Source organism: Trachypithecus francoisi, unplaced genomic scaffold (assembly GCF_009764315.1).
Source record: "Trachypithecus francoisi isolate TF-2019V2 unplaced genomic scaffold, Tfra_2.0 Lachesis_group4, whole genome shotgun sequence".
NCBI lineage: Eukaryota > Metazoa > Chordata > Mammalia > Primates > Cercopithecidae > Trachypithecus > Trachypithecus francoisi.
In genome coordinates this window covers 67,205,950-67,350,128 of record NW_022681469.1, presented here as the reverse complement: position 1 = coordinate 67,350,128, position 144,179 = coordinate 67,205,950, and the positions used below count along the sequence as shown (strand labels likewise).

At 39.7% G+C, this 144,179-nt stretch overlaps 2 protein-coding genes and 1 long non-coding RNA gene across 9 annotated transcripts; 2 read left to right on the top strand and 1 right to left on the bottom strand.

The window, feature by feature from the left end:
- Positions 1–75,893: 75,893 nt before the first annotated feature.
- TMEM243 (transmembrane protein 243) lies at positions 75,894–99,288 on the top strand. Of its 4 annotated transcripts, none has more exons than XM_033193817.1 (5): positions 75,894–75,967; positions 76,803–77,095; positions 96,413–96,463; positions 97,398–97,502; positions 98,703–99,288. In XM_033193817.1, exons 2-5 carry the CDS (start codon positions 77,018–77,020, stop codon positions 98,823–98,825), a joined length of 357 nt encoding a protein of 118 aa, XP_033049708.1. In that variant the 5' UTR covers positions 75,894–75,967; positions 76,803–77,017; the 3' UTR covers positions 98,826–99,288. The 4 variants fall into 4 exon arrangements, with proteins under 4 accessions (XP_033049708.1, XP_033049707.1, XP_033049705.1 ...); XM_033193816.1 differs by having other exon boundaries at positions 75,927–76,021; XM_033193814.1 differs by having other exon boundaries at positions 75,927–76,157.
- A 14-nt stretch (positions 99,289–99,302) lies between these two features.
- On the bottom strand, positions 99,303–142,999 carry DMTF1 (cyclin D binding myb like transcription factor 1). 4 transcript variants are annotated; one of them, XM_033193811.1, is made up of 19 exons: positions 142,856–142,974; positions 140,924–141,062; positions 131,946–132,068; positions 130,537–130,653; positions 129,032–129,154; positions 124,574–124,668; positions 122,065–122,179; positions 120,557–120,633; positions 115,694–115,851; positions 114,019–114,051; positions 113,018–113,127; positions 110,722–110,950; positions 109,307–109,458; positions 106,952–107,161; positions 104,308–104,393; positions 101,998–102,153; positions 101,260–101,637; positions 100,560–100,704; positions 99,303–100,396 (listed from the first exon to the last, which is right to left on the bottom strand). In XM_033193811.1, the coding sequence occupies exons 4-19, from the start codon at positions 130,643–130,645 to the stop codon at positions 100,287–100,289; spliced, it is 2,286 nt and encodes a 761-aa protein (XP_033049702.1). In that variant the 5' UTR covers positions 130,646–130,653; positions 131,946–132,068; positions 140,924–141,062; positions 142,856–142,974; the 3' UTR covers positions 99,303–100,286. The 4 variants fall into 4 exon arrangements, with proteins under 4 accessions (XP_033049702.1, XP_033049703.1, XP_033049701.1 ...); XM_033193812.1 differs by lacking the exon at positions 142,856–142,974 and adding an exon at positions 142,004–142,121; XM_033193810.1 differs by lacking the exon at positions 140,924–141,062 and having other exon boundaries at positions 142,856–142,999.
- A 491-nt stretch (positions 143,000–143,490) lies between these two features.
- On the top strand, positions 143,491–143,957 carry LOC117073221. The gene is made up of 2 exons (XR_004433173.1): positions 143,491–143,631; positions 143,722–143,957. It is a non-coding gene; the product is annotated as an uncharacterized LOC117073221 (long non-coding RNA).
- The last annotated feature ends 222 nt before the right edge of the window (positions 143,958–144,179 follow it).

The window sequence follows — 144,179 nt, the reverse complement described above, 5'->3', positions numbered from 1 at the left end:
ATGGTTTTCAGTGATTTTCTTAGTATTAATTTCCATTTTTATTGTGTTGTGCCCCGAGAGTGTAGTTGGTATAATTTTTTATTGTTTGTTTGTTTTTGAGATGGAGTCTCACTCTGTCACCCAGGCTGGAGTGCAGTGGTGTGATCTTGGCTCACTGCAGGCTCTGCCTCCTGGGTCCACGCCATTCTCCTGCCTCAGCCTCCCAAGTGGCTGGGACTACAGGTACCCACCACCACGCCTGGCTAATTTTTTATGTTTTTAGTAGAGACAGGGTTTCACAGTGTTAGCCAGGATGGTCTTGATCTCCTGACCTTGTGATCCGCCCACTTCGGCCTCCCAAAGTGCTGGGATTACAGGTGTGAGGCACCACGCCTGGCCAATTTTGATTTTTTTGACTTTGCCAAGTATTGCTTTATGTCCTGTTGTGTGGCCAATTCTGGAGTATGTTCCATGTGGCAATGAGAAGAATGTATGTTCTGTTGTTTTGGGGTGGAAAATTCTGTAGATATCTATTAAGTCCATTTGTTCAAGTGTTGAGTACAGGTCCTGAATATCTTTGTTAATTTTCTCCCTCAATGATCTGTCTAATATGGTCAGTGGGGTGTTGAAGTCTCACACTATTACTGTGTGGAAATTTAAGTCTCTTTGTAGGTCTCTGAGAACTTGCTTTAAAAATCTGTGTGCTCCTGTGTTGGGTGTGTATATATTTGGGATAGTCTGGTCTTCTTATTGAGTTGAATGTTTTACTATTATATAATGAATGCCTTACTTTTATTTTTTTTATTTTTATTTTTATTTTTTATTATGCTTTAAGTTCTAGGGTACATGTGCATAACGTGCAGGTTTGTTACATATGTATACTTGTGCCATGTTGGTGTGCTGCACCCATCAACTCGTCAGCACCCATCAATTCGTCATTTATATCAGGTATAACTCCCAAAGCAATCCCTCCTCCCTCCCCCCGCCCGATGATAGGCCCCGATATGTGATGTTCCCCTTCCCGAGTCCAAGTGATCTCATTGTTCAGTTCCCACCTATGACTGAGAACATGCAGTGTTTGGTTTTCTGGTCTTGTGATAGTTTGCTTAGAATGATGGTTTCCAGCTGCATCCATGTCCCTACAAAGGACACAAACTCATCCTTTTTTATGGATGCATAATATTCCATGGTGTATATGTGCCACATTTTCTTAATCCAGTCTGTCACAGATGGACATTTGGGTTGATTCCAAGTCTTTGCTATTGTGAATAGTGCCGCAATAAACATACGTGTGCATGTGTCTTTATAGCAGCATGATTTATAATCCTTTGGGTATATACCCAGTAGTGGGATGGCTGGGTCATATGGTACATCTAGATCTAGATCCTTGAGGAATCACCATACTGTTTTCCATAATGGTTGAACTAGTTTACGATCCCACCAACAGTGTAAAAGTGTTCCTATTTCTCCACATCCTCTCCAGCACCTGTTGTTTCCTGACTTTTTAATGATTGCCATTCTAACTGGTGTGAGATGATATCTCATTGTGGTTTTGATTTGCATTTCTCTGATGGCGAGTGATGATGAGCATTTTTTCATGTGTCTGTTGGCTGTATGAATGTCTTCTTTTGAGAAATCTCTGTTCATATCCTTTGCCCACTTTTTGATGGGGTTGTTTGTTTTTTTCTTGTAAATTTGTTTGAGTTCTTTGTAGATTCTGGATATTAGCCCTTTGTCAGAAGAGTAGATTGCAAAAATTTTCTCCCATTCTGTAGGTTGCCTATTCCCTCTGATGGTAGTTTCTTTTGCTGTGCAGAAGCTCTTTAGTTTAATTAGATCCCATTTGTCAATTTTGGCTTTTGCTGCCGTTGCTTTTGGTGTTTTAGACATGAAGTCCTTGCCCATGCCTATGTCCTGAATGGTACTACCTAGGTTTCCTTCTAGGGTTTTTATGGTATTAGGTCTAACATTTAAGTCTCTAATCCATCTTGAATTAATTTTCGTATAAGGGGTAAGGAAAGGATCCAGTTTCAGCTTTCTACTTATGGCTAGCCAATTTTCCCAGCACCATTTATTAAATAGGGAATCCTTTCCCCATTTCTTGTTTCTCTCAGGTTTGTCAAAGATCAGTGGCTGTAGATGTGTGGTATTATTTCTGAGGACTCTGTTCTGTTCCATTGGTCTATATCTCTGTTTTGGTACCAGTACCATGCTGTTTTGGTTACTGTAGCCTTGTAGTATAGTTTGAAGTCAGGTAGCGTGATGCCTCCAGCTTTGTTCTTTTGACTTAGGATTGTCTTGGCAATGCGGGCTCTTTTTTGGTTCCATATGAACTTTAAAGCCGTTTTTTCCAATTCTGTGAAGAAAGTCATTGGTAGCTTGATGGGGATGGCATTGAATCTATAAATTACCTTGGGCAGTATGGCCATTTTCATGATATTGATTCTTCCTATCCATGAGCATGGTATGTTCTTCCATGTGTTAGTGTCCTCTTTTATTTCACTGAGCAGTGGTTTGTAGTTCTCCTTGAAGAGGTCCTTTACATCCCTTGTAAGTTGGATTCCTAGGTATTTTATTCTCTTTGAAGCAATTGTGATTGGAAGTTCATTCCTGATTTGGCTCTCTGTTTGTCTGTTACTGGTGTATAAGAATGCTTGTGATTTTTGCACATTAATTTTGTATCCTGAGACTTTGCTGAAGTTGCTTATCAGCTTAAGGAGATTTTGGGCTGAGACAATGGGGTTTTCTAAATATACAATCATGTCATCTGCAAACAGGGACAATTTGACTTCTTCTTTTCCTAACTGGATACCCTTGATTTCTTTCTCTTGCCTGATTGCCCTAGCCAGAACTTCCAACACGATGTTGAATAGGAGTGGTGAGAGAGGGCATCCCTGTCTTGTGCCAGTTTTCAAAGGGAATTTTTCCAGTTTTTGCCCATTCAGTATGATATTGGCTGTGGGTTTGTCATAAATAGCTCTTATTATTTTGAGGTACGTTCCATCAATACCGAATTTGTTGAGTGTTTTTAGCATGAAGGGCTGTTGAATTTTGTCAAAAGCCTTTTCTGCATCTATTGAGAAATCATGTGGTTCTTGTCTCTGGTTCTGTTTATATGCTGGATTACGTTTATTGATTTGTGAATGTTGAACCAGCCTTGCATCCCAGGGATGAAACCCACTTGATCATGGTGGATAAGCTTTTTGATGTGCTGCTGAATCCGGTTTGCCAGTATTTTATTGAGGATTTTTGCATCGATGTTCATCAGGGATATTGGTCTAAAATTTTCTTTTTTTGTTGTGTCTCTGCCAGGCTTTGGTATCAGGATGATGTTGGCCTCTTAAAATGAGTTAGGGAAGATTCCCTCTTTTTCTATTGATTGGAATAGTTTCAGAAGGAATGGTACCAGCTCCTCCTTGTACCTCTGGTAGAATTCAGCTGTGAATCCATCTGGTCCTAGACTTTTTTTGGTTGGTAGGCTATTAATTATTGCCTCAATTTCAGAGCCTGCTATTGGTCTATTAAGGATTCAACTTCTTCCTGGTTTAGTCTTGGAAGAGTGTAAGTGTCCAGGAAATTATCCATTTCTTCTAGATTTTCTAGTTGATTTGCGTAGAAGTGTTTATAGTACTCTCTGATGGTAGTTTGTATTTCTGTGGGGTCCGTGGTGATATCCCCTTTATCATTTTTTATTGCATCTTTTTGATTCTTCTCTCTTTTCTTCTTTATTAGTTTTGCTAGCAGTCTGTCAATTTTGTTGATTTTTTCAAAAAACCAACTCCTGGATTCATTGATTTTTTGGAGGGTTTTTTGTGTCTCTATCTCCTTCAGTTCTGCTCTGATCTTAGTTATTTCTTGCCTTCTGCTAGCTTTTGAATGTGTTTGCTCTTGCTTCTCCAGTTCTTTTAATTGTGATGTTAGAGTGTCAATTTTAGATCTTTCCAGCTTTCTCTTGTGGGCATTTAGTGCTATAAATTTCCCTCTACACACTGCTTTAAATGTGTCCCAGAGATTCTGGTATGTTGTATCTTTGTTCTCATTGGTTTCAAAGAACATCTTTATTTCTGCCTTCATTTCATTATGTACCCAGTAGTCATTCAGGAGCAGGTTGTTCAGTTTCCATGTAGTTGAGTGGTTTTGATTGAGTTTCTTAGTCCTGAGTTCTAGTTTGATAGCACTGTGGTCTGAGAGACAGTTTGTTATAATTTCTGTTCTTTTACATTTGCTAAGGGGTGCTTTACTTCCAATTATGTGGTCAATTTTGGAATAAGTGTGATGTGGTGCTGAGAAAATGTATATTCTGTTGATTTGGGGTGGAGAGTTCTAAAGATGTCTATTAGGTCCGCTTGGTGCAGAGATGAGTTCAATTCCTGGATATCCTTGTTAACTTTCTGTCTCGTTGATCTGTCTAATGTTGACAGTGGAGTGTTGAAGTCTCCCATTATTATTGTATGGGAGTCTAAGTCTCTTTGTAAGTCTCTAAGGACTTGCTTTATGATTTTGGTGCTCCTGTATTGGGTGCATATATATTTAGGATAGTTAGCTCTTCCTGTTGAATTGATCCCTTTACCATTATGTAATGGCCTTCTTTGTCTCTTTTGATCTTTGATGGTTTAAAGTCTATTTTATCAGAGACTAGGATTGCAACCCCTGCTTTTTTTTGTTCTCCATTTGCTTGGTAGATCTTCCTCCATCCCTTTATTTTGAGCCTATGTATGTCTCTGCATGTGAGATGGGTCTCCTGAATACAGCAGACTGATGGGTCTTGACTCTTTATCCAGTTTGCCAGTCTGTGTCTTTTAATTGGAGCATTTAGTCCATTAACATTTAAGGTTAATATTGTTATGTGTGAACTTGATCCTGCCATTATGATATTAACTGGTTATTTTGCTCGTTAGTTGATGAGTTTCTTCCTAGCCTCGATGGTCTTTACATTTTGGCATGTTTTTGCAATGGCTGGTACGGTTGTTCCTTTCCATGTTTAGGGCTTCCTTCAGGGTCTCTTGTAAGGCAGGCCTGGTGGTGACAAAATCTCTAAGCATTTGCTTATCTGTAAAGGATTTTATTTCTCCTTCACTGATGAAACTTAGTTTGGCTGGATATGAAATTCTGGGTTGAAAATTCTTTTCTTTAAGAACGTTGAATATTGGCCCCCACTCTCTTCTGGCTTGTAGAGTTTCTGCCGAGAGATCTGCTGTTAGTCTGATGGGCTTCCCTTTGTGGGTAACCCGACCTTTCTCTCTGGCTGCCCTTAACTTTTTTCCTTCATTTCAACTTTGGTGACTCTGGCAATTATGTGTCTTGGAGTTGCTCTTCTGGAGGATATCTTTGTGGCGTTCTCTGTATTTCCTGAATTTGAATGTTGGCCTGCCTACTAGGTTGGGGAAGTTCTCCTGGATGATATCCTGAAGAGTGTTTTCCAACTTGGTTCCATTTTCCCCCTCACTTTCAGGCACCCCAATCAGACGTAGATTTGGTCTTTTTACATAATCCCATACTTCTTGCAGGCTTTGTTCATTTCTTTTTCTTCTTTTTTCTTTTGGTTTCTCTTCTTGCTTCATTTCATTCATTTGATCCTCAATCGCTGATACTCTTTCTTCCAGTTGATCAAGTCGGTTACTGAAGCTTGTGCATTTGTCACGTATTTCTCGTGTCATGGTTTTCATCTCTGTCATTTCATTTATGACCTTCTCTGCATTAATTATTCTAGCTATCAATTCTTCCACTCTTTTTTCAAGATTTTTAGTTTCTTTGCACTGGGTACGTAATTACTCCTTTAGCTCTGAGAAGTTTGATGGACTGCAGCTTTCTTCTCTCATCTCGTCAAAGTCATTCTCTGACCAGCTTTGATCCGTTGCTGGCGATGAGCTGTGCTCCTTTGCAGGGGGAGATGCGCTCTTATTTTTTGAATTTCCAGCTTTTCTGCCCTGCTTCTTCCCCATCTTTGTGGTTTTATCTGCCTCTGGTCTTTGATGATGGTGACGTACTGATGGGGTTTTGGTATAGGTGTTCTTCCTGTTTGGTAGTTTTCCGTCTAATAGTCAGGACCCTCAGCTGTAGGTCTGTTGAAGATTGCTTGAGGTCCACTCCAGACCCTGTTTGCCTGGGTATCAGCAGCAGAGGTTGCAGAAGATAGAATAATGCTGAACAGCGAGTGTACCTGTCTGATTCTTACTTTGGAAGCTTCCTCTCAGGGGTGTACTCCACCCTGTGAGGTGTGGGGTGTCAGACTGCTCCTAGTGGGGGATGTCTCCCAGTTAGGCTACTCAGGGGTCAGGGACCCACTTGAGCAGGCAGTATGTCCCTTCTCAGATCTCAACCTCCGTGTTGGCAGATCCACTGTTGTTCTCTTCAAAGCTGTCAGACAGAGTCGTTCGCGTCTGCACAGGCCTCTGCTGCTTCCCCTGTTGTTTTTTAGCTGAGCCCTGTCCCCAGAGGTGGAGTCTATAGAGACAGGCAGGTTTTCTTGAGCTGCTGTGAGCTCCACCCAGTTTGAGCTTCCCAGCGGCTTTGTTTACCTACTTAAGCCTCAGCAATGGTGGGCGCCCCTCCCCCAGCCTCGCTGCTGCCTTGCGGTTAGATCGCAGACTGCTGTGCTAGCAATGAGGGAGGCTCCGTGGCCGTGGGACCCTCCCGGCCAGGTGTGGGTATAATCTCCTGGTGTGCCTGTTTGCTTAAAGCGCAGTATTGGGGTGGGAATTACCCGATTTTCCAGGTGTTGTGTGTCTCAGTTTGCCTGGCTAGGAAAAGGAATTCTCTTCCCCCTTGCGCTTCCCAGGTGAGGCAATTCCTCGCCCTGCTTCAGCTCTTGCTGGTCGGGCTGCAGCAGCTGACCAGCACCGATTGTCCGCCACTCCCCAGTGAGATGACCCCAGTACCTCAGTTGAAAATGCAGAAATCACCGGTCTTCTGTGTCGCTTGTGCTGTGAGTTGGAGACTGGAGCTGTTCCTATTCGGCCATCTTGCTCCTCTTTTATGTTTTGATCTTCATTGGTTTAAAGTCTGTTTTGTCTGAAATTAGGATTGCAACCCATACTTTTTTCTGTTTTCTGTCATTGCATGTGAAATGGATTTCTCTCTCTCTCCTTTTTTTTTTTCTTTTTTGGAGACAGAACCCCACTATGTTGCCCAGGTTGGAGTGCAGTGGCATGATCTCTGCTCACTGCAGCCTCCATCTCCAACTCCAAGGTTCAAGGAATTCTCCCCACTCAGCCTCCTGAGTAGCTGGGATTAGAGGTGTGTGCCACCACTCCTGGCTGATTTTTGTATTTTTAGTAGAGATAGAATCTTGCCACGTTGGCCAGGCTGGTCTCAAACTCCCAATCTCAGGTGATCCACCTGCCTTGGGCTCCCAAAGTGCTGGGATTTCAGGTGGGAGCCACCACACCCGGCCCCCAAGATGGGTCTCTGGAAGACTGTGTAACACTGGGTCTTGCTTCTTTATCCAGCTTGCCAGTCTGTGCTTTTTAACTGGGACATTTAACCCATTTACACTCAAGGTTAATATTAATCTGTGCAAGTTTGATTCTGCCATCATGCTGTTAGCTAGTTATTATGCAGATCAGTTAGTGTGGTTGTTTTGTAGTGTCACTGGTCTGTGTATTTAAGTGTGTTTTTGTAGTAGCTGGTAATGGTATTTCCTATTTAGTGCTCCTTTCAGGAGCACTTGTAGGGCAGGTCTAGTGGTAATGAATTTCTCAACATTTGCTTGTCTGATAAGGATTGTATTTCTCCTTCACTTATGAAACTTAGTTTGGCCAGATATAAAATTCTTGGCTTGAGACTCTTTTTTTCCCCTTAAAAATGTTGAACATAGGCCCCCAATCTCTTTTGGCTTGTAGGGTTTCTGCTGAAAGGTCTACTTCTAACCTGATAGGATTCCATTTATAGATGATCTGCCCTTTTTCTCTAGCTTCCATTAACATTTTTTCTTTTATTTCAACCTTGGAGAATCTGATGAGTATGTTTCTTGGGGATGGTCTTCTTGCATAGTATCTTTCAGGGGTTCTCTGCATTTCCTGAATTTGAATGTTGACCTCTCTAGTGAGGGTGGTAAAGTTTTCATGGATTATATCTTGAAATATGTTTCCTAAGTTGCTTAGTTTCTCCCCTTCTCTTTCTGGAACACCAATGAGTCATGGATTTGGTCTCTTTACATAATACCATATTTCTCAGGGGTTTTGTTTATTCCTTTGTTTTCAGTTTTTTTAAAAAAAATTTGTCCGACTCTCTTATTTCAGAAAGCCAGTCTTTAAACTCTGAGATTCTTTCCTCAGCTTTGTCCATTCTGCTGTTAATACTTGGCAATTACATAATGAAATTTTTGTTGTGTGTTTTTCATCTCTATCAGGTCAGTTATGCTCTTTTTCACACTGGCTATTTTGTCTGTCAGCTCCTGTGTCATTTTATTATTATTCTTAGATTCCTTGAACTGAGTTTTGACATTCTCCTGAATTTTGATAATCTTCGTTGCTATCCAAATGAATTATATTTCTGACATTTCAGTCATCTCAGCCTGGTTAAGAAGCCTTGCTGGAGAATTAGTGTAGTCATTTGGAGGAACGAGAACATGCAGTCATTTGGAGGTATGAGGGCAATCTCCTACATGTAACTTTTGAATTTCCAGAGTTCTTGTGCTGGTTCCTTCTCATCTGTGTAGGTTGATGTTTCTTCTATTTTGAAGTTGCCATCTTTGGATGGATTTCTTTTTCTTCTTTCTTCTTTGATGTCCTTGGGGGCTAGATTATGGTATAAGGTAGGCTTGGTTGATTGGTTTTGATTCTAGTCTGCTCTTGGGTCTTGGAGGAGTCCCATCCAATTACTCTCCCATCTGTGCCAACATTTCTTCTTTTGAGCATTCTGGTCTATGGGGCTCCATCAGGCAGGGGCCACAGTTGGCATACAAGATGTATCATTGCCAGATTGGCCTTAATCTGCTGTCTTTGTGCTTCCTGGAGAAACACGGGGTTGCACCTGCCCACAGAGTTCTGTCAAAAGTGGGACTGCTGGGTTGGAAGCTCTCACAGGTGTGGCCCGTTGGACTGTGGGAGGTAGGGGTGGGTGGAATTGCCTACCCTGCAATCAAAGGGTATCCAGGGCAAAAGGGAGACTGTGCTTCTGTGCAATTTCAGGCAGAAGTGGGACTGCTGGGCCAGAAATTCTAGCAGGTATGGCTCACCTGGCTACCAGCAGTGGCAGTGGGTACAAACACCTGTCCTGACACCTAGGTGCTTCCTGGGACAACAGGAGGCTGCATCTGCCAGCTGAATTCCCATAGAAGTGAGACCACTGAACCAGAAGCTCTAGCAGGTGTTCCCTGCCTGGCTACAAGTGGCAGAGGTGTGGGGTCACGTGCCCTGCTGTCCAGGTGTTTACTGGGACAACAGGAAGCTGTGCCGTCTAGCCAAGCTCACACAAAAGTGGGGCAATTGAGCCAAAAAATCCATCAGGTGTTGCCCTCCTGGCTACCAGTGGCAGGGGTGGGTGGGATCACATGCTCTGCCATACACATGCTTGCCAGGACAACAAGAAGCTACTCCCTCTAGTTGAGCTCACACAGAAGTGGGGCTGCTAGGCTGAATGTTCTAGAAGGCATTGCCTGCCTAGGTGTCAATGGTGGTATAGATGGGGTCACGTGCTCCGCCATCTGGGTATTTCCTGTGACAATTGGCAACTGCACCCTCCAGTTGAGTTCACACAGAAACAAAGCCACTGGACCAGAATCTCTGGCAAGAGTTGTCTGCCTGGCTATCAATAGTGTGGTTGGGTGGATTCATGTGCCCTGCCATGTAGTTGTTTCCTGGGAGAGCAGGAAGCTGTGCCCTCCACCAGAGTTCACCCAGAAGTGGCCTACTAAGCCAGAAGCTCTAGCAAGCATTAACTACCTGGTTATCAATAACAGAGGTGGGTAGGATCACATGCCCAGCTATCCAGGTGCTTCCCAGGACAGCAGGAAGCTGTGCCCTCTGGCTGGGTTCACACACAAGTAGGCGTATCATCCATTTTCACATTCCTGGTAAAGACATACCCAAGACTGGGAAGAAAAAGAGGTTTAATTGGACTTAAAATTCCACAAGACTGGGGAGACGTCAGAATCATAGTGGGAGGCAAAAGGCACTTCTTACATGGTGATGGCAAGAGAAAATGAGGAAGAAGCAGAAGCAGAAACCCCTAATAAACCCACAAGATCTCATGAGACTTATTCACTATCATGAGAATAGCATGAGAAACACTGACTCCAATGATTCAATTACCTCCCCCTGGGTCCCTCCCACAACATGTGGAAACTATGGGAGATAGACTTCAAGTTGAGATATGGGTGGGGAAATGGCCAAACCATATAATTCTGCTCCTGGCCCCTCCAAATTTCATGTAATCACATTTCAAAACCAATCATGCCTTCCCAACAGTCTCCCAAAGTCTTAACTCATTTCAGCATTAACCCAAAAGTCCACAGTCGATGGTCTCATCTGAGACAAAGTGAGTCCCTTTTGCCTATGAACCTGTAAAATCAAAAGCAAACTAGTTACTTCCTAATATGATGGGGGTAGAGTTATTGGGTAAATACAGCCATTCCGATGGAAGAAATTGGCCAAAACAAAGGGGTTACAGGGCCCATGCAAGTCCAAAATCCAGTAGGGCCATCAAATTTTAAAGCTCAAAAATGGGCAAGGTCTGGTAGCTCACTCCTGCAATCCCAGCATTTTGGGAGACTGAGGTGGACAGATCACCTGAGTGGGCAGGTCAGGAGTTCAAGACCAACCTGGCCAATATGATGAAACCCCATCTCTCAAAAATATAAAGATTAGCTGGGCATAATGGTGGGTGCCTATAATCCCAGCTGTTCAAGAGGCTGAGGTGGGAGATTCACTTGAACACAGGAGGCAGATGTTGCAGTGAGCCGATATTGCACCACTGCACTTCAGCCTGGGTTACAGAGGGAGACACCATCTAAAAAAAAAAAAAAAAAGAAAAATCTGTTTTTTTGGGGGGCTGGCAAAATGGCTAAATAGAAACAGTTCAGTTTTGCAGCTTGCAGTGAGACCAGTACAGAAGGTGGGTGTTTTCTGCATTTTCAGCTGAGGTACCCTGCTCATCTCACTGGTTAGACAGCGGGTGCAGCCCATATGGAGGGTGAGCCAAAGCAGGGTGGGGTGTCACCTCACCTGGGGAGCAAAAAGGGTCAGAGAACTCCATCCTTTAGCCAAGGGAAGCAGTGAGGGACTGTGCCATGAGGAATGGTGCACTCCAGCCCAGATACTATGCTATTCCTATGGTCTTCACAACCCACACACCAGGAAATTCCCTCCAGTGCCTACACCACAAGGGCCCTGGATTTCAAGCACAAAACTGGGCAGCTGTTTGGGCAGACACCGAGCTAGCTGCAGGATTTTTTTTCATACCCCAGTGGCACCTGGAAAGTCAGCAAGACAGAACCATTCACTCCCCTGGAAAGGGGGCTGGAACCTGGGAGCCAAGTGGTCTAGCTCAGCTGATCCCACCCACATGGATCCCAGCAAGCTAAGACCCATTGGCTTGAAATTATTCCTGCCAGCACAGCAGTCTGAAGTCAACCTGGGATGGTCAAGCTTGATGAGGGTAGGGACATCTGCCATTACTGAGGCTTGAGTAGGCAGTTTTCCCCTCACAATGTAAACAAAGCCAGTGGGAAGTTTGAACTGGGTGGAGCTGGAGCCCACTGCAGGTCTGAGCCACTGAAGCCAGACTGCCTCTCTAGATTACTCCTCTTTGGGCAGGGCATCTCTGAAAGAAAGGCAGCAGCCCCAGTCTGGAGCTTATAGACCAAACTCCTATCTCCCAGGGACAGAGCACCTAGGGGAAGGGGTGGCTGTGGGTGCAGCTTCAGCAGACTTAAACACTCCTGTCTGCCAGCACTGAAAAGAGCAGCAGATCCCCCAGCACGGCACTCAAGCTCTGCTAAGGGACAGATTGCCTCCTCAAGTGGATCCCTGACCCCTGTGCCTCCTGACTGGGACACCTCCCAGCAGGGATCAACAGACACCTCATAGAGAAGAGCTCCGGCTGGCACCTGGCAGGTGCCCCTCTGGGATTAAGCTTCCAGAAACAGGAACAGGCAGCAATCTCTGCTGTTCTGCAGCCTCCACTGGTGAAATCTAGACAAATAGAGTCTGGAGTACACCTCCGGCGAACTCCAGCAGACCTGCAGCAGAGAGGCCTGACTGTTCGAAGCAAAACTAACAAACAGAAAGGAATAGCATCAACATCAACCAAAAGGACGTCCACACAGAAACTCCATCCGAACCTCACCAACATCAAAGACCGAAGATAAATCCACAGAGATAAGGAAAAACCAGCACAAAAAGGCTGAAAATTCCAAAATCCAGAACACTTTTCCTTCAAAGGATCACAACTCCTTACCAGCAAGGGAACAAAACTGGACGGAGAATGAGTTCGACGAATTGCCAGTAGTAGGCTTCAGAAGATGGCTAATAACAAATTCCTCTGAACTAAAGGCACATGTTCTAACCCAATGCAAGGAAGCTGAGAATCTTGAAAAAAGGTAAGAGGAAATGCTAACTAGAATAACCAGTTTAGAGAAGAACATAAATGACCTGATCAAGCTGGGAAACACTCTTCAGGATATTATCCAGGAGAACTTCCCCAACCTAGCAAGACAGGCCAACATTCAAATTCAGGAAATACAGAGAACAGCCAAAGATACTCCTCAAGAAGAGCAACCCCAAGACACATAATCGTCAGATTCACCAAGGTTAAAATGAAGAAAAAAATGTTAAAGACAGCCAGAGAGAAAGGTCAAGTTACCCACAAAGGGAAACCCATCAGACTAACAGCAGATCTCTCTGCAGAAACTCTACAAACCAAAGAGAGTGGAGACCAATACTCAATATTCTTAAAGAGAATAATTTTCAACCCAGAATTTCATATCCAGTCAAACTAAACTTCACAAGTGAAGGAGAGATAAAATCCTTTACAGACAAGCAAATACTGAGTTTTGGCACAATCAGGCCTGCCTTACAAGAGATCCTGAAGGAAGCACTAAACATGGAAAGGAAAAATCAGTACCAGCCAGTGCAAAAACATGCCAAATTGTAAAGACCATCAACATTATGAAAGGACTTCAATAATTAACTGCCAAAATAACCAGTTAGATCATAATGACAGGATCAAATTTACACATAACAATATTAACCTTAAATATAAACAGGCTAAATGCCCCAATTAAAAGACACAGACTGGCTAATTGGATAAACAGTCAAGACCCATCGGTATTTTGTATTCAAGGGAAACATCTCACATGCAAAGACACACATAGGCTCAAAATAAAAGTATGGAGGAATATTTACCAAGCAAATGGAAAGCAATAAATAAATAAATAAATAAATAAATAAAGCAGGGGTTGCAATCCTCCTCTCTGATAAAACAGACTTTAAACCAACAAATATCAAACAAGACAAAAAGGGCATTACATAATGGTAGAGGGATCAATGAAACAAGAAGAGCTTACCATCCTAAATATCTATGCACCCAATACAGGAGCACCCAGATTCATAAAGTAAGTTCTTAGAGACCTACAAAGAGACTTAGACTCCCACACAATAATAGTGGGAGGCTTTATCATCCCATTGTCCGTATTAGACAGGTCAACAAGACAGAAAATTAACAAAGATATTCAGGACTTGAACCCAGCTCTTGACCAAGCAGACCTAATAGACATCTACAGAACTCTCCACCCCAATTTGACAGAATATACATTCTTCTCAGCCCCAAATTGCACTTATTTTAAAATTTACTACATAATTGGAAGTAAAACATTCCTCAGCAAACCCAAAATAATGGAAATCGTAACAAACAGTCTCTCAAACCACAGTGTAATGAAATTAGAACTCAGGATTAAGAAACTCACTCAAAACTGCACAACTACATGGCAACTGAACAACTTGCTTCTGAATGACTACTAAGTAAATAACAAAATGAAGGCAGAAATAAATAAGTTATTTGAAACCAATGTGAACATGGATGCAACATACCAGAATATCTGGAACACAGCCACAGCAGTGTTTAGAGGGAAATTTATAGCATGAAATACCCAGAAGAGAAAGCAGGAAAGATCTAAAATGGACACCCTAACATCACAATTAAAAGAACAAAGAAGCAAGAAAAAGCAAATTCAAAAGCTAGCAGAAGATAATAACTAAGATCAGAGCAGAAGAGAGATAGAGATACGAAAAACCCTTCAAAAAAAAATCATTGAATACAGGAGTTGGCTTTTTGAAAAGATCAACAAAATAGTAGGCCACTAGCCAGACTGATAAAAAGGAAAAGGGAGTAGAATCAAATTGACTCAATAAAAAATGATCTAGAGGATATCACCACTAATCCCACAGAAATACAAACTACCATCAGAGAATACTATGAAGAACTCTATGCAAATAAACTAGAAAATCTAGAAGAAATGGATATTTCTCGGACACATACGCCCTCTGAACACTAAATCAGGAAGAAGTCGAATCCCAGAATAGACCAATAACAAGTTCTGAAAGTGAAGCCGTAATTAATAGCCTAGTAACCCAAAAAAGCTTACGACAAGATGGATTCATAGCCGAATTCTACCAGAGGTACAAGGAGGAGCTGTACCATTTCTTCTGAAACTATTCCAAACAATAGGAAAAGAGTGAATCCTCCCTAACTCATTTTATGAGGCCAGCATCATCCTGACACCAAAACCTGGAAGAGACACAACCAAAAAAGAAAATTTCAGCCCAATATCCCTGATGAACATCGATGTGAAAATCCTCAATAAGATACTAGCAAACCGAATCCAGCAGCACATGATAAAGCTTGTCCACCACAATCAAGTCGGTTTCATTTCTGGGATGCAAGGCTAGTTCAACATATACAAATCAATAAACATAATCCATCACATAAACAGAACTAGTGAAAAAAAAACACATCATCTCAATACATGCAGAAAAAGTCTTTGATAAAATTCAACAATGCTCATGCTAAAAACTCTCAATAAACTAGGTATTGATGGAACATATCTCAAAATAATAAGAGCTATTTATGACAAACCCACAGCCAATATCATACCGAATGGGCAAAACCTGGACGCATTCCCTTTGAACACGAGTGGAAGACAAGGATGCCCTCTCTCACCACTCCTATTCAACATAGTATTGGAAATCTGGCCAAGGCAATCAGGCAAGACAAAGAAATAAAGGGTATTCAAATAGGAAGAGAAGAAGTGAAATTGTATCTGTTTGCAATGACATAATTGTATATTTAGAAAACCCCATCATCTCAGCCCAAAATCTCCTTAAGCTGGTAAGCAACTTCAGCAAAGTCTCAGGATACAAAATCAATGTGCAAAAATCACAAGCATTCCTATACACAAATAACAGACAAACAGAGAGCCAAATCATGACTAGACTCCCATTCACAATTGCTACAAAGAGAATCCTCAAGGATCTAGAACAAGAAATACCATTTAACCCAGCAATTCCATTACTGGGTATATACCCAAAGGATTATAAATCATTCTACTATAAAGACACATGCACACGCGTGTTCACAATAGCACTGTTCACTGTTCCCAATAGCAAAGACTTGGAACCAACCCAAATGCCCACCAATGATAGACTTGATTGAGAAAATGTGACTCAAATACACCATGGAATACTATGCAGCTATAAAAAAGGATGAGTTATTGTCCTTCACAGGGACATGAATAAAACTGGAAACCATCATTCTCAGCAAACTAACACAGGAACAGAAAACCAAACACCGCCTATTCTCATGCATAAGTGGGAGTTGAACAATGAGAACAGGTGGACATAGGGAGGGAAACATCACACACTGGGGCCTGTCAGGTTGTGGGGGTCCAGGGTAGGGATAGCATTAGGAGAAATACCTAATGTAGATGACAGATTGATGGGTTCAGCAAACCACCATGGCACGTGTATACCTATGTAACAAACCTGCACATTCTGTACATTTATCCCAGAACTTAAAGTATTAAAAAAAAAAGCTCCTTTGACTCCATGTCTCACGTCCAGGTCATGCTGATGCAAGAGGTGGGTTACCATGGTCTTGGGCAGCTCTAACCCTGTGGCTTTGCAGGGTACAGCCTCCCTCCTGGCTGTTTTCATGGGCTGGTATTGAGTTTCTGAGGCTTTTCCAGGTGCGGTGTGCAAAGTGTCAGTGGATCTATCATTCTGGGGTCTGGAGGATGGTGGCCCTTTTCTCATAGCTCCACTAGGCAGCACCCCAGTAGGGACTCTGTGCGGGGGCTTCAACCACACATTTCCCTTCTGCACTGCCCTAGCAGAAGTTCTCCATGAGGGCCCTGCCCCTGCAGCAAACTGTTTTCTGGGCATCCAGCATTTCCATACATCATCTAAAATCTCGGCAGAGGTTCCCAAACCTTAATTTCGACTCCTGTATACCTGCAAGGTCAACACCATGTGAAAGTTGCCAAGATTTGGGGCTTCCACCCACTGAAGCCAAAGCCCAAGCTGTACATTGGCCCCTTTCTGCCACAGCTGGAGCAGCTGGGATGCAGGGCACCAAGTCCCTAGGCTGCACAAAGCACGGGGACCCTGGGACCAGCCCAGGAAACCACTTTTTCCTCCTGAGCCTCCAGGCCTGTGATGGGAGGGTCTGCCTTGAAGACCTCTGACATGCCCTGGAAACATTTTCTCCATGGTCTTGGGGATTAACATAGGCTCCTTGCTACTTATGCAAATTTCTGCAACTGGCTTTAGTTTCTCCCAGAAAATAGCTTTTTCTTTTCTATTGAATAGTCAGCCTGTAAATTTTCTGAACTTTTATGCTCTGTTTCCTTTTTAAAACCCAGTGTCCCTAACAGTACCCAAGTCACCTCTTGAATACTTTGCTGCTTAGAAATTTCTTCTGCCAGTTACCCTAAATCATCTCTCTCAAGTTCAAGATTCCACCAATCTCTAGGGCAGGGACAAAATGCTGCCAGTCTCTTTGCTAAAACATAACAAGAGTCACCTTTGCTCCAGTTCCTGAGTTCCTCATCTCCATCTGAGACCACCTCAGCCTGGACCTTATTGTCCAGATCGCTAACAGCATTTCGGGCAAAGCCAATCAACAAGTCTCCAGGAAGTTCCAAACTTTTTCACATTTTCCTATCTTCTTCTGAGCCCTCCAAACTGTTCTAATTTCTTCCTGTTATCCACTTCCAAAGTCACTTTCACATTTTTGGGTATCTTTTCAGCAGCACCCCACTCTACTGGTACCAATTTACTGTATTAGTCCATTTTCATGCTGCTGATAAAGACATACCCGAGATTGGGAACAAAAACAGGTTTAACTGGACTTACAGTTCCACATGGCTGGGGAGGCCTCAGAATCATGGCAGGAGGCAAAAGGCATTTCTTACATGGCTGTGGCAAGAGAAAATGAGGAAGAAGCAAAGCAAAAACCCCTGATAAACCCATCAGATTTCGTGAGACTTATTCACTATCACGAGAATAGCATGAGAAAGACCAGCCCCCTTGATTCAATTACCTCCCCCAGGGTCCCTCCCACAACACATGATAATTATGGGAGATACAATTCAAGTTGAGATTTGGGTAGGGACACAGCCAAACCATATCAGTGGGACTACTGGGCTTGGAAGCTCTAAGAAGCAATTGTTGGCCTGGCTACAAGTGGTGGGGGTGGGTGGAGTGGCTGGCCAATTTCAGGCTGAAACAGGACTGTTGGACTAGAAACTGGTACCAAGCCCTGTCTGGCAAGGGGGCATGGAGCAATGTTGCTACTTCCAGTCACTGCAACTGTGGCACTAGTTCTGGTCTGCTCTGGTCCCAAGGGTTGTAGAGACCCCCTTGGACTTGAGAGTTTCCTCCACAAAACATCTAGATGGCTCTCTGCCTCAGTCTAGAAGTGCAATGGGGAGGTATGGAGGGGGGCCCTAGAAGGTTCTCCTGTTCCTAGTTTTTTACAGGTCCCTATGGAGAACACAAATCCTCCTGGGGGCTCTCACTCACTCACCCTTTGCTGCGTTAGAGAGGTTCTCCTGGCTCTGTGCTGGACACAGACAAGTTGGTTTCCAACTTTGTTCCTCTCTGCTCACTGTGTTCCCCTGCTGCCTTGATGGATCCTGATGTGGTTCTTCAGATGATCAGCCTGCAGGGTCAGTGTTCACTAGGCCTTTTGTTTCCCCTCCATATGAGTTGCTCACATGAGCTTCTTTTAGTCTGCCATCTTGGCCTCTCCACATATTCTCACATTTACTTACAAAGGTGTTTCTCTGTGAAACTCTTCCATTCACTGAGAGAAAACATTTTACAATGCATCTTAGTAAAAGCATGCTTACATTTGTTTATTTTTGCTGATTCCTTTACTTGGCCTATTAGAGTCCAATGGAGACATTAACATGTTCTAATATGTTCTAAAGGTTAGATTTCAAAAGTATTTATTTGTCAGTCATTTTCATTTATCTAAAGAAAACAGCTTATGATAAATCCTTAGGAAACCATGCTTATATTTGCCTTTATAGCTGCATATGTAATCCTGTGTATTATAAACCAATGGAGAAAGAAATCTGTTCTGTTAACATACTCTCAATGTTTAACAGATATTTCTCTGTCAAATTCTGCCATTCATTGGAAGAAAACAGTTTATGATGCATCTTAAAGAAAGCATGCTTATCTTTGCTATCAGTGCTGAATTTCTCTACTTGACCTTTTAGCACCCAATGGAGAAAGAAACATGTTCTAATAACATATTTTCAGTGTTTTCTTATAAAGATGTTTCTCTGTCAAACTCTGCCATTCACTGAAAGAAGAGTTTATGATGCATCTTAAATAAGGCATGGTTACATTTGCCATTTACTGCCGGATTTTGTTACTTGGCTTACATATTACTCTAGGTTCTCTAGAAGGACAGAATAATATATATTATACATATATATAATATATGAGTTTATTTATATATATATGAGTTTATTAAGTATTAGCTCATGCAATCACAAGGTATCTGCAGGCTGAGGAGCAAAGAGAGCCTGTCTGCACTCCAAAACTGAAGAACTTGGAGTTTGATGTTCGAGGGCAGTAAGCATCTAGCAAAGGAGAAAGATGTAGGCTGGGAGGCTAGGCCAGTCTCTCTTTTCACATTTTTCTGCCTGCTTATATTCTAGCTGTGCTGGCAACTGATTAGATTGTACCCACCCAGATTAAGGGTGGTTCTGCCTTTCCCAGTCCACTGACTCTAATGTTAAACTCCTTTGACAACACCTTCACAGACACACCCAGGATCAATACTTTGTTTCCTTCAATCCAATCAAGCTGCAACTCAGTATTAACCATCACAAATCCACCCCTTGTCAATGTGAACTCATACATATCTTCTGAGATTATACATAATCTTCAAATAAAGACTAATAAGGTCATAATTACACCTAACATAATACAACTATCCTTTGTATAACCGAAAATACACCAATCCCCAACTGAAATACTATTACATAAAGTTAATAATACTTAAATGCTGATGTGAAGTCAATAAATCTTATATCACATGACAACAGAGATGGAAATAAAATGAAGATCTTTTCTTAGTACAAGTGTATACATGCACAAACATGTTTTTAACAATAGAAAGAGGAAATACTAATGACAATTACAGACCTCATTTCTGCAGCTAGTCACATGGTCTTAGCTGGTATTGATGACTACCTTCTTCTACTACACATTCTGTATTCCCTTTGCCTTCAGCAAGCAACTCAGGAGGTCCAGGGGTTTTTCCTGGTGGAATGACCCAAACCATCATTCCTGAAGGGTCTCTGTCATTTGTAGTCCATCCTGGATTGAGCTGTTGTAGTTTCCCATCGACCTTAATCACATGGCATGGTAATACTAAGAGACACCCTAACGGATCTCCTGTATTCCAAGCGTACTCTTCCTTGCCTCCATTGTGAAGTAGTAGACTGCTTTCATCTTGATAGTCTGGGTCAATCACCCCAGCCAACACTGTAACTCCCCTCTTAGCCTGTTGACTTAGAGGTAGGAGGAGCCCAAAGGGTACAGGTGGCAATCTTAACTTCTAGTTTAGTGAAATTATTATTGTGTCTCCTGGTGGCAGCATTCCTCCCTCTGGAACTAAGACCTCTAGGCCAGCAGAAAGTAATTTTGTGGGAACAGGAAGCAAAAATTTTTCTAGTGATCACTAGGGGGGATGGTGAGTGGTTCCACTTCCACCCCTTGATTCCTGGACCTGTGAATCCAAATATTAGATGCTGATTCAGAGCATACACAGCCTTCTGGAGAACTTTGTCCCAGTCCTGCAAAGTATTGTTACCTAGTTGGTGTTTTAGTTGTGACTTAAAAATAAAAATAAAAAGGCCATTCCACCATTCTATCAATCCAGCTGCTTCATGAACATGGTAGAACCAACGAGATCCATGAGCAATGAAAGAATGAAATGATACCACCTCTGAATGAGCCTGACTCATGAGCATAAGGCCACTGTTGCACTTCTTCAGCCATATAGTAAGTGCCTTGGTCAGAGGCAATGCTGTGTGGAATACCATGACAGTGGATAAGGCATTCCCTGAGTCCACAGATGGTAGTCTTGGCAGAAGCATTGTGTGCAGGATAAGCAAACCCATAGCTGGAGTAAGTGTCTATTCCAGTGAGGTCAAACCTCTGCCCTTTCCACGATGGAAGAGTTCCAATACAATCAACCTGCCACCAGGTAGCTGGCTGATCACCTCAAGGAATGGTGTCATATTGAGGGCTCACTGTTGGTCCTTGCTGCTGGCAAACTGGACACTCAGACTCAGCAGTGGCCATAGCCAGGTCAGCCTTGGTGAGAGGAAGTCCATGTTGCTGAGCCAATGTATAATGTCCATCCCTGCCACCATGGCCACTTTGTTCATGGGCCCCTTGGGAAATGACAGGGGTGGCTGGGGAAAGAGGCTGAGTAGTGTTCACAGAACAGCTCATCCTATATACTTGATTATTAAAATCCTCCGCTGCTGAGGTCACCCATTGGTGAGCACTCACACGGGATATAAATATCTTCACAGTTTTTGACCACTCAGAGAGATTCATCCACATACCTCTTCTCCAAATTTCTTTGTCACCAATTTTCCAATCATGCTTCTTCCAAGTCCCTTACATCCAGCCAAACCATTGGCTACGGCCCATGAATCAGTATGTAATTGCACATCTGGTCATTCCTCCTTCATGAAAAATGCACAACAAGGTGCACTGCTCAAAGTTCTTCCCACTGGGAAGATTTCCCTTCACAGCTGTCCTTCAGGGATGTCCTAGAAAGGGGCTATAGTGATGCAGCTGTCCACTTTTGGGTTGTACCTACATATCGTGCAAAGCTATCTGTGAGCTAGGCCCTCGTCTTCTCTTCCTCTGTCAACTGATCATAGGGAACTCCCCATGAGGCCATCGGTGCAGGCTGGGGGATAGAAGGCAGGGTGGCAGGAGTAGAGACCATAGGCATTTGAGCCACTTCCTCAGGTAACTTACTTGTGACTTCAGGACCTGCTTGAGCACAATCACATATAGCCACTTCCTTTTGATAATGGAATGCTGCTGTGCATGACCCACTTTATACTAGATGGGTCAGAAAGCACCCAGTTCATGATTGGCAGTTCAGGTGACATGGTGACTTGATGACCCATAGTGAAAGGTTCAGTTTCCACCAAATCCCAATAACAGGCCAAGAGCTATCTCTCAAAAGGAGAGTAGTTATCTTCAGAAGATGGCAGGGCCTTGCTCCAAAATCCTAGAGGCCTGTGCTGTGATTCACCTATGGGAGCCTGCCAAAGGCTTCAAATAGCATCCCTATCTGCCACTGACACCTCAAGCACCATTGGATCTGCTGGGTCATGTGGCCCAAGTGGCAGAGCAGCTTGTACAGCAGCAAGGACCTGTTGCAGAGCCTTCTCCTATTCTGGACTCCACTCAAAACCGGCAGCTTTTTGAGTCACTTGATAAATGGGCTGGAGCAACACACCTAAATGAGGAGTGTGTTGCCTCCAAAATCCAAATAGGTCCACTAGGCTTTGTGCCTCTTTTTTGGTTGTAGGAGGGGCCAAATGCAGCAACTTATCATTCACCTTAGAAGGAATATCTCGACAGCCCCCATACCACTGGACCCCTAGAAATTTTACTGAGGTAGAAGGTCCCTGAATTTTAGTTGGATTTATTACCATCCTATGGCACACAAATGAGATTGAGATACACAGATACAGGAAGCTCAAAAATCTCCAAATTGACACAACCCCAAAAAAATCTTCTTTAAGACACATTATAGTCAAATTATCAAAAGTCAAAGACCAAAGAAACAATTCCCTAAGCAGCAAGAGAAAGATATGTAGTCACATACAAGGGAATTCTCATCAGGTTAACAGTTGACTTCTCAGTGAAAACCTTACAGGCTCAGAAAGAATGGGAGATGTATTCAAAGTGCTGAAAGAAAACAACACTATCAGCCAAGAATACTACAACCAGCAAAATTATCATTCAAAATGAAGAAGCAATAAAGTCTTTCCTAGATTAGCAAACACTGAGGGAATTCTTCACTAGACTGGTCCTGTAAGAAATGCTTAAGGGACTCCTATATCTGGGAGCCAAAGAAAAATATATATGATCATAATAACACACAAAAGTATAAAACTCATGGGTAGAGGAGGCATGCAAATGAGGAAGAAAAAGGACTCAGATCAATCAGCTGAATCAGATCAATCAACATAATTCTAATTCACTGAATTGATTGATCAAATCAATCAGCTTGGATCAATCATTATATTTGGTATTATGATCAAATATGTATGATCATAATAACACACAAAAGTATAAAACTTACTGGTAAAGCAGGCATGCAAATAAGGAAGAAAAATGACATCAGATGTTACCACTACAGAAAATCACACACCACAATGATAAACAATAAGAGAGAAAGACGGTAACAAAGGATATGCAAAACAACCCGAAAACAATGAACAAAATAAAAGGAATAAGTTCTCGTATATTAATAAGAGCCTTGAATATAAACATATTAGATTTTCAACTTAAAAGACAGGAAACTGGCTGAATGGATTTAAAAAATTAAATTTAATCCATTAAATTAAATGGAGTTTTAAAAAATGACCCAACTATATGCTGCCCACAAGAAACTCACTTTACTTGTAAAGACACGCAGACTGAAAATAAAGGGATGGAAAAAGATATTTCACACAAATGAAAACCAAAAGTGATCAGGAGTGGCCATAATTATATCAAATAAAACAGACTTTAAGTCAAAAACAGTAAAAAGTCAAAAATGTCACTACAAAATGATAAAGCAATCAAAATCAGCAGGAGATAACAATCGTAAGTATATATGCACTCAACAACTGGGCACCCCTTATGTATATAGCAAATGTTATATTTAAATAAAGAGATTGGCTACAATGCAATAATAGTTGGGAACTTCAGCAGCATACTCTCATCACTAGACAAATTATCTAGCCTAAAAATTAACAAGAAACATTGAATTTAAACTGCACTTTAGAGCACAAGGGCCTAACAGACATGTACAAAACATATTACTCAAGAGCTGCAAAACATATATGATTCTTATCAGCATATGGAGCATTCGCCAGGATAGACCCTATTTTAGGCCACAAAACAAGTCTCAACCAATTTTTCAAAATTGAAGTCATATCAATTATCTTCTCAGATCTCAGTGGAATAAAATTAAAAATAACAAGCAGAACTTTGAAAACTGTACAAATTCATGGAAATTAAACAGTATGCTCCTGAATGACTACTGAATCAATGAAAATATTAAGAAAGACATAAAAAAACTTTCATGAATAAAATGAAAATGGAAATACAACATACCAAAGCCTATGGAATATGGCAAAAGAAGAGCTAACAGGGAAATTTATAACAATAAACACCTTTCACAACTAAGAAGATTTCAAATAAATGATCTAACAATGCACCTCAAGAAACAGACAAGCAAGAACAAACCACACCTAAAGTTAGTAAAAGGAAAGAAATAAAGATCAATGTAGAACTAAACAAAACAGGGGCTAAAAAAAAAAAAAAGAGAAACAATATAAATGATCAATAAAATGAAAAGTTGGCTTTTTGAAAAGATAAAGTCAATAAGCGATATAGTTTGGCTGTGTCCTTACTCAAATCTCATGTTGAATTTTAATCCTCAGTGTTGGAGGAGGGGCCTGGTAGGAGGTGATTGAATCATGTTGGCACACTTCCCCCTTGCTGTTCTTGTGAAAGAGTTCTCCCAAGAACTGCTTGTTTAAAAGTATGTAGCACCTTGCCCTGCCTCCCATTCTCTAGTCATGTGAAGATGTGCCTGCTTCCCCTTCCCCTTCTGCCCCCTGAGGCCTCCCCAGCCATGAGGAACTGTGAGTCAATTAAACCTATTTTCTTCATAAATTACCCAGTCTCAGATATGTCTTTATAGCAGTGTAAGCATCAACTAATATAGAAACTTGGTACTGAGAAAATTGAGGCATTGCTATAAAGATACCTGAAAATGTGGAAGTGACTTTGGAACTGGATAACAGGCAGAGGTTGGGACAATTTGGAGGGCTCAGAAGAAGACAACAAGATGAGGGAAAGTTTGGAACTTCCTAGACACTTGTTAAATTGTTGTGATCAAAATGTTGATAGTAATATGGATAATGAAGTCCAAGCTGAGGTGGTCTCAGGTGGAGATGAGGAACTTATTGGGAACTGGAGTAAAAGTCACTTTTGCTATGCTTTAGCAAAGAGACTGCTGGCATTGTGCCCCTGCTCTAGAGATCTGTTGAACTTTGATCTTGAGAGAGTTGATTTAGGGTATCTGGAAGAAGAAATTTCTTTCTTTTTTTTTTTTTTTGAGATGGAGTTTTGCTCTTGTCACCCAGGCTGGAGTTCAATGGTGTGATCTTGGCTCATTGTAACCTCTGCCTCCCAGGTTCAAGTGATTCCCCTGCCTCAGCCTCCCAAGTCACTGGGATTACAGGTGGCCACCACCATACCTAGCTAATATTTGTATTGTTAGTAGAGAATAGGTTTCACCATGTTGGCTAGGTTAGTTTCAAACTCCTTACCTCAGGTAATCCACCTGCCTCAGCCTCCCAAATTGCTGGGATTACAGGCATGAGCCACCACACCCCGCTTGGCAGAAGAAATTTCTAAGCAGCAAAGCTTTCAAGATGTGGCCTGGCTCCTTCTGAAGCCTAATCTCAACTATATAAACAAAGAAATGATCTGAAACTAACATATTTAAAACAGAAGCAGAGCATGAAAGTTTGGAAAAATGTGCAGCCAGACCATGTGGTAGCAAAGAAAAACCCATTTTCTGGGGAGCAATTCAAACTGGCTACAGAAATTTGCATAAGTAAAGAGGAGCCCAATGTTAATAGCCAAGACATTGGGGAAAATGCTTCCAAGGCATTTCAGAGACATTTGCAGCAGACCCTCCCATCACAGGCCTGGAGGTCAAGGGAAGAAAAATGGTTTCATGGGCCTGTCCCAGGGCTCCACTGCTCTGTGCAGCTTCAGGACATGGCACCCTGCATTGTGGTCACTCCACCAGCTGTGGCTAAAAGGGGTCAAGGTACAACTCAGGCCATTGCTTCAGAGGGTGCAAACCCCAAGCCTTGGTGGCTTCCACATGATGTTAAGCCTGCAATTGGGTGCTGACAGGGCAAGGGAGCCTCCACTTAAATTTCAGAGGATGTAAGGAAATGCCTGGATGTCCAGGTAGCAGTCTGCTGCAGGGGAAGAGCCCTCATGGAGAATCTCTACTAGGGCAGTGTGGAGGGAAAATGTGAAGTTGGAGTGCCCACAGAGGGTCCCCACTGGGGCACTGCCTAGTCGAGGTGTGAGAAGAGGGCCACCGTCCTCCAGACCCCAGAATGATAGATCCATCTACTGCTTGCACTGTAAACCTGGAAAAGCCACAGGCACTCAATACCGGTCCATGAAAGCAGCCATGGGAGATATACCCTGCAAAGCCACAGGGATGGAGATGCCCAAGGCCTTGGCAGCCCACCCCTTGCATCATTGTGGCCTAGATATGAGAATGGAGTCAAAAGAGATTTTTTGGAGCTTTAAGATTTAATGACTGCCTTACTTTGTGTTGGACTTGCATGGGACCTGTAGCCCCTTCATTTTGGTCAATTTCTCCCTTTTGGAAAGTATTTACCCAATGCCTGTACCTCCATTGTGTCTTGGAAGTAACTAACTTGTTTTGATTTTACAGGCTCACAGGCAGAAGGGACTAGCTTTGTCTCAAATGAGACTTTGGACTGTGGACTGGACTTTTGAGTTAATGCTGTAATGAGTTGAGACTTTTGGGGACTGTTGGGAAGGTATAGTTGTATTTTGAAATATGAGAAGGACATGAGATTTTGGATGGGCCAAAGGTGGAATGATATGGTTTGGCTGTGTCCCCACCCAAATCTCATGTTGAATTGAAATCCTCAATGTTGGAGGAAGGGCCTGGTGGGAAGTGATTAAATAATAAATGTGGACTTCCCCCTTGCTGTTCTTGTGATAGAGTTCTCCCAAGAACTGCTTGTTTAACAGTGTGTAGCACCTCTCCCCTCTCTCTCTGTCTCGCTCCTCCAGCCATGTGAATATGTGCCTGTTTCCCCTTCACCTTCTGCCATGATTGTAAGTTTCCTGAGGCTTCCCCAGCCATGCAAAACTGTGAGTCTATTAAACCTCTTTTCTTCATAATCTCAGTTGTGTATTAATAGCAGTTTGAGAATAGAATAATACAATAAGGTACTAGCTAGAGCAAAAAAAAGAAGAGAGAAGACCAAAATAAACAAAATTAGAAATGAAAAAGAAGACATTACAGCTTATATCACAGAAATACAAAAATCATCAGAGACTATTACAAAAACTAACAAACTGAAAAACCCGGAAGACATGGATAAGTTCCTGGATGTATACAACCTACCAATATTGAATCAGAAATGAATAGGAAACCTAATCAGACCAATAATGAATAACAATATTGAATCAGTAATTTAAAAGTTTTACAGCAATGGAAAGTCCCAGACCAAATGGCTTCATTGTCAAAATTTTACCAAACTTATAAAGAAGAACTAATACCATTTTCCTCAAACTATTCAAAAAAATTGAAGAGTAGAGAATTCTTCCTTTACTCTTCTACAAGGCCAGCATTACTCTGATATCAAAATCAAAGGCACAAAAAAGGAAAACTACAAGCCAATAACCCTGATAAACATAGACACAAAAAATCCCCCAAATAATCCTAGCAATCTGAACCCAACAGCACATCAAAACAATAATACACCATGATCAAGTGGGATTTCTTCCAGGGATGCAAGGATGGTTCAACATATGCAAATCAATAAATGTGATCCATCACGTTAACAGAATAAAGGATTAAAACAACATGATAATTTCAATAGACACAGAAAAAGCATTTGATAAAATTCAACAACCCTTCATGATAAAACAAACTCCCAACAAACCAGTTGTAGAAGGAAAATACCTCAACATAATAAAGACCAAATATGACAAACTCACAGCTAACATCATACTGAACAGGGAAAGGCTGAAAGTCTTTCCTTTAAGAACTGGAACAAGACAAGAATGCCCATCCCATTTTCACCATTCCTATTCAACATAGTACCGGAAGTATAGCCAGAGCAATTACTCGAGAGAAATAAATAAAAGACACCCCAATTGGAAAAGAGAAAGTTAAACTATCCCTCGTTGCAGATGACATAATTTTGTATTTAGAAAAACCCAAAGACTCCACCAGGAAACTCTTAGATTCGATAAACAACTTAAATAAAGTTTAAGTATACAAAATCAACATACAATAGTCATAGCATTTCTATACACTAATAATGAACTAAAAGAAAAAGAAATCAAGAAGGCAATCCCATTTACAATAGCTACAAAAAAAAAAAAACCCTAGGAATAAATTTCCCAAGAAAGTAAAAGACTTCTACAAGGAAAACTACAAAACGCTGATGAAAGAAATGGAAGAGAACACAAAGCGATAGAAAGATATTTCATGCTCACGGACTAGAAAAAATAATATTGTTAAAATGACCATGCTATCAAAAGCAATCTGCAGATTCAATGTAATATCTATGAAAATACTAATGACATTCTTCACTTATAGAAAAAACAATCTTAAAATTCATATGGAACTAAAAAAGAGCCAAATAACCAAAGGAATTCTGAGCAATACGAACAAAGTTGGAAGCATCGCATGCCCTGACTTTAAAGTATATCACAAGGTTATAGTGGTCAATATCAAGTAGCCTGGTATTGGTATAAAAACAGGCACATAGACCAAAGGAAGAGATTAGAGAACCCAGAAACAAATCCATGTATTTATAGCCAACTGATTTTTGATAATGGTGCCAAGAACATACATTAGGGAAAGGACACTATCTTCAATAAATGGTGCTGGGAAAACTGGATATTCTTATGTAGAAGCATGAAACTAGGCCCCTATCTCCCACCACATACAAAAATCAATTCAGAATGGATTAAAGACTTAAATATAAGACCTTAAACTAACTACTAGAGGAAAACATAGGGGAAACACTCCAGGACATTGGTCTAAGCAAAGATTTTATAGCTAAGACCTCAAAACCACAGGCAATGAATACAAAAGTGGATAAATGAGACCATATTAAATTAAATGCTTCTTCACAGCAAAGGAAGCAGTCAACATAGTGAAGAGACATCCTATTGAATGGAACAAAATATTTGCAAACTATCCACCCAACAAGGGACTAATATCCAGAATATATAAGGAGGTCAAACAATTCAATAGCAAAAATTCAAATAATCCCATTAAAAAATAGGCAAAAGATCTGAATAGACATTTCTCAAAAAAAGACACACAAATGGCCGACAGATACATGAAAAAATGCACATCACTATTCATCAAGGAAATGCAAATCAAAACCACAATGAGATATCATCCTACCCCAGTTAGAATGGCTGTTATCCAAAACAAAACAAAACAAAACAAAACAGATGCTGACAAGGATGTAGAGAAGAGGGAACTCTTATACACTGTTGGTAGGAACATAAATTAATACAGCCATTATGGAAATAGTATGGCAATTTGTCAAAAACTAAAAAATAGAACTACCATACAATTCAGCAATTCTGTCCTGAGTATTTATCCAAAGGAAAGGAAATCAGTATATCAAAGTGATACCTGCACCCCCATTTTTATTGCAGCACTGTTCACAATAGCAAAGATATGGAATCAACCCAAGTGTCTATCAGTGGTTGAATAGATAAAGAAAATATGGCATATATACACAGTGGAATATTATTCAGCCATGAAAAAAGAATAAAATTCTGTCATGTGCGGCAACATGGATGTAACTGGAGGTCATTATGTTAAGTGAAATAAACCAGGCATAGAAAGACAAATATTACATGTTCTCACTCACATGTGGGAACTAAAAACGTTTATCTCATGGGGGTAGAAAGTATAATGTAGTTACCAGAGGCTGGGAAGGTTATGTGTAGGGGTAGGGAGATGAAGAAAAGATGGTTAATAGGTACACACATACAGTTAGATAGAAGGAATAAGTTCTAACGTTCGATAACAGACTAGGATGATTATAGTTAACAATAATGCATTATATATTACAAAATAGCAAGAGAGGAGGGCTTGAAATGTTCCCAATACATAGTAATGATCAATGTTCAAGGTGATGAATATCCTAAATACCCTGACTTGATCATTACACATTCTATGGATGTAATAGAATACCATGCATACTCCATAAATGTGCATAATTATTATGTATTAATAAAAATATGTAACCTAATTGTAAATTGTTGTACTTTAGTGTTTAATAATGGCTAGTTTAATCAACTGGATCATGGAATTCCTGAAAAAATTAACAATTGGCTCTTGTAAGTTTGTAGGAGCTAACTGAAGCTCATTACTAAAAGTGTGAGAATATTTCAGAAAGAAAATGGCCTCCTAAGGTCAAACACTGCTTCAGGGGGCAGAAGGGAAATTACAGTGGATAAAAAGAAAAGTACCTATGCACTTTATAGTATTTTATGTCTTTATTTGAACTGTCATAAATGTGAGGTGGTAAGGATTCATATTAATGCAGAATCCCTAATGTGATAAAATTGATTTTAAGTACACTACAAAGTCTTAAGGATTCAAGAGAAAAATAGCTCTACCTCTAAAGTGGTTTGGCAGAAATGACTCACAGTTGAATAAGTCCAGTATATATTGATCTACTTTAACAAACTTTCTGTCATGTCTATCAGTAACAATACCATTTATTGTCAGTAACAATGTCTTTTATTGTCAGTAACAATGCCTTTTATTGTCACGTGCTACATGTTCTAAGCATAATTTCAATGGCTATTGATTTCCCAGAACTACTAAAATCTTTTGCCACACAGAAGTAATGTAGGTTGTATAGTTTATTATCTTCTAATTCCATTGAACATTTTGAACAAATTTAGAATTACAAAACTGAAAATGCAGTACTTGGCACCATCACTTTACTGTGGAGATATAAAGCACCAGTATTTCTATTATAATGAAAATTGTTCCTCTGACATTTGGAAAACAATTTAGCACTAGACAGAAAATGAGTAATTTTGAGGTGGCCAGTTCTTTAGTACTAGGATCTGCAATTCGCAGAAGCATGCTGGTTTCCTAACCAGCCTTAAAACTCTTCCTTTGTTATAACCTTTCTAACCTAGCACATCTTTTTTTCCTATATTTTTGCAACATATGAAATGAGGAGGAAGGAACCCTAAGTTCACATAATTGTTGGACCTGACATTGGTGTCACCAGGGAAATACACAAGCAAAATTAAAATATATCTAGGTCTTCATCAGTTGAATTTTGTAAAATTCAAAAAGGACTTTTGCGTGCTGAAAAACTACTTATCATTGCTTGTATTTAAATTAATATTAAATTTATTAAAGTCAAAAATGTTAAAACCTAGTTTTTTAAGGCATTGGGTTCAACTAAAAAATAATGATTTTCCATTTATAAATAAAATAATTTTAAATCTCTTAAGAAAAATCAAACACTTTTTTTTTTTTTTTTTTTGAGATAGAGTCTCACTCTGTTGCCCAGGCTGGAGTGTGGTGACACAGTCTCCACTCACTGCAACCCCCACCTCCCAGATTCAAATGATTCTCCTGACTCAGCCTCCCAAGTAGCTAGGATTACAGGCATGTGCCTCCATGCCTGGCTAATTTTTTGTATTTTTAGTAGAGATGGGGTTTCACCATGCTGGCCAGGCTGGTCTCAAACTCCTGACCTCATGATCTGCCTGCCTCGGCCTCCCAAAGTGCTGGGATTACAGGTGTGAGCCACTGTGCCTGGCCTCAAATACTCTTTAACTAATGTTCGCCTAACAGTTTAAATTCCCCTGAACAAATAACTTGTTTATAAACTTATTTAATTAAGTTAACTTAAGCCAGTGGTTCTCAAACATCTAGAGAGTTTATTAAAACACAAACTGCTGGACTCCATCCCTACAGTTTCTGATATAGTAGGTCTGAGGTTAAATATGCACATTTAACACTTTTCCAGATGATGCTGATGCTACTGATACGGGAACCACACTTGGAGAATTACAACCTTTATCATTTAAAAGCAACAAGTACAGATATAATGTATCTGATCTTCTTGAACACTTCAAACATAGATTGAGGTAGCCAAACAAAACACATCAGCAAGATCATTCTTAGTGCTTATCTCTTGTAAATCAAATTCTCCTAAACATTCAGAATCAGTTTACAGATTTAATAAAATTCTACACATGCTAAATCCAAATCACAAATGTAACATAAATTACACATTTCAGATAAAAATCACATGTTCGGAATATCAGATACTCTAACAAATTAGCTTTTACAAACACCTTAAATAACAAAATATGCAGGGCTTATCACAATGAATACAAACTTTATATCAGAGTTAACATCTAAGATGGGCTGAGGTTACTAGATAGAATATTTTGGACCGTGAAATAATTACTTATGTTAAGGAAATACTCAGAAACAAAAGCATTGAGAAAATAAAATGACTCTTACTTTCAAACTTCAGATTTAACAAGAATTAGTTTACCGAAGCAAAAATACAGCAAAACTCTAAATGTTACCAAGGTTAATCTGTTCATGACAGAAAAGCAAATTTTTTTTCCCTTCATTTGATTAGTATCTCCTAGAATTATCACTATCTGTAGAAGTCAGCTATGCAAATTTCAGGGTCACTTTTATTTTTGTAAGAGAATCAGTTTCATCTATTGCTAAAGATAGTACCTTTTTAAAGTTTTTATTTTAAATAGCAAAGTACTTTTTTTTTTTTTTCTGACTGTGGTATATGATGTTGCAGCAGGACAAGGGGTAAGTTCATCTTCTTCACTTATTGAGCAGCAGTTGGATACCAGGACATGAAACATGGGCACTACATATTTCCTGGGTAAATTTACCTGAGCTAGAGGTGAACATGCCAACCCATTTCCTACAGTTAGGAATAGCCAGCCAGGTAAAGGTGGGACACTAAGGCTGCATTTAAGGTAGGTCTTAGCTATTCAAGTCTGCAACATCATAGATCTCTAAGCATCTTCCAGTTTCAATCATGTTAAGATTTTATCTGATTCTTACTCTTATCTTCTGATATAATTTCATAGATTCTATACTCCATACCTTTCAGATTGCTGCTAATTTCCTTCACCAAGGATTCAACTAATCTCTTTACTATCTGAGTGCTTTTACATTCTTTTCTTATTTAAAAAAAAAACAGGGTCTAGACTATTTATTCGTAGTTTTTACTATATAAATCAAGAATCAAAACTCCATGAATTTACTAAAAGAAATGAAACCATAAAGAAAATAGTTCAACATAGCAATGGCAAAACAATAATTAATCTTATTTTACCTCTTGGAAAAAAATACTTCATTTGTCGTATGATTTAAGAAATATTAATAAATCTATGTAAAATACAAGATTAAAATTTGAAAGTGTTTCTAATGCCTTAGTTGGCACTCTAATGCTCACTTGGCATTTTTTCTTAAATGATTTTAACATTCTAGGGGTCATTACATTAAAAGGATTACAACAGTATTTCCAGGTGTACTAGAAAAGTTTGGTATTTAGGCATACCAGGTAGGGTGCTCAGCACTGAATATGGTAACTGTGATCTTGTATTAATGGTAAAGATTATATATATACATATATATGCAGCTACTAATAAGCAAAAATGAAAGCATCAATTGAAATATATATCAAATAAAAGATACACCAATTGAAGTACAAATTTGTTTCTTATTAAAAAGAGCAGGAGCTGTTAGATAAACTTGGTAGGGAGATTGAAGTTGTGTCTCTTTTGAATCAAAGGCTGAATATATTGAAAAAAGATATATATTAATAACATTTGCAATAATACTGAATTATGTCAGGCAAAATCTGCTCACAAAATCTATTCCTTTTTTTATAGTTTCTTTGTATTTTATTATACTTTAAGTTCTGGGGTCCATGTGAAGAATGAGTACTTTTGTTATATTGGTATAAACGTGCCGTGGTGGTTTGCTACACCCATCAATCCATCACCTACATTAGGTATTTCTCCTAATGCTATCCCTCCCCTAGGCCCCCAAACCCCAACAGGCCCCAGTGTGTGATGTTCTCTTCCCTACGTCCATGTGTTCTCATTGTTCACCTCCCACTTATGAGTGAGAACATGTGGTGTTTGGTTTTCTATCCTTGTGATAGTTTGCTGAGAATGATGGTTTCCAGCTTCATCCGTGTCCCTGCAAAGGACATGAACTCATCCTGTTTTATACCTGTGTAGTATTCCATGGTGTATATGTGCCACATTTTCGGAAACCAGTCTATTATTGATGGACATTTGGGTTGGTTCCAAGTCTTTGTTATTGTGAATAATGCCACAATAAACATACATGTGCATGTGTCTTTATAGTAGAATGGTTTATAATCCTTTGGGTATATATCCAGTAATGAGATTGCTGGGTCAAATGGTATTTCTAGTTCTAGTTCCTTGAGGAATTGCCACACTGTCTTCCACAATGGTTGAACTAATTTACACTCCCACCAACACTGTAAAAGTGCTCCTATTTCTCCACATCCTCTGCAGCATCTGTTGATTCCTGACTTTTTAATGATCACCATTCTAACTGGTGTGGTATGGTATCTCATTGTGGTTTTGATTTGCATTTCTCTAATGACCAGTGATCATTAGCATTTTTTTATGTGTCTGTTGGCTGCATAAATGTCTTCTTTTGGGAAATGTCTATTCATGTACTTTGCTCACTTTTTGATGGGGTTGCTTGTTTTTTTCTTGTAAATTTGTTTAAGTTCTTTGTAGATTCTGGATATTAGCCCTTTGTCAGATAAATAGATTGTAAAAAATTTCTCCCATTCTATAGGTTGCCTGTTGACTCTGATGATAGTTTCTTTTGCTGTGCAGAAACTCTTGAGTTTATTTAGATCCCATTTGTCAATTTTGGCTTTTGTTGTCATTGCTTTTGGTGTTTTAGACATGAAGTCTTTGCCCATGCCTATGTCCTGAATGGTATTGCCCAGGTCTTCTTCTAGTATTTTTGTAGTCCTGGGTCTTACATTTAAGTCTTTGATCCATCTTAAAGTGATTTTTGTATAAGGTGTAAGGAAGGGGACCAGTTTCAGTTTTCTGCATATGGCTAGCCAATTTTCTCAACACCATTTATTAAATACGGAATCCTTTCCCCATTGCTTGTGTCAGGTTTGTCAAAGATCAGATGGTTGTAGATGTGTGGTGTTATGTCTGAGGCCTTTGTTCTATTCCATTGTTTTGGTACCAGTGCCAAATTAGTACTGGTACCAATCTGTTTTGGTACTAGTACCATTCTGTTTTGGTTACTGTAGCCTTGTAGTATAGTTTGAAGTCAGGTAGTGTGATGCCTCCAGCTTTGTTCTTTTTTCTTATGATTGTCTTGCCTATGCAGGCTCTTTTTTGGTTCCATATGAAGTTTATAGTAGTTTTTTCCAGTTCTACTAAGAAAGTCATTGGTAGCTTGATGGGGATAGCATTGAATCTATAAATTACTTTGGGCAATATGGTCATTTTCATGATATTGATTCTTCCTATCCATGAGCATAAAATGTTTTTCCGTTTGTTTGTGTCCTCTCTTATTTTCTCAAGCAATGGTTTGTAGTTCTCTTTGAAGAGGTCCTTCACATACCTTGTAAGTTGTATTCCTAGGTATTTTATTCTCTTTGTAGCAATTTTGAATGGGAGCTCACTCGTGATTTGGCTCTCTGTTTGTCTGTTATTGGTGTATAGGAATGCTTGTGATTTTTGCACATTGATTTTGTATCCTGAGACTTTGCTGAAGTTGCTTGTTAGCATAAGGAGATTTTGGGCTGAGACGGTGGGGTTTTCTAAATATACAATCACGTCATCTGCAAACAGGGACAATTTGACTTCCTCACTTCCTATTTGAATACCTTTTATTTCTCTGTCTTGCCTGATTGCCCTAGCCAGAACTTCCAATACTATGTTGAACAGTAGTGAGAGAGGGCATCCTCGTCTTGTGCCAGTTTTCAAAGGGAATGCTTCCAGTTTTTGCCCGTTAAGTATAGTATTGGCTGTGGGTTTGTCATATAGCTCTTATTATTTTGAGAAATGTTCCATTGATACCTAGTTTATTGAGAGTTTTTAGAATGGAGGGCTGTTGAATTTTGTCGAAGGCCTTTTCTGCATCTATTGAGATAATCATATGGTTTTTGTCATTGATTCTGTTTATGTGATGGATTATGTTTATTGATTTCTATATGTTGAACTACCCTTGCATCTCAGGGATGAAGCTGACTTGATCATGGTGGATAAGCTTTATGTTGTGCTGCTGGATTTGCTTTGCCAGTATTTTATTGAGGATTTTGCATTGATGTTCATCAGACATATTGGCCTGAAATTTCCTTTTTTTGTTGTGTCTCTGCAAGGTTTTGGTATCAGGATGATGCTGTCCTCATAAGATGGGTTACGGGGGTAGCTTCCAAGATGGCCAAATAGGAACAGCTCTGGTCTGCAGGTCCCAGCATGCTCGACACAGAAGATTGGTGATTTCTGCATTTCCAACTGAGGTACATAGTTTATCTGACTGGGACTGGTTGGACAGTGGGTGCTATCCACGGAGGGTGAGCTGAAGCAGGGTAGGGCGTCGCCTCACTTGGGAAGCACAAGGGGTCAGGGAAATTCCCTTTTCTGGCCAAGGGAAGCCATGACACACTGTGCCTAGAGGAATGGTACACTCCTGTCCAAATACTGTGCTTTTCCCACGGTCTTAGCAACCAGCAGACCAGGAGATTCCCTCCTGTACCTGGCTTGGAGGTCCCAAACCCATGGTGCCTTGCTCACTGCTAGTGCAGCAGTCTGAGATTGACCTGTGACACTGCAGCCTGGCAGGGGAAGGAGCACCCACCACTGCTGAGGCTTGAGTAGATAAACAAAGTGGCGGGGAAGCTTGAACTGGGCAGATCCCACTGCAACTCAGCAAGATCTAACGACTCTCTAGACTCCACCTCTGTGGGCAGGGCATAGCTGAACAAAAGACAGCAGACAACCTCTGCAGACTTACGTCCCTGTCTGACAGCTCTGAAGAGAGCAGTGGTTCTCCCAGCATGGTGTTTGAGCTCTGAGAATGGACAGACTGCCTTCTCAAGTGAGTCCCTAACACGCATGTAGCCTGACTGGGAGACACCTCCCAGTAGGGGCCAACAGACACCTCATACAGGCAAGTGCCCCTCTGGGATGAAGCAACCAGAGGAAGGATCAGGCAGTAGTATTTTATGTTCTGAAATATTTGCTCTTCTGCAGCCTCCACTGGTGATACCCAGGCAAACAGGGTCTGGAGTGGACCTCCAACAAACTCCAACAGACCTGCAGCTGAGGCGCCTGACTGTTGGAAGGAAAACTAACAAACAGAAAGGAATAGCATCAACATTAACAAAAAAAATCTACACCAAAACCCCATCTGTAGGTAACCAACATCAAAGACCAAAGGTAGATAAAACCACAAAGACAGGGAGAAACCAGAGCAGAAAAGATGACAATTCCAAAAGCCAGAGCGCCTCTTCTCCTCCAAAGGATCATAGCTCCTTGCCATCAATGAATCAAAACTGGACGGAAAAGAAGTTCATGTGTTTACAGAAGTAGGCTTCAGAAAGTCAGTAATAATAAACTTCTCTGAACTAAAGGAGCATGTTTTAACCCAAAGCAAGGAAGCTAAAAACCTTGAAAAAAAGTTAGACAAATTGCCAACTAGAATAAACAGTGTAGAGAAGACCTTAAATGACCTGATGGAGCTGAAAACCACAGCACAAGAACTTTGTGATGCATGCACAAGCTTCAGTAGCCAATTTGATCAAGTGGAATAAAGGATTTCAGAGACTAAAGATAAAATTAATGAAATAAAGTGAGAAGACAAGATTAGAGAAAAAAGAGTGAAAACAAAAGAAGAAAGCCTCCAAGAAATGTGGGACTATGTGAAAAGACCAAATCCACATTTGATTGGTATACCCAAAACTGATGGAGAGAATGGAACCAAGTTGGAAAACACTCTTCAGGATATCATCCAGGAGAAGTTCCCCAACCTAGCAAGGCAGGTCAACATTCAAATTCAGGAAATACAGAGAACACCACAAAGATACTCTTTGAGAAGAGCAACCCCAATACACATAATTTTCAGATTCACCAAGGCTGAAATTAGGGGAAAAATATTAAGGGCAGCCAGAGACAAAGGTCAGGTTACCCACAAAGGGAAGCCCATCAAACTAACAGCAGATCTCTCAGCAGAAACCCTACAATCCAGAAGAGAGCGGGGGCCAATATTCAACATTCTTAAAGAAAAGAATTTGCAGCCTAGAATTTCATATCCAACAAAACTAAGCTTCGTAAGTGAAGGAGAAATAAAATCCTTTACAGGCAAGCAAATGCTGAGAGATTTTGTCACCACCAGGCCCACCTTACAAGAGCTCCTGAAGGAAGCACTAAACATGGAAAGGAACAACCAGTACCAGTCACTGCAAAAACATGCCAAATTGTAAACACATCAATGCTACTAAGAAACTGCATCAATTAATGGGCAAAATAACTAGCTAACATCATAATGACAGGTTCAAATTCATACATAACAATATTAACCTTAAATATAAGTGGGCTAAATGCCTCAGTTAAAAGACACAGACTGCCAAATTGGATAAAGAGTCAAGACCCATCAGTGTGCTGCATTCAGGAGACACATCTCATGGGCAGAGGCACACATAGGCTCAAAATAAAGGGATGGAGGAAGATCTACCAAGCAAATGGAAAGCAAAATAAATAAATAAATAAATAAATAAAAGCAGGGGTTGCAATCTTAGTCTCAGATAAAACAGACTTTAAATCAACAAAGATCAAAAGAGACAAAGAAGGCCACTACATAATGGTAAAGGGATTAAGTCGACAAGAAGAGCTAACTATCCTAAATATATATGCACCCAATATAGGAGCACCAAGATTCATAAAGCAAGTCCTTAGAGACCTACAAAGAGACTTAGACTCCCACACATAATAGTGGGAGACTTTAACACCCCACTGTCAATATTAGACAGATCAGCAAGACAGGAGGTTAACAAGGATATCCAGGACTTGAACTCAGCTCTGAACCAAGCAGACCTAATAGACATCTACAGAACTCTCCACCCCAAATCAACAGAATATACATTCTTCTCAGCACCACATTGCATTTATTCTAAAATTGACCACACAATTGGAAGTAAAACACTCCTCAGCAAATGTAAAAGAACAGAAATCACAACAAACTGTCTCTCAGACCACAGTGCAATCAAATTAGAACTCAGGATTAAGAAACTCACTCAAAACCACACAACTACATGGAAACTGAACAACCTGCTCATGAATGACTACTGGGTAAATAATGAAATGAAGGCAGAAATAAAGATGTTCTTTGAAACCAATCAGAATGAAGACACAATGTACCAGAATCTCTGGAACACATTTAAAGCAGTGTGTAGAGGGAAATTTATAGCTCTAAATGCCCACAAGAGAAAGCAGGAAAGATTTAAAATTGTCACCCTAACATCACAATTAAAAGAACTAGAGAAGCGAGAGCAAACAAATTCAAAACCTAGCAGAAGGCAAGAAATAACTAAGATCAGAGGAAAACTGAAAGAGATAGAGACACAAAAAAACCCTTCAAAAAAAAAAAAAAAAACAATCAATCCAGGTGCTGGTTTTTAGAAAAGATCAATAAAATCAACCTCTAGCCAGACTGTAAAGAAGAAAAGAGAGAAGAATCAAATAGATGCAATAAAAAATGATATAGAGGATATCACCACTGATCCCACAGAAATACAAACTGCCATCAGAGAATACTATAAACACCTCTATGCAAGTAAACTAGAAAATCTGGAAGAAATAGGTAAATTCCTGGACACACACAGCCTCCAATGTCTAAACCCGGAGGAAGTCAAATCTCTGAATAAACCAATAACAAGTTCTGAAATTGAGGCAGTAATTAATAGCCTACCAACTAAAAAAAAGTCCAGTGCCAGACAGATTCACAGCCGAATTCTATCAGAAGTACAAAGAGTGGCTGGTATCATTCCTTCTGAAACTATTCCAAACCATAGAAAAAGAGGATATCCTCCCTAACCCAATTTATTTATTTTAATTTATTTAAAAAATATTTTTAAAATTATACTTTAAGTTCTAGGGTACATGTGCACAACATGCAGGTTTGTTACATAGGTATACATGTGCCAGGTTGGTTTGCTGCACCCACCAACTCGATATTTACATTAGGTATTTCTCCTAATGCTATCCCTCCCCCAGCCCTTCCCCTCACCAACAGGCCCTGGTATGTGATGTTCCCTGCCCTGCGTCCATGTGTTTTCATTGTTCAACTCCCACCTATGAGTGAGAACATGTGGTGTTTGGTTTTCTATCCTTGTGATAGTTTACTGAGAATGATGGTTTCCAGCTTCATCCATGTCCCTGCAAAGGACATCAACTCATCCTGTTTTATGGCTGCATAGTATTCCATGGTATATATATGCCACATTTTCTTGATCCAGTTTATCATTGCTGGACATTTGGGTTGATTCCAAGTCTTTGCTATTGTGGATAGTGCCACAATAAACATACATGTGCATGTGTCTTTATAGTAGAATGATGTATAGTCCTTTGGGTATATACCCAGTAATGGGATTGCTGGGTCAAATGGTATTTCTAGTTCTAGTTCCTTGAGGAATTGCCACACTGTCTTCCACAATGGTTGAACTAGTTTACACTCCCACCAACACTGTAAAAGCGTTCCTATTTCTCCATATCCTCTGCAGCATCTCTTGTTTCCTGACTTTTTAATGATGCCATTCTTATTGGTGTGAGATGATATCTCATTATGGTTTTGATTTGCATTTCTCTGATGACCAGTGACGATGAGAATTTTTTTATGTGTCTATTGGCTGCATAAATGTCTTCTCTTGAGAAGTGTCTGTTCATATATTTTGCTCACTTTTTGATGGGGTTGCTTGTTTTTTTCTTGTAAATTTGTTTAAGTTCTTTGTAGATTCTGGATAATAGCCCTTTGTCAGATGAGTAGATTGCAAAAACTTTCTCCCATTCTGTAGGTTGCCTGTTGACTCTGATGATAGTTTCTTTCGCTGTGCAGAAACTCTTGAGTTTAATTAGATCCCATTTGTCAATTTTGGATTTTGTTATCATTGCTTTTGGTATTTTAGTCATGAAGTCCTTTCCCATGCCCATGTCGTGAATGGTATTGCCTAGGTTTTCTTCTAGGGTTTTTATAGTTTTAGGTCTTACATTTAAGTCTTTAATCCATCTTGAATTAATTTTTATATAAGGTGTAAGGAAGGGATCCAGTTTCAGCTTTCTACCTATGGCTAGCCAGTTTTCCAAGCACCATTTATTAAATAGGGGATCCTTTCCCAGTGCTTGTTTTTGTCAGATTTGCCAAAGATCAGAAGGTTGTAGATGTGTGATGTTATTTCTGAGGTCTCTGTTCTGTTCCATTGGTCTATATATCTGTTTTGGTACCAGTACCATGCTGTTTTGGTTACTATAGCCTTGTAGTATAGTTTGAAGTCAGGTAGTGTGATGCCTCCAGCTTTGTTCTTTTGGCTTAGGATTGTCTTGGCTTTGCAGACTCTTTTTTGTCGATATAAACTTTAAAGTAGTTTTTTCCAATTCTGTGAAGAAAGTCATTGGTAACTTGATGGGGATGGCACTGAATGTATAAATTACCTTGGGCAGTATGGCCATTTTCATGATATTGATTCTTCCTATCCATGAGCATGAAATGTTTTTCCGTTTGTTTGTGTCCTCTTTTATATCGTTGAGCAATGGTTCATAGTTCTCCTTAAAGAGGTCCTTCACATCCCTTGTAAGTTGTATTCCTACATATTTTATTTTCTTTGTAGCAATTGTGAATGGGAATTCACTCTTGATTTGGCTCTCTGTTTGTCTGTTGTTGGTGCATAGGAATGCTTGTGATATTTGCACATTGATTTTGCTTCCTGAGACTTTGCTGAAGTTGCTTATCAGCATAAGGAGATTTTGGACCGAGACAATGGGGTTTTCTAAATATACAATCACGTCATCTGCAAACAGGAACAATTTGACTTCCTCTTTTCCTAATTGAATACTCTTCATTTCTTTATCTTGCCTAATTGCCCTGGCCAGAACTTCCAATACTATGTTGAACAGTAGTGAGAGAAGGCATCCTTGTCTTGTGCTGGTTTTCAAAGGGAATGCTTCCAGTTTTTTCCTGTTAAGTATGATATTAGCTGTGGGTTTGTCATAAATAGCTCTTATTACTTTGAGATATGTTCCATTGATACCTAGTTTATTGAGAGTGTTTAGCAGGAAGAGCTGTTGATTTTGTCAAAGGTCTTTTCTGCATCTATTGAGATAATCATGTGGTTTTTGTCATTGGTTCTCTTTATGTGATGGATTACATTTATTGATTTGTGTATGTTGAACCAGCCTTGCATCCCAGGGATGAAGCCGACTTGATCATGGTGAATATGTTTTTTGATGTGCTGCTGGATTCAGTCTACCAGTATTTTATTGAGGATTTGAGCATCAACGTTCATCAGGGACATTGGTCTAAAATTCTCTTTTTTTGTTGTGTCTCTGCCAGACTTTGGTATCAGGATGATGCTGGCGTCATAAAATGAGTTAAGAAGGATTCCCTCTTTGTCTAATGTTTGGAATAGTTTCAGAAGGAATGATACCAGCCACTCTTTGTACCTCTGGTAGAATTCAGCTGTGAATCCATCTGGTCCTGGACTTTATTTGGTTGGTAGGCTATTAATTATTGCCTCAATTTCAGAACCTGTTATTGGCCTATTGAGAGATTCAACTTCTTCCTGGTTTAATCTTGGGAGGGTGTACGTGTCCAGGAAATATCCATTCCTTCCAGATTTTCTAGTTTATTTGTGTAGAGGTGTTTATAGTATTTTCTGATGATAGTTTGTATTCCTGTGGGATGGTGATGATATCCCCCTTTATCACTTTTTATTTTATCTATTTGATTCTTCTCTCTTTTCTTCTTTACAGTCTGGCTAGAGGTTGATTTTATTGATCTTTTCTAAAAACCAGCACCTGGATTGATTTTTTTTTTTTTTTGAAGGGTTTTTTTGTGTCTCTATCTCTTTCAGTTTTCCTCTGATCTTAGTTATTTCTTGCCTTCTGCTAGGTTTTGAATTTGTTTGCTCTCGCTTCTCTAGTTCTTTTAATTGTGATGTTAGGGTGACAATTTTAAATCTTTCCTGCTTTCTCTTGTGGGCATTTAGAGCTATAATTTCCCTCTACACACTGCTTTAAATGTGTTCCAGAGATTCTGGTACATTGTGTCTTCATTCTGATTGGTTTCAAAGAACATCTTTATTTCTGCCTTCATTTCATTATTTACCCAGTAGTCATTCATGAGCAGGTTGTTCAGTTTCCATGTAGTTGTGTGGTTTTGAGTGAGTTTCTTAATCCTGAGTTCTAATTTGATTGCACTGTGGTCTGAGAGACAGTTTGTTGTGATTTCTGTTCTTTTACATTTGCTGAGGAGTGTTTTACTTCCAATTGTGTGGTCAATTTTAGAATAAATGCAATGTGGTGCTGAGAAGAATGTATATTCTGTTGATTTGGGGTGGAGAGTTCTGTAGATGTCTATTAGGTCTGCTTGGTTCAGAGCTGAGTTCAAGTCCTGGATATCCTTGTTAACCTCCTGTCTTGCTGATCTGTCTAATATTGACAGTGGGGTGTTAAAGTCTCCCACTATTATTGTGTGGGAGTCTAAGTCTCTTTGTAGGTCTCTAAGGACTTGCTTTATGAATCTTGGTGCTCCTATATTGGGTGCATATATATTTAGGATAGTTAGCTCTTCTTGTCGACTTAATCCCTTTACCATTATGTAGTGGCCTTCTTTGTCTCTTTTGATCTTTGTTGATTTAAAGTCTGTTTTATCTGAGACTAAGATTGCAACCCCTGCTTTTATTTATTTATTTATTTATTTTGCTTTCCATTTGCTTGGTAGATCTTCCTCCATCCCTTTATTTTGAGCCTATGTGTGCCTCTGCCCATGAGATGTGTCTCCTGAATGCAGCACACTGATGGGTCTTGACTCTTTATCCAATCTGGCAGTCTGTGTCTTTTAATTGGGACATCATCCCATTTACATTTAAGGTTAATGTTGTTATATATGAATTTGATCCTGTCATTATGATGCTAGTTGGTTATTTTGTCTGTTAGTTGATGCAAAGAAAAAAGATATATGTGAATAACATTTGCAATAATACTGAATTACATCAGGTATAAACTGCTCATGAAATCCATTCTTGTTTTAAAAAACAGGCACTGTTTTTAGATTATGTAAATAACATAATTAACTATCAAATATTACTTTTTTAGGGAACTTAAAACAGAAGAAAATGAAGGTAACATTTTTTGTTGATTAGATTTAAAGAAATCAGATGGCTCATGTCATCTAAGACAAAAATCCCTACCTTAGATCACCATCGAAGAATGAACCAAACCTTTAGATTTGAAGTTCCCATTCATCAAGCATATTTCTCTGCATGAGTTTTAACAATAGTTGCATAAATGTATGATTTAAATCACTAACTTCACGAGAAAAAATGTGTTCCACTTTTCAGCAATGAAGTTGGTTCCCAGATATTAAAGTGATGTTCTAGGTAGCTACATTCCTAAAATTGTGGAGTTGGAAAATATATTTCAGGAAAGGGTCTCTGTCTTAAAACTTAGAGAAAATGAATTAACATTGTTGTGTTCTCTTTGTTCAATGAATATTGACAGTATGAGTGAAGAACTAAAAATGGAAGCTGTAGATTAGTGATGCAATATAATACTGGAAACGGAACATCAGACTCTTAGAAAATCAAATTTATTATAAATATCTCTAAAACCCTTTTCTTGGGGCCAGGCATAGTGACTCACACAATTCCACTACTTTGGGAGCCTGAGGTGGGAGGGTTGGTTGAGGCCAGGAGTTCAGCCTGGGCAACATAGTGAGATCCCCATCCCTCCAAAAATAAAAATAAGAAATTATCTGGGCTTGATGGCAGGTGCCTGTAGTCCTAGCTGCTTGGGAGGCTGAGGTGGGAGGATCAATTAAGCCCAGGAGTTTGAGGTTGCAGTGAGCTATGATGGTACCACTGCACCCCAACCTGGGTGACAGAGTGAGACCTGTCTCTAAAAAGTAAAATAAAATAAAGTAAAATATTTTTAAACAAAAAATTATGATATCTTTTCATGTTTAGAACATATCTTTGTGAAATCACTTTTTTTCCATTTTAAATAAAACTAAATTTGCCTCCAATTAAAGAATCCAAGGCAAACATTTTATAATAGGTACCAAACCCAAGACTGGCAGCTAGAAGCAGAAGAAAAGGTATCAGATTTCCACTTCCAAATTTGAGTCATGTATTATAAAGGAATGTAATAACTAAGATATTTCCATTTCTCACAATCATATTTAAAATGTCTCCGACATAATACACGTATGCTGAATCTATGTCTATAAGGATGTAAGCTTGTTTTCTCTTCCTGCTGCTCTTTCTAATCTCTGCTTTTTCCTTCCCCTACCCCCAAAATCAATGAATCTAACTTACTTATTTTAGAAGCCAGCTTGTAAAGCAAAATTCTCCATATCCAAAAACCAGAGGCAACTCAGACCTTGGAAGAGGATGGAAGAGTGAAAAGAGAGACTAGCATAAGAGGGAGAGGAAACAGTGAAGCGCCTGAGTTCTAGAAAGGGAGGGAAGAAGATGGTCCGTCACAGGACCCAGGGAACAGTGTGGAAGGGGCTCTGTGCCCAGCAGGAGTAGAGTGAGTTCCATCAGTTGCCAGCCCATCAGACCACCATCCAATGAACACCATCCAACTTGCAAAGCAAGCTGCCAGAACAAGGGCTGGACACTTGATTATCTTATGGGGAGGAAGGAAGAATCTCGTTTCTTCTTCTTCCTTTTTTTTTTTTTTTTTTCTGACATGGAGCCTCGCTCTGTCACCCAGGCTGGAGTGCAGTGGCACGATCTGGGCTCACTGCAAGCTCTGCCTCCTGGGTTCACGCCATTCTCCTGCCTCAGCCTCCTGAGTAGCTGGGACTACAGGTGCCCGCCACCATGCCCGGCTAATTTTTGCATTTTTAGTGGAGATGGGGTTTGCCCATGTTAACCAGGATGGTCTTGATTTACTGACCTCGTGATCTGCCCACTTTGGCCTCCCAAAGTGCTGGGATTACAGGCATGTGCCACCACGCCTGGCCTCTCACTTCTTAATAAGAACTGCATAGAACCCCTTTGAAATTTCCCTAGTAGCCCAGCAGGGAGAGATACATTATTTCTACTTCAATACGTGACTGTGATATGGTGCACACTTTCACTAAAGTCTTGTAAAAATAAATAAAATGTGAGTATAATTTTGGCAATCAATAATTTTTCTTGTAGGTGTATGTAATTTGGCTTACCCTGCACCATTTTTGTTGATTTGAACTACTTGACTATTTAGAGTCATACATTGCCAATTAAGTTACACCATAGGATATGGTTTGGCTGTGTCCTATCCAAAACTTATCTTGAATTCCCACATATTGTGGGAGGGACCTGGTGGGAGGTAATTAAATCATGGGGGCAGGTCTTTCCCTTGCTGTGCTCATGATAGTGAGTAAGTCTCATGAGAAATGATGGTTATTATAAGGGGGAATTTTCCTGCACAAGCTCTTTTTGCTTGCTGCCATCCATGTAAAACGTGATTTGCTCCTCCTTGTCTTCCACCATGATTGTGATGCTTCCCCAGCCACATGGAACTGTAAATCCAATTAAACCTCTTTCTTTTGTAAATTGCCCAGTCTTGGGTATGTATTTATCAGCAGTGTGAAAAAAGATTAATACACATATGTTGAAAGAGAATTTGTTTACTATAGAAATATGCTATTCAGAAGTTGAGTATACTTTAAATGATCTTGAGTTAGATTTTTAAATTAGTTATTGTAATGTGATTATTTTGTTTGAGCTTTTCAATGATAAGAATTTTAAAAAATAGTATGAGAAAGTATAACATATACTTTCTGTTATGGTCTTTCTGTTGATAATGCCAGAAAGACAAAAAACAAATGATTAATAGTGGTTGTCTGTGGAGGTGAGAATCAAACTAGGAAGAAGTAGGGCAGGGGATTATTGCATTTTTATTGCGAGCCTTTCTCTACTATTTTAAAAACATTTTGGTAACATGATAATTGGGTAGTTCATCACGCCATATCTCTAAATGTTCATTTTATTTAGTAAGAAAATAAATAATTTTCTACTTTTTCAAAGTTTCAACAAAAAAATCAATATCTTTCTAAATCTGGGAATTCAGCATTAAAAATTAATCTATAAATATTATACATACTTTACTTGATTTTAATAAATTATATAATGTATAATACAGATAATATAACTTCATGTATTTTATTAAATTATATATTTAACCCAAATGACTAATATTCAATAATACATGTATTTAATAAACATGTTTTCTAAAAGTTGTTTTAATTCTTAAAAGTTTCTGTTAAATAGCTGGCTTTTAAAACTGTTCTTGTTTAATATTAATTGAATAAATTTGAATAGAGAGAATACTTCAGTTGTTGGGAGTGTGGTAGACAGTAATAGGAAGACATGTAGGAAGGCTTACTTTGAAATTTATTTATATAAAGAAACATTCTCAGGAAGACAAAGGAGTCTAAAAGATTTTTACTCAAGTAATCATTTTTATACAAAGCTGTAAACTCACTTGGTCAGAATTTAGTGTCATTTTTTTCTTAGCTTCTTAATGGTTGCTACCATTCACAGGTTGTTGCCCAACACAATGCTATGCCCGTTACATGCATTAAATAATTACATGTGATTATGTGCATTTTATGTAAACACTCATATCATTGCTTGTGTTTCACTTCCATCTTACAGATGATGAAAAGGAAGATAAGAGACATCAGAAACTTGATTAAGGGTCCAAAACTGTAAGTGGTGAAACAGTATGTAACACTGGGTCTGTTTGGCTTCAAAGACCCTTCTCTCCACTATGCTGTCTCCTTGGCAGGGTCACCAGGATTTATTCTTGTGGGGAAGCCCAGAAGATCTAAAGTCTACCCTAGTTCTTTGGCCCTTTGCCAATCTTCTCTAAGAAGAGAAGTTTCCCTGCTTTCCAAGTGTAACTCCTCCATCTGAGCCCCTGATTGGAATTTCTTGTCACTTCACTGGGAGCTTTCTGCATGATGTTCTGATTCTTAGATTTTGTTTTTCTCTCTTCCTGGATTCCTTGCCCTCAGTCTACACACATGCTTAAATTTCACCTATTGTACAAAAGCAAACATCCCACTCCCTTCCATATCTGCTTCTCCCTCCTTAAGTCCTTACTGCCCCACCCCAACCACCATTTTAAATGTACGTGGATAAGAACCTTGTCTTATTATTCTCTGGTTTGTAAGTAACTGGAACATAAAAACAATAACTACAATGATAAACTTCAGTTTTATAGGCTTCTACTAGGTGCCAGGTGTTGTATAAAACACAGACATTATGATTTTATAGATGTTCGATAAACATGTTGAATTGGCAGGCTCCCTTCCCACATTCTTAGCTGTATGCCTCTCTCCTGATGCTCAGTGTCTGACAGTCACTCCGATGTGATTTTGCCAAATGCGATGGAGCCTTCTGCCCTCAGTGCCTGGCTCTTGGTAATCAAATAGGGGAAACAAAACTATTTCCCAGAACGTTTCTGCCGATATTTACAGCTTTTGCTATGGGAACTATATGTTCCAGCATGTGTTGTGTGACTGAAAATAGCTTTCTGCCTAATTGTTTTCTGAAGGTCGCAATCCCTGGATGGATACATGAAGAAAGGGGCTGATTCTTTTAAGATATTTATGCAAGAAACATTTACTCAAAAGTATGAGTTAAAGAGTATAAATGGCACTTGGGTATACAAAGGTGAATAAGATATTGTGAGAACAAATTTTAACAAGAGTAGATTGATGGGGTTGGCTGATTAGGAAAAGCACAATGGCTGCCTCAAAAGATAGTGCCTGTGACTGGCCAATAGACTTTGACTTTCTGAAATGGAGAGCAAAACAGTGGCATAAAAACTGAAGACATTCCCTCCATTGAAAGCCAGTTTGCTCAGTTTCTGAAGTACAGAATGGGTTGTCTGCCAAATATGTCTTCAATTCAGTTCTAGTGGACTTAATAAACATTTCTCCCACATTCTGATAAATGTCCTGGTTATTAGTGAGTTTCTGAATCATCATCTTCCTTGTCTTAACTGACATTATATTACTAAATCAACTGGGAAAGGATGGGTTATTGGTTACCTACACAGCATATAGTATAATTAGGTTCATATTTCACATCAAACACATACATGAATTCCAGATGGATTAAAGATCTAAATGTGGAAAGCAAAATTAAAACGTCTAGCATGAAGTATAGAAGAGAATATTTACAACCTTCAATAGAGTAATGCTTTCTAAACAAGACATGCAAAGAACAAACCATAAAGGGAAAGATTAATGGTGTCAAAATTAAACCTTTTGCACATCAAAAGATGCCTTTTAAAAATGAAAAGACAAACCATGGATAGGGAAAAGATATTCACTAATAGATTCACCGGCACCTATTACCAGTGAAAAAATGGTATCCAGGATATATAATAGAACTTCTACAAATCAGCAAGAAAAATGGTGAAGAAGTCAATAGGCAAATGGGCAAAGGATTTGAATAGGTAAGTCACTAACAAGAAAACCCAAAATCCAATAAATATCTGAAATGATTCTCAGTCTCCCTAGTAATCAGGTAAATGCAAATTAATACAATGAGATAGAATTTCATACGTGTAATATTAGCAAAAATAAAAACATCTCATGGCCGGGCACGGTGGCTCAAGCCTGTAATCCCAGCACTTTGGGAGGCCGAGACGGGCGGATCACGAGGTCAGGAGATCGAGACCATCCTGGCTAATACGGTGAAACCCCGTCTCTACTAAAAAATACAAAAAACTAGCCGGGCGACGAGGCAGGCGCCTGTAGTCCCAGCTACTCGGGAGGCTGAGACAGGAGAATGGCGTGAACCCGGGAGGCGGAGCTTGCAGTGAGCTGAGAGCCGGCCACTGCACTCCAGCCTGGGTGGCAGAGCAAGACTCCGTCTCAAAAAAAAAAAAAAAAAAAAAAAACATCTCACAATACTGAGCATTGTTAAGAATGTGGAGCTGAAGTAACTTGGATGCATCGCTAGTGGGAACATAAAACTGCAACTTCGCAGTGAGCCAAGATTGTGCCACTGCACTCCAGCCCGGGCAACAGAGCAAAACTCTGTCTCATAATAATAATAATAACTGTGCAACTTTGGAAATCCATCTGGCTATATCTAATAAGTTAAAGATGCTCTTGTCTTCCTGCCCTCTGTATATAGCAAAGAAACTCCCAAGTGCGGTACAAAATTCCAAACCTAAATTTCCATTATTGTAAAAGTGAGTAAATGAATCTTTGTATATTTTCAAATAATACAGAATTGTACAATATTAAAATAAATGAACTAGATGAGCACTATGTATCAACAGAGATGAAACTCAAAAATGCAGTGTTAAGGGGAAAAGCAAGTTGTAGAAGAATGATAAAAGCATGCAAGGACATTATAAACTTCTGGGGTATGTGGGATGGAAATGGTATGAGGCACAGATGCAAATGGGGCTTCAATGTTATATATTAAGTATATTTTATTTCTTTACAAAAATATGAAGTAAACATGATAAAGCATTGGCAAAGCTGTGGTAGGTATATACTTAATGCATTAAGTATTCACTTTAAAAGAAAAAATGAAAAGCTTTAGCATCTGACAGACCTGATTTCAGACTGTGGCTAAAGACTTTGGCTGTCACAGCTCTCCAAACTTAGACAAGTTACTTACTTCTCTTAGTGTTAATTGCTTTACTACACATGTATGTTCTGATACTTGTCTGATAATTCATATATATATATATATGGTGTGTTTTTTTATTATACTTTAAGTTCTAGGGTACGTGTGTACAATGTGCAGGTTTGTTACATATGTATACATGTGCCATCTGATAATTCTTACATGTGAAGGATTTGTGGTTCTGATTCTAAGGTCTGGTGCCTGTTTTCTTGTTAGCTCTCATTCGTGTTTGTGAGTATTGTGGTTTTTGACAGTGAGTTACAGTTTCTTGGAACTTTATGGAAATTCTTGGAAGCCCAAATTTAAGGTGTTTTCTTCCACGAAGAACATATGTTTGTGTCTGCCAGATGCCTGACGCCACTGCTAACTCAGAGCCACTTTAAATTCTTGCCCTGAGGGTTTTTCTTTTTCCAAAGTACTCTGATAGTGCTGTTTTGGGGCTGACAACCTATTGAGAGAGTATTTTGTGGTTATAAATTCTCATAGATGTTTTTTCTACTTCACTCAGTATCAAGGTTTGAGGCAATCGGTTTTTCTTGTGGCTCCCTGGGAAGCTGGCTATTTCTAGCTTACATTACCACTGAAGATGTGGCCCTAGGGGAGCTCAGCTTAAATGTGGAAGAGTGGTGATCTCTCATACTCCCATCTTGTGTGGATTTGGGTTTTAGGTCCTGTCCGGTGCATCCATAGAAACCATTAAGAATAGAAGCTCAAGTTCATTTGGGTTAAATTAAAATCCTCAAAGTGAAACCTGGTTTCATTTCTCTGCTTAATTTTCTGATTCTTACTTTCACTTATTCTGCCTCTGAAAATTCCTCTTTCTTGCCAACTCTTCATTGTATTTTTGACAGTTTTCTTCCCCTTTTGTTCTTTTGTTTAATCCAGCAATTTTTCTTTTTAAATTCTAGTTGTGTGTTTTCTAAAAATATTCTCATAGGAGAATTGAAGTAAAACTTTATGACTAAAAATAATTCTGTCTGGCTGCAAAACTCATGCCCCTAGCCATGCTAGTAGATTGCCTCGCACTGCACCAGACATTGAAAAGAAGGAAAAAGACAAAGGCATAACCTCCCTTTCCTCTTTTTTTTTTTTTTTTTTTTTTTTAGACAGAGTCTTGCTCTGTCGCCAGACTGGAGTGCAGTGGTGCGATCTCGGCTCACTGCAACCTCCGCCTCCCTGGTTCAAGTGATTCTCCTGCCTCAGCCTCCTGAGTAGTTGGGATTATAGGCGCGTGCCACCAGACCTGGCTAATTTTTGTATTTTTAGTAGAGACGGGGTTTCACCATGTTGGTCAGGATGGTCTCAATCTCTTGACCTCATGATCCGCCCACCTCAGCCTCCCAAAGTGCTGGTATTACAGGCTTGAGCCACCGTACCTGGCTCATTTGTTCTTTTAAAATAATTCCATATATTTTTTTAAACTACAAAGTTGGCAAAGTGTTGAAGCTAGGTGATAGGTACAACGGGGTTCATTATACTACTCTAACTTTGTGTTTGAGAATTTTCCCAATAAAAAATCTTAAACAGAGAAAAAGAGAATCAGATGTTTAAGGCATCTGATCACAAAATGGCTCCCTTTCCCATTCCCTCCAAGTGTTGTCTGATCTCGGCTCTTATAGCCTCCAACCAAAATTTTGACCCCTTCTGCTCTCAGTACATATAAATATAGGAAAATAAAAATAAAAATTATAGTTTACCTATAGCTATTATTTATTGTCTTTACTCCGCCTCAGGTGGCCCAGTAAGTATCATTAATATCTCCATTTATTGATGAGGAAACAGACACTTAACTAGGTTAAAAGTAATTTTCTGATAATGGTATATTCCATCATTGTTGGAGCCACTAACTAAAACCTTATGACTAAAAATCATTCTGTCTGGCTGCAAAACTCACGCCCCCAGCCATGCCAGTAGATTGCTTCCCACGGCCCCATCTGTTGAAAAGAAAGAAAAAGACAAAGGCATGAACTCCCTTTCCTCCGTCTGGAACTTTTCAATGTCTGTCTTCCTTACAGCTCAGAAGAGGAGTTAGTGCTCCTTTCCCCTTCCCTATTCTGCATTTACACTGCCTGCAGTTTCCCAGGCCCTCTCCTCACCTCTCCCACCTTCTAGGCCTGATTCATCACTTCCTTTTAGGAATTTTCTATTGGCCATTTCAGCAACCATCTCTGTGGCCATATCTTTTCCATGCCCATAGCCAGTACCCAAAGCTAGGCACAGGGCCTTGAGTACTTTGATAACCTCCTAACCAGTTTCCTTCCTCTAATATCTTCTTTCTCCTATGTAATCTGTGTTTCACACAGGTGAGTTACCCTAAAACATTGCATTGTGTTGACCTTGTTCAAAAACTTTTGATTCATCCTCGAACCTATGACTGGAATGACAAACTCATGTCACAGAGGAGCCTCTCCTTGCCCCACACCTGACTCTTATCCCAGTGCATAGCCCTAACAGACCACAGCACTCTCCTCTCACACTCAGTGTTCTTGAAAATCTCATCCGGCAGAGGTGCACATGAAGCCTTGAAGGTAAACTATGCTGTATAGTCAAGGCCTTCCCCATAAATCATTTCATTATTAGGGTGAAATCTCATTGGAAATTTACAAGAACCTTCTGTTCTAGCTAAACTGCTCTATTCAGGGTCCCAAGAGCATGTGTGGCACTTTCTCACCTTGGCATCTGCCCTTTGTCCATGCCGTTTCTCTAACTTCATTTTTCACACCATCTTCTCTACCTACTGAACCCTTTCCCAACAAGGTCTATCACATTGTCAGGCTGCAAATTTTCCAAACTTCTATGCTCTACTTCACTTATAAAATGGAATTCCTTTAACAGTACGCAAATCACCTCTTAAATGCTTTGATGCTTAGAAATTTCTTCTGCCAGATACCCTAAATCATCTCTCTCAAGTTCAAAGTTCCACAAATCTCTAGGCAAAATGTTAAATATAACAAGAGTCACCTTTGCTCCTGTTCCCAACAAGTTCCTCATCTCCATCTGTGACCACCTCAGCCAGGACTTTATTGTCCATATCGCTATCAGCATTTTGGGCAAAGTCATTCAACAAGTCTCTAGAAAGTTCCAAACTTTCTCACATTTTCTTATCTTCTTCTGAGCCTTCCAAACTCTTCTAACCTCTGCCTGTTATTCTGTTCCAAAGTCGCTTCCACAGTTTTGGGTATCTTTTCAGCAACAGCACACTCTACTGGTACCAATTTCCTGTATTAGTCCGTTTTTTGTGACTGGGAAGAAAAAGAGGTTTAACTGGACTTACAGTTCTACATGGCTGGGGAAGCCTCAGAATCATGGCGGGAGGTGAAAGGCATTTTGTATGTGGTGGCAGCAAGAGAAAACAAGGAAGAAGCAAAAGTGGAAACCCCTAATAAACTCATCAGATCTGGTGAGACTTACTCACTATCATGAGAATAGCACAGGAAAGGCCAGCCCCCGTAATTCAATTACCTCCCGTTGGGTCCCTCCTATAACACATGAGAATTCTGGGAGATAGAATTCAAGTTGAGATTTGGGTGGAGACACAGCCAAACTATATCAACAAATAAGCTTGAAAAATGTGAAAAATTGTTTTACATCACTAGTAAACAAAGACAAGCAAAATTTAAATAATATCATTCCTTGATGAAATTGGCAAAGCTTTTTTTGTTTTAAATCTAAAGATCGAGGGTTGTCTAGAGTTTGGCCTTTCAAACACTGGTGAAAAAGGGTCCTTTACCCATCCTTCCTTGTGGCTAATTTAGCAAAATTTTTTAAAAACCTTAAAAATGTACTTACCATTATCCCTAGCAATTCTATTTTCACAAGTAGACTTAATGAAGTCTGCTTTCCAAAGATTTTGCTACAGAGATATTCATTGCATCAATATTTTTACTTATAATAGGGAAAACTGGATCCACCCTAAATAGTGATAATACCTAACATTTAATCGAGTATTTACCATACATTGATCTGAGCACTTTAGATAAGTGAATTCATTCAAACCTCATAGACAACCCCATGAGGGAGGTACTATTGAGGCTATTATCATCTCCATTGGACAGATGAAGTAACCTGGTCACACACCCAGTAAATGGAAGAGTTCAACCCAGCAGTCTACTTTAGAGCCTATGTTCTTAACCATTTCATTCTATTCCCTCTCCAAACTTTCTAATCTAAATAGCCAATGATAGGACAATTGTTAAAATTAGTAATGCTCAATGTGTGTGTGAGAGAGAGAGAGAGTGAGAGAGAGAGAGAAAGAGAGAATGTGTGTGTCAGATGGGAGAGAGAAGTGTTGTGTCAGTGTTTTCAAATTACCTAGAGCCTCTCTTACTGGTAGGAATATGTTATACAAGGAGAGAGAACCACTGGGTTACCTGAATTATAGTAAATTATACAAATACTATGTAATTATTTAAAATTATGATATATAGCTATATTGAATAGAACGGTATCTTTCAAATTCTTTTGACATGACCTATATCAAAAAATAGACATTTTACATCTCAATCTTGCCCATCCATAAAAGGCTGAACAGCTGGCTCCCTCTAATATAACTGTGTTAGTTGTTTACAATGGGTGTCTATGCCTATGTTATGTCAGTTGTTAAATATTTTGAATATCACTTATTTAGGTTGGTCCAAAAGCAACTGTGGTTTTTGCCACTCTTTAAACTGCAATTGGCCGGGCGCGGTGGCTCAAGCCTGTAATCCCAGCACTTTGGGAGGCCGAGACGGGCGGATCACAAGGTCAGGAGATCGAGACCATCCTGGCTAACATGGTGAAACCCCGTCTCTACTAAAAATACAAAAAAACTAGCTGGGCGAGGTGGCGGGCGCCTGTAGTCCCAGCTACTCGGGAGGCTGAGGCAGGAGAATGGCGTGAACCCGGGAGGCGGAGCTTGCAGTGAGCTGAGATCCGGCCACTGCACTCCAGCCTGGGCGACAGAGCAAGACTCCGTCTCAAAAAAAAATAAATAAATAAATAAATAAATAAATAAACTGCAATTGCTTTTGTACCCAAAACATTTATAGACACACGCGCGCGCACGCACACACACACATACACACACACACATCTAAAAAGTTTCATGAAACAATATTCAATTTTTTTTTTTTTTTTTTTGAGGCTGAGTCTCGCTCTGTTGCCCAGGCTGGAGTGCAGTGGCGCGATCTCGGCTCATTGCAAGCTCCGCCCCTCGGGTTCACGCCATTCTCCTGCCTCAGCCTCCCCAGTAGCTGGGACTACAGGCGCCCGCCTCCACGCTCGGCATTTTTTTTTTTTTTTTTTTGTATTTTTAGTAAAGACGCGGTTTCACTGTGTTATCCAAGATGGTCTCGAGCTGCTGACCTTGTGATCTGCCCGAGGCCTTGGACTCCCAAAGTGCTGGGATTACAGGCGTGAGCAAACCGCGCCCGGCTGAAACAATACTCAATAAATGAGATGCACTCTTATGTTTTCCATTTCATTATTAAAATTCTGGACCAAATATATTGTCAACTTCTCGTTGATTTCATCATCCTAAATTAATGTACCCATAGTTTGAAAACAATCCTAGAAGCAAATTATGGCTCTTGTAATGCTTAAAATGTCCACGAGAGGGCACCACAATTCTAGCCAGACACATGCTCTGCCAAGGGAGCTCCACTGGGAAGGGCAGGAATGTTGTCCTTCGCAGGGCACAGCCCAACCAGGTAGGCAGTCTCTATCTTGACCAATCACCTATCAAAAGGCCTGATGCAAAAAAACCTTGATGATAAAGAGGCTGTCAGGGTCCATCAGAGTCTCTGTGTCATGAATCTGAAATCGAACATGCAGATTTTATGTGGTTGACAGAGTAGGCAAAAGGTGAAAGTCCTTGAGATAAGGAGAGGCTAGAATGGTAATAATGTGTCATTTATAAGCTAAAGGTTTCAGTAAGTTGAAGTTATGGGAAAATAGAAGCTATGAATAAGCAAGAGATAGAAGTAGGGGAAAGACACAGGGCTGGAAAGCCTGTTGACAGGAAGAGAGCAGCAATATGCATTACTGTGTAATCACATTAATGGCAGAACCCTAGAGTTAGGCCCCGACTCCTGCTGCTAGCATTCCAAGAGCTCCCAGGCTCTGTAAGGCCCAGTCAGACGGATTCTCTTTCTAGATTTTGTGTGGATCCCTGTATTTCTTAGTGCGTTGGTAACATTAGAGTAAACTCTTCCTACCTTTGCTGACCTAGCAGCAGTTGAGTCTCTTCTGTTTATTCCTACAAAGAAGTCTAATTGGAAAGAAAAAAACAGGAAAAGAAATGTTCCCAGTATATTAATTTTAAAAGGCATATTAATATCACCTCTTTAAAATCTAATTTTGTTTTAAAATGTATAATATAGTATGAAATCTGGAAGGATAGACATTAAGATATTAACAGAAGTTATAGCTGAATAATGTAATGTGGGTGTGATATTATGATATAAATATGTTGCTTTTCATCCACAGTTCCTTGTTGCAGTCTTCTGTTATAGCCCTTGTTGCAGTCTTCTGTTATATGTTGGGGCACTTTAGGCATCAGAAGCAGGCCTCAGGTATCTCTCTCAGACCTTTCCCTGCCTTCTTTTCAACTGCCCAAGGCAGGACTCTAATCTAATGTGGGTCAACGACCATCATTCCAGAGTAGTCCTGCCCCATACCCTGGAGGAAAGCAAGCTTCACAGAGAGGCCATGAAGAATCTGAGCAGGCCTTGCTGGGTTTCCCCACTGTCCCTCAGTATTAGATCACACTCTTTTTGTTCAATCATGTTTTGGTTGTCCATGCTTCAATCATGTCTATCCAGTGATGTCTTCATATAAGGCTCAAGAGGACAGGATTCGGGGAGCTTCCACGTAGCTGAACATGGGTAGGCTGACAGGAAGGGTAACAAGACCTCCTCCGTGCGCTGGGAGAGTGGCACGCCCCAGCACCACGGGAGCAGAAACTCCTGCACTTGGGACTCTTTCAGACCTCACCCTGTATATCTCTTCATCTGGTTGTGTATTTGTATTCTTTAAAATATCCTTTGTAATAAACTGGTAAACATAAGCAAGTGTTTCCCTGAGTTCTGTCAGCTGCTTCAGCAAATTAACCAAACCCAAAGAGGGACTGTGGGAACTGCAGTTTGAAGCTGTTTGGTTAGAAGGTCCCAAGGCCCAGACTTGTGACTGGTGGGAAGGAGGGGTGGTCTTCCGGGTCTGAGCCCTCTACCTGTGGTTTCTGAGGCTATCTACAGATAGAGAGCGTTAGAACTAAAAGGAATTGGAGGATGCTCCACTGCAGAACTGATTGCTTGCTTAGTGTGTGGAGACAAACATCAATATATGTGGTCATGGAAGTCTTCTGTGTTCATTGTTGTGGTTGTGTGACAGCAGAGGAAAACACAGTTTGAGTTTTTTCTACTCACGGTGGTCATGCTTTAACCTTTATTCAGAAGTATTTTTTTTTTTAACAAAGTAAGCATACACTAATTGTTTTATGTTTTACAAGTTTTAAAGAGTTTCATTAAAAAGAAAGAAAATTCTAAAAACCAAGATCTCTTTAAAGATAACAGCACAGTTACTGAATGTTTCCAGAAGGATCACGTGATTTGTGGTGGGATCAAGAGGACCTGCGAGGCAGAGATGTCTTGGAGGGAACTTTCTCCAAAGGAGCCACCTTGGGCAAAGTCAGAGAGGCCAGTGCCTCTATGGAGGGAGGCTGACGGAAGCTGAAGCAGACAGTACTCCATTAAAGGACACAAACCTCTGAATATATTTGGTGGAGATTGCTTTGTTTGTTTGGCTTCTAAAAATTATGTAATAGTGATACTTTAAAAGAAATAATTTATATGTAAGTTATGAAACATAATACAACAAAAAAAATCCATTGCCCAAGCTTAAAACATAGAACACAACTAATACTTTTGAGACCCTCATATGCTCCTCCCTGAACCTATCATTCTCTCTTCCTTCCATAAGTAATTGTTACCACAGTTCCAAATTTTGTGTTAACCTTTATAGTTTTATTCAAAATATATGCATCTTTAATAACAGCAACAGTTAATGTTATTCGAGTGCTTGCTTTTGGTTAGACACTATTCTAAATCCTTTACCTATTCACGTAATTTGGGTATTTGTCTCTTCGAAATCTCATGTTGAAATGTGATTCCCAGTGTTGGAGGTGGGACCTGGTGGGTGGTGATTGGATCATGGGGGTAGATCCTTCCTGAATGGTTTAGCACCATCCCCTCAGTGATGAGTGAGTTTTCACTCAGTTCACAGGAGATCTGGTTGTTTAAAAGAGTCTGGGACCTCCCACTTTTTCTTGCTCCTACTCTCGCCATGTGATACTCCAGCTCCCCTGTTGCCTTCCACCATGATTGGAAAGTTCCTGAGGCCTCACCAGAAGCAGACGGTGGCACTGTGCTTTGTGTACAGCCTGCAGAACCATGTGCCAATTAAACTTCTTTTCTCTATAAAATTACCCAGTCTTGGCTGGGTGTGTTGGCTCATGCCTGCAATCCCAGCACTTTGGGAGGCCGAGGCGAGTGGATCACCTCAGGTCAGGAGTTCGAGACCAGCCTGACCAACATGGAGAAACTCCATCTCTACTAAAAATACAAAAAGCCAGGTGTGGTGGTGCATGCCTGTAATCCCAGCTACTCGGGAGGCTGAGGCAGAAGAATTGCTTGAACCCGGGAGGCAGAGGTTGTGGTGAGCCAAGATTGTGCCACTGCACTCCAGCCTGGGCAACAAGAGTGAAACTTCGTCTCAAATAAATAAATAAATAAATAAATAAAATTACCCAGTCTCAGGTATTCCTTTATGGAATGCAAAAATGGACTAATACACCTGTGTTAACTCTAATCCTCACAGCAACCATATGAGGTAAATACTGTTATTAACATCCCCCATTCAGTACATAGGGAAACTGAGGCACAGAGAAGTTAAGTGACTTTCTCAGAATCACATAGTTTGTAAGTGGCAGACCCTGGTTTCAAACCCAGGCAGTCCAACTAATGCCCTTAACCATTAGCCATCTACCTCCTCTAAACAATATATAGGCATACTTCACTGTGCTTTACAGATATTGTATTTTTTACAAATTGAAGGTTTGTAGCCACCCTTCATCGAGCAAATCTATTGGTACCATTTTTCCCACTGTGTGTGCTCACTTCGTGTCTCTGTACCACATTTTAGTATTTCTCACAATATTTCAAACTTTTTCACTTTTATTATATCTATTATGGTGATCTGTGATTAATGATTTTGGTGTTACTGTTATAATTGCTTTAGGGTGCCACAAACAGCACTCATATAAGACAGTGAACTTAATCTATAAATGTGTGTGTTCTGACTGATCCATCGACCAGCACTTTGCCCATTTCTCTCCATCTCCTCAGATTCTCTGAGACACAATGATGTTGAAATTAGGCCAGTTACTTCCCCCTACAATGGCCTCTAAGTGTTCAAGTAGAAAGGAAGAGTCACATGTCTCTTTCTTTAGGGCAAAAGCTAGAAATTATTGAGCTTGGTGTGGTAGGCATGTCAGAAGTTGAGATTGGATGAAAACTGGGCTTCTTGGATCAGTTATCCAAGTTGTGAATGCAAAGGAAAAGTTATTGAAGGAGATTAAAAGTGCTACTCCAGTGAACACATGAATGATAAGAAAGAAAGACAGCCTTATTGCAGATATGGAGAAAGTTTTAGTGGTCTGGATAGAAGATCAAACCAGCCACATTCCCTTAAGCCACGGCCTCATCCAGAGCCAGGCTCCAATTCTCTTCAGTTCGATGAAGGATGAGAGAGGTGAGGAAGCTGCTGAAGAAAAGTTTGAAGCCATCAGAGGTTGGTTTGTGAGGCTTACGTTCTCTGTACCATAAAAGTGCAAGGTAAAGGAGCAAGTGCTGATGTAGAAGCTGCAGCAAGTTATCCAGAATATCTAGCTAAGATCATTGGTAGCTACACTAAAAAGCAGATTTTCGGTGTGAATGAAATAATTTTCTATTTGAAGAAGGTGTCATCTAGAACTTCCATAGCCAAAGAGGAGAAACAAATGCCTGGCTTTAAAGCTTCAGTCTGTAAAGGACAGGCTGACTCCCTTGTTAATGCAGCTGGTGATTTTATGATAAGTTCACTTTGATGCTCATTTACCATTCTGAAAACCCTAGGGCCCTTAAGAATTATGCAAAATCTACTTTGCCTATGCTCTATAAATGGAACAACAAAGTCTGTGTGACAGTACATCTGTTTACAGCATGGTTTCCTGAATACTTTAAGCCCACTGTTGAGATCTACTGCTTAAAAAAAAAAGACTCCTGTCTAATTACTGTTCATTGACAATGAACCTGGTCAAACAAGACTTCTGATGAGATATACAAGGAGATGAATGTTATTTTCATTAAAATACACCTCAATCCATGGTCTGCAGGATGGATGCTGCTAACACAACATCCATTCTGCAGGCCATGGATTAAGGGATATTTTTGACTTTCAAGTCTTATTATTTAAGAAATACATTTTGTAAGGCTACAGCTGCCATAAATAGTGATCCCTCTGGTGGATCTGGGCAAAGTCAATGAAAACCCTGCTCAAAAGGACTCATCATTTTATTCTATGTTATTATTTTTGCTCACACAGAAAGACAGCATAGATTTATCATTTTAAATGCCATTAAGAATATTTGTGATTCATCGGGAGGAGGTCCAAAAATGGACATTAACAGAGTTTGGAAGAAGTTGATTCCAACCTTCATGAATGATTTGGAGGCATTCAAGACTTTGATGGAGGAAGTAACTGCAGATACGGTGGAAATAGCAAGAGAACTAGAACTAGAAGGGGCATCTGAAGATGTGACTGAATTGCCGCAGTATCATGATCAATAAATGAGGAATTGCTTCTTATGGATGAGCAAAGTGTTTTCTTGAGATACAGTCTATTTCTGGTGAAGATGCTATAAACATTGTTGAAATGACAACACAGGATTTAAAATATTACATAAACTTAGTTGATAAAGCATTGGTAGAGTTTGAAAGGTTTGACTCCAGTTTTGAAAGACATTCTACTGTTGGTAAAATGCTATCAGATAGCATCGCATGCTTCAGAGAAATCTTTTGTAAAAGGCAGAGTCAATTGATGTGGCAAACTTCATTATAGTTTTAGCTTTAGAAAGTGCTGCAGCCACCCCAGCCTTTAGTACCACCACCCTGATCAGTCAGGAGCCATCAACATCAAAGCATGACAAGAAAAAAGATTACTGAAGATCACTACAGGTTCAAATGATTGTTAGCATATTTTAGCAATACGGTAATTTAAAATCAAGGTATGTGCATTGTATTTGTAGATATAATGCTATTGCACATTTAATAGACTACTGTATAGCGTAACATAACTTTTATATGCATTAGGAAACCAAAATGTTTGTGTGTCTCATTTTATTGCAAAATTCATGAACTGAATCTTCAGTGTCTCTGAGGTATGCTTGCAATGCCATTCTACTTATTTTCTAATCACATACAAAGAGAATCAGTGTCTTAATTTTATCTGCCAGAAGCATACCCTCAGATATGGCCTATAATGCAAACGGTTGATTTGGGAAGTGGGCCACAAAAACGCAGTAGGGGAGCTGGAAACTGAGATGGGGGAGGAAAAGAGGTCAGCTCAGGGTTGTTATCAAATAAGTTACCTCTGTGGGCAACTATATCTTAATCACATGCAGGAGCTCTGGGAGCCAGAGTAGAGTATATACCTTAGAGTTATCCCATCCATGGGGTAAAGGAGCTGGGGTATTTACACACATTACCTGTGATTCCCTGGCACTTCTGGCCTTCCACGCATGCAGGCAAAGGGATTTCAGCGAAGAGAAGTCCCTGGGCAAGGTGTTGCAGTTACTGGCAATTGGAGGTTGGATTATCCTGTACTGAAATGGTAGTGTCCAATGGGATACAAGCAGGGTATTGCCAGTGTCTGCTACAAGCTCCATGAGATTCTGCAACTTTCCTTTTTGGTTGTTGTTCACCATTATGGTTGTGTAGTTTATCCTTGTTGGTATGTTGATATATATAACTGTGGTTCACTTATTTTTACTGCTATATTCTATTGTATTAGTATGTTTCATCTATTTATTTGTTCTACCTGTTTATGGGCATTTGGGCTGTTTCCACCTTTTTGTTATTACAAACAATGCTCCCTTACAGCTTCTTGCACAAGTCTCTTGGTATATTTGTGCAAAAGTTTCTCCTATACACCTAGGTTTAGAATTGTTGGAGGAGGAGATAATGCATTTTAAACTTTACTATATGATGAGTGGTTTTCCAGTTACACCCACACCACTAGCAAAGTGTGAGATTTTCTAATATTTTATATCTTTGCCAAAACATGCTATTGTTAGACTTTTAATTTTTGCTAGTTTGGTAGGTGTAAAAGCAATAAACAAAGAAAGTTTTGGCCTGGTGTAGTGGCTCATGCCTGTAATCCCAGCACTTTGGGAGGCCAAGATAAGTAGATCGTTTGAGCCCAGAAGTTTGAGACCAGCCTGGGCAACATGGTAAAACCCCATTTCTACAAAAAAAAAAAAAAAAAAAAAAGGAAAGAAAGAAAGAAAAACTTAGCCAGGCATGGTGACATGTGCCTGTAATCCCAGCTAATTGAGAGGCTGAGGTGGGAGTATCACCTGAGCCTGGAAGGTTGCGGCCTGCTGTGATCTCACCACCACACTGCAGCCTGGGCAACAGAGTGAGACCCTGTCTCAAAAAGAAAAAAAAAAAGTTATTCTTCATCTTTTGGGAACATACATATATTTTAAACTTAAAATGGGGTCCATTTCAATATTTGTTTCTACTACTGCAACTTAAATTTTCTAAGAATAAAGATTGGATAATAATTCTTGGGGTTGTAACTATAAACGAATGAAATTGTTTTGCTCATGTAACTTGCCAACAGGTTCTAAGATGAATACAAAAGAAGACTTTCAAGAGGGTGAGTGAGTGAATGTAGCAATTTGATTTAGGTGTATAGTCTAAGGATGACATTGAAGTATGACTAATGTTCTGGGGTCTATTAAAAATTCAGTGTTCTTATTTTTTAGGTAGGTTTCATACTATACAGATGATAGGTTTCCTACTCTGTATGCAATTATTCTCTTAAAACACTTTTCACTTTGAAACAAGTGATTTTTCTAGGGGTTGTGCACAGGAGAAAACTTTGTTAACAAATTCTTGAAACATCTTTAGTGAAGGGAGAAGCAGTTCCCAGTAGAACAGTTGTAGTTTCCTGGGGCTGCTGAAACAAATTACCACAAACTAGTGGCTTCAAACAGACATTTATTTATTATCTCACAGTTCTGCAGGTCAGAAGTCTGAAATCAAAGTGTAGTTGTGGTTGGTTTCTTCAGAAAGTTCTGAGGGATAATCCTTTCCATGCTCCAATCTCAACCCCATCTTCACATGGTCTTCTCTGTGTCTCCATATGGTCACCTTCTCTTAAAAGGGCACTAATCATTGGATTTAGGGACCACCCCAATCCAAGATGATCTCATCTTGAGATCCTTAACTACACCTGCAAAGAGCCTTCTCTCCAAATACGTTCACTGTCTTACTCAGGTCAGGCTGGTATAACAAATAACATAAATCGGGTGGCTTAAACAATGAACATTTATTCCTCACAGTACTGGGAGCTGGAAGTCCAAGATCAGGGTACCAGTATGGTTGGTTTCTAGTGAGGAACTTATTCCTAGCTTGCAGATTGCTCTGGCTGTAACGTCACATGGGAGACAGAGAGAGATCATCTATTTCATATCTTTTCTTATATGGGCACTAATCCCATTCAAGAAGTTTCTACCCTCATGATCTAATTACCTCCTAAAGACCCCACCTTTAAATACCATCACACTTGGGATAGGGCTTCAACTTATAAATTTGGGGAGGACATAAACGTTCAATCCAGAGCAGTTGACAAAGATTCTCTGCTTGGCCAAACTTTAGTCAGGCTCCTGAACCTTCTCCTAGGCATCTGTGCACTTCCTTGTAAAATCCAGTTATAGAAAAGAACCCTGCTAAGTCAGGATAGCTAAAAGCCCCTACCTTCAATGTCTGATTATGCTCTGTAGCTGATCAGGTTCCTCATCCTCCATCATTCCCCAGGTGATGTCTGATTACCCTGGTGTGTCTTCAGCAAGGACACTGGTTTAACAAGAATGCCCATCTTACTCCTGATGTTTCCTTTTAGTGATTTTCCATGCACTGAGCCCCACCTCTCTCCTTGGCTATATATTCCCACTTGCGTATTCTGCATTCAGAGTTGAGCCAAATCTCTCTCCCCTGCTGCAGGACCCCATTGTAGCAATCCCTATATCTATCATGATGTTTCTGGATAAAGTTTTCCTTTCTGTGCTTTAGCAAGTGTCATTGATTTTTTTTTTAACACAGTTACAGCCACAGGTTTTAGGTGGACATATCTTTTGGGAGGCCACAATTCAACTCATTACAGGAGGCAACAGAAGACATGTAGGCGGGAGAAGTTAATTATATTAGATATTCAGAGGTGCTGGTTATCTCTTTCTTTAGGGTCTGAGATGGAAAAACACCATGTTGGGTGGTAGAGATGAAATCTCTTCCTTTGTATATGCTGAGACCTAATACCTTTTCCCTAATCTATTTATTTTCCTAATCTACCTCAGTAACAGATGTCTTCAGTGCAGGGATTGTCAAGGAACTCAGCCAAGGGATAGTGATGCCAATGTTTTCACTGGGGAGAACGCAAATGACTCTCTAAGAAGGAAAAATGTGTACTGTTGCAAGGGCAGATTGCAAGACAATTTCTTTGTCCTGGTTGCTATTCATTTACTTTTTCCTTGCAATCTTGATGTTTTTCTTTAGGAAAAAATAAAGCCTCTCAAAAGTTCTTCCTTGGAGAGAGAAACAAATTAGACAAACTTATTCTGTGATGTTCTGTTTATTTAATCTAAAATGTCAGAAGTCATGATGACAAAATGTTTTCATTCTTGTTTTTGTTTGATTAATTTTTCTGCATTATTTATTTGTTTATTTTTAGAGAAAATGTCACAGGATCCTTGGATTGTCGCTTTGCCAGCTGGAAACCTCTGTGGCCAGCAGTGCCTTCTGCCTGAGTATTGCTGGCACTGCTGGGCTTGTTCTGCCCCCTCAGCCTGGCAGGCTGCTCTCGGCTGGCACTACTGGCCCAGATCCCACACCTGTCAAAGGCGAGCCAGGTGCAGAGCAGTGAGGGGTGTGTGGGTGAACAAACATGGGATCTGGCCACCACACACAGCCAGGGACACTGGCTGCTGCAGTGGGTTGGCGGCTCCATGAGAGGTTGTGACTGGACCAGATGTACAATATACAGCTTCCACTGTGGGTACCTGTGTCTGGACAAGGGGAATGCTGTGGCACCCAGAAGCTTGGAGACACTAGGAACTGGAGAGCCCCAAAGAGGGTGTCACAGCCCTGGCTCAGGGAGCAACCTAGGTCTGGGCTTCCTGAAGGGCCACAGCTCCTCTCCTTCTCATCTCAGGCAACATGGTGAGTGAGGATGGGGGTGTGTTTCAGCCCTGTTTGTGTTACAGCTCTTTCAGTCCTGTCATTCAGTCCCTCTAGAGTTCTTGTCCCATGTACAGGAAGAATGAGGTACACAGACAACTGGAGGGTGAGCAAGGCGGAGAGGAGCTTCTTGAGCAACAGAACAGCTCTCAGGAGACCCGAAGTGGGTAGCAGCTCCTTTCTGCAGGCAGGTTGTCTGGACATCTGTCCAGCTCTCAGTGAAGAGCAGACCCAGAGTGGCTAGCTCCTTTCTGCTGGCAGGTCGTCCTGGCATCTGTGTAGCCCTCAGCAGAGAGGAGATCTAGACTGGGTAGCTCCTATCCACAGGCAGGTCATCCTGATGTCTGTTCAGCTCTCAGCGGAGACGATATCCACAGTGGGTAGCTCCATTCCTCTGGCAGGTCACCCCAAGGAGTGTCCAGGTCTCACTCCAGTTGGCTGACTCCATGGAACTGACAGCCCAGCCCTCATGCTTCAGGCCATCCTTGACTTGAGGGTGGGGCTTCACTGGGGACCACCTCTTTCCACACAGGAGCCTGTCTGCCTCCTGCCTCCATCAATCATGTTGTCCACAGTGCTCAGTCTGTTTGTAAGGAGGGGAGCTTCCAGGTCTGTTCTGAGCTCCCCTTGGTGGCCCCCATCAGCCTCCCTCCAGTGCTGGTAGGCACCCAAAGTCTAGAGGGGGCCAAGGTGGCAGGGGGCTAGCATGTTAGCACCACCCTGAGTGCATGCACACCTGGCTAGGTCATGACAGTGCCTGGGCTGGGCCTCAACTTTGCTCCAAAATCAGAGAGGGTGCCAGGAACAGGGAGAGTCCAGGCAGCAGGAGCAGGCACTTCCCAGCCTGTGGTGGAAGGGGGGCTTCCTTGGTCCCCAAGAGTTCAGATATGTTCAGGTCCACAGCTGCAGCTGGGCAGCTGCAGTTGCACCCAGGAGGGCAGGGCTCCTGCCCCAACAACTGAGAAGGGGGCTGGGCTCCCCACTAGTTACCTGCAGCCCGATAACCTCTGCCGCTGCAGCAGACGTCTTTGCAGTGGGTGCTCCAGACTGGCTTCTGCAGTGGATTGGTGGTTCCATGAGAGTAAGACCTGCCATCAACAAGGTCTTACTCTGTTACCCAGGTTGGAATGAAGTGGTGTGATCACAGCTCATTTGAACTCCTGGGTTCAAGTGATCCTCCCAGCTTAGCCTCCCAAGTAGCCAAGGCTATAGGTGTGCATCATGCCTAGTTAGTGGGGTCTCCCTATGTTGCCCAGGTGGTCTCCAAGCACTTGGGCTCAAGATGGGGTCTCCCTCTGTTGTCTAGGCTGGTCTCAAACACTTGGGCTCAAGTGATCCTCCTGCCTTGGCCTTCCAAAGCACTGGGATTATAGGCATGCACCACCACACCCTGCCCATATTTTTACACTTCAAAGGTTAAATTGATATATTGCCCATTATTAGAAAGAGATGTCATGGATATGTTAAGCAATATTATTAACTTCTTCAGATATTTATTTTTCACTGTGAAGCTGGATGTTTAAGCAAAAAGATTGTATTTCTGTCTAGTCTTCCTTAAAAAATTAGAGTGGCATTATTCTAAGAAAAGAAGTGTTATTACCCCCACTGTTATGTCTATTTAGAGAACAACTTAAATAGTATGGGAAAGTCACCTACAGCAAGGCTGGCAGGTTTAAGCTTGAATGTGTACAGTGTTTGTGTTGTGCTGTGTTTAAAATTATCACAGTGAAAATACCTTTGTGAAAAAGATGTTAAACACCACTCCGTCCAAAACATAAAGGCCAGTAATACCATTATATGAAAAACGGCCATAACTGTCCTGCATCTGTGAACTACATTTATATTTACTTTGTTTTTTCTTTTTCCCCTTTAATGTTAGGTCTCTCTCTTGTGGTGAAGTAGTCACATGATAGCAGTCTCAGAGAGGTTTGAAAAACTACTCCATTGTGCCTATTTTACAATGAAGAAATGGAAACTCTTAAGGCTAACTAATAACCGAAAAAAAAGAAAGAAAGAAAAAAGCCAGGGTATGGTACACACATTTCCTAAAGGTATGCCTGAATTTTAAATAATTTACTCAAAATTATTATCAGTAATATTCTACATTTTGAAGGAAATAACAAAATAGCAATGGTATTATTACTTTTTCCTAAGTTTTCTTGAGAAATATAGTTTAAAACCTGAAAAATTATGTACCTGTCCTTAAATATTTTCAAATTCCTGACTCATGAAATTAATTAGTTAAAAATAATACACATGTGAAACATCGAAAAGTTATTGTAGGAACTTCAGGAAATTGTTTATCTGCTCAAGAATCTATTTGCTCATATTTGAGAGGATTGACTTAATGAATGTATTTCTCTAATTTCTCTGGGCAAATTTTGCACTTTCAAATTGAGAACAGTGTTTCAGCAATGTATGCTGCTAGACCAGTGCTGCAGATTTTATCTGCTTCAGTAGCACTGCCAAGTCAATTATTAAAACATCTAAAAATTACCTCTTATCCATTGTGGCTTATTCCAGTGAATAGCAATTTAGAGTAAAAATCTATTTCACGGCTGGGCGTGGTGGCTCACGCCTATAATCTCAGCTCTCAGGGAGGCAGAGGCAGGAGGATAGCTTGAGCCCAGAAGTTTGAGACTGCCTGGGCAATACGAGACCCCATTCTCTCGATGAAACCCCATTCTCCACAAAAAGAAAAAAAAAGAAAGAAAAATCTATTTCACCTATTACATCTCATTTAATTCCCACAACACCCCTTGAGAGAAGAAATTTTGTTTATTAGTGGACATAAGAGACAGCCTCTGAGATTTGCTCAAGGACACAGGTCTCACTACATAGCAGCCTTATTTAAAAATAGAGAACTCTCACTAATGTCTATAGTTTAGATCAAGCTTGTCCAACCCGTGGCCAATGGGCTGCATGCAGTCCAAGATGGCTTTGAATGTGGCCCAATGCAAATTCATAAACTTTCTTAAAACATTATTAGCTTTGTGTGTGTGTGTGTGTGTGTGTGTGTGTTTTTAGCTCGTCAGCTATCATCAGTGTTATTGTATTTTATGTGTGGCCAAAGATAATTCTCCCATCTGGCTCCTGTGCTGCTGAAAGACATTTTCTTCCTTAATCTCCTTCTGTTACTTTTCTTTGGAACTGCAGCCTTCCTCCCATCTTGATTTGGTTTTTCCCCTTGCCTTTTTTCTTGAAGTCCACTGAGTGAGGCTCTGAGGGCCACACTCAGAGCAGAAGTTTGAAGACGTCTGTTTCTCCCCATTTCCTGCCCTTTAAGAGACATCTCTGCTCAGCAAGACTCAGGCACAGCTTACCTGGTCTACTGTCCTCTCATTCATGAGCACTGCTCTTCCAACTTCTGCTTTGAGAGAAGCACACATCTTCCAAGTTCTGCTTACCTGGTATGCTCTCCTCTCATTTGGGAGTGAAAACACACATCTTCCAACTTCTCCACTGAGTGTGACCCTCCCTATATCCAGCTATATAATTCTGTATACCAGCAAGGATTGCATGTAGATAACTACATTGCTCCTATTATAACCCTGACAGGAATTGGATTCTGATTTTTTCTTTTAATTCAGTTCTCACCTTCCTGGACTGACTTTGAACACTGCTTCCTCCCTCACCTTCTCCTGGCTTTACTTTCCCCTTCTGAATACTCTTGTACTTGGCTATTGAAAAAAATACTATGATGCCACTGTTGCTACTGAGCATATTTTAAGGGGCAAAAAGAGAAAGGGGCACAAATGCATCGTTGCTAGTTTTCTTGTCTTCTCACAAAGGTATAGAACTTCAAAAGAGAGAAAGACTAGTAAACAAAAAATACCCATTTTTGTATTTTTCATGCTCCCTTTCAGTTTCATATGTAAAAGAAAAAACACACTATTTTTTTCCTACTCATTCTCATCTCAACTTTTGACACTAACTAAAGAGGAAAAACATTTTTTCTCTATTCAGTACTTTACTTCTGACACTACCTGGGGTTACCACAGACCCCACAGGTTAAGGGCTCTATCTCAAAAGACTGTCCCCACTTCAGGCACCAGTTGCAAGTAGTACATTCTCACTGACTCACCCTTCTGCCTGCCTTAGCTACAAATCAGGGATTCCTACAGTCCCTTCCTCAAGTTTGATGATGTGCTATGATGATTCACAGAACTCAGGGAAACACTTACATTTACTAGTTTATCATTAAGGACATTATAAAAGATACAGGTGAACAGCCAGATGAAGAAGTACATAGGGCAAAGTCTGAAAGGGTCCTGAGTACAGGAGCTTCTGTCCTTGTGGGATTGAGGTGTGCTACCCACTGGTATGTGGGTGTTCACCAACCTGGAAACTCTCTGAACTCCATCTTTTAGGGATTTTTTTTTACAGAGGTTCTATCACATAGGCATAATCAATTTTTAATTTAATCTCTAGCCCCTCTTTCTCCCTGGAAGATCTGGGAATGGGGCTGAAAGTTCCAAGCTTCGAATCATGGCTTTCTGGTGACCAGTCCTCATCCTGAAGTTATTTAGGGGCTCACCAAGAGTTGTCCCATTAAAACAAAAGGTGCTTCCATCACCCAGGACATTCTAAGGAATTTTGTAGCTCTGTGCTATGATCTGGGAGTGGAGATCAAATACATATTTCTTGTTATGTCACAATATGCATAGGTATTTTCACAATTATACTAAATTCTACTTTGTATTTACTTTTTCCCTTTAACATTAAATTATACGCGTTTTAGGCCGGGCGCGGTGGCAGGCGCCTGTAGTCCCAGCTACTCGGGAGGCTGAGGTAGGAGAATGGCGTAAACTCGGGAGGCGGAGCTTGCAGTGAGCTGAGGTCCAGCCACTGCACTCCAGCCTGGGTGACAAAGCGAGACTCCGTCTCAAAAAAAAAAATTATATGCGTTTTTCCATTTTGCTGCAACTATTGTAATGTTCACTTTAGTAGACGCATAATATGCATAATTTACAGTGTTAACTGTGTCAGGTGTTTAAAATACATTATTTGATTTAATTCTCACAAAAACCTATAGGACAAGTATTGTTTTATTTATTTCACAAAAGTAAAAACTGAGGCTGATAGGGGTTAAGTAACTTGCTCAAGTGTATGCATCTAGTGAGGGTTAAGCGAGAATTCAAACTAAGGTCTGTTGACTCCAAAGTCCATGTTAATACTTGGCAGATAATAGAGTGAGGATCCACAGACGAACTTCAGGCTCATTCAGGGGTTCAATATCCCAGAGATTCTGGTAGCTGCACACCAGAGCCATCTAGAAAATTAAAAAAAAAACAACTTATGCTGGAGTCTCATCTCCAGAAACTCTGATTTCATTGGTCTGGGTATAGTCTGAGACTATTAAATAACTCCCCAAGTATTTTAATGTCTAACCAGAATTCAGAACCATTTCTTTCCACTGTGACAGCTTTACTATAGAGACAATAAAAGCAGAGAAACACAGTTAATTTGCATCTGAAATGAATAGAGTTATTTAAGCTAGTTGTAAAAGTGGCTTTATAAATTACATGCCTCCTGCCAAATTGTGGAAGTCTATTCATATACATTTGGGAATACATAGAGGTGTATTAATGATCACCATGGTTGTAAATAACTAACTCTTGCAAAGCATGTCATGAGAAGAGAAAAAGGCCAAGAACAATGCCCTGGAAGATAATATTTAAGAGATGTGGAGAGGAAGAGCAGAAGAGCTACAGTGAAGGCTATTTCCAGGAATTTTCAATGCTAAATGCTGCAGAAAGGCCATATGGGAGAAGGCCTGAAAAGTATCCATTAGATTCAGCTATAAGTCCTCACTGGAACTTTCATGGGAGAATACTCATGGACTAGTACATGTAAACCAGACTTTCAGTGAGTTGAGGCAAATGTGGGAGGTAAGGAAGTGGATACAATCTGTATGGACATCTCTGTAGAAATTTTGACTTTAAAAATGTTATCAATATGTTTTCAGCTATAAGCATAAGAATATCCAAATTAAAAGTGACTTATACAATAGAGGTCTCCACTCAGAATGCACACACATACACACACACACACACTCCACACAAGAAGAAGCCAGAGGTGGATGGTTCACAGGTTTAGACTCTGGTTGGCTTCTTTGAGATATTTTTGGTCACCCTTAATGGTCATAAGATGTTGGAAACATCTCCAAATACCATGTCCTCAACATGAAAATGTCTAGGAAGGTAACTCTCCTCATAGGCCTCTCTCTTATCAGGGAGGAAACCTTCTGAAAGCCTCCAGTGAACTTGCCCTAATGACTTATTGGCCTAAACACTCATATCCCTTCCCACAGCTGCAAGGGAGTCTCAGAAAGTGACTATATGGTGTATTTTTCCTTTACATTGGGAGGTAGGCTCTGCTTTCAGGGAAGAGGGAGGAGAAGGATGGCTGTATAGCCAACCAAGAGTTCCACAAAGGGTATGATCAGAGTGTGGTAGCCAGAGAGAGACATGGGCTCAATGCAAGGTGGTTTCTTTTTGGTTTTTTTTTTTTTTTTTTTTTGCTTGTTTTAACATGGTTGGAACTGATCATGTTTAAATGCCTTTGACAGAAAAAAATATAATCAGAATAGTGAGACCTCTGTGATCATGGGATGCAATGGGACATAAAATAGGAGAGATGGGCAAGAATCTCTTCTATTCTAATTGGAAAGGAGGAGTAATGGAACAGGTTGGATATAGGTGAATGTGCAGTTTTGTTGGGGAATTGAGGAAATTCCCATCTGATGGCTTATCTTTCTTCCCTGTGAAGTAGGCAGCTGAGTTATCTGCTGAGAGTAAGGGAGGAGCAGAGAAAGGCCAGGAGACTGAATAAAATAGGCAACATAAGGATAGTTGCCCAGGCAACACAGGATTTCAGATGATTTTAAGGGCACAGTTGAGGTTAGCTGCTCTCAATGTAAGATTATTGCATTCAGGGGCATTTATGATTTTTTTCCCTCCAGCTGCACTAGACACCTAGCTAGTTACAGATGTTAAGAACACAGAAGGGGCCGGGTGTGGTGGCTCATACCTGTAATCCCAGCACTTTGGGAGCCTGAGGCGGGCGGATCACGAGGTCAGGAGATCGAGATCATCCTGGCTAACAAGGTGAAACCTGGTCTCTACTAAAAACACAAAAATTAGCCAGGCGTAGTGGCGGGTGCCTGTAGTCCCAGCTACTCGGGAGGCTGAGGCAGGAGAATGGCATGAACCTGGGAGGCAAAGCTTGCAGTAAGCCAAGATCCAGCCACTGCACTCCAGCGTGGGAAACAGAGCAAGACTCTGTCTCAAAAAAAAAAAAAAAAAAAAAAGAACACAGAAGGATTAATATCTCAGGGAACTTTCTGCATGGGGTGATAAAATAAATGAGGCAAAAGAATTGAAGATATTATCAAAACAGCAATCAGAGTGAAAAAACACAGAATCTAAATTGGAAGAAAGTGAAAACGGGGGTAGATCTACCAGAAAAAAGTCAAGGGACCAAAGGATCAGAGACACTAAGGTGGCCAAATAAATGATACATTGACTGTGAGTGAGAGAACTGGAAGATAAAGCTCACTAAATGGTCTGGATTTATGTCAGACTTGGTACAATTCTGAATGCTGACAAAGTCCAGAATGTGAAACGGGAATGAGTGGCTGAAGCAGAATGAAGAGCAAGAATTGATAAGTCATGGTATTGGGAGAGTAAACTCTACAGCATTGGTCCAATTTGTAAATATAAAGGTGTATGAAATAAGGACTTTTCAAGTTTCAATGTGCATATGAATCCCCTGGGTATTTATTAAAATGTAGATTGCTGTTCAGTAGCTTTGGGGTGAGGCTTGAAATTCTGCATTCCTACCAAGGGGATGACCACATTGCTGGTCTGGAGATCCACACTTTGAGCAAAAGGCACTGGAGAATCTTACCATTGACTTCCACTTATACTGTCTTCTTTTAAATAATCTTCTATCCCACTTGGCTAAAGGAAGCAGACCTTAGAAGCTAGGTGTCACTTGCTTCTTTGGCTGAGGGTGAAGAGCTTGATGCAACTACAAAGCCATTCATAACTCAGGCTGAGCCAATCAAAAATCCTTGTGAGAACCTGAACTGAGGAATAGAGACTGGGCCTGCCAAGCAGTGGTGGACACTGGAGCTGTAAGGTCCATTTTCCTTGAGTTTAGCACCAAAACAAACTAAAGCCATATGCAAGTTGAAGTTTTGGAAAAGTAGTGATCATGAAGAAGCAGAGGAAGCTGGTTTTTAGGAAAACAAATGGAACAGAGGCATAGAAAATTGATGAGATGGGAATAAGCAGCTCTCAAGTGCTAAGGTCACGATACCTTACTCAACCATCCACCTCCAACATAGCCTCCACGATATCTAGCCTCTCTGGACTGGCTTTTTGCTTCTCCTCCTCATCTTGGCTAACTCATACTCTCCTTTTGGGTCCTGATTTAGGCTTCCTCAAGAAAACTTTCCCTGCCACCAGAAGCTATTGGGTTTCCTCCCATGTATCCCCATAGCATTCCATCGTGTCCAGTTCACAGCACTTGTCACCATTTATGAGAGCCACCATTTGAATATTTATTATTTGTGGGTGTCTTATATATTCTTTATTACTTTTTTAAAAAAATGTTGAACATAGATACTATAGTTCCACTTCTTATTATGATCTTCACTTTTTGCATATGAAGGGGCTCAAGTGAGGTTAGATAACTTGTCTAAGGTCACATAGCTTGTTGATGGTGGCATCAGGATTTGAAGGCAGAAACGATCAACCTCAAAGCTTGTGCTTTTGGCCACCGTGTCTCTTTTCTCTAGATTCTAATTATGCAACTCTGTTTTCCACTCTAGCTTCAAGACTATGACTATGCCTGTGTCTTCATCACTATATTACCACGTCTGGTAGTTGTCTGGTACATAGCAGATTCTCAAAAGTATTTTGTTGAACGTGGCTAAATGTGAGTGAATAAAGTTATCTGTACCGCCATTCAATCTTCTAAGATAACTGGGTGCAGGATTGTGTAGCATTGCTGTTTTATCAGGAAGTCTTGAGCAAACAAACATGATTTGTGTTGCAAATTCCAGATCTATGTATCTACATCGTTTGTAGTCCATCTCGTGTCCTAAACTGTTGAGTGGATGCCTGGAATCATGACTTGGATTCTAAATGTTGTGTGGGTACAACGTTCCAACCCAGACCCTCCCTGCACACAAACGTTTTCAGAGCTCTCTTCAATCTAGGCGCTACATAGTGCCCTGGGAATCCAGCGTGGTTGTATGTGTTTCCAAATATTTATACATGATTCAAAATGCAGAGTGACACTGTTACTGTTAATGACCTGTCCACCTCCAGTTGTCTGTACCCTAAAACCTGGAAGACGAGATTGGTACGCGAAGCGCTGGGTCCACAGCTGCAAATGTGCTTAGTCAGCACCATCACCGGCGGCATGAGTGGACAAATCAAAGACGTATCTAGCACTACTGCCTCCTGACTTTCTGTAAACACATAAGATCTCTGTCACAGAACAAATCAAGGCAAACATGCAAACAACCCTAAATCAAAATTACCAGTGACTGCCATTCTGTCCTTGTTAAGCGAAGACTGAGGTGGTTAAAGCAGGTTGATTGTTTTTAAGATGCTTTCAGCCAGGTGCAAGACTATCTGCAGAAACGTTCTTTGCTCACCTGGATCGCATGGACAGTAATTACTAAGGGCTAAGGAGCTGAGAAACCTCCAGCCGCGGAGATCGGCCGCCCTAAGGGGACTAAGCTGGCACCTCTAGAAATAAAGCTCCGCAGCCAATGCGGAGCCTCAGCCCGCGGGATTGGCTGCCTCGGTTGTGACGCGACCTGGGCGGGCCAACTTGCGACGGAGGCCGCGGGTCCGGGTCGGGGGACCTGAGAAGGAGCCAAGAGGTGATCCGCATCGCTGCCCGGGCACTGCGCGCCCGCCCCCCGCCAGCGCGGAAGGTCTATTCCTCCCCCGCGCATCTGGCCCGCGTCCCCGGGCCGCGGCACCGGATCCCGGCGGGGGTGTGGACCCAGGGCCCGCTCTCCCCGGCGCGGCCAGGGCCCCCCAGTGTGCGAGCGCCTAGGGGATGCCGAGGTTTGGCGGGCGCGGGGCCGATCTGGGCAGGGCCGAGGCGAGATTCTCCCTGTCTCTGTGCCCTGACCGCACTCCTGCTGCGGTTCCGGCGGAGAGCGCGGGGAGAGCCGCGGCGGGAGGTGCGGGGAGCACGCCGGCCGTGGGGCAGAAGCAACACCTGAGAGGGGATCCAAGTTACTTGGTTCGGCCCCAGCATCTACCTGAATCCGCTGCCCTGCGGGAGCGTTGTGCGGATTGCTGGGCTGTGCTCCTACAACTTCACTCCTCCCGCCGCTGGGGAACGTAGCGGGGGAGGCGCAGAGGGCTAGAAAAGGGGTTCTCAATGCGTTTTTCCAAGAAAACTTTTTCTCCTTTGAACATGAAGGAATACGTGTTCACTTTAGAAAATTGGGAAAACATGGGAAATTATTGTGAAAAAATTGGGGGCGAGGCGTGGGAGTCACTCCCGGGGCGAGGGGAGTGCGATTTGCTTTGCTAACCGCAGCCGGGGGCGAGCGACGGGCGGCGCTGCCTTGGGGGCGCGGGGGTGCGGAGAGCCAAGCGGCGCCGAAGGCTGAGATTTGAGGAAGTGGGAGCTGCCCGGGCGGGGGCGTCCCGCCGAGAGTCCGCCACGCAATGTTTGTTTCCTTTCACTTCCTGCGGCAGCTGCTCAAGATGAGGAGGTGCGTGGGGCCGGGGCGGAGCGGCCACGTTCCCCGCGTGTGAGCCCCCACCCATCGCCGGCGCCAGCACTTCCCCGACCACTCGGGTTCGGCTATGCGGGAGCCGTGAGGAGGAGGCTTGCTGTCGTGGACTTGAGATCTCAGGAAGTCATGCTGGCTTGCTTTTAAGTGGCTTGGGGAAAGTGAAGAAACCCCAAAATGGAGGACTTTGCTACTAGGACCTATGGCACCAGTGGCCTGGACAACAGACCTCTGTTTGGGGAGACATCCGCCAAGGTGAGTGCGGATTGTGGCTCCAAACTGGGATGGGGGGTGTGTCTGCCGCCTGCCCTCCCGCCGAGTCCTGGCTGGGTCCTTCTGCGGCTCCTAAAAGCACTTTTAGGGAGGAAGCTGGTTCTGCAATACCGCTTCCCTCTCAAGATGTTTGCCCGGCCAATCGTTGCCTGCTTTGGAACACATGGTTGGCCAAGAGCGTTGAAGGCTGGAGTGGAGAAAAGTTCAGAAAGTTCGGGGTTGTTGGAAGCCCTTCTGGGGAGTGCGGAAGCCCCTCCGGAGGGGGGAAGTTGATTTAGTAGTTGTACGGCTGCACCTGCAGCAGGACTGACCCTCCAGAGGCTTCAGGTGTGCACCCAAAGCTTCCTAAGAGAGCCAAGAAGGGGTGCTTCATGATTCCTGTTTACATAGAACTCTTAAGGGTTCATTGCTGAGCAGTGAAGCAGCCAAGCAAGGAAAGGGGAGAGGCTTGAGATGAGGGTTCTTGAATTGATGGCCTGCATTCCAGGAAGTGATCAAAGGGTCCCTGAACCCAAACGGGCTATCGTACATTATTCTAGGCTTTAAAATGTATAACACCTTTTGAAAAGGATTAATTATGTGATGTCCTGGGCCAACAATTGAGGAGAGATCTTTTTCTGTCGTCAGCATTAACTTTCTGAGTAGTTTGGGCAAGATCTGCCTGGTTTATTTTTTCACCTAAAAGTGGCATTAGTTGGCTGGTCGCAGTGCAGTGGTGTTGACAACTAATTGATCATAGCCAGTTACCGATTTCTTTGTTCCTTCTGCAATCCCCTGCTTCACTTGACTGGCCTAAAAGAAGGAAAAAAAAAAAAAAAAAAACAGTGGCATTGGTGATCTTTGACCTCTGGTAAAGTGCTTTCAGCTCTCGAAAGGTAATGCACATGTAGAGTCCAGAGCTTCCGGGATTTCTTAGTTTTGGCAGGAGCCCTCCAGCAGACAGGATAGGGAACTGGCAGTCTGGGGAATAGCCCTGAATTTGGAAGCTATGAGGCTGCCACAGGACTACTTTATTTTTTAAACTCCACGTGGATTTTACGTTCTCCTCTCAAAATGTTGTAATATGAAAGCGTTTTAAACTCGATCTCCGGGAGGATGCACCTTGTTCATCTTGTGGCTTTGTGTATTCGCAGCCCACAGTGCTCCTGGTTTGAGACACATACCTCCTCCAGTAGATGTTCCATCTTAGGCAAACGTTATTGAGCATTATGTACTTGGCCCTGGGGAGCCAAGGAACCCTGTCAGGTGGGGAAAGAAATGTAGGCAAATGAGATGTGGTTGGATCTGTGCTATGACAGGGACATGTTGGGGGTACAGACGAGAACTGGTTGTTTTTGTATGGGAAATTTTTCCCCCTCTCCCAAGAGGTAAGAGACTGCTTCCCCAACATGCTTCAGCACATAGATTGTGGTTCTGGGTGATCCAGACCTCTGACCTCTTTTAACCCTCTTTTAACCCTCTTGTAATTATAGAGGTAGATGACTTGGTAGTGGACTTGGCCATTTACGCAGACACTTAGAAATATTGATGTTTTCTGAACAGCTTGGGCGAAAACATCCAGTGATTTAAGTTTCCTATTGCCCATGATCCATTTGAAACCCATTCAAGAACTTTACTTTTCCAAATGTATCTTTTATTGCATACTTACTTACTACAAGAATATATCGCACTGGGATTATTTAGGAAACTTTAGGGCATTGTAATAATAGCTGCAGCTATTCAGAGAAAAAAGTTAATATATATTAATTCTTGATTTCTCAAAATTTCTCCCCTTAGCTCCCTCTGTGAAGCTGACAGGGTGATTGGACATAGAGAAATTCTACAGAATGGAGAAGGGAGAGAGATCCCCGGTCTGAGGGTGGAAGAAAACATGTATCTTATAAATGGAGATGCCACATCTGAGAGAGGAGAGGCCTCCATATCTGTTCACAGCAAATGAAGATTTGAGGGCCTGAGGAGGGTAAGGCCCAGGAATGGAGCCTCAATAGTGAAAGGATAGGACACATTACAGTGGAGCCATTTCCACAGAGGACAGCAACTGCTAGAGCAGGGTCCTGGGGACACTGAGAAACCCATCACTTGCTCTTGTGTGTGGGTGTCTCCAGCTTGCTGTTTTACATGCCAGGAAACGACAAAATAGCCACTACACAGTGGAAACTTGCTGTTAGTGAACTACCATTTCTGAGAACATCGAGAAAGAATAAAAGCCCGGTTCCTGTCCTACTCTGACAGGTGATTTCCTGTGCATTTTGTAATCTTACTTGCTTTATGAGGACTGACACAGACATATAGCCTCTCAACTTTAGGTGCAAACTCTAAGGCAAAGAGAACTGAAGCTCAAAGAGCAGAGAAAAGTCTGGAGTATGTTTTTGTTTCCTCAGTGCCAGGCAACATGGTGGGCATTCAGCTTTCCCTTGTTTAATCATCAAATTCCTTTGTGAGATGGGTGTTCTTTTTTCTGTTATACAACTAAGGAAGTGGAACCCTCAGAGAGGGTTGTGTTCAGTCATACAAGTAGTTTCCTCTGGTAATGCTTCACCAACTCCCTTTCATGAGTTGAATGGTGAGGTCAGTAGTAACTTAATTAGGCAGTTTTTGCTTCTCAAAGCACTCCAGACATCTGCATACCTGTTGCCCTTTCACAGAAAATAGGGGTTGAAGTGGTTTGCCCCACGTCCTGAGGTGAGTGAGAGATAATGAGATCTCTTACAGAACAGTGACTATTAATATATAACTAATTTGGCCTTGAGCAGCACCCTCTTGGGGAATCTCTGAAGGAACTTTTGCCTTTATGTATGTCGGGTGCACATAGTGATTTCAGTTACTGAAATCTCAGATTTATTCAATCTTTAGCTTGAAAATTGTTCATTCTAAGTTATTCCTATTTAGGAATAGCTTTACAGGTGTAATCATGGAGAGAAGGGCAAAGTGAAACAGTTCTCTATTGTTCCATAAATATCTGAGGGATTTTTTTTGTCTTTGAGGCAGGGTCTCACTTTGTCACTCAGATTGGAGTGCAGTGGCATGACCGCGGCTCACTGCAGTCTTGACCTCCCGGGCTCAAGCGATTTTCCCACTTGAGCTTCCTGAGTAGCTGGGACTATAGGCGCCTTCTATCAAGGCTGGCTAATTTTTTTTTGTTTTTGAGACAGAGTGTCTCTCTGTCGCCCAGGCTGGAGTGCAGTGGTGTAATCTCGGCTCACTGCAAGCTTCGCCTCCCGGGTTCACACCATTCTCCTGCCTCAGCCTCCCAAGTAGCTGGGACTACAGGTGCCCGCCACCATGCCCAGCTAATTTTTTTGTATTTTTAGTAGAGACAGGGTTTCATTATGTTAGCCAGGATGATCTCCATCTCCTGACCTTGTGATCCGCCCGCCTCGGCCTCCCAAAGTGCTGGGATTACAGGCGTGAGTCACTGTGCCCGGCCCTAACTTTAATTTGTTGTAGAGATGGGGCTTCCTGTATTGCTCAGGCTGGTCTCAAACTCATGGCCTCAGGTGATCCTCCCAACTTGGCCTCTCAAAGTGCTGGGATTATAGGCATGAGCCATCATGCCCGTCCTAGGGATTATTGACAAAAAAGGAAAGGTGTTCATCTTTTGTAAGAAACATAGACCTCATTCCTTGATACCTGTGGAATTTTCATGTTAGGTTGGCTATCTTACGAATCCTAGTTTGAATGCCCAGATAGCTTTTTACATCTTTTTTAAACCATTCCCAAGTTTTGTGCCATAGTACTTCTCTTTCAGGTGAAAAATATGGCACAGATACCAACATAATAAGAAATATCTGAAGTTTCCAAGCCTGTGTTATGGCTTAGCATTTTCTAAAAGAGTGCTATCCAGTAGAAATATGTGAGCAGCCATATATGTAATTTACATTTCTTAGTAGCCATATGAAAAAGTATAAAGAAACAAGTGAAATATTAATAATTTTATGTAACCCCTTATTTCCAAAATATTAATACTATCGTTTCAACATATAATCAATGTAAAAAACATTTAACTGGACACGGTGGCTCAGGCCTGTATATCCCATCACTTTGGGAGGCTGAGGTGGGAGAATCACTTGAGCCCAGGCTTTTGAAACCAGCCTGGGCAACAAAATGAGATCCTGTCACACACACACAACAAATTAGCTGGGCGTGGTGGCACCCACCTGTGGTCCCAGCTGCAGGCTCGCACCACTGAACTCCAGCCTGGGTGACAGAACGAGACTCTATCTCAAACAAAAAACAAACTGAGATACTTTTACAATTTTTTTGTATGAAGTCTTTGAAATCCAGTATGTATTTTATATTAACAGCCCATCTGAATTCACACTAGCCATGTTTCAGATGCTCAGTAACCACGTGTGGCTAGTACAGGCTGATGTCCCAAATCCAAAATCCGAAATGCTCCAAAATCCAAAACTTTTTGAGCACTGACTTGATGCTACAAGTGGGAATTTCCACACAAAAGTACTTAACACAAACTTTATTTCATGCACAATTTTTTTTTTTTTTTTTTTTTTTTGAGACAGAGTCTCACTCTGTTGCCCAGGCTGGAGTGCAGTGGCCGGATCTCAGCTCACTGCAAGCTCCGCCTCCTGGGTTCACGCCATTCTCCTGCCTCAGCCTCCCGAGTAGCTGGGACTACAGGCTCCCGCCACCTTGCCCAGCTAGTTTTTTGTATTTTTTTTTAGTAGAGACAGGGTTTCACCGTGTTAGCCAGGATGGTCTCGATCTCCTGACCTCATGATCCGCCCGTCTCGGCCTCCCAAAGTGCTGGGATTACAGGCTTGAGCCACCGCACCTGGCCCTCATGCACAAAATTTTTAAAGATACTGTATAAAACTTGTCTTCCAGGCTACGTGTATAAGATGTATATGAAACAAATTTTATGCTTAGACTTGTGTCCCACCCCAAGATCTCATTATGTATATGTAAATATTCCAAAGCCCCCCAAAAATTCTGAAATCAGAGACGCTCCTGGTCCCAAACATTTTGGATAAGGGATACCCAACCATTTCAGACAACTTAGTTTTAAAGCAGCTGAAATGTTAGTTATGGTGGTTCCATAGGCAAGTTTGTGAAACATTTTTCTTTATTGTGGGACTTTGGAAGCTTTAATATGCCAGTTTTCATTGTGACTCTAGTTGGTGAGGGTGCGTGAGTAGTACCTACTAAACAGTTTAGGTGGCATGGCCTCTTTAACCCTAGTACAATGCCTTACCCAGTTCTTGCCTCCGGTTCCCTAGGAGCATTCACTAGATGAGTTTCTACAGAATACACTTTGGGAAACATGGTTCAGTGAATCGCCTTCCTCTGCTTTTCCCTCCCATCTTGTCCCCTAGGGTAAACTAAAACCTGGAGATTTTCTCCCCTCTTCTGCCCACAACTACCTTTAAAAGTTTGCTTTAGTACAACACACAGTTTGGACAGTCTTTCCCACTGTCTTGTGTTAGAAGGGGACTAAATTATTCTGAGGGTTTGTGAGTCTTGATCTCGACTTGTTAGCTGGCTGTGGCATCATCTGAAATCAGTTTCAGTCAGTCTAGACTGGTGAACCTAGGAGGAGAGGGAGAGAATGGTTTTCTCTGGAGAAAGCAAAGCAGCATCCTATAGCTAGGGCAAATGGGAAAAGGATGAACACTGTCCACTTGGTGCCATGTAGTGCAAACCAGTTTCTAGATCAGCCCACTCTATGGGTGGTAACTGATTACCAAATAAGTGACTCATCCTCTAAGAAGGGTGATGACAGTTCTTGCTCCTTTATTCCTTCTTGGATGTGATATATAAAATCAATGATTTGGGGAGAAGGTACATACACTGAATTCCTCAGCAGATACCATAGTGAGAGGGAGGCCCTCTGTGGAGGGGGCAAGTTAGTGGGCTCTGAGGCTCAGATCTTTGGTTCCAAAGACAAAAGTATTTTCCTTTATCCCCTTCCCCCCAATAAAAAAAAAAGCAAGCAAAGATGGTGAAAAGCAAGGGCTTTTTATGATTAGTGTTAGTCAAGCAACTCAAACTTGGAGCATTTGGCCTCTGCAAATAATCATGTAAGATTAGAGTTGCCACTTCATGCCATTTTTGTTGTTGCTTATTTAAGAACAAGGCTCAGTAGGGATGGTAATAGAATAATTTTTAAAAATGCAAAGAAGAGAAAAATAATAAAGCTATGATTAAGATACCTGGGTCTGTGCCAGCAGCTCCTTCCTCTGTCTTAGAGCTACCAATGCTGTTCTCTGAGGAGTGCAGGCTTTAGTGTATTTCCTCTAGACAGAGCTTCTAGTTCATCATCCAAGCACAGCTATTTCTCTCAAAGGAGGGTTAGTCACCCAAAGGTGAAACAGTTATCTCCTCTCTTCTCATTCAGCCTCTCAAAACAACTTTGCCTTTTTTGTGTGTGTGCTAGAAAAGTAATTAGGAAAAATAAATGCCATCACTTTTTCTTTAGTACTCTATGTAAGTTTTCTCTCTTCCACCCCTAGACCAGTGGACTGGAATCTCTGGGTGTGGGGCACAGGCACTGGTATTTCTGGAAGGTCCTCAGGATGCTGGTGCATAGGAAGGGTTGAGATGCACTGGTCTTACCCTTGCTCTGTGTAAGCCCAGTCCAGGCTAATGCCTCTCCATGGATCCCTTTCCTTTAGCTGCCTCCTTGCTCTTCACAAATGCCCTTCTCCTTTCTACTGTGTCCTCTTTTCTCTAAATATCTGAATTCTGCTCAGCCTGATTCCCCACTTTAGAACCTTCCCTGTAATCCAGTCTCTTCTCACTTTCCTTCTGTGAGCCTGGCTGTCAAAGATGACCCCTGGCACTTACTCCTCGTGCTGTGAGGGACTCATGTAGGTCTTGCCTCCTAACTAGAGAATAAGCTCTTCTTAAATGGTAGGTGCCAGTTTCCTCATTTTTGTAGACTTTTTAGCCCTAGGGACAATGGCTTACCAAGTTCTCGATTTCATGTATATTAAGTTTTAAGCAAAGTGAGAATTTAGCATTATCAAAAAGTAACCTACATTCTTGGGACATTCTGAGCTCACCGTAGAAGGCAGGGACTGTTTAGAAACCTGGATATGCTAGATATCAAAACAGGAAGTGGTGCTCAAGCTCTCATACAATTAAAGTCATTTTTCTCTTTCTTTTTCTTTCTGCTAAGCTGTATATAGCAGAGGCCAGTAGTAAATACAATATTGTATTAAAAAAACTTAAACTGAGGTGTGGCCTCTCGGAAGCTGATGGTCTGCTGAGTTTTCTCTGGATGTGATTTTTGCTGGTCTTTGGTAATTCCTGTGCTTACTGAATTGAGTCACTTTTTTCTTATGGTTGGCTCATAGGCTGTGTATGGGCATAGTGACCATATTTTCTGAGCTGCTGAAGAGACATGTGGGTGGATAACACTCGGTGACCCTGTGAGAATGGTGGAATGCATTTGAAACTCGGGCTGCCATAGAAATTGGGGCCAGGGTGTTAGGCCAGCTCAGCTGTCTCTCAGCTCTGAGGAGTCTGATCTCTTATTGGTAAGATTCCCCCTTAGACATGATATAAATAGTGCAAATACCGTATTAGCTGCCATTTACTGACCCACTACTGAATGCCAGATACTGTCTTGTAGGAGCTATGTATTCTCCTCCAATCCTCATTACAACCCCACATGGTAGACGTTGTACAAATATGAAAACTAAGGCTTAACAGTTGTAACTTAAATACAGGTCCACATGTAGCAGTGGAAGTCATGCGTTTGGGAGAGAATCGAGTGTAAAAGTTGTAAAGGGTGGGTGTGCCTGAATTCTCATAAATGCTTTCTCTTGCACCTCCCGAGCGGTTGGCACTGTTCAAAGTCTGGTGTTGCTTTGGGAAGTCTCAGAACATACGGGTCGTAATTCACTGCGTCCTAGGGTTAGCCAGGGAGACAAAATGTCTCCTTGCTTTCCGCCTGTGTGGTTGCTATACCTCTGGTTGTCTCCAGTGACAGTACGAGAGGAAGCTCCTGTACAGGCAGAGCCCTGCTGCTCTGAGGGACCCAAATTAAATCCCTGGACACAGGGCCTTAGGTTTCTTTATTCAGCTGGGCTCAAAATAAACCTCCCACATTTTGCATCCTCTCAGTATGTTTTTTCCTGGCCCCTAAGGCTTCTGACTAGGCCACTTCCACAGCTTTCATGGCGAGTAGTTGTCTGCTATGATTTGGAAGAAGAGAAGCAAAGTCATTTCTGAGAATCAGACTTTTATATATGGTGTTGGGACCCTAAAGTTTGCTTGAGAAACGCAGAACTTTGGAGGCAAAATTGTAGGATGTGGCTCAAGGGTCTGAATCACTCAGCCCAGGTAAACAATGGTACGAAGTAGCACCGTTTGGGCATTTAATACATGCTGAATGTGTTGCCTTGCTCTTTCCCATCCCAGGAGAAGATAATTACTGTCTTCAATGACCTGAGGAAAGCATGGGTAGGGGTGGGTAAGTAATGAGTATAAAATGGGATTGAGCCTTTTATAAATGGAAGGACACAGTGCCAGGAGGTATTGTTCCTAGACCAAACTGAGGGTCAGGCTGCTATTTCTCTGGCCCTCTAAGGAGATGCAGTTGAGGAGCTGAATGTTAATAGCTAAGACAATGGGGAAAAGTCTCCAGGGAATTTCAGAGATCTTCACAGCAGCCCCCACACTACAGGCCCAGAGGCCTGTGAGGGAAAAATGGTTTTGTGGGTCAGGTCCTGGGTCCCAGTGCTCTGAGTCACAGTTGTTCCAGCTCCAGCTGTGGCTAAAAGGGGCCAAGATATAGCTTGAGCTGTTGTTTAAGAGGGTGCAAGCCCCAAACCTTGGTGGCTTCCATGTGGTGTTGGGTCTGTGGGTGCACAGAAGGCAAGAGTTTGGGAGTCTCTGCCTAGATTTCAGAGGATGTATGGAAGTGCCTGGATGTCCAGAAGTCTGCTGCAAGGGGGAGCCCTCATGGATTGCACTGTAAGTCTGGAAAAGCCACAGACAGTCAACTCCAGCCTGTGAAAGCAGCTTTGGGGGCTGTACCCTGCAGAACCACAGGGGTGGAGCTGCTCGAGGCCTTAGGAGCCCATTCCTTGCATTAGTGCTGCCTAGATGTGAGACACAGAGCCAGAGGAGGTTATTTTGGAGCTTTAAGATTTAATGACTGCCCTACTGGGTTTTAGACTTGCATGGGACCAGTAGCCCCTTCGTTTTGGCTGATTTCTCGCTTTCGGAATGGGTCTGTTTACCCAATGCCTGTACCCCCATTGTATCTTGGAAGTAACTAACTTGTTTTTGATTTTACAGGCTCATAGGTGGAAGGGACTTGCCTTGTCTCAGATGAGACTTTGGACTTGGACTTTTAAGTTAATGCTGGAATAAGTTAAGACTTTGGGGGGACTGTTGGGAAGGCATGATTGGTTTTGAAATATGAGAAGGACATGAGGTTTCAGAGGGCCCACGGGCTGAATGATATGGTTTGGCTGTGTCCTTACCCAAATCTCATGTCAAATTGTAATCTCCCCATGTTGAGGGGCTGGGAGGGAGGGGATCCGGTCATGGGGGCAATTTCTAATGGTTTAGCACCATCCTGCAATGCTGTCTCATGAGCGAGTTCTCCTGAGATCAAATGGTTTAAACTCGTGTGGCAGTTCCCTGCTCATGCGCGCTGGCTTTTGGGGGCTCCCGCACTTGCTCTCCCACGCGCCCGCGGGTGCCTGTGCCCGCACTCCTCCTCTCGCGCTCCCCCTCTCACGCTCCCCCTCTTCTCCCCACACGTTCCCCCTCTTCTCCCCACACGCTCCCCCCCCACGCACTCCCCCTCTTCTCCCCAGTCGCTCCTTGTCTTCTCCCCACTCTCTCCCCCTCCCTCTTCTCCCCACTCGCTCCTCCGCTCCCTCTTCTCCTCACTCGCTCCCTCTCCCTCTTCTCCCCACTCGCTCCCTCTCCTCTTCTCCCCACTCTCTTCCCCTCTTCTCCCCACTCTCTCCCCCTCTTCTCCCCACTCTCCCTCTTCTCCCTACTCTCTCTCCCTCTTTTCCCCACTCTCCCTCTTCTCCCCACTCTGTCCCTCTTCCCCCCACTGTCTCCCTCTTCCCCCCACTCTCTCCCTCTTGCCGCCACTCTCCCTCTTCTCCTAGTCTCTCTCCCTCCTCTCCCCACTCTCTCCCCCTCCCTCTTCTCCCCACTCTCTCCCTCTTCCCCCACTCTCTCCCTCCTCTCCCCACTCTCTCCCTCCTCTCCCCACTCTCTCCCTCCTCTCCCCACTCTCTCCCTCTTCTCCCGCTCCTTCTGCCCTCACTCTCTCTCTCATTCTCATTCTCACTCTCTCATTCTCTCACTCACTCTCACTCTCTCAGTCTCTCTCTCTCACTCTGTCTCACTGTCACTCTTTGTCTCACTGTCACTCTCTCACTCTCCCCCTCTACACGCTCCTTCCCCCTCTGTGCGCTCCCTCCCCCTCCTCCGCGTGCTCCCCCCCCCCCCCCGCGCGCTCCCTCCCCCATCCGCGCGCTCCCTCCCCCTCTGTGCGAGCTTCCAGGGGTAGGATGTCTGACAGAGAACACTTGGAGGTGTGAGGTCTAACCTGGAAATAGGATTGAGCACCTGGTAAGGGATGTGGGTCTATAGGACTCCCTGCGATGCTGTCTGAGGAGAAAGACTTTTGTGGAATCACATAGAAAGTTTGGAAGTAACACCAAAAATGGAGTTCTGAGTCTTCTTCCACCCTCTACCCTGCCTTCTCCCTCAAGAATGTAGAAGGGAATGTCTTCATGGCATTGTCCATCCAGGCTTTTGCTTTTCTGCAAGGACTTTTCTCTGTTTTGCCTTGCGCCTCTCTGGGAGTGTTGGGGAGCATTGTCGAAGGATTAATTTGTCAGCTGGAGTTCAGAGCTGTGATGCCTTATAAATCAGTCCTTGGTCCTGCCCTAGCAGAAAGTAACTGGGCTTGTACTCAGGAAAACCTGGACCTCAGAGATCCCCATAGTTTACAATTGATATTTCTTTGGGAACAACAGAACCTATCCTGGGAGGTATCTGTTAGGGTGTTGCACCTTTGTGGCTGGTAAACCGTGACCTCTTGGTCTGCAGTACCAGGCCACAGCTTCTCTGGTGCTGTTGCATGCCTGCCGTGCAGCAGTGAGGCACATTATGTTCCTATCCATAGCCCAGGCCCCGGATAAGTGGTAAGATTAGATAAATAGTCTCTACTGGTGTGAGGCACTCTAAAGAAATACTGTTGGCCACTTCTGCTTTGAGTCTTTCGTTTAACCAACATTCATTGAGTGCCTACAGTGTGCCACACTGTCAAGGAAAACAAGTGCAGTAGTTCCTACTAATCCACAGCTTCACTTTTCTAGGCTTCAGTTACCTGTGGTCAGCCATGGTCCAAAAATATTAAATAGAAAACTTTAGAAATAATTTGTAAGTTTTAAATTGTGCACTGTTTTATGTAATGTGATTAACTCTTACTCTGTCCTGCTCCTGCTGGGGACATGAATCATCCCTTTGTCCAGTGTATCCACATAGTAGATGCTACCTGCCCGTTAGTCACTTAGTAATCATCTCTGTTATCTGATTGAAAAAACAGTATGTATAGGGTTTGGTACTATTTGCAGTTTCAGGCATCCACTGGTGGTCTTGGAGTGTATCCCCCGCAGGTAAGGGGGGACTATTTGTAGACTGTCTTTCCCACTGTTAACTGCCAGTCTTAGTGTGGGACACAAGTAATACATTTTATTTTGATGCAGTTAAGTGTGAAGACTGAGCAAAGTGATGTGGGTGTTCTGAGGGGAGGTGCCCAGGGTGGTGTCTGGAAAGGATTTACAGTGAAGTTGATAGTGTTGAGTTCTGAAGGATGATGATATGGTTTGGCTGTGTCCTCACCCAAATCTCATCTTGTTTTAGCTCCCGTAATTCCCACATGCTGTGGGAGGGACCTGGTGGGAGATTGAATCATGGCGGCAGTTTCCCCCATACTGTTCTCGTGGTAGTGAATAAGTCTCATGAGATCTGATGATTTTATAAGGAGAAACCCCTTTCGCTTGGCTCTGATTTTCTCTCTTATCTGCCACCATGTAAGATACACCTTTCGCTTTCTGCCACTTGAAACTGTGAGTCCATTAAACCTCTTTTTCTTTATAAATTACCCAGTCTCAGGTATGTCTTGATCAGCAGTGTGAAAACGGATTAATACATAAATTGGTACCAGGAGTGGGATGCTGCTGTAAAGATACCCAAAAATGTGGAAGCGACTTTGGAACTGGGTAACAGGTTGGAACAGTTTGGAAGGCTTAGAAGAAGATAGGAAAAGTTTGGAACTTCCTAGAGACTTGGAAGGCTCACAAGACAGGAAGATGTGGGAAAGTTTCCTTCCTAGAGACTTGTTGAATGGTTTTGACCAAAATGCTGATAGTGATATGGACAATAAGGTTCATACTGAGGTGGTCTGAGATGGAGATGAAGAACTTGTTGGGAACTGGAGTAAAGGTGACTCTTGTTATGTTTTAGCAAAGGACTGGTGGTACTTTGCCCCAGCCCTAGAGATTTATGGAACTTTGAACTTGAGGGAGATGAGTTTAGGGTATCTGGCAGAAGAAATTTCTAAGCAGCAAAGCATTCAAGAGGTAACTTGGGTGCTGTTAAAAGCATTCAGTTTTAAAAGGGAAACAGAGCATGAAAGTTTGGAAAATTTGCAGCCTGACAATGCAATAGAAAAAAAAAATTCTGAGAAAACTAAGTCAGCTGTGGAAATTTGCATAAGTAATGAGGAGCCAAATGTTAATCCCCAAGACAATGGGGAAAATGTCTTCAGGGCATGTCAGAGACCTTTGAGGCTGCCCCTCCTATCACAGGCCTAGAGGTTCTAGGAGGAAAAAATAGTTTTGTGGGTTGGGCCCAGGCCCCCCTGCTGTATGCAGCTTAGGGACTTGGTGCTCTGTGTCCCAGCAGCTCTAGCCATGGCTAAAAGGGGCCGAGGTACAGCTCAGGCCATGACTTCAGAGCTGCACGTGGCAACTTCCATGTGGGGTTTGGTCTGTGGGTGCACAGAAGTCAAGAATTGAGGTCTGGGAACCTTTGCCTAGATTTCAGAGGACATATGGAAACACCTGGATGTCCAGGCAGAGGTTGCTGAAGGGGCAGGGCCGTCATGGAGAACTTCTGCTAGGGCAGCACAGAAGGGAAATGTGGGGTTGAAGGCCCTACACAGAGTCCCCATGGGGCATTGCCTAGTGGAGCTGTGAGAAGGCCACTGTCCTCCAGACACCAGAATGGTAGATTTACTGAAATTTGCTCCATGTACCTGAAAAAGCCGCAGACACTCAAGGCCAGCCTGTGAAAGCACCTGGGAGGGAGGTTGTACCCTGCAAAACTGCCCAAAACAGTGGGAACCTACCTCTTGCATCAGCATGACCTGGATGTAAGACACTGGAGCTTTAAAAATTGACTGCCCTGCTGGTTTTTGGATTTGCATGGGGCCTGTAGCCCCTTTGTTTTGGCCAGTTTTTCTGATTTGGAATGTGTGTGTTTACCCAATGCCCATATCCCCATTGTATCTAGGAATTAACTAACTTGCTTTTGATGTTACAGGCTCATAGGTGGACTTGTCTCAGATGAGACTTTGGACTGTGAACTTTTGAGTTAATGCTGAAATGAGTTAAGACTTTGGGGGACTGTTGCAAAGGCATGATTGGTTTTGAAATGTGAGGACATGAGATTTGGGAGGGGCCAGGGATGAAATTATATGGTTTGGCTGTGTCTCCACCCAAATCTCATCCTGAATTGTGGCTCCCATAATTCCCATGTGTTGTGGGAGGGTCTAGGTGGGAGATGATTGAATCATAGGGGCGGTTCCCCCCGTACTGTTCTCGTGGTAGTGAGTAAGTCTCACAAGATCTGATGATTTTATAAGGAGTTTCTCCTTTTGCTTGGCTCTCATTTTCTCTCTTGCCTGCCACCATGTAAGACGTGTCTGTCACCATAAGCCATGATTGTGAGGCTACTTCAGCTATGTGGAACTGTGAGTCCATTAAACCTCTTTTTCTTAACAAACTACCCGGTTTTGGGTATGTCTTTATCAGCAGCGTGGAAACTAATACAGATGAGTAGTCAAAATTGGGAGTAGCACTTTTTGGGGAACTGGGTTGACATTATGCCTCTGGGATATTTTTATGGACCAATATAAGAAATGATTGTGTATGAATTATCTGCATTTTCTGTGTCCCTAGATTTGTCCTGACTCATGGGACAAATTCTTTTTAGAGCCAGGAGATTTTTGACTCTAATTATTCAGTATGCTTACTTTTATTAGTTAGAACTTAAAATTCTGTTGTACTTCCCACTTGGCTGTCAGGAGTCTTCATACAGACATTTGAGTTTAAATGATAAATTTTTTTTAAACAATTTTTTTTTTTTTTTAAATAAGATTCTCATTCTATCCAGGCTGGAGTGCAGTAGCGTGATCCTTGCTCACTGCACCCTTGACCTCCTGGGCTCAAGTGATCTTCCCACCTCAGCCTCCCAAGTAGCTGGGACTACAGCCACATGTCATCAAATCCAGATAATTTTTATATTTTTTATAGATACAAGGTCTCAGTATTTTTCCCAGGTTGGTCTTGAATCCCTGAGCTCAAGTGATCCTCCCATCTTGGCCTCCCAAAGTGCTGGGATTACAAGTGTGAGCCACTGTGCCTGGCCTTTGTAAGTTCTTTAGCCTTTCCCCCCTCCCCCATTCCCCAAAGCCTTTTAGAAATTTTGTCTTGGTCTTTTTATTGTCGGTTAGGTTAGTTAGGTTAGGTTTTTATTATAGTACCACATGTCCTTGAAATTCATTTTGGAAGTAGGCAAAACATTGCCATGGAAATGGAAGGCTGAATACAATGTCGCTTGTAAGCATTCCAAACTGTTGAGAACCAGGATATTTCCAGGGAGCTGAAGAGCTGAGGGCAGGCAGAGCTAGCTTTTGGTTATTTGGGATATTATTGCCAGTTTCCTCCCAGGGCCATTGTTACCACCTGATCATTTGAGTTTTAGTTTCTCTAGTATCAAGATACTGGCTAATGACTGACCAGGCAAGTATAAGGGTTCTCTGGCTTTTATTCACTAGGGCATTAGTCTTTCTTCTCTGGCCCAAGTGCAGTCTGGGGATTCAGAACCATAAAGTGTAAGAACTGGAAGGGACCAGGTATCATTTAGCCCAGTCTTCTCATTTGATAGAGTCAAATGGGTTAAGGAATCCTTTTGAGGTTACGAAGCTAGCTAGTGGCAGAATGAGATGAGAACCTTGGTTTCTGGACTGTGTTAAGGTCCATATTTATTAGTTTAAGGACTGTTAGACCTTTTGAACCTCTCATTATGCTTGCATTTTGCAAACAGCATTGGATAGATTTTCTGCCATTACCTAGCTGTGTGACTTTTGGCAAGTCAGTCTTCTCGAACCTAGTTACCCGTTGGTAAATGGAGATAACATATTCCCTACTTGCTTTACAGCGTTTCTTTCCACCATTCCAGATACAAACCAGTTGCATATACCTCCATCTTTTTCTCATTCCTCATTTTAAAGGAAGACAAAGACATGAATCCATCAGGCCCAGACTCTTCACTGTGCATTGCATTCCAGTTCCTTCTCAGCTCTCATGAAACTTGGGTCAGCAATCTCCATTTGTCCCATTGCGTTTTTGTAACGGCAATGCTTTTGTTCTTCCGTGGGTCTTTGTGGAGTTCCTTTCATGAACCATCTTTCCTTTCCTTTTCATCTGCTAGTCTTCCTTAGGGTTTTGACTTCTCTGTCCCTCACTGCCCAAGATAGCTCACTTTGTCTTCTTAGTGCCCTCCTGAACTCTGGAGAGTGTAAACTTCTGGAAGGTAGAGATGTTTTTATTCACTTTTGTATTTGCATCTGAATTATATGAGGTGATATAGGTGAAATCTCAACTGTATATATACACATGTATGTGCACACACAATGTCTGTTTTTATGTTCATGTATATATGAATTCAGACTATCTCTAAACCTGTTGCAGAATATTTTGTCTCTGGGAAGGAAATTTTAAATCTGTATCCTGTCCTCTCAGCAGGCAAGGATCCAGGCTAATTGGCATCCTTTGTCCAGTCAGCTTCCTTGTGGAGTAAAAATAAGCCACAGTATAAGGTGTAAATTTCTGGTAGCAGAGACAAGTTATGATAGGTAGAACTAGAGTGAAAATGAAACTGGAGACAGAGCTAGGTTCTGTGATAAATAATTGAGTTAATAGAGACTAACTATAGAAGTAGAAATAATCTGAGTTTCCATTTATTCCATAAACAGTAAAGTTTAAATGTAATATTCACTTTTCTCCATGTACTATAGCTCCAATTTGGAGGATATTATTCCCCAAACTGTCCTTTGAAGTGTTAATTAACTAGCTATTTAATTATTCTCGATTATCCTCTTTGGAGATTGGGAGCTAGAAGACCTGCTAAAACCCTGAAAAGTAATTTCTAGGCCCAGGGAAGGAGCTCCAGCCTGTGATTTGAACTTAATATTTAAAAATGACTTACTTTAGACTAAACTTTAGAGCACAGCCTCTCCATTTTAAATGTGCACACAAATTACCAGATCCTGTTAAAATGCAGATTCTGATTCAGTTAGTCTCAGTGAGGCCTAAGATTCTGCATTTCTTGCAGTTCCCTCAGATGAGGCCAATGAGCTGGTTCATAGACTACACTTTGAGTAGCACATTTAAAACAAGAGAGCATTAGAAGTAGGAGGGCTTCTGAAGTTAACTCTGCATACCTGAATTCATGGTTATGTTGATAGCAGAAGGCCTTGGCTTGGAGAAAGAAAATATTCTAGAAACACTTCTGCCATGTCCTAAATAAATAGTTCATCCCATCTTGGGAATCCCAGAGGGGATCACTACATTATAACAGTAACTGATATTCATGAAAATCAGTTGGAATTCTGTTCAGTGACTATCTAAAAGGCAGGCAGGAATGTATTCATTAAAGTTTAGATATATTTTCATCAGGATGATTAAAATCAGTTATATGGAGAAATTCAACAATGTGGAACAAAGTCACCTATGAGGAAATTTTCATTCTTGAAAGATAAGCACTTAGTTTAGTACTTTGCTAATAGGCTTTTTGAGGTGTTGTCTGCCACTTGCCATCTTTGTCTAGACCAGCACTAGCATTCTAGGTTGTTCTTTGGGTGAGACATATTAAATGGAGAAAGGAGGTCTGGCATTGAATCTTGTCTTTATCAATTGTATTGAGATCTTGGGAAAGTTCTCAGTTTCCCTGAGCCTGTTTTACTGTGAAACAGTCATATTACCATTTCATCCCAGAATTTTTAAGGAGACGATTGGTGAATGCTCTTGGCATAGTTAATATCCTTTTACCATTATTTTTCTCCTACTTTGATCCTGGTAGGCAACTTGCTGTGTGTCATTTGGCAATTAGTGATTTATTGGCTTGGCTTCTATTGGTGGGATAGCTGTTGTGAGGTATGCAGTCCTTCGTTTTGGAAATCCCGGGAGCTCAGAGAGTAGAAGATATTCTTCTCAAAAACAGTGGGGCTCCCATGGATTTTGTCTGTCTACACATTTTATGTTAAACACACTTATTCGTCCCATGTGGGAAAAAGTTAAAGTGATCAGTGACTTGTCCCTGGGTCCCTTTCCTAACAGGTGGTCCTAACTTCAGGCTCCTGTGTGCTGTGTAGGCTTCTCTAGCTGAGGTTGTGATAAGATCTCTTCTGAGTCCTCTGGAGTTAGGATGTGGTGGGAGTCCAGTTTCTTTTGTTCTTTAACCTCAGTTGCAGTGGCCTTGTCTGGAGAGTTGTGATTTGTCCTTGGTTAGATTACACACATCCAATACTTGGCTTTCTTACACTTTCCCTCCCAGTTTTGCCTGACTCTTTAACTTCTGTGGGTTCTTACCTTTAAAAGCCGACTACTTGGAAATGAGAATTCGGTTGCTGCTCTGTGATTGTTCCTATGTCCTTCCCATCTCTGAGGTTTTGTTTATTGGCAGCCTATATTCCATATCCTGCTGTTCTCTGCTCAGACTTTATCAAAACAATATTTAAGATGACTGATTCGTTAAAGACTCAGCTTTGACTTCTCAGAAATAAGACTGCATGTCATTCTCATTGGCCTTAAAGTAGTGTTTCCTAATCAGGGCTTAAACCCTAACTTTAATCTGTAGTTCTGCAACCTATCTTACTTCATTCACCTTTTTAGTAGTACCTGAAACTACTTCTAACCAGTGACCTGGATTCAGGAATCTCTGGTTTCAAAATTGCTTCTAACTTGCTATATGACTCTTAGCAAATAATTTAACCACACTGGGCCTAAATTTACTTTTAACCTGTAAAATTAGGATTGGATCAGTTTTTCAAATGTTCTTTGTTGTTGGTTGGGGTGGGATGGGAATGACAAGAAAGCTCAGTAGGTAGGCTCTTCAATGAAGATTTTGTTTATATACTGAAGGCTTTCACTATTAAATAACTTGGAAAAACTACTGGACTGGATGGTCTTTTAAGACTGCAGGCCGGGCGCGGTGGCTCAAGCCTGTAATCCCAGCACTTTGGGAGGCCGAGACGGGCGGATCACGAGGTCAGGAGATCGAGACCATCCTGGCTAACACGGTGAAACCCCGTCTCTACTAAAAATACAAAAACTAGCTGGGCGAGGTGGCGGACGCCTGTAGTCCCAGCTACTCGGGAGGCTGAGGCAGGAGAATGGCGTAAACCCGGGAGGCGGAGCTTGCAGTGAGCTGAGATCTGGCCACTGCACTCCAGTCCGGGCGACAGAGCAAGACTCCGCCTCAAAAAAAAAAAGACTGCAAGTACCAAGTCTTTGGCACTCTAGGATCCATCCCTTTTAACAGTAGCATCTATTTTTAGATGAGACAAGGAGATACCTAAGCTGTATTACAAATGTAGTTCCAGACACATCATGGTACTCCACATCTAGTCTGGTTCCTGATACTTTTAACCAATGCTTTGGCTTGGCCATTCCCATAGTGCCTGTCCTTTTCCTTTGTCTCATACTATCCTCCGCAGCACATGCATTATTTGTAAGCCTCCCTTCCCCATTTGATACTACCCAATCAAGACTCTAGTATAAATGTTCTGTCCCTTCAAGAAACCTTCCCCAGTTGGCCATTTTCCCAAAGTACATTTTCCATTCTCATGACTCAGTACACTTTGCTTTGTTTGGTAGTTTTATGTGTAAAGCTCAGAGAAGGACTGGATCTTGGGTTTCCATAAACCATCCCAACACTTTGCATTGCACTATACTGAAGGTAACATGGATCCAAGTCATATGGTTTAAAAATTCTTTTCTCTTTCAGGATCGAATCATCAATTTAGTTGTTGGCAGTTTAACATCCTTATTGATTCTAGTAAGTATCCTCATTTTGTGCCTCACCCAGGCTCTTAGCCAAAGTTTTGAAAACTTTATCAATTATGATTAACTTTCCAAAAAGTTAAGTGCTTTTATTACCACAAAATTGCAATTGCTAATTGGAGTAGCTAATTTAATTTTGCCCCACCCCAGGTTGAATACGTGAAATAGTACAAGTCAGACAATTTGGTTTTCAGACAATAGAGTTTACCATGTTTTGTCTAGTAAATTTGTAAAAATGTCACTGGCTAGTAGCCACTTCCTTCTGTCATCATCTACCGTAATTCCCCTAAAATTATGTTCTATTAATTTTGTTCCTAAAAAACATATCCATTACCCTTTGGTCAAGTTTTAAAAGATCTGGTCACAGTGTATAGCAGTTTTACTGTATACATACTGTGAAATACATGGAGCTATCACAAAATTTTTAAAAGCTGTATTTTCCATAGTTTGACATTTTTCTGGCACATTTTCATTAAATTTGATAATTGTTTTTTTCCATGGCTTCTTAATGAAAAGATTGCATATAATGCTGCATCTGTTAGAAACAGAACTACATATTAGGTCTTTCAGTGTGTTTCATAATGTTATAGCAAAACTGGCTTTGATTATATTCATTTGGCTAGGAATGTTTAAAATAACAAAATGGCTAGAACTTTTTCCAGTAGAATCATTAATTCTGGGAGTGAGGTTTAGTTAAAGAAGTTATTTTGGGATCAGCTAGTTTTACTGTTTTCTCTCCTTTCATAAGTAAGGGAAAGGTTAGAAGAGGAGGAAGTACTACTAAAAACTCAAACATATTTATAATTACTGTATTAACATTCTAGAAAGCAAACTTGGTGGCAGATGTAACTGTGTTGCCTGGACTCCAGTTGGTAATTACCAAGTCTTGGAATTACTATTAAGGCCTTACATAATTTCTCTTCATACAGGTAACGCTGATCAGTGCTTTTGTTTTCCCTCAACTACCTCCAAAACCGTTGAATATATTCTTTGCTGTCTGCATCTCTTTGAGTAGTATTACTGCCTGCATACTTGTAAGTACTGTTGAGAATTTAAACAGTGTTCTTGAAGATTTAAGTTGCAATGCATAGGACAAAAATTTTCAGCCTTGGGTCTATACAAAAGGGTATCTCTTAATTATATCCTCATCCTCCCCCTAAAAGTATGTTAGAATTCTCAATAAAATCTGAGTTCTCCTAAATCCCAAAGTTGTAACCCCAAAGAGAAACTCTACTCCCTTGATAGCTAAAGAAAAAAAGAGAAAAAAAAATTAGTGGGAAGACTTAGGTGGCCAGATACTTTAATTTACTTAATTCATCTTCACTCAAGGACTATATGAGGACCAGCAGTCTTTGGGAAATGCCAGTTACTGCTAAGGGAAGAGATAGCACACTCTGGATTGAATTCTAATGATTACAAAATTAGTCTATTTTAATCTACATGTTTGTCTCCCACAGTGGAGGTATTAACACCAAAACCTCCTGGGAAATCTGAAGCTGCAGTTGTAAAAATGTTTGATTTACTGCAAATGTTTGTTTTATGGTAAAGAAACAAAGATGGTGGTGGCTTCTCAGTGTTCAATCATTCATTAGTTGGCTACATTGTTTCATGTTCCTTGAGAGGCAGAATCAAAAGAAAAAACAATTGTTTTGATCTTTGTAGGGCTTAAATCATAATAGTAATTTGCTTATCTGAGTTAAAATTAAACGAGGAGACATCTCCAAGTGTTCTAATTCACTGATCCTGTTATGTACTCCCATGACCCAAAAAAGGACTGGCCCATCGCACTTTGGGAGCTTTCCTGTTCCCCTAGCTTGAAGCCTAAAGTGACTAACAATGAACTAACTTAATCCAGGTATACTATAGAAGCTCTATTTTGCAGTCTGAACCAATTGTATGAATCATGTGAGTCTAAATGTTGTCTTCCTTTCCTGTTAAGTAGTATGTCCAAGTATATGTTCTTGGATAGCTTGCCAGATGACTGGTGGAGTATACAGGTTTGAACATAAAGGAAAGTAAACTGAGAAAGTAGGAATAAGTATGATCTTGGATGTGGAAACTCAGAGGAAGAATTAAATTCTGGCTGCACTGGTCTCAGGAATGTAGAGATGTCAGAATATGGAGAATGTCTCATTTAGGGGAATAAACAAATACTAATGAAATTTGAAATTGGTAGAAAAAATGTTATGTTTTAAATTTTAATTATTTATAAACTTTAATTCTTCTTCTTTTAGATCTACTGGTATCGACAAGGAGACTTAGAACCAAAATTTAGAAAGCTAATATACTATATCATATTTTCTATCATCATGTTGTGTGTATGTGCAAACCTGTACTTCCATGATGTGGGAAGGTGAGGCTGCCAAGGAGAAGTACTTACCAGGACTCTTCAAAATGATACATTAGGACAGTAGGTAATTTTTGGATAAGGTATGCTGAAGAATCTCCTGCAGAAGTCTGATACATGATTTTCATGTTAATTGTAAATGTAATTCCCTCTTGCAAGGGAGACACAGTTTGCTTTTTCTTTAAGGAGCTGACGTTGTACCTAAACATTCCAACCCTTAAAGCTCAAACAGCACAACATTCACTTTTGAAATGAACGTTTTTATAATGTAATTGCACGGCAAAAGGCTATGTAACAAACAAATCTTGCATTTTAAGACAAATATTCTTTTATTTCTGTTAAACTGAATATACAGTTGTTCCCTAGGTAACCGACTTTTGCTTAACTACAATTTCACGTTAACAAAACAGACAGTGAAAAGACAACTTTGTGAAGATCTAATTACAGTAATAAATAAAATAATTTATACAAGGTTTTTTTTTTTTCCCCCTTGACTTTTCTATAGGGGTCATATTCATTAAAAAGCCCAAAAGGCTACCTTTGCCTTAACCTTTCTGTGTACAGGAATGACTCTTAGATTTGTTTCATTATAGAAGCAAATACTGTTTTTTTAAAAATTGCCTGAGATGAGAGGTTATATTGTACCCCACCACCTAACACACTAAGTGGATGACAAACTGTTTTCTGGGTAATTTATGTTGCAAAACATGTAATAAATGGTCATGGTATCAAGGATAGGTAACATTACTTCCTTCCTCATTTAGTTTTACTTCAAAGTGCTAACTTTGTAAACTAATGACAGTGGTTTCTGAGGGGGTGAAAACTGCTTAGATTTTGGTGGGTTTTGTTACTATGCTTATCCATATTCCCTTTAAAAGTAACAAAAAACCTGTAGTGAATTTTAACTCTTTTAATGCTTTCCTGTTTACCCTGCCTAAATCAGCTCCCACTGCCAGCAATGGGTTAATCAAATGTAACCACCACAAGACCACCTCCTAGGTCTCTGTATTTGTATGCTGGTCAAGTCTCAAACTAAGATCAGAAGATCACTGGTAAGCTCTAGACCATGTTGAAATGACATATCTGAACTACAACCAGGCTTGAAAGGAGACAGTGCCATGTCTGATCTTTAGAGAAACTGTATTTTAAACCACAGCAGTTAAGCTTTTGTGATTCTAAACTTTTCTTAGTGGCTGAAGTGAATGAAATTCCTTATTGCCATGTAACATTAAACATAGGGATTTATGCTTAAAACTCCCAGCCTCCACTCAACTACACACTGTCATAAAACTCAACCTCAGATGTATTTAAAGGAGGTAAGAAGTCATAGCAGCAACAATGTGTGGCTTAAGCACTGTGGCTATTTAAATTGGTAAATTAAGCCTCTTGGGGGGTTGCTCCTATTTCTTTGAAGATGTTGTAATTAACAGTGTGGCTTCTTTGCTTGAACTGCCTATTTCTAAGAATTATCCTAATGACAGTTTACCAAATCTTCGACATCCTTTGAATCTTCTGAAACAGGACTGCCCAAGGATGATCCAATGATATTTGATTCTTCTTGATGATGTTGGAGTATGGGATCTGTAATGAGTATCCAGTTAGTTTTAAATGTATATATTTATTCTCTAGTCCACGTCAAGAATTTAAGGTATTCTACCACGGTGTAGAACTTAAGACTGAATTAAATGTCTGATTTTTCCACCTAAAATTTATCAGGCACATAGTAAGTATTATATTACAGTACCTGTTAGTGTTGTCAAAGGCAAGACAGATTCAGTATCTATAACATCAGATGTCTGGATAAAGCCATGTGGTGAAGGAACGATAAGTATTGTTTCATCATCAATTGTTTGATCAACTTGTTCTTCTATAGTGGGAGACTCTAAACCCTAAATAACATTTAAAAAAAAGAGAGACTGACTCATATTCCTTACTAGTCTTCCTTAAAATCCCATATATAGGTTAAACAGACTTAAACATGACCCATTTAAAAATCAGAATATAAAATAAAAAGTTAAGGTCTCACAGGGACAAAAGATGACCTCACGATCTAACATACCTTTAACAAAAGGAACTTACAAGGACCGGGTCAGTTATAGGTCCGCTGAATATAATAGAAGAAACAATGCTGTTACAGTGTAGGATGATATTACTAACCACTCTCAAGAAAATGCTTCTATGGGTTCTAACAAACATTTCTCAATGTATTGTAGGCAAGGAGGGAAAAGTTTTAGTGAGGAACTATAGTAAGATAGAACATGGTTTTCTTATTCTTCCTGACTGCCACAGATCTCTGCCTGCCCATTTCTGCCAGCAACAACACTGTGAGGTCTGAGGTAGGGGTTTGAGCTTAATTTCATGAGTCTAAAGAAAAAAGTTTCCCAAACTGCAGGTTTGAGGCTCAAGGCAAGAACCCACTGAGTTGTTCTTTAAGTACAACTTACCTCGGTAACATAAGCACTGGCTAAATCAGAGGATGATTCCTCTTGTTTAAGGTCGGTGTCAGAAATTTCTTCTTCTGTTCTGACCATAACACTGTTCATCAGTTCTGTGCTATTTTGGTCACTGAATTTGGATACATGAGCATCATTAAATGACGGCTCCACAGTCATCTTAGGGTGATGAATTTCATCTGGGAAAGTGTCTGCTTCTAGGGCATCTGGAGGCTCAGGAAAATCAGATGACTGAATATCACTATCTACTGTCAGTTCTGCTTGGGATATGGAAGAAGTGATGTCCTCTGTGGCAACAGTCTGAATGATGACTCTTGGTGTGTGACACTGCACTGTAACATTATCACTTGTGTTCAACAAATGTTCTGGCTATAAAACATTAAAGAACCTGTTAAAGTTGTAAATCAAATGACATGGGGGTACCTCACTGTCTCCCCCATCTCTTACCTCTGGAACTGTAAATACTTTTATCACTATTTTTCTACAGCCCCTGTCCTTTACTTGCTAAGGCCTTTGCTCTCCTAATGTCCCTACTCTAATGTATAGCCATCTTAAAGAGAAGGGATGAAACATACACTCCAGTGAAGGCAGAGTGATGGTGTATAACACTGTGCCTGGAATAGCAGCAGTGGGAAGAACTGTTTAGATAACCACCTTATATTTTGGTCCTTATCAACTAATCCTGGTCTATAGCAGGTGCTCAAAAATCAAGTAATTTATGTAACATACGGATAAAGCATGAACAATGATCTGTTCAGGAGAAGCAGGAGCAGCAGCTGTCAGGGTTACTGTGGGACTAGCAGTCAGAGTTAGGGGAAGGCCTTGGCTTGAGCTTGTTTGAAGTAGGTACGTGCCTGGAGTGCCAGTGGGCTGTAGATGGAAAGACTAAAGGAAAAAGAAAAATAAGATAATTTAACAATGATTAAGTCTACTTTCATATACAAAAACAGGGACTGAGTTTAGTTTACTAGACACAAATATACTTACCCATTGTGAAGCTGCGAACAAGTAATACAATGTAGGGCATAATTGTCTCAAGTCATTACTTAGCCTGAAGGTTTAAGAGGCTGCTCTTTGCTCCTGTGTACTTCTACGGTCTGGTCTCAGCTATTTGTTTCAGGGCACCAAGACAGTTGTATGAGTCACTGTTTCCAGTGCAGTAACCCACGACACCCCATCACCCCTCTTTTTCCTTTCTTTGTAGCACGTAAAAACTGGCAGTCCCCCAGTTAAAAAAAAAAAAAAAGCACAACAGCAGTGTTTACTTGAACACTTTTTCACAGTATACTTTTGGGAAATTTTTCTGTACCTTGTCCCTTTCTGTAAAATAGTAATTAGCAATGTTTTGCTGAAGGAAATAGATGTTTATCTGAAAAAGCTGGTTAACTATTAAATAATACATTTTCTTTTGAAATTTTTAAAGGAAGTATAATGAAATTATTGACCAATAAACTCACGACCATAAGCTTCTATATAAAAAATGTGATTTAGGTTTATCTTAATATTCTAAAAAAGTATGTGCACTTAAAATAGATCTGGGGGTTAAAATCATGTAGCCTGTTTTTCAGTCTTGTGGACTGAGCTAAAACAACTCTTCTGGGTACTAAATCCCCAAGTACAGTTTTCCTTATTGCTAAAGTGGAGACAGTAACTACTTCTCATGGAAAGTGTTTGGGATTAGAAATGATTATGAAAGTGCCTGGAACTCTGTGAGGACTCAATTTCTTTTCTATATTAATCACATATGGTGAGGCATTATTTTAAATACTTTATATGTACATGTATATAATGTTTTATTTAATATATTTAACTACATTTAATTTTCACAATTTTTTGAAGCTGGAGTACTAGTATCCTGTTAATAAATTAAGGGAAAGCCTAAATATGGTGAACCCCATAAGTTAAAAACCTGAACACATACCTCAGATATGTAGGTGTGTATATATATTGTTTACCAGGGGAATGGGCTTAAAAAAGTCAAAGTTTTCTACCTGTGTCAAATGGTTGTCTTATACATCCCCATTTCAGAGACCACTGGATTAGGAGACTGACTTACGTTAAGTAAGCTGCCAGTAAAAGTTCCAAAGGTGGTCATCCTCTTGGGATTTGGCTGGGGAGAGGATGAATAAACTCTTGCACTAATAACCCTGTGTTCTTCACAGTAAATTAAATCTTGATTCAATAAAATTTTTCTTAAGGAAATATGAATTATAGGTTTGTTTTAGAAAGGGCATTCAGTCATGCTCCACTTTCAACCTACACTTTCAGCTGCAGGAAACCACTGATCTACTTTTTCAATCTACAAATTTGCCTATTTTGGACATTTCAAATAAAGGGGAGGCAAGTACTGTGTGACATCTTGTGTTGTCTGGTTTCTTTCACTTAGCTTATTTTTCAAGGTTCATCTGTGTTGTACTGTGTTTCAGTATTTCATTGCTGAGTAATATTTGCATGGCAATTGTACATTTTATGCATTTTTCTGTTGCTAGACATTTTGGTTGTTTAATGCCATGAACATTCATGTACAAGTTTTTATTGGACAGATATGTTCATTTCTCTTAGGTGGATCCTTTGGTAACTCTGCTTAACCTCTTCAGAAGCTAAAAAGCAGCTACCTTTCCAAAGCAGCTAAAGCTACCTTTCTAAAGCAGCTAAACCACTTAGCACTGGGACTCTGAAATTTTGTATCCCCAGTGGCTAGTACAGTGTTTACTGAATGAATGTTGTTAAATTGCTCATGATTAGTTTGTCCACAAACTTTCTCAAATAACCAATTTTTTTTGGTTATAAATTATAACTCAGTACAAGTCCACAGTATGTATATACTTATTAGCACTGTCATTTTCATATATATATAACATTTTGGTTTATATACCGATGAGAGAAAAGCTGCTTAAAATTAGAAAGTGGAAGTCCAATTTAGTCTACCATTCATTTGGCCTGACTTTTGTATTTCATTTGCTTATATGATTTATAAAAGTGATACCAATTGATCTTTCTCATGCATAAAAATGGCCAATATATATAAGTGTTACTCACTGGAAGAATCTCAAATGTCTGTAGTGTTCCACTGTTTAGTGTTATTGTTTCTGAGTCAACGGTAGCAGCAGGAGAGTCTGTTGAAGCTGTGGTAATAAGGACAACAATAAATGTTTTGTAAATTTAAGTTTCTCTAGTGTACTCAATTAGTCAATTTAATATTGAATAATTTGCCTGTAGACCTGAAGTCACTTACATTTCTTATGAGAGATAATGAATTCAATTTGTCTGGGATGGCATATAGTACAGGGGTGGGCTGACTATGGTCCACAAACAAATCCAGCTGATTGCCAGTTTTTGTAAATACAGTTTACTGGAACACAGCCACACCTATTGGTTTATATATTTTCTGTGGTTACTGTAGTACTACAACAGAGTTGAGTACCTGTGACAGACACCAGAAGGCCAATAAAGCCTAAAATATTTACTATATCTCTTCCTTTATAGAAAAGGTTTGCTAACCCTTGGTATACATGATTAAATGTTTCTAATGGTAGGAAGTAAGAGGAACACACTAAGACCAACCTGCAAAAAGACAGGAACTTGGTAAAAACTAATTTTCTTGTACATCTGGGTGAGCAGTATGGATGTCTGGACTGGTACTCCAAAAATACTAGGCTTTAATCACTTCCTAGCAATATAAACCTGAGTAAATAACTTACTTTATAAACTAATATTCAGATATTTTTTACCTGTCCTGCCTACCTCATATGGTTGTGAGGATCAAAAGTGCTTTTAAACACAAATAAATGTTAAGACAGCATTATTTCAGAAGACCACATTTGGGAGACTGAATAAAGATCAGACAGTATAATCTCTTTACATGTGTGTCAACTGAGGATCAGACTTGATCAACATCTGCTCAAGGTTAAATAGAACATACTAGCAATGTCATCTTTTTTGGTGCTTGCTGTCATACCTATAGGTAAATTATGTGAAATATGGCTTGGAATTGACTTTTAATGTGTAATGTTTATTAAATTCTGACTATAACACTTCTCAGCTATTTAAAAGGAATCTAATGCCCTTACCAACAGAAATGCAGTTGATTCATATTATTCATCTTACTATGTGATGGATCCTTGAGATCATAGCTATAATAATTTGAAGTGGTTCCAGATAAGCTAAATCAATGTTAGCAAACTACTATCAGGGACAAATGTAGCTTAAGGCCAATATGGTTTTTCCATTTTCAAAGGGTTGTTTAAAAGCAAAACAAAGACTATCCCTCAGAAACCTATGTGGCCTGCAAAGCCTAAAATATTTACTGTCTCTGGCTCATTACCTAAAGAAATTTGCTGATCCCTGTTCCCTAACCTAAAAAACAAAAACAAGATTTTAGTTAGAATGCTACAAGTAATAGGTGGATTGTAGAACACTTGAGAACAATTCTAAATACTATTTTAAAATGCTGCTATCAATATTAAGGTATCATTTATAAAATGTTTGTCTTCCCAATGGGTACTGTCAACTCAATAGCCAAGAAAAACTAACACGCCCAATCAATTTATAACCAACAGCAACTCTCGTATTTACTTGGACTAGTAATTTCAGTTGCTTTGCAATCCTCAGACTGAAACATAAACAAAAAGAAATCCTTCATTCTTGATGACACTGATAGATAACCAAATTCAGATTAGGACTTTAAGGTATGATTAGTTTAAATGTCTCTAAGGTAACTTTGACAGTCAATGCACATAGATACATGGTGTTAAACACCAATATGTGGTTCTGCGATTCTCAACCAGGGAATCACAATGGTCTATTTAGAAATATGCAGGGTATTTGTTTCTCATGATGACTGGCATATACTACTAACATTCTGTGGGCAAGATCAAAGGACACTGAAGATCCTGCAATGTGAAGGAGTCTGCAAAAACCTGTCGCTCAAAATGCCAATAAATCACCTGGTTGAGAATAACATAATGATTGGAATACTCTTGGGTATCTTTTCAAATGCAGATAGCATCATGTAGACCAAAAACAAAAAAGACGAGTGAAGAATATGGTTCTGAGAATTTCCTCCTCATTCCTTTTTTTTTGTCACTATAATTCGAGACTGACGGGAAGATCAATTTGACTTAGATCTAAAGAAAAAAAAAGTTCTCACTCTAACAACGGCTAGGTTCCCATAATCTCATGAAGCACAAAACTGTCAAAAAACAGTTGCCCATAGGAAACTGGCCCTTTACTCCCTGAAGAAAATCATTCTCAACCTTGCCAAAACTCACTTCTTTACCAAACGACCTCAAATCAATCCCCAATTGATGTCTTCTGGCGAAATTACTACACATGACACACCAGTTGGTAAATTCTATTTCTTTGCCCGACTGACTGCTTTTTAGGTATTTTCTATCATTCATTCTAATTTCTATTTTTAATAATTTCTATTAAGTCATTAATTACAAAATCTAGAAATTAAGATGGTTTCAAATGGTTTATAATGGTTGGGTAACTGCTTATACATCCTTGTCACACATTCAGTGTGCAAATATTAACTGAACTAAACAAAACATTTTGGATGTCCTTCAGTTCACCTACTTGGGTAAATTTCTATTAACATTCTAGAAGACCAAAAGACATCAGAGCCATTAACCAAATCATATAGATCAAATAGCGGGAATCTTGAAGATCAAACACTTACAAACATGGGTGATCTGGACTGGAATCTGCAATGCTGCCATGGGGCTAGAAGAGATGGCTGTATTATCTTCCAAGCGGGCAACTCTTATCTGAACATGCTGTACACTGGAATTGGTATTACTGTTTGGAACTCCAGATCCTGATTTATTCTCCAAAAGCGTTGGGTTGTTTTTTTGGTTCTCATGTAACTGTTTAAGACCTTTTATTAAGACTGAAGGGAGATGGGTAGACAAAAAGAACATTGATTCTCCGACAGACCACCATCTAAGCAGCAAGGGAGGTGGGGGGAGGTAAGGAGGGAAAGTATTTGGAATAAATAATTGCACACTGGATGTGAGAGCTTATAAAAATAAGACATTTTAAAAAACAACATATCCTGAGATTTTTATAAACATCCATCGTAACAAATTTTAATTCTTAATATTGTTATTCTTGCCATCTAAGATGTATAATGTTAAAAAAAGGTAGACATTACAAAGAACATGGAAACAGGACCATTTTCTATTCCTAGGGTGTCTTGATAGAATTATTATTTAGGAAGAATACTGGCAATGCTAAAAAGCTTATTTTCATTTTTTAAACGAATAGTGTATATTCTCCCCCCCAGGGCTGAAGGGTCCTTGATTGTTGGTCTAGAGGTAGCAACTGATCTTTTCCAAACAGTAATATGGTATTCTTGCACAGGGAAGCCAATTCTAGACTTTGTTTTGCTCTATTCATAAAATACGCTTATTCTCTGTAACTGGATTTTTTTGTTTTTTTAAGACAAGGTCTTGCTCTGTTGCTCAGGCTGGAGTGGCATGATCATAGCTCATTACAGCCTCGAACCCCTGGGCTCAAGCCATCCTCCTGCCTCAGGCTCTTGCTCCCCAATAGCTGGACTACAAGCACATGCCCACCATGCCTGGCTAATTGGTTTTTATTTTTCTTTAGTAATGGGGTCTTGCTATGTTGCCCAGGCTGGTCTCAAACTCCTAGCCTCAAGTGATCCTCCAGCCTCAGCCTCCCACAGTACTGGGATTATAGGCATGACCCACCATACGTGACCTATACCTGGGTATTTAATTTTAAAAAAACACATTTTCATCAAGCCAAAGTTCCTCAGCATTAAATTTTCCTTTGGAACAATGGAAGTTAAGAATGTTATAATAAGGGGAATAAATTTAATAACCTAAATTAAACAGACCGCACAACTCAATTTAGTACCTAAATGCAAAACAGGCAATGAAAAGTATGCTATGCTTCACTTTAAGCAAACCCAATTTAAGATACCTAGATTTATATAATAAAGAAAATTAGAAAATTACAGAGCCTTTGTTCTACAAAATTATTAACAGAATTTCTCTAACACGCCTAGTTAAGATATTCGAAATTATACAACTCACAAAAGTTGACTTAAAAACTTAGGTTTTCAGAAGTACATCTTTGTATAAAATAAAAATACAGTCATCAATCACTTAAGGATGGGGATATGTTCTGAGAAATGAGCCATTAAGTGATTCTGTCATGGAATCATCACAGTGTACTTACACAAACCTAGATGGTACAGCCTACTACACACCTAGGCTAGAGGACCTATATAGTCTATTGCTCCTAGGCTACAAACCCTTACAGCATGTTACTGTACCAAATACTGTAGGTAATTGTAACACAATAGTAAATCTTTGTGTATCTAAACATAGAAAAAAAGTACAAATACAGTATTTTAATATTGTGAGACCAATACTATGTATGACATCTGTTGTTGACTGAAAGGTTATGAGTGGCCAGCTATGCTGGCTCATGCAGGTAATCCCAGCACACTGGGAAGCCAAGCTGGGAAGATCACTTGAGCCCAGGAGTTGGGAGACCAACCTGGGTAACATGGGAAGACCGCATCTCTACAAAAAAAAAAAATTAGCTGGGCATGGTGGCATGTGCCTATAATCATAGCTATTCAGGAGGCTGAGGTGGGAGGATCACTTGAGTCCACAGGTTTGAGGTTACAGTGAGCTATGATCACACCACTGCACGTCAGCCTGGACAAGAGCTAGACCCTGTCTCTAAAAACATAAAAATTAAATCGTTATGTGGCATGACTATATATGCAGATTTTATTTCCTCCTGATAGTTTACACAGAAGAACAAGAACGAGTATAAGTGTGTACATTTTCATTTTAGGGGTTTTAGGAATTACAAACAGTATTAACTCTTCTCTGGGAAAGAAAACAATTATTGAGAGAAACAGGGCAGAAGTGTAAGTAGAAATCTGCTATGATCTCTCTTTAGCTGGGGCAGAGAACTTCTAACCTCTCACTCCTAAGGAGTAAATATGGTAAGAAAAGGGGAGGAGCTTAAAAAGCAAGTAATACATTACCGGGGAACGAAACATCCTTATGGTTTGCAATTTGCCTTTTGATGGTCCACCATTTACTTCGTAGCCATTGTGGTGAACGGACACTACTCCATCCCTCAGCTAACAGATCCCAGTTAATGTCATTTTCATCAGCTACATCAAGTTCTGCTATCCTACAGTTACAAAATAAGCATCTGTTAGACATTACATTAATTTCTCCGTAAGAACCCCTCCTCTGACTACAGGTGATTGCGCTGGCAAATTAAAGGGAATGGCAGGTTATGCCAATGAGATACTATTGTTAAATTGCACGGGAAAGGATTCCAGGAGTGCAGATCTGCTTTCAGAGCTAATAGCTAAGAAATACCAACAGCAATAGCCTTTAAAGGTACAACCAATGAGCTAAACCATAAATGGTTAGAACCAGATGAGGCACTGTGAAGGAAAAGGAGTATGGTAAAGGTTAGAATAAGAACAGATTTAGTTGTATAGTGTTCTGCAATGTTTCATAGTGTGGCATTTACTAAGTCATTTATTTCCTGGATCTGAGTGTTTCCACTGTTAAGCAAAAATATTTAGAAATGAGCTATTTATAAAGATGACTAGTTGAAAAAAAAAAAAAATCCAGTCTAAAAAATAAAAAAAACCAAAAACCCCCACAAAATCCAAAACAAAATAACACAAAAACAGTAGCTGCAATAAAAAACCAACACACTAGTACAACAAAATTTGAGGTTTAAAAAAAATCTGTTCGTTTTCTAGCTTTGTTATGATGATTTGATTTTCAGTAGGGAGTAGCCATGGTGACAGTCTCTATTACTTCAGGGTCTTAAACAATTTCTTGCTATTTCTTGCTAGTATTTTTGCCCATTTTATTTTAGTTAATGAGTCTTAATGGTTCAACCAACTACTTTTTAAAAAAAGCTGGGATTATGATATCTTAAAGCTTTTTTGAATTTGTATGAAACGGATGTGTTTGATTTGGTCTACTTTGAAGGCGTGGAGGTAACTACAGACTGGGCCCCCTTCTTGGAAATCTTAGCACAGTAGCCAAGGATTGAAGGGCATGGAGACTGAACAGCCATCTTATCCTAAACGTGTTCCCCTTATAGGACTGAGGCACATTGGTGGGACAGTGGAAAAGCTGCACTGCCGCTGCCTGTGCCATACCTGTTCTGTGGATATAGAGAGGACTTCAGTCTCCACGCCTTCAATCTGGTATTTTGCACGAGCACTAAATCCACTAAAAGAAAAGGAACACAAAACAAAACAAAAAAAGAGCTCAATATGGAATCCGTAAGATGTTAAACAGTAGTGCTCTATGGAAAGGATACTTTTCAGACACTAGGCATCTAGGGAAACCAAAAGAGGAAAGTCTATCAAGACATCCACAGCAATTAAGTGGTTTTTGTCATTACAACATTCAGGACACAAACCTGAGGATGAGATTGATTTCATCTTCCTTGGTCCATTCAGTACCTCCACTCTGTTTCCAATTCAGGTAGTTGAGCCATTTAGAACGACATTGCTTTTCTGAGCGGGTACCCACTCGTTCAGCCACAGCTGCCCAAGATACACCCTGTGTGACTATGTCACCTGGCTCAGTGCTTGTCAACTCATGAACCACTTCTGCGAGTCTCTTTTCTTCTTCTTCTGTCCACTTTCCTGAAAGAAGGAAATCATCCAGACTACCACTGCTAACTTTGTTTACAAATCTGATTCAGCCCTGTATTTACAAGGACCGATGGGAAGTACGCAGTAGTACTAAGAGTTTGTTTCTGAATCACCCTCTGGTGGAAAACCATATATACCCACTAAGATAGTTTCATTTTACTAGCCCAGAGAGGGTCTCAGTAGAAAAGAAACTGAAGAATCCTATGGAAAGCACTCACCAATTATGAAAAGAAAAACCACCCAAAACATAACTACAAAGAAGAACGTATTCTCAAGTTACACTAAGTCCTTTATAAACAGTGAAGTGGGAAGACCTTCATCAATGGCTGACAGACAAGAAATGGCATGCTTTTTTTCTTACTCTCACCTAAGATTCCCTGCTCTGCAAAAGTAGAGTAAGTTCAAGAGGCCATTACTTATAGGAATGAATGATGAGAGACTAGGGAAATAACACCAATGGGCTCAACCTATTTTAGTAAAAACTAGGTTTCTACCATCTTGTTTCCCCACTATCCCAACTCCAAGCTACTGTGATGAAATATTAGTAAAGTATGATACAAGTATTTATATTTATTTTTATTCCTATGTTTTCTCAACCCATAGACCCACTAATAGATAATCCCAAATGTTCCTCTCGGTCTTTTTCTTATGGAGCTAGAGCAGAAACACAGGGAACAAAGAGAACCATTTTTTTTCATCTTCTTTACCTGTTTCTGTTATTACTAGCTAAAAACCTCTAGAAAATTTCAAAAAGATGGTGCTTGCTTCGGGATTCCATCCATCTAGCAAATGTTTACTGAATTTTTATTATATGCTAAGCACAGTTATGAATACTCTGGATGGATTCAAGACAAAGTCCTACTCTTCTATTCTAGCATGGTGTTAAAGGATGGGACTACTTTGAGACTGTGCCGTTCCATGGCGTGGCCTCAACAGCAGCTGTATGTCACAACATGAGAAGGAAGCAGGCAGATCTATCAATCCCTCAGGCTGGCAATCAGGAAATGCCACTGTGTCCTTCCAAATTATGTTACCAAAAGTGGTTCTGTACTCACAGCATCTTACATGAACCTCTGAGATCCTATCCTAAATCTAAAGCTTACAGCCCTGCTTCTTTCATTAAGCTAGCCATGTCACAGAATGACAAAGCTGGTAGGACTTATGTTCTCACTGCTCTGCAGGTAACAGTGATAGTGCAGTAGTTAAGCAGGAAACAGTTCTGATTTCATTTTAGTAGAGCAAGGGGTTAAGGACAAAATGTATATGCCCTAGAAGCTAAAGCTAAACTTTAGAACTTTTTTTTTTTTAATTGAAACAGTGGGCATGGATTATGGGTGCTTCAGAGAACTTTATGGCTAAAAGGGCACTATGAGACCATCTACTCTAATCTCTTTATTTTACAGAGGGAAGTAGGGCTCAGAAAGGTTAAATGACAGTTAATGGCGGAGCCTAAATACATTGTTGGTCGCAAAGATTAGGTTTAACAATATGACTAGGACATTTGTATGCATTAAGAGGCATTTGTGGTCTTGCCAGGGGACTGAAACACCAATCATACATTTTTTCTATGGAAAAATATAGTTTGAGTTTAAAATAAGCAAAATATGTACAAATCTTTGGAACACAGCTTCTAATTTGGGACTTACCTGTGACTAAAGGTTTTCATAAACACTCACTGATTAGCTGTTGCTAATGTAAATTCAACACTTAGATGGGCCTAAATTAAAATTACTTGCTGCATATATGTCTTCAAAATACTTTCTCAACTGGGGAAGTATTGAAATTGCTACAAAACTGACACATGTCAGATACGAATCATCTTGACACTAAGGTGATGCTGTGTCCCTGAAGACAAATGTTACCTTTTACAAAAACAAAGTAAAAGATTAGTTTGATGTATCTAATAAGCTCAAGTAAAAGGAAGACTTTCTAGAAAATAAAGTCTGAACTAAGGTGAATGATCTAAATCGCTCCCCCAGAACAAAGAAAAGGCAGTATCCTAAGGGGCAGGAGGCTTAAGTGGTGATAAGAAAACGCTACCAGGAGCAGTCACAGTACCTGTGTTGCAAGTATCCTTCATCAGTCGGCACCGATCTTTGACAGAAGATGCACTTCTTCCTAGCGCCGCCCCTATTGTTGCCCAGTCATTGCCATGCTTTATCCGGAGCCTAAAACAAGAGTCTGCCAATCAGCATTTGGTTCAATTGTTTTCTCCCTTTTAATTTCATCATTTATTCTTCATTCTTCTTCTTCCCATTTGACTGGTTTGGAAGTTGTGGGCAGCAATACTTTGAGAGCCAAAGTTTGAAAGTGTGGCCTTTTTTTGGGGTCCACAGTTGTCTGTGGGTGAAAAAAAAACAGGCAGCAATTGCCTTTTTCCTGGGTCAGAGAAGAAATAAGTAACTTGGATATGTGTTCAAAAAAGACCAATTTCCCCTCAGGTTACTGACACTATCTCCCAGGCAAGCCCCAGACTTTCCCTTTTGAGCATATACCCAACAAACTCTTCTTTAGACATCTAAAAAAGTTTCACAGGCTTTTAACAGATTATAAACAGAATCTACCTTCAAATTTTTTCATGATCCATACAATTCATTAAACCATACGTTAAGGCCTAACTCAATAAAGCAAAATTCTATTTCCTGAGACTCAATAGTCTTTGCAAGGTTGAGTCAGCCCAGATATTCACTGAAACATTTGCCAAGTCACCAATCTAAACTGAGCCATGTAGCACTACCCTGGTTTTGATCCTGGTATATAAATTCCCCAAATTTAGTCTTCAGGCCACCAAAAATGGCCCCTTAATCTTTTCTGGAACCCCTATTAGTGGTCTGAGGAAGCATCTGGTTAATGGCAACAGAAGACCAGATTTATACATTATGAGAATGGTTATTTTGTGCAAGTATGGATCTGATATGATCTTTTTAAGGCCAATCATGCTTAACAGGAGAATTCAATTATATCAGTCTGCCAAAAACCTCTTGAAATTTTCAAAGTAAAACTTTTAAGGACGTAAGACATTTAAAAAAAAAATAGAATGAAAAAACTTTAGAACTTACTCCTTGAGCTTCTCAATTTCTTCAGGTGTATATCTAGAAATTCAGAGAAATTTTTAAAAAATCAATTAAAATAATGAATGCTAAAAACCTTAATAAAAATCAGAATTTCATTTAGGGAGCTGAATGTTAAGTCACTTAGCATATGATAATACTTTCAAAGTAACCCATTTTAAAGTGGATTAATAAAAGTTGACAATAGGCAGGGTGTGGTGGCTCAGGCCTATAATCCCATCACTTTGGGAGGCCAAGGCAGGCGGATCACCTGAGGCAAGGAGTTCGGGACCAGCCTGGCCAACATGGCAAAACCCCATCTCTACCAAAAATAGAAAAGTTAGCCAGGCATGGTGGCGGACGCCCTGTAATCCCAGCTACTAGGGTGGCTGAGACAGGAGAATAGCTTGAACTCACGAGGCAGATGTTGCAGTGAGCCAAGATCATGCCACTGTACTCCAGCCTGGGTGAGAGACTGTCTCAAAAAAAAAAAAAAAAGTTGAAAATACAGGCTTCTATTTTTATTTTTTTAAACAGTAAATATTTTTAGTTATAATAAAGGTAAGGATTGTATAATTTTCTCCAGAAAAAAAATCAACATTTAAAACATACATTCGCTCCTATGCTAACACTTCCTTTATTTCAAACTTAGATTTTGGCACTCTCAAATCATAACTATTCCAAAAAAACTTATGGGTGACATTGTAAACTAGAGCTAAAAAGAAAATCTAAAAACAAAAAAAGTCTACAGAAAATTCCCTCAAAGCACTGAAAAAATTAAAATTATCTTTATTTCCTTTACCCAGGTATGGACATCTGACATACTCTTGCTCTTTATTTCAGTAGGCAAGTACTCAATACAGCCAATGTAATGTTCTTCTTAAAAATGTCCATTTAATAATTATGAAAATCTGCTCACTTTGTAACCATTTGTAATGCATGGAAAGTTTATAAATAGTTAACAAGTCATTTATGCTTCATTTACAATTTTTTCTCTTTTTCCACTGTCACAAAAACAAAATTTAATCCTCTTCAGCTTTCAAATGTATTTTCATTAGCAGGCTGCTGAAGAGCTAGAGAAAGAGCTCCACCATTAGCTCAGCAGTACCTAATAAGCCATACTACTGCCACCTAAAATTTCCAAAGAGAAATTAAAAATGTCAGTAACAATATACAATCACTGCATTTGAAGAATCTTAATGATGCCTTCCCATAAATGCTACCTAAAACAGAAATCCATGCATTGTTTCCAGAAATGTAGTTTTCCATTCTGCATTAAAAAAAAAAAAAAAAAGGGCCACTGACCTAGGAATGCTATATTCTAAAAACAAATAGGAAAAATGTTACCAATAAATTTCAAGTTATTTTCACACTTCTTAAATCTTTAATCAGTACTGTACTTCTTATGTTACTTTACTACAAAGCAGACTTTGACATATTAAGTAAGCCAAGTCTTAAATCTAACCTATATAAAGTGAATTAGATCCTAATTTCTAAAAGAGGCTTTAATAATAAGGTTTCACCATATTCACAACATGGACCTGGAAGATAAAAATATTAACAATAATTCATAGCTGTCTTCAATTAATAGCTTGACCATAATTCTATTTTTTAAAAAAATGAACAGTTCCTCAAATATTACCCCTAATTACATGAAAACATGCAGCATTACAAGTTTTCATACTTTCCCACATGGTTTCTGTCATCATACATGCGAAGCACTCTTCTATAAACTGCAAACAAAGGCCGGTTCAGACCCCATGCTATAGTCCTGTAGAAATCTTTTCTTTCGTCTTTTGACATCTCAAAGATGATTTCTGTAGCATCTTTTATTCCGCGTGCCTAAATGGGTTACATTTCTTTGATTTAGGGATTTCTGATAAAATGCATATGGATATACTATGCTTTTAAAATATCACTAATTCATTAATAAATCAAATATAAACTTTTAAGGTGTTGCAAGAGATAAAAAAGTGACACTTAAATGTTCCAAGAATAAACTATCAAATTCAATAAATTTAATTTCCGTCAACTCTTTTACAATTGCAAAAAGTTAAAAATAGATTTAAAGAAAGTAGAAGGAAGCAAATCACAAGAGAAAAATCAATGGAATCCAGAATCAAAAGGATAAACTAATCTAGAAACTGGTTCTTTGAAAACATCAAGATTAATAAAATTTGAAATGATTAAAGTTCTGCCAAAAAAAAAAAAAGACACAAACAATATTAGCAATGGGAAAATGGGGCCTAAGTAGAGATGCTGCAGAGATTAGACCATTAACAAAGTAACATTATGAACAATTTTATGGTCATAAATTTAAATTTTGGTAAAATGAACAAATTCCTAGAAGACATCAAACACCAACTTACCAAAACTGACTCTGGAAGAGACAGAAAATCAAATAGGCACAGACCATCAAGAAAATCTAATCGGTTATTAAATAATCTTCCCACAATAAAAACAGTAGGCCCACATGACATAGATGACATTATAGGTAAATCCTACCAAATAGACACATAATCCTGTCCTTAAACTATTCAAAAGTTTAAAAAAAAAACAAGTGGGTACATTTCTTTGCTTATTTTATCAGGCTAGCATAACCTTAATAGTGAAACCAGAGGAGGACAGTTTCAGAAAAGAATTTTCAGGTCAAACTCATTCACTAACATAGATCTCCTAATAATATTTTAGCACACTGAACCCAGCAATGTATAAAAACATTAGTATGTCCAGGTTAAAACGTGAATTTATCCCAGGAATACAAGTTTGTGTTAATTTCAGGAAAATTATTAATGTAATTAGATCACATCAGCAGATTTATGGAAAAAATGTAAAATCTCAACTGATGTGGGAAAAGCATTCATAAAATTCAGTATTCATATATGTACGTCTTACCAAATTAGGATTCACTGATAATCAGATTTTTTAAAAAACCAAAATTATAAAGATTAGAAAAGATGAATCACTTTTAGCAAGGTTGCTAGATACAAAATCAAAATGCAGTTATTTGCATTTCTACGCAAAGTTTACATAATATTTTTAAAAGTTCCCACACAGCATCAAAATTAAGAGTATCAGAACTTAGGCAAGTTATCAATGTCCTTTATGGAGGAAAATATGAAACCTGACATTGAGGAGGAACTAAGAGTTATACCATGTTCTTCAACAGGAAGATGACATACCGTGAAGATATTACTTTCCCCCAAATCAAAGTACAAATTCAATGCCATCCAATAAAAACTCCATTTGAATGTTTCACTCTCTGTAAGGTGATTTTAAATTTATAACAAAAGAGCAAAGGGCCAAGAATAGCTAAGACATTTATGAAGAGACTTGCCCCATCGGATACTGGGACTTCTGAAGACGGTACTCTACTGGTGCAGGTATCAACAAACAGAACCTGAAAACAAATTAGAAAACCTAGAAACAAATTTGTAGCAGCTTGATTTAGAACAGAATGGACACTGTAAGTTAGGAATTAGACATCTATACAGAAAGAGATACAACTGAAATTATATCTCACACCTACAGCCATGAAATGCTGAATTATAAAACTTTTACAAGATAATGTGAGAATGTCTTCATGCCCTTGAGGCAGGGAAGGATTTCTTAAGCAAGCATGCATGCAAAACAAACAAAAAAGATGATACACTTGATACTGCAGTTAAAAATTTTTTATCAAATGATACCTAAAGAGAAGGAAAAGACAGGCCACTAAATTGGGACAATTTTGTATCTGTAATACAAATGACCAATAAACCATTAGTACCCAGCATACATTAAGAAAGTCTAAGTTAAACAAAACAGTTAACGCCACAGAAAAACTGGTGAAAGACAAACAGGAATTTCAAAGAAGAAACACAAATAGCCAATAAGCATATCAAAATGTTATCAGAGAAACAAATTAAAACCATAATTAACACCCACTAGATTTGTACAAATGAATAGCAAAAAACTAAAAGAACCCAAATGACCATTAACTGTGAAATGGGTAACTTGCACATTTGCACAATGAAATACACCTAAATGAAAGGGCAAGGATATTAAAATAATAATATTGAGTTACAGAATATCCATAGAATGAATCTATTCATATATATTTCAAAAACAGGTGAAATCACAGTGTATGCATTTTATATACTTTTGAATGTACGAAACTTCACAGCAAAAAATTTCTACATTTCAGAATGTTTTCTAAAATTCTTTCACTTACGCAGTTCCAATTTTGCCAGTGATTCAACCTAAATATTTACTGATCTACTACATGCAAGCACACTGTGTTGCAGGATGACCATACAGTGAGATAAAAGATTCTCCTGCCTCTACACTCTTTGCCCTTTTTCTTGCTTGTGGAAGTTACTTTCATTTATCCTTTTAACCCAAATATGAAACATAGGACATCCAACTAATTGGAACTCTCTGAAGTTTAAAACTGGCTCTACAGAAGTCTTAGAAGAGCACCACATAATAAAAGCTATGGTCAAAAACCCAAATTGAACAAATTATCTTTTTTCAAGATAATCTTTTGGACATTTCCTATTTCTGCCAATCTGATCATCATTCTCCCAATCACCTAAAATAAAAACTCTTAAGTTGCTCTAACTCCTTTTCCTTCTTTCCCAACATTCAGTTCAGGCATCCTTGCAGATACTTGGTTATCTGCCCTTTCTCTATCAATTCTATTTCTACCACTGTAGTTTAAGTCCTTTGCCACTATCAGTTGGTCTACTGAAACAGTCCTCTAAAAGGTCTCAAATCCTACTCACACTCCTGCCCATTAATCACTAACTTGGAAGGGTCCTTGGAGATGATCTACTTTAATCCCCTAGACAAGGAACTAGCTTAATTCTCAAAGTTCAGTGTTCCTTAGCACTGATTACTGCTTTATCTAAACTAGTAGCATTTTTCAGGATTAACTGAGGCATATGTGACTAGTGGACAACTTAAATACACTTCTGGATTCATTTTCAATGGCCAATGTATTTGTTTCTCTTAAAACAACAAACATGGTGGAAGGATCCCATTTATTACTGAAGAATTAGAAGTTTTAAAATGCTGTATTTCAAAAAGCTTAGCTTGGGAAAGTTGCAGTTAAAATTTAAAATGTGGACCTTCTATCTAGGCAGCACTGTATTTCTACATTAGTGTAGAGTGGAAAATTTAAAGTAAGCAGTCAATATATCAAAGGATAGGAGAATGGTTAAACACTGTATACCATCCTTCCCCAAATGATGCTAATGGTCTACATTTCAGACATGACACTATTTGAATCTAATTCCATTACAGAAATGGTCAGCAAGTCTCTGGAAAGATTTCCTTGAGAATACAGATCTACCCCATGAATTCCTTACTCAACTAAACTACTAGCTTTTCTTAAACCCTTTAATGCTTCTCATCTGCTATAGGATAAAGTTCAAATTCTTTGGCATGGACTTCAGAGCCCAGTTTTCCAGAGGCTATTTATCTCAGTTCAACATAAAAGGGCTAATTTAATGTGCGTTGGTTTTGATCTTTGATTTCTTGCTGCTTCAGCTTGTATTCATGCAGTTCCCTCCAATTCTACTCTAGCCCAAGAACCATTCTTTAAGACAGCTCAAATCCTTTCTCTTCCAAAATTTTCCATAACTGCTCTAAAAACTCTTCTTTCTGTAAACTTGTACAGAACTCACATGTATCATTCACATGATACAAGGCTTTGTATCACTCTTCACCTGTTTCCAGCCTGCCCAAATAGATCAGACTTCAAAAGCAAACACTGTTAAAGCAATTCATGCCTTAACACAATCCAAGGCCTTAAAAATACTGTGTTCAAAAGACATTTAATGAAGAGTACTAAGCTAACAAGAAATAAACCTGAATAAGAAAATAAACTAAATTTTTGATTTTTTTTTAAAGGGAAAGGCTACTAGTATGACATCAAAAATTCATTCAAAGATGCATACCTTAGCTGGGCGTGGTGGCTCATGCCTGTAATCCCAACACTTTTGGAGGCTGAGAAGGGCGGATCACCTGAGGTCAGCAGTTTGCGACCAGCCTGGCCAACATGGTGAAACCCCGTCTCTACTAAAAATACCAAAATTAGCCATGCGTGGTGGTGCATGCCTGTAATACCAGCTACTCAAGAGGCTGAGGCAGGAGAATAGCTGGAGCCCAAGAGACGGAGGTTGCAGTGAGCTGAGATTGTGCCACTGTACTCCAGCCTGGGCAACAGAGCAAGACTGTCTCGAAAAAACAAAAACAAAAACAAAACAAAGAAAGATGCATACCTTAAGCTTTTAAACAATATAAATTACATAGCCTTCTTGAAAAGATAAGACTTTAAAATGCTGAGAGGCTACTAAGATTTTATCTAAACTTTAGGGTGGCAACTAAAGTAGTAAAGCGATTTTAAACTGAGAATTCAAAATATTACAACGTTAGCCATTACAAAAATCCATTACAAAAATAAGTAAAAAGTTCCTAATAAGTACATACAGCATACTGTGCCGGTATTTCTGCAACTGGCAATAAACAAATTAGTGAAACATAAAAATATGCCATAAGATACCTTCAGATAGCGTTCAATATTGTTCATCAAAATATCAATTTCTTCCTTGGACCACATCCCCTGCTTCCATTTATGTCCTTTAAAAGAAAACAAGTAATGTTAAAAAAAAAAAAAGTTACTCTTTGAAAGAAATAAAACACCAAAGATAAAATTCAGCTAATTTCATTTCTCATTCCTCTGCAATCTGAAAGGTCTCTAGGTTCAACTTGCTTTTGTAACTTCTGGATTTTAAGCTATAGTACATTCATTTGATCCTACTAAAAAAAAGACAATGATAATTAAAAGATTTTTTAAAAATTACCTCTCTTAGCCTTTCAACAATATAGAACTGCTAAAAAGAAACATAAAAGTAAAAAAAAGCCAAATCATGTTCAAAACTTTTTGAAAAATTTCTCCAGTGAAAATTGTATGGGCAAAAAGTACATATACAAATGTTGGGAGCAAGCACCCCAAAATCTGGCCATAAACTGCCCCAACACTGGCCATGAACAAAATCTCTGCAGCACTGTAACATGTACATAATGGCCCTAACACAAAAGCTGGAAGGTTGTGGGTTTACGGGAATGAGGGCAAGGAACACCTGGCCCACCCAGGGCAGAAAACCGGAAAACCGCTTAAAGGCATTCTTAAGCCACAAACAATAGCATCAGCGATCTGTGCCTTAAGGACATGCTCCTGCTGCAGTTAACTAGCCCTAGCTCAATCTATTCCTTTAATTCGGCCCATCCCTTCATTTCCCATAAGGGATACTTTTAGTTAATTTAATATCTATAGAAACAATGTTGATGAGTGGTTTGCTGTTAATAAATATGTGGGTAAATCTCTGTTCAGGGCTCTCAGCTCTGAAGGCTGTCAGACCCCTGATTTCCCACTTTACACCTCTTATATTTCCGTGTGTCTTTAATTCCTCTAGGGCTGCTGGGTTAGGGTCTCCCGGACTCTAGGGCAAGGTAAATATTGAATAACAAGTGAATAATGTATTCTTAAAAGAGTATTTACTATACAGTGGTTGAAAATGATTTACATTTTTCTGCTTCCTTTCTGTACTTCACAGTGGCACACACACAACGCTCACTTTTTTTGTAGCACCTTCCCCAGCTATGCTTAAGCATAGCCAACACTAGAAACACTACGTTTAAGGCTTAAGGTAGCCTCTAGGTCGCTTATCAGACCATAGTAGGCCCTTGAAAAGGCTGACTTCCTACTCTCATAAGCAATAACTATATTGTCTTAAATGCCACCACTATGCATTTGTTCAAAAATTAACAAGACAAAATTTACTTCAAATCAGAAGGAGAAAAATAATTATTAATTACTGAACAACAAATGGTGGTTTCACAACCTTAATTCAAAGTCATTTGGGGCCAAATTTAATTCAGTTAGAAAAGCTCAATTACTTTAACTGCTCAATCCTAATGATGAAGGTCCAACTCAGAATCTTGATGACTATAAGCCTTTTCTATCTCCATTTTTTTCCACTGGGCACTAAAATTCACAGTATATCTTACCTTTATTAGTCAGAGAATCCTTATCTTCTTTAGTTGTAAACCATGCTTGGCTAACTGCTGAAACTTCCTCATTACCCAAGGGAGATATTTCATCTAGTTGCTCATTCTGCAAAATCTTGAAAAGGTAAAAGTAAAAAAAAAAAAAAAGTGACAGCTTGATTTAATGCCCAACCTGATTCATCTTTGCAATGCTAAGCATTATAAAACTTAAATATAGTCATACGGAATTCACTTGTTTTAGATATAGTAAAAATATATTCAATTTACAAAAAAAATTTCTTGCTATTTTTATTATGGCGGTATAAAAACAAAATTATATGCATTAACATAATATGACCTTCATTTAAGCAAGTAAGTGTAGTATTGGCTTCAGTTTTATATAAAATGGGCCAAGAGTCTATTAAGTATTTAAATCAACATAGACTACTCAGGAAATTTAAATATTTACACAGGTAAATGAGCTCAATAATATACAATATACAGTTATCTGTTCTAGATAGGAAAATGGAAGTGCTAGGGTTGGGTGTTATGATTTGTTAATGCCCTCAGAGATAAGCTTGCTGCCTAAATCACCAATAATGTAATCTCTTAACTTAAAAGAAGTCATTATTGCAAAATCATGGTCTGCTTATTGTTTTCTGACAACTTTGTTTTAGACAACCTCTAGAGCCTTATTAATGTACCTTTCTCTCAAAGAACTGTATGGTACTACTTATTCTTAATGCAGTTAAGTCTTCTGTGCAACCACCACCATCTATATTTTTAGTTACAAGCATATCTAATCTAACAAATTCTGCACGGGAAAAAGCTGCCTTTGGCAGAGTTGACCCTGTCCTAAAGAGAACCATAATGTAAATGAGGAAGACCTGGCAACAGTGCTACCATATCAGGTATTAGCCTATCACAGACAGAATAAGGGAAGAGTCACATGTTTAGTGACCACTCAACCCAATTCAGTCTCTGGGCTAAAAAAAAACTAAGCAATGTCACTGGCTGAAGGTAAATCCTAAGAAGGACTGGACTACTACTTCTTGAATAAACAGAAACTTAACTTCTAATATGAAGAGAAACTGAAACCCATCTCTCTTGGAAACAGATAAGATGTCCTTATCTCTTTTGGAAAAAGATAAGTTGTCAGTGGACAACCAAGGTACAATTAGGAGAAAAGTCACATTTCTATTGTTGCCTACTACTTTATTTTTGTATCTGGTGGTAATACATATAGTGTGTTTATGGGAGTGCTTTTGAATCCATGGGCAAAAAGCTGGAAATCACTGGAACAAGTGTGAGTAAGTTTTATAGCCCTCTATTTATGTGTCATACTTTTTGATTTTTTAAATCAAGAAGGACCTGTATAAAGCTAAGAATTGAGACAGACTATATGTGTCTAAGGTTCTTACATTCTGAAGATCACAATATTATAAGATTTGATCCTGAAGTTATATATCAGTAAAGAGTATAACAGACAGCTATCAAAAGACCTTGATACATATAATAGTCACTTTTAAGAACTATAATGTAGAAAATATTCTTAAATTATCTTCTCTTTAATCAGTCGGATATGAGAATCAAATCACCATTTCTCAAAGTATGTCTATATAGCAAAGCCCATTCCATGAACCTTAGGAATAAGTCTGTTATGCTGATTAACCACTATTTGGGGGCAAACATTTAATGCCTTGTGGCTCAAATTTTCCCTCAAATGAGCAAATAATTATTAAGCAGTAGCAGTAGTTTTCAACACCATCAATAATAAATGAGTTTAGTGAGTACAGCAGGAGACTTAGGTACCTTGAAGGGTACCTATCTATACTTGATATATAAATATTAATAAGTCTTATAGTATTTTACCCCCATTTTTCACTACTTTATGCATCTATTAAGTTTCCTCAGCTTTATTTAGTATGCTGCTGCTTTTAAAATGAAGCTTTTATGAGATGGTTGCAGGATTTCACGCCTATAATATATATAAGGCTTAGAAATCTAGAATATTCAGCTCACTGAAGACCTCTTGCAACCACAGAGTACTACATACATAGGGACTTACAATAGTTTCTAATTATTTTTCAAGCTAGTCTCATCACTGAAATGAGACACAGTACATTAACTACCAAACTATGTCAAAATAGCTGCACCTGGTTTACAGCAAAGATACAGTAAGAACAGACTATTTCTGAACTTTTTAACTATGCTGACTTTCAACTCACATCTTGTTCATTTTGTGTCTAATCTTATTAAATAAATATTAGAAATTATTAGAAAAGTTTTTTGTTCACTAAAATGGTGATAGCAACCCAAGAGGTTAAATATTAAATTATAACTCATTAACTCTTTGGCAGTAATCAAAACAAGAGCTTTGTAATTTGTTTCATAATAAGGACTAAACCGGGCACAGTGGCGTGTGCCTGTAGTCCTCGCTACTTGGGAGGCTGAGGTTTCTCATCATTTTATCTGCTAAGCAATGTGTCAAGGAACATCCTCCTGAGGACAGTTAAAAGATTTACTATACCTGGATCTGTGTCACAGTCCCCTCAGTAACCTCATCATCTGCTACCTCTGTGGTCGCAGTCATGGTCACCTCAAAGCTCTGATCATTTTCTGAAACTTCAAGAAAAGGAACAGTTCATCTCCAGAATAATAATGGCAAGTTCTAATTGTTCTAAAAATATCCATGGGAAAAAAACACGATCATCTAATTTCCTAATAAACTACTTGTTAATACATCTTCACATGTATATATTCATTTGCTTAATAATAATGAGAACCTAATTCATAGTAGATACTGCTCTGGGTGCTGGGGATACAGCAGTGAGCAAGGGAAACAAAAATCATTTCTTCATGAAGCCTATATTCTAGTGGGGAAAGACACAAAATGGACAAGATACTACATTGGATGGTGATTAGTAGTGAGAAAAAATAAAACAGGAAACGGAATCTGTTGGTGTGGAGGACAGTATTTGAAATTTTCTATAGGAGGCTAGGAAAAGTGACCAACACTTGGAACAAGTGAGGATGGAAGCTAGTTTTGCAGGAATCTCAAGGAAGAGCATTTCAAGGAGAGCCAAGTGCAAAGGCTCTGAGACAGGGCATGCTTGGAGTGTTCATGAGAATGGCAAGGAGGTCAGTGTAGCTAAAGCAGACTAAACAAGAACAGTAGGAGATTGTGTGGGCCTTGTAAGCCAAAAGGTTTTGGTTTTAACTCTTAGGTGGGAAACGACTGGAAGATTCTGAATAGAGGAATAATATAATCTTTTATTTTAACAGACTCACTCTGTGCTATCAGAAAAACCATCTGAAGGGCAAATGCAATAATGATAGGTCAGTGGCTTGGACTAGGGTGAAGGCAAGTGAGAATGACTAGTAGTTCAAATTGTGAATGTATGTTGGATGGCAAAGCCACTATGATTTGTAGACAAAGAGGAGATGGAAGAGACTGAAGAGCCAAGGATAATATTACGTTTTTTTAAAAAAATATCAAAACTACTGGAAGAATACACCTGCTACGAATTAGTTGAGAAGACTGTAAGCAAATTTAAGGATTTAGGAAGTTATAGAACCTCTGCTTTAAACACACTAGTTTGAGACAAATACTAAATATTTAGAGAATGAGAAGTCTGGTCTGGAATAAATCTGGGGTGGTTAACACCAGATAGTATTTGAAACCTTAAGTTGAGATCACCTAAAAAGTGAGTAAACAAAGAAGCAGTCTAAGGACTTAGTCCTGGGGTGCTCCACATTTAGAGGTTCTGGTGACATGGAAAAGTCAGCAGTAGAGACTGAGAAGAAATTGACAGAAAAATAGAAAAAAAAAACAGGAATGTTTTCTATAGGCCAAGTGAAAACGTTTCAGGGAGGAGGGAGTAATAATTATCATCAAACGTTGCTGACAGATCAAGTAAGACAAACGCTAAAAAAGTGAACACTGAATTTGGCAACAAGAAGGTCTTTGGAGAGCTGGGAAAAACAGTTTAGTTAAGGGGTGAAAGCTTGGAGTAAGTTTAAGGAAAAATGGGGAAAGGAAATGAAGGCAAATATAGGCAATTGTAAAGGTATTCTGCTCTAAAGGCAAGGAGGAAAATTGAGTAAGAACCAAAAGTGAGCTAAAATAACTTTTTATTTATTTTTTTGAGACAGGCTCTTGTTCTCTTGCCCAGGCTGGAGTGCTGTGGCACACTCACAGCTTACTGCAGTCTCAACCTCCCAGGTTCAAGCAATTCTCCCACCTCAGACTCCCTAGTAGCTGAGATTACAGGCATGCACCACCACACCCAGCTCATTTTTGTATTTTTTGTAGAGACAGAGTTTTGCCATGTTGCCCAGGCTGGTCTCAAACTCCTGGGTTCAAGCAAACTGCCCGCCTCAGCCCCCCAAAGTGCTGGGTTTATAGGCATGAGCCACCACGCCTGACCAGGGACTTTTTATTTAAAGAAAAGTAATAGTATGTTTGTGATACTGTGGTAATGACTCAGTAGAAGAAAACCTGGTGATACAGAAGAGACAAAATAATTATTGGAACAATGTCCTTGAGTAGGTAAAAGGGATAAAATCTAGTAAATGGAAGGGTAGGCCTAAGATAGGACAATGAATATATGAATGGACATAGATGCAGGTAGGTATGTATTTGTGGTAGTAGGAATTTGTAGAAATTATTTTCTGGTCACTTCAAATTCTTTGTGAGTAGGGTTATCAGCTCAGAGTAAAAAGGTGGAAAAGGTATTTGGAAGTTTCGGGACATATGAAATAGTCATTTCAGAGTGGGTAAAAGAACACTAGAGAACTGTTGTTACTGGTAGGCAGCATTATGAGCCCACTTCAGGTTAATGATCAGGAATTAAAGTGAGAATAGTCAGCCTGCTTGTGCCATTTTTCTCTAATACTTTTCAATTAGCTGCACTGGTACAGACATAAACAGGCAAAAATAGATTTAGACAGTTATGATTTCACCAAATAAGTGAGAGAAAAAAAAAGGACTTGGTGAATGCAAGACAGTGATTATAAGATTAACCATAAAAGTAAAACAGGGTAAAAAGGAAAGAAAGGATACAAGTAGAGAAGAAACAATGAAAATGTAATAGGATCAATGGGTCCCAGTGAGGCAAAAGACTGCAGGAGTTACAGAGTGCTACAGGAAGTGAGCTGGAAAAATAGAAGTAGTGGTAGGAAAACAGCAAGTCTGAAATAGATCACAAATGAACTCCAGTAACAGGTAAGAGTGGTAAAGGGAGTAATAAACGGAGAACAAAAGGAATAAGAGGCGAAGGTACTGAAAGAATCATCTAGATGAATACTGTAATCACTACATAGTTATAACTATAAACAGGGAATGGGATAAATGTAGTGGCAGATGACTACAAAGAGAAGTGGTAAGTGAGTTAGAGTGATTAATATGAGAGGCTGATGCCTGTGAGGATTTTTACGATCCAGACAGATAAACTTTATCAGTCTTATTGCTAAATATTAGGCTCCAGTGTGTCTTCCATATGTGATGATGCTATGACCCAACATTAAGCAGCTCATGTGCTTTCAAGTCAACCTTCCTCTATTATCTGAAGCTAAGCGAACAGTGCCATGAAGGATTTGGTTTACCACCATAAAAAAACATAATAAAGTGTAGTTTGAACCTACAATCATGAACAGGGCATTCCACTTTAACAAAATGAATTGGTTAAAGTCAATTTATTTCAAATTAGCTACTCAAAAATTCTAGTTTAGAAAATATTTAGGATTACATCTGTATAGATAGGCCAATTAAGTTTTAGAATTGAATCACAACATAATAGTCAAATTAGGAAAGATTTAAAAAAACATAGGAATCATCATTAGGAGGAAAGAATATATAATTAGAAATATGCTTGTTTATACCACAACTGGAAGCAATATTAACACTTTTTTAATAAAGTCTTCTAGTAAACTAAAAGTTTCTTTTCTGTTCAATTTAGCAAGCAATTAACTCTAAATTCAGAGTACGTATCTACTTGTTAAGATATGACTTTCCAGGCTGAAAACCTGGTTTTGCTTTTTCAAAAGATGAAGATGTGATTTTGTCTGATGCTGAGTGTAAAATCAAAGTTCTCAGCTATGGCAAAACTCTCCTTTGTGCTAAGAGTGCCACCAACAGCCATGTGTTCCATCCCCATTAGCATGGACTAAGACATCTACTCCAGAATCTTCCTGAACACTCCATACTCTTTGCTAAGCAAATCAGAAATACAACCTAATGTTGCAGTTGGTATGCGGTCTTGTGCCAACAGTATTGCACTTGAAATATCATACCTCCTATAGAAGCCAGTCTACTCTAAATGATCTTGGAAGAGAAACGCATTAAGAACTTTCTTGGTAAGGATAAACTAATTAGGCTTCTACCTAACTTTCATGTTGTCATATAGCATACTGAAGAGACAATATGGCATTGGGGTCAAGAGTATGTACTACAGGAACCAGAATGCCTAGATATGCTCTTAGCCAAGTTATTTTAATTTTCTGTGTCTCAGTTTCCTGACTTGTAAAATAGGAATAATAATATTAGTACCTATTGTAAAGCATGCTTTCTCAATGAGGGCAAATATGGTTCTTGGAGTCGGGGGAAATGCATGTGACAAAAACTTTTATTATCTTTATGAACAAAGCAAGGACATACAGACAGTACATTAAGAAATACAAGCTATTTTTGAGGATATATTGTACTTCTCATGAAAAGCACAATCAGGAAAAAAAAGTCTAAAAAGGCTCCTTGTGGGGCAATTGAAAAAAAAAAAGGTTGGGAAGATTAAAGTAGGCAATATACGTAAAAGCATTTAACGATATGTCTGGCACATAGTATTTATTGTTAGCTAAAAAGAGGTGTTTTGACTAAATGAAGAAAAAAGCATTAAGTCCAAGTCTATCTAGAAATGCCAATTGAATGTCTTGGAAGCTAAACTTTGATTTTAAAAGGGAACTCTATGGCTCTTAATACGTAGTGACTTACGTGGAAGTGCAACAACTGATATGCAAGGAGTAGAATCATCAATACTCTGATCATCCTCAGAGGACAAACAAAGTCTCTTATGTGGAGGTTCAATACTATCTTCTGAGTCTATTTCATCCGCTTCTAATGGAAGAAAACAAACAAATAAAAATCTCAAAAATTTCAAACCAATGAGGGAAAACAAAATTTCTAATAATGGTTCTATAATTTTCTTATCTATTAAAAACATTTTCTTACCAATTTGCTCATTTAACTAAACCTAGTTGTGCAAACAGGATTCAAAAGGACACTGTCTTTCTATGCCTACTGCAGTATTCAACTCCTGAAGGCGGTGTCTCAAACATGAAAGAGAAGGGAAGCCCAGGGAAAACTGCTATCTCTCTTGGCAGTAGAAGCAGTATATGCAGTGACACGGAGGTATGAGAAGCTTAAGGTATAGGTATGTTAGGAAAATAAAGATAGTGTGATCTGCTGGAACACAGGTATATGAAATGTGGCAGAAGGTAAGACTATGAGGAAAGCAGAAACGACTGGAGACCTATGGGCCAAATTAAAGAACCTGTACTATATTCTAAAAACTTTGGGAAGCTTTATGCTATTAACTGTATCATGAACAATTTCATCAGCTGCTTGAAAGATGGATTATAGGTAGGACACTGGTTAAAAAGCTATTACAGATACCTCGATGAGAAATGAGAAACTGAACTAACAAAGGAGGGCTTGAAACAGACAGGATGCAATGGATTTAAAAAACATAATACTATCAAGAAGTCTTCAAATGAAATGATGCAGGTGATGAGAGAAATAATTTATTCCCAACCACATTCATGATCTGGACACTAATGAAATTCACAGAGAAAGGAAAAAAGAGAACTAGGTTTAGTTAGTACATGTAAGGATTGTTTGGGATGTATGAAACTTAAGGTGCCTATGAGAAGCACAGAGAACTCTGTATAAAGGCAGAGTCTTAGTCATCTTTATAGGTAGGTGCTACTTAAAACCCTAAGTTTGATTTAAATAACCTATGAATTATGTACAGAGTGAGAAGACAGAACCTAGATTGAGTAAAGATGAACTTAAGAGCACAATAAATAAATGACATAAATAATGCGCAAGTAGAGGAGTAACAACAAAATTATCAGCTGGAAGGCTACTGAATCTTAATTCATTGTAGATCATCATATTAAGTCATATTCAAATGACTGTACAATTCTTTAACACAGGTTCTAACAAAAAAGTCTATTTGCATCGAGGAATAATTCTACATTTCCTAATGAATTAAATATACTGCTGGTACCACTTAGTATAAAAAAAAGTATATATTATAGTTATTCCATCATTACCTTTGGGGACTCAACATCCTATTTATAACATAGCAACAAGATTGACAAAAGCTAACATTTATGTTAAACTCATAGGCATCTAGACCTCTATTTGGGCAATAGGGGTCAAAAGTGATAAATAAATTCAGAGAGTCAGAATTATATGTCAGCAAGTTCTCCTACCATTCTGAGGGCAGTGAAGAATGAGATTCCCTTCTGTGTCCTGAGTCAAAGTCACAGAATTCACAGTTTCTACTGTTACTGTGTCAGAATCCTCTTCCACTGTGCTCATACTCAAATCTGTACAAGAACAGATTCCAGATCAGGATTTCAAAATTTATTCCCAGATATGAAGTATTCCCTTATAATTCCCTGAAATACCACATACATTTATTTGGGTATCTGCCTACAGTGTTCTTCATGTAAAATTGCAATGAGAGTTCAGATTTCAAAAACTGCCTTTCATAAGTTTATACCCATTATTTAGAATTAGATATCTGCAAGAATGTTTGCTCTGATAAATTTTAAAAACCTACAACATTTATAATACTTAATGTTTTTGCCACATCCAACAAAAGAGAATCTATCTTATCAGCAAAAGTCTCACCACTTTTTGAATGTGTTTTTATGGACAGCTTTGTAGGTGCTTAACTTCTTTTTCTTTAGCAGAAGATTCATCAAAATTTTTATCTTAAGAATTATTTTTCCAAAACATTTTTACAGGTATTTAAGCTCTATAATCTGAAACATAGGAACACTAAATAATTCTTGCTGTGTTCTTTTCAAAATATTGAAAAAGTACATACATCTATCACTGACAAATTGCAATTTTAAGAGATGAGTTAGTCCTTCTTTTGAAACAGGTAACTTTGAACATTGTTCAAAGTATCCTTACCTGCTATTTTACACAAGTATTATTTTCCTCTTGTTCAGACAGATGGAATAATTAGTCTTGGAATATAATATCTCATGGCTAGCAGGGGGAAAGGCATGACGCTATAATCAATAGCCTGGTTGAAGTCGTCAGAAATACCTTATAAGATTTAAAGAGGTTCTTGCCTCAATACTCACTTTTGGCACGTATGTTTTACCAGCTAAATAACACAGAGGACATAAAGCCTGATATAATTACTCAATGTTTATTAATTTTTTTTTTTTTTTAGAGAAGGGGTCTTGCATTGTTGCCCAGGCTGGAGTGCAAACGCTATTCACAGGCACAATCTTAAGTGTACTAGAGCCTTGAACTCCTGAGCTCAAGTGATACTCCTGTCATAGCCACCCGTGTAGCTGGGTACAGGTATGTGCCAACATGCCTGGCTCTCTCTGGCTCCTATACACAAGATAGTAGTCCATTCATACATTTACCATTGAAGTGAATTTATTTTCCTTTGACACAAAAACTTTGAACATTTACATGGTGAAGATCCAATAACTCATTAAAATTTTACTATACAAATTACTATTTGAAAAGGACAACATTCATTTTACAATAGTAATTATGCCATTCCCAAAATAAAGGTAAATGGAAATCATGATCTAGTTTTGACAAATTTGCAAATCATGTGAGGTCCTTGCAACAAAAGCAGACTTACCTAGACAACGGATGGATCAGCTACAGCCCTTCCCACAGAATCAAGTTGCCTTCCCTTAGCCACCAGCATCACTTTCATGTTATCCAGATTGTTTCTCTCCCATGTTCCTATCTCTGCAACACTCTGAAAAAGTAACAGCATTACACACAATAAGGTTTAATAAGAACAAATGAATAGTATAGCAGTATGCTGATGACAGTCTAGGCTCAAGCCTCTGTGATATCTCATCTCGAAGAGTAAGACAAAACCAGACTTCTTTTTTAAGTAGAACTTTTGGAAATTAGCCTCTAAAACTATTCCCCAATGAAGAAAGGACAGAAATGATGACTATTCACAGTCAGTTTCTTAACCCAAGTGGCTCTCATCAGGCAGACAAACGTTCTCTGAAAAAAACAAAACAAAACAAAAACCAGGCTCAGCTATGCTAGTGGTTCTATGAACTGTAGACTGTGGTACCATTATGTAACATGATGTGTATTATCAATCAATACAGTACCATAAATATTACCAGTAACTATAGTTTTTCTTTATAATTATTAATACCTCTCTTTGTGTTTTATCTTAAAGTATAAAGATTATATAATACCCTATTCATTCAGAAAACCCTTTTAAGATGACAGGTGAGCAACCCTATCTAAGAATCTGTGTGTGGGGGGGACCTTAAACAATTACGCCAGAGAAGACAAATTACAAGCTCTTGAAAGCAATGTGAAACCTTATGAAATATGAAATGGTTTTTAAAGGTTTCTTTCAATAAGCTTCTCATCTTTATCCTCAAAAGCCAACCAGAGCTTTAAAAACAAAAAAAAAAAAGTACAAGATTTGAGGTTTGAGGGGACGTTTCAGCAAAAATTAGGGATTAAAATTCTAATTTTTTCAGCATTCTAATTAGATCCTCTTTGCATTTTCAGTGAAAAAGGTACAGACCCTGCTGGAGAAACATTAAGCTATTGGATTTCACGTTTCATGTTGCTATTTCTGAATCAATTTTTTAAAGGCTGGCTTGTTAGTAATACCTACTGCAAAAGATGGGGGAAAGAAATGTAAAAAAGTTTAAAAAAAAAAAAGGGTTAAAATCATCCATAAACTTTCCAAACAATTTTTCATACTCTTTGGTGTAGTTCCCTCTAATCTCATCTCCCGGTGTATTGTGTGTCTGTGATTATAGTGTATTCTGCAATTTTATATCCTGCTTTTTTAGAATTTGCTCAAACTGAAAAGTGTGAAGGAAACCAAGGTAGGCATCTAACAAAAGTTATTACTTAAAACTTACGCTGCACCAGGCGTGGTGGCTCACCTTTGTAATTCCAGCATTTTGGGAGTAGGATCACTTTAAGCTCAGGAGCTTGAGACCAGCCTGAGATAGTGAGATCTAGTCTCCAGAAAAAATAAATTAGCTAGGTGTGGTGGTGTATGCCTATAATCTCAGCTACTCTGGAGGCTGAGGTGGGAGGATGGCTGCAGTCCAGGAGATCAAGACTGCAGTCTGAGTGACAAAGCGAGAACCTGTCTCAAAAACTAAAAAAGCAAAAAATAGAGCTTGTGCTGCAAATAAAAAGTGTGACATTATTTAACAGTTATCCTATTACTGGACGTTTATGTTGTTCCTAATTTTTAATTTCCTTAAACCATACTGAAAAACATATTTTTACACTCCATATCCTTGAATATTAGTAAATAAAAATTGTTAAATCAAAGGATATGACAAAATTTAGAACTCTTCAATCATACTGCAATATATTTTCCCAAAAGTTGCACAAATTTATATCCCAACCATTGAAATGTAAACTCTACTCTTGGTAATCTTGCCAATAGTTATTTCAGGACCCAAGTTAATCCACAATGTTGGGGAAAGAACAGGAATCTTGGCTTCTTTTTTAAAGTTCTACAACTCAGGTTAGAGATTAGTGAATGATTCTATGCTACTTCATAAATTAACAAGCTTATCTGTTCAATCAACAAATATATCCAAATATATTACCTCTACTATACGCAGGTACTGGGGATATAGTCGCTTTGTTTTTATGCTGTCATCTTTTTTTGTGGTTTTTGAGATGAAGTCTTGCTCTGTTGCCCAGGCTGTGTTAGTGCTGTGGCACGATCTTGGCTCACTGCAACCTCCGCCTCCCGGGTTCAAGCAATTCTCCTGCCTCAGCCTCGTGAGTAGCTGGGACTACAGGTGTGTGCCACCACACCCGGCTAATTTTTTGGTATTTTTTAGTAGAGATGGGGTTTCACCATGTTGGCCAGGCTGGTCTTGAACTCCTGACCTCAGGTGACCCACTTGCCTCAGCCTCCCAAAGTGTTGGGATTACAGGCGTGAGCCACTGCGCCCAGTCCCGTCATCTTAAATATGTTCTTGACTCACTTTTTTCCCCTATAGTCTGAGCTATGTGGTCAGTACATTTATTAATATTTAAGAAACTGACCTAGTTTCACTTTTAATGGGTAACACACACAGTTCAAAATTCAAAAGGTAGGCTCTTTTTATTAATATTAGTATTAATACTAAGATTATAAGGTATCTAAATGAAGATGTTAAGCTGAAAGTTAAATATATAAAACTAGAGTTCAACAGGCCAGGATTAGAACTATAAATCTTAGGGGCATACACATTGTTTTTAAAGATTTCTTAAAGAGGTTAGAGAAGACAGCCTAGATTACAGTTCTAGAGCACTCTACTAAATCTGGGAAGTCAAACAAAGGAGAAGAAGGACTAGCTAGAGATGAGGGAGAAAACCTAAGATGTGTTAACTAAGAAGCACAAGAGGGTTTTTTCAATGAGCATTAAGTAGTCAACTATGTTGAAAACTGCTGAGAGGGTAAGATAACTGAGAAGTGACTATGTAATCTGGCAATATGGAGAACAACTGATGCCTTTAACAAAAGTAGTTTTGGTGGTAGTAGTAGGGGCAGAAGTCTTACTGAAATAAGTACAGAATTAGAAGTAGGGAAGAAAAGATAAACTACAGGCCGGGCATGGTGGCTCATGCCTGTAATCCCAGCACTCTGGGAGGCCAAGGCAGGCAGATCACCTGAGGTCAGGAGTTCAAGACCAGCCTGGCCAACATGGTGAAACCCCATCTCTATTAAAAATACAAAAATTAGCCAGGAGTGGTGGAAGGCGCCTATAATCCCACCTACTTGGGAGGCTGAGGCAAGAGAGTCGCTTGAACCCAGGAGGCGGAGGTTGCAGTGAGTCAAGATTACGCCATTGTACTCCAGCCTGGAGCGAGACTTCGTCAAATTAAAAAAGAGAAAAGAAATGACAACCTACAGATACTTTTTTCACGAAGTTTAACTTTCAAATTAGAACAAAAGGACCAAGTGCAGTCAAGACAGTTGTTACACAGAATACAACTGTATTCTGATGTTGGACTGAGAAATATTGGTGAAGAAATCAAATTGTGATAGTGGGGTACAAAGTTTAGTAATTTAGTGCCTGTCTTCTGATTGATTATACATGAACCTATGGTTAACAACTTCTGGAATCCATCCCCATTTGGTTTGTCAAGAAAATAGGAAAATCGCCAACTCTGCTATCACCTTTTTGGTCCTTTTTGGAGCAAAATAAAGACAGTCATGTACCACATAACATTTTGGTCAAGAGAGTCCATACACAGTAAGTCTGTAAGATTATACCACCATATTTTTACAGTACCTTTTCCATATTTAGATATGTTTAGATACACAAATACTTGCCATTGTTAAAATTGTAGTATATTCAGTACAGTAACATACAGGTTTGTGTATTTTCTATGATGCTCACATGAAATCACCCAAACTGCATTTCTCAGAACTGTCATTAAGCAACACATGACTGCACATCATCAGCTCTTTTCAATTTTCCTTCTTTGTAATGGGTTATACCATATGTACTATTTTTACACTAAAAACGAGAAGATATGGAATAAAAATAAACACAATTTTAACAGCTATTTTAACCGAAGTGGCATTTTCGCATGTTTTCATCATTTGCTGAGTATCTTTAAATAGCACCATACCTTAGTAAATTAAAGGAAAAAATACCTGAGGGTAGCAGCAAATCTAAATGCAGTTAGGAAGACCATGGAAGATCTGCTTGAGATTTCAAGAATTTTGAATACATATGAAAATTTTGTCTATTGGTGTACAGCTTTATGACCAAGGAATTCAGCTTTGTCATCAGTTATTAGAAAGCTGTGGAAAGAATTGGTTTTATCCATAGCTTTATCAGTGGAGAGCGGCTTACAGAAAGAACTATCAGACGTGTTTATATAAATTTTTTTTTTAACAGCCCTAATGCTTTGGCATTGCTGTTTATTTATGCACTCCTTATTTATAGCTTTGATAGCTTAAATTTTCTAGTTTATCATGTCTCTATCTGACAAATGTAGTTGTATGCCTTGACATTTCCATTAAAAACTCGAATTTTGAATTATTTATGCATAACTATGGAATTTGTTACTCTGGGCTGAAAGTTAACAGGATTTCGGCCACCATCTGTAAATTTTCATTTAGATTATGTACCTCATAGTCTTATTTTTTAAAAGAACAGGGGAAACATTTCTTGTAATCTGCTGTTTAACAATAGTTTTTTAAAGTTTGTCAGGCAGTTAACAGTGAGCCAGATCATTTTTGTATTGATTGAAAAACTTAGGTTTCAGTATTAATGACAGAGCTTAGCTTAGCATTACTTGTAGTCTGAATCATTTAACTCTAAGGAAAATATTGGTTAAGAACGTTTTCTAAGTTTTATACCCTATAAATGAAGACCTAAAAAAAGTATAAAATGAAATACAGTGAATGTGCAAAATGCCAGTTGACTTTTATTATATAAAATTTAAATGTGTACTTAATAAATCTTGAGTGGTTGATTAATCACTAGATAGGTGGTATGTTTCAACAGTTATTTAATGCTTTCTGAAGAAATAAGAATTTCTGGTCATTAAAAACTAACATGTTCTGCATCAAGAATTACGGCTTTCTAAAAGTATTTTAACTCTTCAAGTTTTAACTCATTTATGACAAGAATTTTAGAAAAGTTAGGATAGCATTCTGTTCCTGTAACGATCTCAATGAAGTTTTTTTGCAAGACTAAAATGTATTTCATTTGTTCCTTAAATTATAGATTTTGTTAGATGCCATTTAACTAATGGTACAGAATTCTCTCCTTAGCAGCATTTTGTTTTTCAGACAAGCTGAAGTGGTTTTAATAAGACTAATATTTAAATTACCTTTTACACCTCTTTTAATCATTGAGTTTTTAAATATGTGGCATCTTTAACAAGTACATTGGAAGGTTTATTATTGATAGAACAGGTTGGGATACAATAAGGACTTGGGATAAGTCCTTTCATTAATAATCACTACAAATGCTGTGTGTTTTAATTTATAAAACCAGAGGGGACATCTTCTGCCAAACCTCAAAATTTGTCTATACTTCTGGGTCATGAAAGTTGATAGTTTTATTTATGACTACTTAGATTGTTATTTATGCATTAAACAAAGCAGGAAAATATATTGAAAATTATGTTTACAGTGAACTTCTTTAATGCATATTTCTTAAAACATAAACATACTTTTAATGCATACTTAGTATTTTAAAAACCAAACAAAACAATTATACAATTGCAGATTTGTACATACTGTCAATGACAAAAATAAAACCATTCTGGTGGCTTAAAAAAAACCACACCTTAACTGTGGTACAAAACTCTTATCGTGAAGTCATTGTGTCTTCATTATAATACAATCTTATAGCTCCCAAATGAAAAAGATGACCCTATTTAACACACTATAACCTGGAAGGACAAAAAAGGATAAGCATAAAGATATAATTCTTGGATCTGTTATTTAACACAGAATTCAATTAAAGAAATGAGTCATTCATGCTATTCTTCCTTTCAGTATTGATGTAAAGCTCCTATCCAATGGGTTATCTTAGACTGGTATTTCCATCAATTGAGTCTACGTATCATCCTATTTTTCCTGGGTATTTAAGTGTTGAATATCTTCCAAAAACCAGAATCAAGAAATAAAGTCACCTTTCTTCCCAGTTTGGGGGGCTAATTCTGTAAACAGATGTATACTCATTTCCAAGTACAGTATTGATACAAGTATGGAAGAGTTTAGATAATATTAGTGTCAATCTTGAGAAGCACAGGAACCAACATTTGCTGACCCTAGATGCTTGGAGCTTGATTCTAAAATGGAACATGGGATGAGACATGATATAAAATATTCCCTATTTTAATATACTCACTTTATACTGTGAAATCTTGCAAGCTACAGAACATACAGTGCCACAATTTTATTAAGTGAGTTAAAGACTGAGAAACATTCGCTGAGAAACAGTCTGTGGCATAATTCAACTTATAAGGCAGTAAGGACAGTTTTCAGATTTTTTTTCTCCTGACCCAATAAAGTATAGAAAAATCATCCATATTCTTTCTGTGTGATTTGCAAGTCTTCTACCCATGTATCAGCATGCCTATCTTTTACTGTTTTCACAATATTAAGATCGTACTGTCACATCTTTTTTGTACTTACTGTATCAGGAGCATTTTCCTGTATCATTACTACTCTACATTTTGAATGGGCACATAGATCTAAATTTATCTAATTCATACCTATTACTGAACATTTGTTTTTGTGGCTATGTTATCATAAAACTCCAAATGGACTATCACCCTATCATTGAATAACTAATGTTTTAAAAAAAAAAGAGAGAATTTGCTTAGTAACATCTAAGGAATTTGGAAGATATTTTCAGATAATTTTATTTTGAAATAATGAAAGTCTTTAAGTAGAAAATCTTAGTGGAAGATAATAGGTAACAAATTCATACATCCTGAACATGGGTACACAGAGGGCTGTCAGACAACAGGTAAGGTCACAGAATAAGCATAACATCTTCATTAAGTACAAACTTTATTCAAGACACGAATAGGAACACTATACACTTGAAGAAGAATGTTTTGGACTATGGTACCAGGCCCCGTGGGATTTGTTCCTCTATACACTTTGTGGAAAACTTTGAGCAGCAGAGCCATAAATGAACATAAGGCATATTCAATTAAGGTACCTAATTAACTTTTACTATGGCGTGGTTTTAAGATGGTAAAATATGACTATATATCATAAGAATGTCAATACAGCTGTTAGTGGAGTCTATTCTAGCAGTCTTTAATGGCTTAAAATGTTTATTTCAATTACCAACTATTGAAAACAATGTCATTATTACTTGCGTAAGGAAGATTACTTGATAGCATGGATCATTTTAGGGTGCAGCATTTCATAACTGGTTTGACAATAAAACTATATTGCTTATTCAAAAAGCAAAAATGTTATTTTTCACTTCATGTATGGTTCAGGAGCTTATAATGTGTTATTTGGTACACTTGAAAGATTTCATCCATTCAAAACTGAGTACTTTTATACAAGGCACCATCAGAAGCTCTTTAAATGGAAATATACAGTATCGCCAGACACCTGTGATTTACAGTGAATTTTTTTTCAAGTTAATTTTTAAAGCACATTTACTCATTAGATACTAAAATATACACAGGCAATAAAATAAACCTAATGAGCATTTCTGATGCATAACACCTGATGGGAAGTGAATGAATCAGCTTTGACCACTGGTGCTTGGAAAAATGACCTAACAGTGTACATAATCAAAATGACATTTAAATAAATGAAACGGTAGAAAATTAAATTGTTCATAATGAGCTCCCCAGTGTGCTTTTCCCTGACAACTTATTTCTAGTATTCAGTCATGGAATGGATTATCTTTCTACAAACTTGGGGCAGGGGAAGACATGATAACCATGTTCCTCCTTTTATTTAAACTTATCTACCTTTATAGAATCAGAGCAAACACAAAATCTATTTGTGATTTCTACTACAGGAATTTTCTTCACAAAATGAAAGCACCATCAAGATAAAGGGAGAAATGACACGAAAGCAAACAAATGCCACATACATTTGGTAACTATCTGTATTTTAACTTTACTATTTGGAAATTAGTTTAATAAAAATCATTTAGTTTACCACTTTCTCGGGTCATCTTATCATTTGGAGACATAAAGGAGCTAAAATTGCAAAGCATTTAAAAGTATATCAACTCCCAGGAAATCCTTTCATATATGAATAATATGGTGGTAAGAAAAAAAAATGGACTATTAAAATGAAAACTCCATTTTGGAAAGGCAGAATAACACCTCAGTGTTAAATATGCAGTCTCTAATATATTTAAAAAAGGAGAATGAACCCTCCCTAAACTTAGTTCCTTTCTAAGCTTTTGATGTCTTTGTAACAGACAGATGTGTGTTTAATACAAGTGATGCAAGACGTCAATACTTTCAAAAACACTTCTAAGCTCCCTCAATATTTTAACATCTATGTGCCAGGCAGTAAATCCTTAGGGAACACTTGTTTCACATTACCGCATTCATCCTCACAGGTGTTAATTTAAGCCAATGCACTTAAGCATGGCAAAAGCAACTGTTTAAAATAATGAGATGTTATTTTCAGGACATGTAAGTTTATTATACCATTAATAAAAATTAGAGTCTGTAGATGTCGGAGAGATAAATGAGGCTAACAGAAAGGTAAGATTTTTGCGGAGAAAATAAAGGCAAATTTTTTGTTATTTTTTTTTCAAACCAACCTTATAAAATACATACACTATCTCCCCACCTTTAAAGCACCCCTGGGGTGTAATGAGATTAACTAAAGCACTGAAAAAAGAGATCTCGAAAAAAAGGACTAGAGGACAGCTACCTACTTTTGATATGATTCTCTACCAGTAAACATTTCCCAACCATGCTGTTTTCAAAGCTCAAGTCATAACCCCCAAACTTTGATTTCTTCCCCTCAAAATACTTCTAAAACCTGAACACTCAAGAGAAAAATGTTTACATAAAATAATGTATTCATATAACTGCAAAGTATGAACTTAAAGTTCTAAGAAAGATGCAATGCCCAGTACTTACTGATTAAATGTTGATGAAGACAGGGCAATAGCATTTTGGCTCCACCATTAGCTCAACTGCAACCAATTAAAGAGATTCACGCAGAATATGCAGGTGCTAAATCAGTCCCAAAAAGCATATTTTGGGGTGAGCCTATCAACTAAAATAGTAAGAAAATAAATTAGCTTGTTTGGTGGCATACAGAAGTATTGGGAGTTAAAATGAGATAAAAATCACCACAATCATTAAATGTATTTTTCACATCTATAACATAATGGTTTTTTTCCCGAAACAATCAGGCTGGTTTTTGTGCTTTGTGTATGGAAGAAAAAAACTATTCTCACACCAAATTGGATTCTCTCAGCATGACAATTTTTGTAACGTTAAGGAATGTAGTTTTAACCTTTTTTCTCTAAATCTTAACAGAATTTCCAAATCCTAACTAAATAAATCTTGTCTCTAGTACACCATAAGAGCAAAAAGATAAGATTTTAGTGTATCGCCATAGTCATTCTTTAAACGTTAAAGTGATGGTAAATTATTCAAATTATTAAAAGACAGTAATCCTCAGAAAGCTATTTGAAATATAAATTCAAAACCAGCTTAAAGAAATTTGAAGTAATGAAAAAATATGAAACGCTTAACTGAAAAAAATAGATTTTGTAATACTTTCAACATAGTAGAATAATATTTTCGTATTTGGACTGGCGCTTAAAAGCTACAAATGGTTTTCTCCCAAGAATTAAAAATACAGGTATAACTTAAAATTTTCCAAATGGCATCACTTTAAGATACATCATATTAAAAAATAATTCTACAGAATATGCATTTTTGTAGGACGTCCCAACAAGCAGCCTCGCCTGTCAGAAAGGAGGCACACATACAAAAATCAAATCCATGTACATTAAAAAGAGGTACACAAAGATGAATCCAGTTGCGAAAAAGGCAACTACACAAATTCAATGAGAAAGGGAGGAGTCTTGACTCACAGACCGAATATTTTATATAAAGATATATGCTCTATCATTCAACTGCACAGAATGGCACTTGGCCACTTCTCTCAAATCGGCTCTGGAGATTGTGGTAAAACATTCTACATACCTCCCTGAAGAAATTCTCAAAGCGAAGTCCATTTTAGAGAACAAAGTGGACTTAATTTTAGGAACTTTCTCGGAACTCAGCACAATAGGGTAATTACTACTTTACAGACGCATTTTCCGTGCTCCACCAGGGCTCTGTCCCCACGCCCCAGCCCACATCCCTTCTTTAAAGAGACTCAAACTGACAGAGACGGTTCGGCCAGCTATCCCGATTCTCTAAGTCTGGGCCGTGAATCGCCGAGCAAGGCTGAACCCCCGCAAAATTAGAGAAGAATCTAAAGCGCAAACGAGGAAAAAGAACAAAAAAAGCAAAGGGGGGGAAGAAGGGTCGAGACCCGCCCCCACTCTCTCAACCCCACCCAAGCCTACCTCTCCTACGCTAAACCATAAAACAAAACCGAAAACGTAACATAAATACAAATTTAAAAAAGAACATCACGAGAAAACAAGTAGGGCTTCTTTACTGTCTCCACTCCCTCTGGCCCAGTTCTCTACTCAACCTCCCGGCCCACCCCACCCCCCAGGGGTCCCGGCGCCATTTAGCTCCTCCGAAGCCGCCGCCATTTTCCGCCCCCGCCGGATCGCTGCTGTGCCTCGGCGGCCGCTCGCTTCCCTACTCTGCAGCCTAAGCCACGGGCGCCGCCCGGCCCTAACAGGGAGGCCCTGGCCGGAACGTGCGGGGACGGCAGCTGCAACGTCAGGAAGGCCAGGCTCCGACCCCGCCCGCAGTGCCCCGGCGCCGACAGCTTGCGCCAGCCGGCTGGTGCTAGCGGGCAGCAAGGGGGCCGGACAGGCTCCACTGGGCGGAGCGGCCCTGACGGCAGTTGGGACCTGAAGGTTCCATCGCACTTACTTCCTGTTTTGGGTCCGGGCACTTTGGAAGAACCAGGATGGAGGCTCCAAAAAATACCAGGATGGAGGAAGCAGCCAGGGGCGAGAGTGGCTGCAGCTGGAGTGAGCGAGCGCGACGAGCCACCGGAAACGGAGCTGCAGCCGCGCCCCGCCCCCAGCTCCCCGCACGCTGCCCCTCCCGCTCGTCTGTCCCGCGGGCGGCCCCGCGCGCTGGCTGCACGCGTCACTTCCGGCTGTGCCGGCGCGCGAAAAAAGTTCTGGGGTTGGAACGTTGGTACTGGTCTGTGGCGGTGTTTGTCGACTGTCCTCTGCTAGGAAATCTCGGCACTGACTGTCCCACTGCTGATGCTATAAAAGAGGTCCTTCTGCTATGATGCAACTGTGGTTGCTGTGGTTCTGGGGACTTATGCTCCGCGTGCGGATTTTCATAGTTCCATGTGGCTCAGAGCCGAGGGAGCCGCGGCGTGGAAAGAAGGGAACCGGTGATCTCAGTGCTGAAGAAAACAGGGAGTGTGTGTCTTCATGCTTGATTTCCCTTGCCTCAGGGGCTTAAAATGAGATGTCTGGGCGTGAGAAGTCGTTCTTGATGAAATGTGTCCTCTGTTAGTGTGGTCTCGCTGTTCGACTAGGAAGATGCTATTTTGCTGTGCCCAGTTCCTCTTAAAAGTACAGATGCTCCTTGGGTTGCGATTTCGTTTTAATACCCTTATAAACGAAAAGGATAAGCCTTTGGGTTCTGTAATGTGAGCCAGCATTCTTTGAGTACTTAAGTGTCAGGTAAATGTTTTACGTGTATTAAACTCATTTAATGTTCATAAGTGCTAAGTGCATCGCTGCATTATTACAAATGAATCCCATTTTACACAGGAACCAAAGAGAAGTGAAGGAATGTGTCCAAGGGCTCCCAAGTTGGCGGTGGAATTAGAATTGAAGCCTCAGCTCCAGAGCCTGTGTTCTCAACGACCTGGTTGCAGCTCACAAAATACACTTTGGCAGTACTTTCATAACGAAAACAAATGATTACATCTAGTTTACAAATGCTTTACTTTACTGGAGGATCGACATGTTTGACTAATTTTCAAAAATAAATGTCGGAAACAGCATTTTCTTGTGTTGATAACTATTACTAGTTTGTGGCACTCTGCATTCTTTTGGAGTTAACCTGTATATCATTCCATTTTTTAATAAGTACATAATAATGTTTATGTAAGCAAAACTATGGGGCAGAATAGTATTGTGGTTTGGACTCGGCAGTCAGACCTGAATGTGAATCTTGACTCAATTTCTTAGTAGTGGATATGGCACTTCACCTCTTTTAGCTTTAG

Excerpts from the sequence above, each read along its gene's own strand:
- DMTF1 (XM_033193810.1), bottom strand. The coding sequence starts at position 130,645 with ATGAGCACAGTGGAAGAGGATTCTGACACAGTAACAGTAGAAACTGTG. Across the intron at positions 114,052-115,693 it reads GACAGAAACCATGTGGGAAA|ATATACACCTGAAGAAATTG; the intron begins GTATGAAAACTT and ends CTGAATTTCTAG. Across the intron at positions 109,459-110,721 it reads GAAATCAATCTCATCCTCAG|GATAGCAGAACTTGATGTAG; the intron begins GTTTGTGTCCTG and ends TTGTAACTGTAG.
- TMEM243 (XM_033193817.1), top strand. The coding sequence starts at position 77,018 with ATGGAGGACTTTGCTACTAGGACCTATGGCACCAGTGGCCTGGACAAC. Across the intron at positions 96,464-97,397 it reads TAACATCCTTATTGATTCTA|GTAACGCTGATCAGTGCTTT; the intron begins GTAAGTATCCTC and ends CTCTTCATACAG. Across the intron at positions 97,503-98,702 it reads GTATTACTGCCTGCATACTT|ATCTACTGGTATCGACAAGG; the intron begins GTAAGTACTGTT and ends TTCTTCTTTTAG.